The sequence below is a fragment of the Ceratotherium simum genome, chromosome 5, assembly GCF_057802395.1.
Source record: "Ceratotherium simum simum isolate JZ-2026a chromosome 5, ASM5780239v1, whole genome shotgun sequence".
Taxonomy (NCBI): Eukaryota; Metazoa; Chordata; class Mammalia; order Perissodactyla; family Rhinocerotidae; genus Ceratotherium; species Ceratotherium simum.
In genome coordinates, this window is record NC_141904.1 from 70,849,996 (window position 1) to 70,994,174 (window position 144,179).

The 144,179-nt window shown below is 41.7% G+C and overlaps 1 protein-coding gene across 1 annotated transcript; it reads right to left on the minus strand.

The window, feature by feature from the left end:
* Window positions 1-19,962: 19,962 nt before the first annotated feature.
* On the minus strand, window positions 19,963-99,698 carry RYBP (RING1 and YY1 binding protein). The gene is made up of 5 exons (XM_087431346.1): window positions 99,594-99,698; window positions 98,719-98,844; window positions 24,604-24,780; window positions 24,412-24,510; window positions 19,963-23,990 (listed from the first exon to the last, which is right to left on the minus strand). Exons 1-5 carry the CDS (start codon window positions 99,623-99,625, stop codon window positions 23,738-23,740), a joined length of 687 nt encoding a protein of 228 aa, XP_087287472.1. The 5' UTR covers window positions 99,626-99,698; the 3' UTR covers window positions 19,963-23,737.
* Window positions 99,699-144,179: the final 44,481 nt, after the last annotated feature.

Below are 144,179 nucleotides of genomic sequence, written 5' to 3' on the forward strand. Positions count from 1 at the left end.
TCATTCGTGAGGGGTGCCCAGTGGAATGGAAGGGACCCTGGTAAATGAAGCGCCATGGTATCTGATATGGGTTGAATTCTGTTCCCTCGGAATTCATATGTTGAAGTCCCAACCCCCAGCTCCTCAGATTGTGACCTCATTGGGAGGTAGGGTCTTTGCAGATGATTAAGTTAAGATGAGGTTATTAGGGTGGGCCCCAACCCAATATGACTGCTGTCCTTATAAAAAGGGGACATTTGGACACAGAGAGTCACACACAGGGAAGATGACAAGTAGAGACACAGGGAGAAAACGGTCATCTGCAAGCCAAAGAGAAAGGCTTGGAACAGATCCTTCCCTCCCAGCCCTCGGAAGGAGCACTGTCCACACGTTGATGTTGGACTTGAGGCCCCTAGAGCTGTGAGACCATAAATGTCGGTTGTTTCAGCCCCCCAGTCTGTGGTGCTGTGTTACGGCAGTCCTCGCACATGAATACAGCAGCCGAAGGCATTCACGTTCAAAAACATTTTTCAGCCCTGGTGGGCCAAATAAGATTTGTCCAGAGGCCAGGTTCTGCCTGCCAGGTCGCAGGTGGCAACCCCTGAAGCCTGGCGGGTCCCCAGAGCACACTCTGTCCGCTGGGGAATAGGCTCTGCAGGAAGCTGAGGTCAAAGCGATCAAATGGGAATTCAATTACGGTTTGGAGACAAGTCCGTGAGGTCACAGATTAAATGAGGGCAGAGAGCAGAGCCCGGCCTCACTGTGGCGCGTGTGCCCCGGGCTCCAGAAGCTGCGTGGCCGCCTCCACGCGGAACCAGACAAGGCCCGGCCTGTTTGTCTAGAACAGGAGAAAACCCGAATGGAAAAGGAGAGGCTGGATCCATTTAGACACGGCTGTGGACTATTACCCTCAGCATATGGTAATCAATACTCCGTAAAGCATGTTGGAACTGCTGTTTACAAGTATCTGTTAATTATTAAAATTGAATCTATTTTTTCCCCTCCCTTTAGTTGAGAAATCTCATGTTACACAGAAAGGTTAATTACAAACCGACTTCCAAGAACCCTTGGTTGGAAGCTTCTGTTTCATTTTCTCCAAGATGAATCCTTGAGCCCATATTTGGGAATGCAGACTCGGGCTGCCTTAGCGAAATCGTCCCTCATTCTAGGGGGCCCCAGATGCAGCAAACCTCTCAGAGGGCCCGATGGAGCTGGGATTAACCAGAAACCACTTCAAACCATCCAAAACCATCTAAAATGTGGTTTTGTTGCTTTTTCCATTTAGACTGAAGACCACCATCTTTTCAACATGTTGTCCTGGTTGCAAAAGTAAGAGAGTCTCAGGTTCTGGGACCACAATGAGAGACATACCATATTCCAGTGGCTACGCCAATTAGGGCTGTTTGCTCCTGGCTTTGGGGAAGGTAAATGGCCTATTACCTGGCGGGTAATGCATACCACATGGCATTCCTCGGCCTCGAGGAAGCCTGAGAGGCCTCATTTTCCTAGTGATAACTGGAATGGCACGGTGCAGAGCAGGCCCCCAGCACGAAGGCTGAGCCCCTTCCCCACCATTAGCTGCCAAAGAACTTCCCTGCTTGCCAAGGCCCCATCGCAGCCTTCCCAGAATTCAGTTCTCCCAGCCATGCTTGGAAACTTCCTTGGAGCAGGTGGGGGCACTACTGGTTTTTGTCTGCCTGGCCACTTTCTGCTTCCTCTGGCCTCTTCAACTCCATGTGTCTCCATGTGGTCTCACCAGGCTGTGATTACGGTACCCAGGCTCTGGGCATCGTGGCTGGGCCAATCATAGCACTGTCTCCCTCTGTTTGGGTCAGGGATGGGCACATGACCCAAACATCCTGGGACTTATAGCTAGTGTGTAAAGATAGCCCTCCTCTTTAAAAAATTTTTTTCTTATTCTGTGCTATAGGGATATGCACCCGAGCTTTCAGGAACCAACTTTCTTGTCTGGTAGAGTGTTCCTGGCTGCAGCTGGATCACAAAATAAATAATAATGATAATAATAGTTAAATACCTGTATAGTATTTTCTGTGCCAAGCACTATTCTAAACCCATTACCTATATTACCTCACTGAATCCGCATAACCCTCCTCTGAGGTAGGCACTCTTATCACTATTCCCTTTTAACATGGATGAGGAAACTGAGAAATGTTAAGTAACTTGCCCAAGGTCACATGATGAGTGAGATTGAAATCCAGGCAGTCTGGCTCCAGCGTCTTCACTCTTAACCACTACCATAGAGTGAGCAAGGGAAAGAGGGAGGGATGACATCGATTAAGCCCCTGGATCCATCCATGCCTGAAGCTACCCCTGGATTTCCCAGTAACACAAGTGAATTCATTCCCTTTGTTTGTTCAAGCTGCTTTACTTTGCTGTCTGTCTCTTGAAACCAAAGGACTCCTGCTTAATACATCCCTCCAATACATTCTTCCTAGGTAGAAGACAGGCAAAAAGCATCTTAGTGTTTTCTATAGTCCATTTAACAGGGCTCTGCCTATGAACATAAAATCTCCATAGAATAATGAACCATAAAATATGGTTCTATTATTAGTCTTATTCCACAGACTATGAAACTGAAACCCAAAGAGATTAAGTCACTCGTCCAAGACTCTATAGCTAATAAGTGGCAGGTGTGCCAGAGTCTTCTCAGGTCTGCCTGGCCCAGTGTCCATGACCCCAACTACCCCCATCCAAATCCATAGTGTCATGTGAATATGTAATACAGCCCAACTACTTCCAAATTAATATAAAGAGCTGTGATAGAAATGCAGAAGCCAGGACAGTTAAAATTAGTTTTTTTAAACAGATTCATTTATATATAATTCACATACCATACCATTCAACCATTTAAATGGTACAATTCAATGGTTTTTAGCATATTCAGAGAGCTGTGCAAGCATCACCAAAATCAACTTCAGAACATTTTCATCACCCCATAAAGAAGCCCTGTACCCTCTAGAGGTCACTCCCATTTCTCTCCAACCCTCGTCCCAGCCCTAGGCTACCACTAATCTACTCTCTGTCTCTATCGACTTGCCGACTCTGGACATTTCATATCAATAGACATAGCAAATATGAGCTTTTGCGTCTGGCTTCTTTTACTTAGAATAATGTTTAAAAGGTTCATCCATGTTGCAGCATGTGCCAGTACTTGGTTTCTTTTTATTGCCAACACTGGAAATTGTATGGATATATTGCATTTTATTTATCACTCATCAGTTGATGGATATTTGGGTCATTTTCACTTATTTATTTATTTATTTATTTAGTGAGGAGACCAGCCCTGTGCTAACATCTGCCAATCCTTCTCTTTTTTTGCTGAGGAAGACTGGCCCTGGGCTAACATCCGTGCCCATCTTTCTCCGCTTTATATGGGATGCCCCCACAGCATGGCTTGCCAAGCAGTGCATCAATGCGCGCCCTGGATCCGAACCGGCAAACCCCCAGCCGCCGCAGTGGAGCGCGCGCACTTAACCACTTGAGCCACCGGGCCGGCCCCTATTTTCACTTTTTGACCATGGTGAATAATGGTGCTATGAGTAATTGTGTACAAGTTTTTATGGTTTCCTTTCTCTGGTTTGTAACGAGGAATTTCTGGGTTATATGGTAACTCTATGTTCCTTTTGAGGAACTGCCAGACTATTTTCCAAAGTGGCGGCACCATTTTACAAACTCACCAGCAATGTATAAGAGTTGCAATATCTCCACATCCTTGCCAACGCTTGTTATTGTCTTTTTGATTATAGCTGTCCTAATGGGTGTGAAGTGTATCTCATTGTGGTTTTGATTTGCATTTCCCTGATGGCTAATGAGGTTGAGCATGTTTTCATGTGCTTATCAGTCATTTGACTATATGTTTGGAAAAATGTCTATTCAGTCCCTTTGCCCAATTTTTAATTGCATTGTATTTTTATTATTGATTGGTAAAAAATCTTTATATATGCTATACAGAAGTCCTTTATCAGATATATGATTTGAAAATTTTTTGTCCCATTCCGTGAGTTTTCTTTTCACTTTCTTGATGGTGTCCTTTGAAGCATGAAAGTTTTTAATTTTTATGAAGTCCAATTTATCAATATTTCTTTGGTTGCTTGTGGTTTTGGTGTCATATTTAAGAAACTGTTGCCTATTCCAAGGTCACCAAGACTTGTCCCTATATTTTCTTCTAAGAGTTTTATAGTTTTAGCTCTTACATTTAGGTCTTTGATCCATTTTGAATTAATCTTGTATACAGTGTGAGGTAGGGGTTCCAGCTTCATTCTTTTCATGTGGATACCCATGTATCCCAGCAGCATTTGTCAAAAAGACTACTTTTTCCCCATTGAATTGTTTTGGTGTCCTTATCTAAAATACATTAACTGTAAATGAGAGAGTTTATTCCTGGACTCTCAATTTATTCCATTGATCTATATGTCCATCCTTATGCCAGTACCACACCATCTTGATTACTGTTGCTTTGTAGTAAGTTTTGAATACAGGAAGGAGGAGTCCTTTAATTTTGTTCTTTTTTAAAAGATTGTTTTGGCTATTCCAGGTCCTTTGTATTTGAATTTTAGGATCAATTTTAGGATCAGCTTGTCAATTTCTGCAACGAAGCCAACTGGGATTTTGATAGAGATCGCATTGTGTCTGTAGATCAGGGGGGAGTACTGCCATCTTAACAGTATTAAATCTTCTGATCAGTGAACAGGGGTGTCTTTCCATTTATTTTGCTCTTCTTTTGTCTCTTTCAACAACATTTTATAGTTCTCAGAGTATAGGTTTTGCACTTCTTTTGTGAAACTTATTTCTAAGTATTTTATTCTTTTTGATGCTATTGTAAAATAGAATTATTTTCTTAATTTTGTTTTCAGATTGTTCATTGCTAGTGTAGAGAAGTACAATTGGTTTTTGTATATTGATCTTTTATCCTTCAATCTTGCTGAACTTGTTCATTAGCTATAGTAGCTTTTTGTTGGATTCCTTGGGATTTTCTATATACAAGGTCATGTCATCTGCCAATAAAGATAATTTGACTTCTTCCTTTTCAATTTGGATGCCTTGTATTTCATTTCTTGCCTAATTACCCTAGCTAGAAATCCAGTGCCATGTAGAATAGAAGTGGTAAGAGCAGATGTCTGTCTTGCTCCTGGTGTAATGGGGAAAGTATTGAGTCTTCCACCTTGAAGTACGAAGTGGGCTTTTCATAGATGCCCTTTATGAGGCTGAGGAAGTTCTCTTCTATTCCTAGTTTGTTGAGTGCTTTTATCATGAAGCTGAAAGTTAGTTTTAAAGATTTTATTTATTTATTTTTCCCCCAAAGCCCCAGTAGATAGTTGTCTGTCACAGCTGCACATCCTTCTAGTTGCTGTATGTGGGACGCGGCCCCAGCATGGCCGGAGAAGCGGTGCCTAGGTGCGCACCCGGGATCCGAACCCGGGCCGCCGGCAGCGGAGAGCACGCACTTAACCACTAAGCCACGGGGCCGGCCCCTGAAAGTTAGTTTTAAAAAGAGACCTTGAGACTTTCAAATAAAGATGGAGCATTGAACACACATATTTTGTTCCCTCTTGGAGCACCATCTAAACTAGAGTAAAGGTTTTGGTTTTTGTTTTTGGCAAAAAAAAACACACAGGTCTGGGAGAATGGAGAGGCGACAACAACAAGAAAATATTTAAAGCTGGGAAATAGATGGGTAGGCAGCCACTGCCTTGAGAAAGCCAAACCTTAAGCCAAGTTGCAAATACCAAGAGCCAACCAAATCCTCCAAAAGGTCAGGAATTCATTACTCACATAATTTTAGAAGTGTTGCTGAAGAGTGGGGAGAAGTGAATAAGGAGGATCGGTTAAAAGCTGTTAAAGGAGTAAGTGGGGGGCCATCCCCATGGCCTAGTGGCTAAGTTCAGCACACTCCACTTCAGCAGCCTGAGTTTGGTTCCCAGGCATGGACCTATACCACTCGTTGGCAGCCATGCTGTGGCGGCGACCCACATACAAAATAGAGGAAGATTGGCACAGGTGTTAGCTCAGGGAAAATCTTCCTCAGCAAAAAAAAAAAAAAAGAAGAAGTAAATTGTTTCCCAGATCTGCTCCCTGGGCCCACCCCTCACTCCAAGACACAGGGTGCCCGACCGTCCCCCACTCCACTCTGAAATGGAGGTTGATTCCCTGGGGAGGGTGAGGCAGAGGAGGTGTGACTGTGGTGACTGCATGTGATGAAGGCCAAGGCCCCAGACTGCTCCTGGGAAGTCTCTACCTTCAAGCAGGAATTTGGAAGGGTCTGATGAGCCCAAGGTGGAAAGTCCTAAGGACACTGACATGTGCAGTTCGCCAAAATAGAGCCCCCCAACATCCCTCTATATTTAAAAAGCTCTACTCTTGGCTTGGTGTTTTCAGCCTTTCAGCCCTCCACTCTTAAACAGATTTAGAGACACCTGAGAAAAACCTTTAACAAGGAACCTAACAACAACAGAGACTTTAAATCTCCGTTAATTTTCTCAGAGAGATGAGAGAATACACAGCAGGCATGAAATAAGAAGAGGATGTGACAAAAAGGAAATGCACAGAAAACAAAATAAAATGGCTCTTGGAAATTGGAAACATAATAGAAGAAATGAAGGACTTAGTAGAAGAACTGGAAGACAAAGATGAGCTATATTAGTTTCCCAGGGCTGCTGTCACAAAGGAGGCTTAAAGCAACAGAAATTTATTGTGTCACAGTTCTGGAGGTTGGAGGTCTGCAGTCAAGTTGTCGGCAGGATTGGTTCCTTCTGAGGGCTGTGAGGGAGAATCTGCTCCATGCTTCTCTCCTGTCTTCTGGTGGTTTGCTTGCAATTTCTTTTGCATTCGTTGGCTTGTAGAAGCATCACTCCAATCTCTGCCTTCGTTTTCACGTGGTGTTCTCACTGTGTGTGTCCAAATTTCCCCTTTTGTAAGGACAGTCATATTGGATTAGGGCCCACCCTAAATGATCTCATTTTAACTTGATCCTCTGCAAAGACCTATTTCCAAATAAGGTCACATTCACAGGCACTGGGAGTTAGGACTTCAACATCTTTTAGAAAGACACAATTCAACCCAACTGATGTTTCCTTCCAAGAAGACCAAAAACATAAAAAGATACAACACCAAAGAGAAATCACAAGAAAATCAGAGGAAATACAATATCTGAATAACAGGAACTTCAGAAAGAAAAAGTAGAGAAAATGAAAGGAAATCATCAGTGAAATACTTCAGGGAAATTTGCCAACACTTGAATTGACTTGAATATTAGGATGGAAAGGGCCCACTGGGCATTTGGCACAGTAGTGAAAATAGATCAACACCAAAGATCAGAGTCATGAAATATTAGTGCACTGGGGACACAGAAAAGATTCCTTAAGTGCCCAGAGAGAAAAAATACTTCCCATGCACAGGATCAGGAACCAGAAGGACTTAACGCTTCTCATCAGCATCACCAGCTATGAGGAAGGAAAAGACTCCCAGCCAGGAGATTGTGCCAGGCAAGTGTGAAGGAAGAATAAGGTGTTATTGGTCTTGAAAAGTCTTAAAGAATATACCTCCCACCCACACATCCTTTCTCAGGAAGCTTCTGGAGGATGAGCTCCATCAAAATGAGGGAGTAAAGCAAGAAAGAGGAAGACAGGGACGACAGGAAACAGGAGATACAATGCAAAAGAGAAGGAAGGGCATGCAAGATGACGGTCAAGGGAGGGCCCACTGTGAGAGCTGTGCCCCAGCCTGGATGGGGCAGGTCAGGAGACTCCAGGAGAGATGTGTCCGAGAAGCTGAAACTACTAGGACCCCTGAAGCCAATGAGTCTGTTGAGAAGAAATTAGATGACAAGCCAGTTAGGACGTGCCAGTTAGTCTCCATTTGGGCCCACCTCCATGCATTTCCTCCCCTTCTCTGACTGGCAGCCTCCAGGAGGTCGTCCCTGTGGATTACATCTCTGGGCTCCCTCACCCTTGGCTTCCTGTTGGGTTTGGCTAAGGGAAAGCGCTGGCAGGAGATGCAAGGAGATGAAGAGAGAGAGGTCAAGTGTATTTCATGCCCCTTCCTGCCTGCTTTGATGCCACCATTTTGGCAGCGGCTACATTGTCCCTCCCTGACCACAAATCCTGCAGGGAAGGCCCTCCTCCATAGCTCTAAATCTCCTGGGCTCCAGGAAGCCTGTCTCCTCCCCTGTCCTTCAGGCCTGGCACTGGTCATGACTTCCCACTGTCGCTAAAGTCTCCGGTGCTTCTTCATCCTCGTCCACTCCTCTCTCAATAGCCCTTTCATTTATAGCCCTTGGGTTAAAACCTTTGAGTGAAATGCTGTGTCTGCACAGGGCCCTTACTAAGCCTGTGTGTGTTTCTGTTTGAAGTGGTGACAAATGCATAGAAAACTAAGCAAACAAACAAAAATAATCATGAACTCCAGAAAAACAAAAAATTGTTCAGTAACGGAAAAGTAATCATAGTTTTACCATAAACTCCACTGTGATACACACTTACATAGTCAAAACAATATAAATACTGAATATTGATCTAACCAAATATGACAAAATAATACAGAGAGTTGGGCAGGGGGTGAGGGAAAAGTTTGCATTTGTGGGGTGAGAATGGGCAGAAGGAAAGAGAGCTGAAATCTCATCTTCCATAGTGGAAGTCAAGAGATGACAGTTAAGAGGGAAAACACAGGAAGGAGCACTGGGCGTGATTCCTATAAGATATGGAAAGAAGTACCAAAGAAATAGTGATATGGAATAAAAAAAGATTCCTCTGAAGAGGGGGAAATGGAAGGGTAGGGAAGCAGGAAGTTGGGGCTGCTGTTTCTCTTAATGTATTAGTCAGCTAGGGCTGCATAACAAAAAAAACACAGATTGGGTGGCTTAAACAACAGATATTTATTTTTTCATAGTTCTGGAGGCTGGAAGTCTAAGATCAAGGCGCAGTCAGGCTTGGACTCTGGTGGGGCCTCTCTCTTAGACTTGCAGACAGCTGCCTTCTTGCTGTGTCCTCACGTGACCTTTCCTCTGTGCATGGTGAGAGAGAGATCTCTGATGTCTCTTCCTCTTCTTATAAGGACATAAGTCTCCTTAAGGGACCCGATCCTTACGACCTAATTTAACCTTAATTATCTCTTTAAAGGCCCTATCTCCAGATAGAGTCACGTTGGGAGTTAGGGCTTCAACATATAAATTTGAGGGAACGCAATTCAATCCATAACACTTAACATGCCTTGTTGATCTAGGAGAGTCTTTAGACTGTGGGCATGTTGAGTAGGATGTAACCAAGTGTTAAATCACCCTGATATAAAGGCCAGGACTGAGGGCATAAAGAGTTGGGCTAATGGTGGACAGTTGTTAAATGAGTCCTACCTTTGGGTCATCATGGGAGACTCACTGTCAAGGGCTACAGAGACAGACCTGACTCACACAAAGACCTTTCAGAGCAGAGGCAACTAAATGTGTAACTGAAACTTCACCTCTGCTCTTACCCAACACTTCAGACCACAAAACTCCCCAACTTCAGTACCATTTCCCAATTTTCACTTTAAGGAGTCTAGCCGACGAGAAGCAGAAAGGTGACTGGGTGTGTGAAGCTGTGTTAGTCTTCAGCCCGGCTCTCCCAGAGGGCCAAGTGCCTCCACCTCGATTCACTTTCCTTCCAATTTTCACAACGCAGCCAGAATGGAAAACCAGGTTTTTCGGTTTAGAGTCTCTCCTTGGATATGGAGGGGTGATGGGAATGGAATGGAGGAAGCCAGGTTAGATTTAGTTCTTTCTAGCTCTTGGTCAATTTCTGTTTATATTCTTATATTCCAATAAAATGGGGTGGTAGATTGATGATTGCTCAAACTATTTGCTGCCCCTCCCTGTGGCACCCATCCTGTGGGAAAATTATACGTCCCTATCCTGTGTGGTCATGTGATTCTTTGGCTAATAGAATGTGAGCAGAAGTGATGTGTGTCATCTCTAAGCAGAGGCTTGAAGAGCCTGAGCATGGTCTGCTATCCTTTCTGCCCCAAGAGTGACCAACATAACATCCCAGAGACAGGCAGCTCTGTCAGCCTGGGTTCCAGAGTGAAGACGACATGAAGGAGAGCTGTAGGAGACTTGAGGCATGGGTGAGAAACCAACCTTTATTGTTGTGAGCTTTGGAGATTTGAGGTCATTCGTTACAGTAGCAAAACATAGCCTTAGCTGACTGAGTCACATGGGGATTCTTCAGTTTGAAGCTGCCCAATAGCTCCACATTAGCTTGTGTGGCCATCACGTTCTCTGCATAACATAGAGTCTTTCTTTTTCAGGGAGGAAGTCATTTAGAAGAAGAGAAGTGAGAGCCAGCCCTGATGGCCTAGCGGTTAAAGTTTGGCATGCTCCGCTTCAGTGGCCCGGGTTCATTTCCTGGGCATGGAACCACACCACTTGTCCATCAGTAGCCATGCTGTGGTGGGCGCTCACATAGAAGAACTAGAAGAATTTACGACTAGAATATACAATTATGCTTTGGGGAGGGGGGTAAAAAAGAGAGGAAAATTGGCAACAGATGTTAGCTTAGGGTGAATCTTTCCCAGCAAGAAAAAAACCAAAACAAAACACTGGCTGATGGGCCTAAGCCCCAGAATTTCTGATTCATTACATCCGGGGTGTGGCCCAAGATTTAAACAAAAAAAAAAAAGAAGGGAAGAGAAGCTAGAACCACACCAAAATTATCTGGATCCTTCTTGGCCTGCAGTGGCACTTCAATTTGGGATCGTGGAACCATTCTAGAATCCAATGAAAACTCTGAATGCTGCCCCCAATAAAAATGCACAATTGCAATAAAACACACACACATTTTTGTAAATAATTTCAAGGAATTCACCTCACAGATCCTCTGAAGCCCATTTATGAACCCCTGATTTAAGGTCTAACTTCAGTCTCGCCTTCTTCAAAAATTCTCAGCAGCAGAAACTAAGTTGGATAATTGAAACCTGACACAGCATTTAAATCTTCCACTAGAGGTTAGGGACCCTATTATTCAGCTCTAGGTCATTACAATATTTAGCACAAAGCAGGCAACCAAGAAATGTATGTTGGACTAAACACAGCAGCCCTGTGGAGAAGGTATCCCACTGTATAGGAGAAGACCTCAAGGTCATCCAGCTATTAAGTGATAGCTGCATCTGTACCCCAAATCTACTGACTTTATACCCTAGCATTGTCCACAGGCCCAAGCTACTCAGACCCAGGGGTACAGAATGGTGCAAGAGAAACGTAGGACATTTTTCTGGGGCATTAGTTTCACTAGGAATTTTTTGTATCAGTTAATATTAACTTCATCTGCATATAACAGAAAACCCCAAAATAACAGTGTGTGATGGTTAATTTTATGTGTCAACTTGACTGAGCTAAGGGAGGTCCAGGTGGCTGGTAAAACGTTATTTCTAGGTACGTCTGTGAGGGTTTTTCTGGAAGAGATTAGCATTTGAATTAGTAGACTGAGTCAAGAAGATCTGCCCTCACCTAAGTGGGTGGGCATCATCCAATCATTTGAGGACCCCAAGAGAACAAAAAGGCAGGCGAAGGGCGAGTTCCCTCTCTTTCTGCTTGAGCTGGGGTGTTCAATTTCTCCTGCTCTCAGACATCAGCATCGCTGGTTCTCAGGCTTATGGACTCAGACTGAGACTTATACCACGGGCCCCTGGATTCTCAGGTCTTCAGACTCAAACTGAGTTAAACCACTGGCTTTCCTGGTTCTCCAGCCTGCAGACGGCAGACTGTGGGACTTCTCAGCCTCCGTAATCACATGAGCCAATTTCTATAATCTCTCTTTCAAAGAGAGAGAGAGAGAGAATCTATACAGATATATCTCCTATTGGTTCTTTTTGTCTGGAGAGCCCTCATACATAGTGACAAATAAAAGAGAAGTTAATATCTCACCTATAAGAGGTCAGGTGCTAGGCAGGCAGACGTGGGATGGCAGTTCCACAGAGTCATCATGGACCCAGGTTTCTGTCTTTCAGCTCTTGTCATCCTTAGTATACAGCTTCCATCCTTCAAGTCACCTCATAGTCCAAGATGACTGATAGAGTTCCAGCCATCACATTCAAGTTCCAAGCTGGAAGCTTGAGGAATTAGGCAAAGTGAAAGGATGCTTGCCTCTCTCCTATCATTCGAGGACATTTCCCAGAAGTGACACATGACAGACACTTCAGCTTGTTTCCCATACTCAGCTGCAAGGGAGACTGAAGGATGCTGTCTTATCCTGGAAGGCAATCTTCCCTGCTAACCATGGGGATTCCATTACTGAAAAAGAAGGGAAGAAGGGAAATTGGGAAGCAATTAAGAATGTCTGCTGAATAATTGGGAGATGTTATTGTTCTTACATTCAAATATGGCCCCTTCTGATCAGACAGACCTGGTTTTCAGTCTGGCTGCGCACTTGGTGACACTGGGCAAGGGGTATCAAGACGTAGGGACTGTCATGTTTGTGCACTGCCTACAATGTTTGTTCAGTGGGAGTGTTACCCAACCAAGTGGGCTCTCCTCCTGGTGAGTTAAATAAGACTCTAACCAGTGGAAGTTGTCTCACAAAGTAAAGTGTATTTGCAGCAAATAGGAGGCCATGAGAAATCATTTCCAAAGGCGTGGTGTCCCCCAAGAAAGGGAAGCAGGAACTTTTATTTTGGTTGGGGAATGAATATTGAAAAGGGAGAGGCGGGTGTTTGCTTGCACAGGCTCAGTTGGAGAATGTGCTTCCAAATAATGAGGCCTAAGCTCCTCCTGGAGAGATCTTGCATTGAAAATAAGGCAAAGGTCAGGGGCTGTAGCTCTTGTGATGAGGCTTGGTCAGTTACAGGGTGGTTGGTGGTTACATCTCCTTAACATACAAAAGGAAAAGAAACAACTTGGGAAAACAGTTAATTGCTTCCAAACCCACCTTTTGAGTTTCTCGAGGTGCCCAGTCGGTGACAGGAGGTCGGGTCAGACTCTCATTTCCAGGATGGACTCCTTGCAGCCAAGACTAAAGAGTGGGCGAAGTGAAGGTAAATACGCTGACATCTGATAAAGGAAGAGAAAAGCAGCCGGGTGAGGCATACGGAACTCAGGAAATAAAATATTAGGCCTTTCAGCACTACAATGGAAGGCTGACCAGCATCTCAGTTCCTCCCAAAGGGCCTGCTGCCTCCTGGGATGCCAGCTCCCAGCAGGATCGCTGGCCCTGGAATGGGAGAGCCCGTTCTCCAAGGATGAAGGTGAGGTGAAGCCAGAATCTTCGGCCTGGGGAAGGGATGTGGGGTTCAGCTAGGTTATTGCCTTGGAACTATGTCCTGGGGCTGGCCAGGTGGTGCAGTGGTTAAGTTGACGCACTCCACTTAGGCCGCCCGGGGTTCGCGGGTTTGGATCCCAGGTATGGACCTGCACACCGCTCATCAAGCCACGCTGTGGCAGCGTCCCATATAAAGTAGAGGAAGATGGGCACAGATGTTAGCTCAGAGCCAATCTTCCTCAGCAAAAAGAGGAAGATTGGCAACAGACATTAGCTCAGGGCCAATCTTCCTCACCAAAAAAAAAAAAAAAGGAACTATGTCCTTTTAACATCAAACAGCGGCAGAATCAATGCTGGTCTTCGTGAAAGGGAACTGGCTTCACGTGCGGGAGAGACAAGCTAAGAACAGAGGGAGGTTAAGGACCGGCTTTCAGGTGTTCGATTCCCATGTTTTTAAGAGGCATCCAGGAGGAGGTGAGAGGGCTGCTGCTCTACCGTCAACATCTGGTAGAGACTAGGAAACGCAGGGAGGAGGGCCTCGGAACCCAGGCCTTGTCAAACACACATTTAACCTCTCCCCACTGCCCTCCCCACACCAGTCTCCACGTGTTGCGGGCAGGACAGTAGCAGGCTTTCTCCAACTTTTCTACTGAAGCACCCATTGATGCAGAAGAGTACACTGAGAATGCGAAATTTGAGGTCTTGTTTTATTTTTAAAATACACGTTGAAGTAGTGTTTCACCACACTCTGCCTCTGGGAATGATGTTGTGGATTTAGCTGCTCCCACGAGCCAGGTGGCGTGCCACCTCCCCACACCCCCCTCTGGGGAGTGCCAGCCTTTCCCAGGCAGCCACTGCTGAGGGACCACCCAGCGCCGGCAGAGCAGGCGGGCCTCACGGCTGGGCTCCCAGGCCCCGCCACACCTCCCCCCGCAGCGCACTCTATTAAGCAAAGTCTTCAGATGCCTGGGCGGCGGGCGGTAGGGCTTTTCGCAGGCACTGAAGTGGATGGCCACGTCAAGAGGCTGCCAGCGTCTCACCTGCTGTCAGGAAGAAAGGCTTCCGGTGTCCAGGGAGTCAAGAAGGACTCTCTTAAGCAGGAGTGTGACTAAGATGAGAGTGGGTTCAAGAGCGCTGCTGACAGCCGGAGTACACTGTTACATCTCTCCCAGAAAGTGACGGACGAGAAACCCACACGGTGGAGAGCGTGCCTCCCTGCCACAGCGCCGAGCCACAGCCACGCTGTTGGCACGCAGATGCTCTGGGAGTATTTTCCTGTCTGCAATTAGGAGGCCCGCACCTTCGCTCTTCTGCGGTGGGGGTTCTGTTTTATGGCTCTGAATGGTCCTGTCTCTGTAACTAATAGGCACCTGAAGGTGAAATGAGCTATCCCTTTGCAAAGCCACCGTGGTTCCAAATGTGGCCTCTATGGTGGGAAATGGCAGGCGTCCAGGACACCAGAGTTACCCAGTGTGTGGCAGGGAACTAACATTTTGTGAGCGTCTACCAGTATCCAGGAACTCATCAGCTCACTAAATTCTTACAACCCCCTTATCCTTCTACAGAGAAAGAAACTGAGGTTCAGAGAGGCTCAATAATTTACTAAGGTCACAAAGATGCAATTCGTACCTACTATGTCTTAACTACAAGACTTTTCACTAACGCTTTCCCCAGAGTTATATTAGTTGGTGGAAAGTCAGTCAAATAAGTTTTTAAAATACCATATTAAAGAAAGTTAAATGGGTTTCTTCCCTGCAGGACTTCTCAGAGCCTTTGATATGCTAATGATCACTGTGAAACTCCAAGAGGGCTTCTATATTAAACACTATTTACCAAATTTATTTGGCCTCAGCTAGGCATTTGGCCGAACTGGTGTTCCAAGGAACATCCTTTGGGGCAAGCTGCCCATTCAGCTTCTCAAAAACTAAAAGCCGGGATCCTGGATTAGGCGGCCTTGATTCAAATTCTGACTCCTCCACTTATTAGCTGGGTGACCTGGGGCAATTCCTTAACCTCTCTGCACTGGAGTTTCCTCATTTATAAAACAGGGAGCCAGCAATTCCTTCATTCCACGACTATATCTGGAGTGCTGACTCTGCCAGGAACCTTTCTAGACACCACTGAGGGTTATGTCAGTGTCAGTGTCACATAGCATGTGACAGATGGGAGTGTGTTCCAGGGATCAGCACACTTTCTGCAAGGGACCAGATAGTAAGTATCTTAGGCTCTGCGGGCCACCCAGTCTCTGTTGCAAGACTCCATTGTGCCATTGTAGTGGGAAAGCAGCCACAGACAATACACGAACAAGTGGGCGTGGCTGTGTGCCAATAAAACTTTATTTATAGACACTGAAATTGGAATTTAATATAATTTTCACATCACAAATAATATTCTTTAAAAAGTTTTTCAACCATTATAAAACGTAGAAACCATTCTTAGCTCACGAGCTGTACAAAAACAGGCAGCAGGGATAGAATTGGCCCGCGGGTTGTAGTTTGCCCACCCCCGTATTCAATAGTGTGACTGAGAGCATTAAATGAGTTAATACACATATGGCACTTAAAACAGTACCAATAAAATGTTCTGTTCTTGCTACTTAAATTTTGCTACGATGATGCCCATCCATGTTGAGTCGAACTGGTTTACAGAGTCAGAAGGCGATGAGGAACTGTCACAAGGCTGGGAACATCAAAAAAGGTCCCAGACTGAACTGTCAGAACACCCTCCCCCACTCACACGTCTCCATTCCCAGTTCACTCAGTCACACTTGGGTACAAGTGCCCACTCGGGATTTATCGGCTTCTACAGAAGAGCGGGCAGCCCGGCCGGGTGTTGGAGGTCCCGCCTCTGCTATGCAGCCCACCAAAGAGGTCCCCATCTCTTGCCAGCCGCACCGGCGAGCGGCCCATCTGTCCGCCACGACGTGATTAACAGCGCTGGCGGCTGCTGATTGTTCCGAGATGAATAGGAGACGCTGGCAATTCTCCCTCTGATTACCCTATTTGTTTGCTGCCTTCGTCTGCATTGTCACGACGATCTCTGCAAGCAGGAGTCGCTTGAAACTTTACAGTATAATTTATTAGAGGGTCTTGCCTCTTGGTAATGCCTCAAATTCACACATTTTCCACTCTTGCAGATTGTTGTAACTCCAGCCAATGAGATAACTCTACTATAAACTTCTCCAAAAGGGTACCAAGTCCTTTAAATGCAAAGAGGCAATGAATACAATTTGTAGATCTACCTTGCTCCTATACATGGAGCTCTCCCCAGTCTGGGCTGCTATGATGGCTGAATTAGGGGCTGAAAACATGGTTCTCATCTAAAATTCACTCTCCCTGAGTGTATTGATGGCTGATCTAGTGGTTTGTAGCTCCAACTTCTCTGTCCTAGGAGCTTGTGACATTTATGCATGAGTGACAAAATCTCATTCTCCATTAATAAGTACATATGTGTATATATATATATAGGTGTGTATGGATGTATATGCATGTAACCCAGCAACTAACACTTGTTAAGCTTCTACTGTGTGGTGATGCCGGGCACTCTGCCAATCTCTAATTCTCCCACTGACTCTAAACTTTTTCTTTTTTAATAACAACAGAGTGGTGAACATCATTTAAAAAAAATCAAACTTTTAATGAAGAAAAGCTGTATTCATTGTAACACTGTAGACACAGAAACACCAAGCAGCTGTCAAAAATACCACTGGACTTTATTTATTTACATGGGTCCTTCAACCAACTGCTCCTTCCTCTGGGCCAGGAAAATAAATAAATAAAAATGTAAAAACAAGGTAAAACAATCACAAAATAAAACAAACCCTTCTCATTCGTTCCCGGTGTTGACATCAGTGAAGTATTAGAATGAATGTTCGAAAAAAAATTTTGCTCCCCGTTATTAAAAACACGGCAAAAATACAAGCAACCACGGGAGTGCTGGCCTATGGTGCCTTGGAACAGAGAACAGGGCAGTAGTCAGAGAGGGAAAAGGAGCCTAGGGAGGCTGACCGGCCCAAGGTCACCCAGTCAGGTGGAGGTGGGAGTCTCGCCCATTTCTGACTCCAAAGGTGTATCCTGTTGTTTCCAAGAATCACATCCGTTTGGTGTTCTGCCCTGTTATTTGAGAGTCCCTGAGGGTGACAGAACCGGTGCAACGGCCTGGGCAGGTCCCCGTCTGGCCTACATGGCAACACCCATCATGGCTGGCAGGCCTGTGCTGCTGGCATTTAAAGCTGCAGCGCTCCACACTGGCCTGCTCCTCTGGTCCCGTGCTGAACAGGGAGCTGAGCCTTTTGAAGAGTTGGGTGTTGGATATTAACTCTTCTTTCCTGATTCCTCCAAGCCTCTCAGCCGGCCTTCCTCTTGGAATTCCTATGGGAGTGCCCCACAACTGAAGAGTTGATTAAAAACTGCCTTGTAGTGTTCCCCAATTGCTTTGGGTGGCTTTTGTCCAGGCCAGGAATGGTCAGTGTGTTTTACCTCACAGGAACATGGGGTTGTGATTCCTGTAGAGCTGTGTCAAGGAGTCTGAATTCAGCTGAAAGAGTAGTGATTGATTAGTGATGTCTGGCACAAGCTTGAGGCGGAAAGAACAGTTGTGAATGGTGTCACCTATTTGCCAGGTCTAGGTCAAAAGCACCTGCTGAAGTGGGCCAATTTCAGCCCATGCTCTCCTCACACACTCATCCCCATTCACAGTTTTTTAGCACAGCTCTGGACACATAACGGACTACAGAAATGCCTAGTCATGGGCCGGCCCTGTGGCTTAGCAGTTAAGTGCTCGCTCTCCGCTACTGGCGGCCTGGGTTCGGATCCCGGGCGTGCACCAACACACTGCTTCTCCGGCCATGCTGAGGCCGCGTCCCACATGCAGCAACTGGAAGGATGTGCAACTATGACATACAACTATCTACTGGGGCTTTGGGGAAAAAAAAAAAAAAAAAAAAAAGGAGGAGGATTGGCAATAGATGTTAGCTCAGAGCCGGTCTTCCTCAGCAACAAGAGGAGGATTAGCACGGATGTTAGCTCAGGGCTGATCTTCCTCACAAAAAAAAAAAAAAAAAAAAAGAAATGCCTAGTCACTGGATGCCTTACAGCAAGTACCCGAGTACCCACCCCCAGCCTCGTGGATAATACCTGGAGAGAAGGCAGGCTTAGCAGGCAGAACAGAACACCTGGATATCTACTTTGACTCAAGGGTCTTCCCAGTCCCAAGCCCTCCCCATCTTTCCAGACATGTCCTATGATCTTTTCTAGAAAAATCGGAGCCTTCCCTGCAGTATTCAGAAGTCCATTTCTATTGCACTTAACAGAGCCCAGGCTGCTGGTAGATAGTACGTTCCTGACAAACGCCAATAAGGGCAGTTTAGACCCTGGCTTCTTTTGATGATTAGCAAACAAGACCTTGATCAAGAGTTTTTAATCCTAACACAAGGATGGCTCTGAACCTTTCCTTGCTATGATTTTAAGGTTTCAGAGGAGCTCTTCAGAGCTTCCGGGAGGTCAGGGATGAGACAGACCAACGGCCTCCCCAACATCCCTAATCTTCTCTTCCCTGCCCCAGGCAGAGGCTGGCTGGTTTCCACCTCACAGGACTATGAATAAGCCTGGGCACTTTCCAGTTTAAAACATCATTCCACCCTTGACCAAGATCATTTCAGCAAGAGCTTCTTACCATACTCTAGCCACGCTATTCCTCAATACAGGGTCTTGACATGTGGTGTCAATGCTGGGGTTTAGCCTTCACCTCCTTTCTCATCTTCACAACTCCAAAGAATCACACTCTTCCTTAAAGACATCCTTTTAACTTCACTGCAGGGGCCACCTCTTGCTGCATGTCTATATCTAGTGTGGGAGGCAGCTTCCATCCTCCCCAAAGGATGGTACCAGTGCCACCAGCAGTGGGGACCCTCATAAGGGACTCCTCAGGTACCAAAGAAAGCTGAGGGGCGGGAGTCACAGCCGATGGCCTATGTGCATCCACAATCACCCCTAGGAAACATCAGAGCCACCATCTGAACCCTGCCCTTCAACCCTTCCAGATCCTTTCCAAGACTTCTGAGAAGCCAGGCTTAGGTTATGACTCGGTATTGGAAAGCAAAGACAAAGGAGAATAGAGTTTGCCAAGTTTTCTTTCACCAGGACAAACCCATTTTCAAATTATGGTCCTGTACCATTCATACTCTCTTCAGTACTAGCTCAAGTGGAGATCCAGGACAAAGAAGAGTCATCGGGGATGGATCTTGATGTTTTAAGTGCTTTCTATATATTCTTTGGAAGGTCATAGTGACTGCTATGGCAATCAGGCAATAAGCCAACTTTGCTTGTGTGGCTTTTAGGTTTGACACTGCATTTCATTTACATGCGAACCACAATTTACCTAACTGCACTTGGCCAAAAACGGGTTGTCTTTTGACGGTTTTCAGTCCTACAATGAATTAACTACTGTTAGCCATCATCTCCATTTCCTTCTTTAAATCATTGCAACCTATCTCAAAGGATGCACTTAGAGACATTAGCTCATTTTCTTCCAAAATTCGGCCATTCTTTTGTTCAATTATATTTCCTGCTGCAGCTCTGAGACATGTACTGAGACACGCAAATCAACTTCAGCTTCTGATCCAACAACTCAAGTACTTAGCCTCCTATCGACATTGGAAATATTCCACAGTTAAAAACCTGAGTACAACAAGTAATTTTCCTAAGGGCTAAAATCTACACACACAAAAATAAAGATTTCAATGTAAATTTTACTATTTTATTTGTGAAAAAACTACAAGCAGAATTCATAAATAGACATTTCTATTTAAAGCAGGAAAATGATAAAGTGGCTTTCTAATAACATAGTCGTGCACATGCCAGTAACAGGAATATATTAACATCTTTTATTTGCTAGACAAAGAGCAGTGTCCAATATAAATTTCCCCAAAACATTTAAGACCTGTGAATTTCTGACCAGTTCACAAAACCACCAACTGACACTTTAGCATGAAGAAAAAAACAAACCTAACAGACTGTCAGCTCTAAAGACATTACAGAGCAGAAACTTCCAAAAGCGTTATACAAGCTGTCTTTCTGGGCAAATGAAAAATATAGCTCGTATAATACATTAACAAAAATTCACAAGATTATGTTTTGACATACTTAACAAGCATTCTCTATTTGTCTCCAACAAACAAAGCTAAGGAAATAATGTAACCATCTTTACACAGTAAATTAAGGTTACAAGTCATACACAAGAACAGAACTGCTTGCGCATTAAAAACTGTTCAGCTCCATTGTCATACTCTAAATGTTGGCTCTTAAACCATTTTCGGTTACATACAAGCAAAGGTTATTATATATTCAGCAATTAATAAATTTTCAATAATTTAAGATATGGTAGCTTAAAAAAGTAGACTGAGAATGGTCTTGATAAGGCAGGTGAAACATCTTAGCTAAACTCACAAAAGCTTCTGCCAATGTTTTTAAATATCCAGATTGAAACTGAAAGGTTTTGATTAAAATATTTTGTGGGTGTCAAGATGTCTTTTTTTTTTTTAACTGCATGACTCAAGCAGAGCAAGTCAGGTAAGCTCTGTGTGTGCGCACGCACGAGTGTGAAAGATCGTGTGGTATTAAAACAAATGGAAACTTGCAAGCGTTAACACTGTGCTTTTGTTTTTTTGTATTGTTTTTATAACCTGCTTACTGTGCCACTGAATACCAAGTATTTCTGGTCCTCTTTTAACATATATCTTTATAATCTACACTAGTGTTTTTACGTGCTGCCTACTAATTGTAGGGCAGACTGCAAATGCAGAAAGTTACAGGAATTCCATTTCCAGAATGCATGCCTGAGGGATGTCATCAATTTCAGAAATTAAGAGTCTAAAGTACCTACCACCTCACTACCTCAACAGAATACACAACAGCAGCTCAAGGACTGGCCCATGAACGGCTCACTGCTGAGAGAAGTCCCCTGTGTTAGCTGCAGTTTCCATCAAACGGGCAATTTCATCTCTCCTGTTCTAAAGCAATTCTCCCTTCCTTCACCCCTCCCCATTCTTTATGCTTTAATTTATCACGGAGGCAAAACTGAAAAACCAAGACATTGGCAATGAATTAATTAGCAGCCTATGAGTAGCTGGTTAATCAGCTTTTTCCACTAATCTAGGGGTCCAATCACTTTACATGAAACAAATTTGGAAAAAGTACAGTGTTTCTGAACAAAGTGCATACCATCACTTATTGGTTCAAAAAGCAGTGCAACCCACGTGAGTTTGGTGGCATTTAAATTTTCTTAAAAAGTTAATTAAAAAACTTAGCAATCCCTTATATCTCTGGAAAATAAATATGGCTGGCTAATTTACCCTCCCTGAGACCCTTAATAAAAGGAATATTAAAACTTTAGAAGGAATGTCTTTGCAATACCCCACTAATATTAAAATGTGGATTTAAAATTCATAGTCAAATCACTATGTATTATATATTCTGATGCTTATAGAAAGCATCTTATTTCCTTTGGTTTGTTAATAAATACTTTACAAATGTATTCAAAAAGATAAGCATAGCTTGCATCCCAGATACAAGCACTATTTTAAAAAGAGGGGAACATTGTCCATGCATTTGAGAATAGGGCCACAGCAACAAATGGCACTGCTTTATAATCTATACCTTTAAGAACAGAATTTAAATTATGGTACATTGGTGACTACAGAATAGTTTTAATGTAAATGTGAAAGGAACCTTTCCTGTTGGCTACTCAAATCAAGCTGTTAATTTTTTCTTTTTACTCGTTGCCTCCACAGACAGAAGTTACTTCTATTCTTAAGCAAACCAGGTTTTTCACACCAAAATGTGGTGCTTCATTACAAATTGGCTGCCCTCCCGTGAGTCCCTCAAGTATGATCAAATAAAGGAAGGTAACACCAAGTTCCCAGGCTTCTATGAAATGCCTCTGAAGTCTATGGATTCTGCCGATGTGAATGTTTAAGAGTCAAACATAAGAGAGACCCTAAATCCAAACAAAGCAACACAAAACAAGCATTTTAAAAATGAGGGGTGGAATCAAATTAGTGGGCTTTGTTTTTTTCTTGTTTTTTGCAAGACAGTGAAAAAAAAAAAAAAAAAAAAGAATGAAAAGAAATTTTAAAAGTGAATTTACTCAAGCTATCTTTACGTTGAGGAAGAAAAAGATCACACTCGCTCACAGGAAGTATGCTCTTCCTGCCCCTCTGGCTGCCCAGGCTTCAACCATTCACAGGAGTTCCTTCCCACAGCATGGAATTGAGAAATGTCTCCAAACAGTGAAGAGCTCCACATGGGGAGTGGATGTGTGGTTGATAACCTTGGTTCAGTGAAGCAAACAAGAGTAGATTTTAAGAGAGAAAAAGAATTCTCACAACTGAACTGGTGTGGTAAGGGAAACGAGGCAAACAAATTTCAATTACAAAAACTACCACTGCAATGTCACGTGCAAAGTGGAAACAGGGATTTGCTTCTTGTACGGACCAAAAATACAATTTAGATGGTTTTAACCCTAAAACTAAGACAATTTGTAGATTTACCTCAGACATGAGTAGAGGTCTGGAAAATGGATGGAATTCAAGTTGCAGAATACCATATTTTCATGAGTGCTTACGTAAGAACAGCAATGTTAACATGTAACCGTAATTTACACGAATACTTGGCATTCTGGAGCTAGTTGAGTTGTTATGAATATTCAAAGCCCTCCCAACTAAACCACTTGTGATTTGTCAGTTTATTCCATTGCAAATGCAGGCTATCTGGAGCAGTCTTTAAATTTGAGATCACATTGTTTTAAAAAATATATATTTTTATATCGTCCAGTACTCTTTAGACAGATGAGAAAGTCAAGTCCCACATGAGTTGGAACATACTTCATGTAAGACTGATTTTAATTTAATTTCAGCACTTTCATAGAAGGGACTGTCCCAGATCTGTAACTGTTCAATGTTGTATTCACTTCACAGTGTATCAAGCACCAGCGTTGCCATGGATTGGTTTCAAATAACCCTTTATATATAATTTTATATTTATATATATATAGTTATATCAAAACTGATAGTACATAGTATAACTGGAAGAAAGAACTAAACTTAAAAGGATATGCTGAAAGGATGGAGTTTGTGAACACAATAAATAAAAGTTCCCTCCCCCTCCCAGGCCACCCCCCAACAAAACAAAAACAAAAAACCAGTTGTAATGTACATGGAAAATTGTGCACAGCAGATTTTTTTTTTTTTTATAAAAAGTAGATTCAGGAGCACATCCAATTATAAATGATTGTTAGGAAAATCATATAAAACAATGGAATACATAAAAGTGTCAAGAGTAATCGTCAGGGTGCGAAATTCCTTGGTGGCCAGATGCCCATGGCAAGCAGAAATTATCCTGGCAGCATCACTAAGAGGTCGATGTCCACAGAAGATTCTCCAGGGGTGCAAGCAGCATGGGCAGGTGGAGGATTTGAATTTCATACCCTGATTCATAGTTTTCACAATTCCATGTGCAATTTCAGAAAGATTCATCATTTACTGCTGACATGTCGCCCTTTGGCGTGGAGGACCGGGAGGAGCCCTTGTCTGTGCTCTCCGACCCCGAGCTGCTCTGGTTCTGCTGTTCTGACCCTGCACTGGAGGTCACTGTGGATGAGGATGTCGAGGAGGAGCGAGTCTTTTCCTTAAAGTCTGTGATAATGACGGTGACGTTGCCCACAGTTACTGCCAACTGCTGTGCGGTGCTCCTGTCCACGTTTTTCAGCCGGGGCCTGAAGGGAACAGCCAATCAAATAAGCTATGGATTAACAATGACTTCTGGCAGAACGTCATCAATACACACACAGACTTCGTGACACTGTGACAACGAATCTAGACTGCCACCCCACATACCAAAGCTTACTACAAAATCTGATTAACCTCAGCAATAATAAAAAACCATCATCAGTTAGCAAAGCTTTGGAACACTGCAAAATTATTATCAATTTCTCTCTCTCTCCTGTTCTGGCCGCAGTGATATAAACGTAGCTCATACATATATACACATATATTTTAAATGTTAACAATCCCACACCTAGCTCTTCACTTCACCCCTTAGCCTACAAACCCACAGGCACAAAACCACCTTGGGTTCTTGATTACAACTAAGTACATCAGAGCAGCAATCCAGTCTTTCATTCGAGTCTCAAATACCTTGAGGTGTGATTTGTTTCACTGGTCTTGGTTGTAGCATTTGCAGACTGTATACTGTTTGCTTCACTAGGAGGATCTTTCAGAATATCAGACTTTGGTCTAAAAGTGGGGGGATACAAAAAGAGGCACTTAAAAGATATCTTTGATTCACCTGCAAAATAATATACTGTACTGAGTCATCCAGGAACTCACTTTGTTTTCTTGTTGGTATTTTTCTTGGTAACACTAGGACTGATTTCCTTATCTTTCTCAGGTTTCTCTTTGTCTTGCTTTTCAACTCTCTCCTTCTTTTCCTTTTTAGGGGGTGGTGGAGTGGCATACTGTTGTGCCACTTGTTGTGCTACCAGCTGAGAATTGATCCGAGGTTTTCTAAAACATTCAAGAAAAGACACATCATTATTTGCTCTATAAATATCTCTCATTTTTTTATTTTGGTCTCATAATTTCTTAGGTATTTTATTACTGCTATCTGGCAACTCAAAACTAAATTATATGGTGTTATTTCTACATTATTATTTCTATGTAGTACGGATACACCCATAAAACTTTTTCCTCTTTCAAATCCACTTTCTGTACAGCTACCTTTAATGACATATACACGTGTACTCACACAAACATACACATCTCTGCAGTAAAAAAGTCTTTCAGCCAATAAGACAGGACATTGTTTCTAAGAGTGCTGAGAATTCCACTTCTTTGGAGCTGTCAAGATTATACTGACTGACAGCTTTCACATACTCCTGCTGCAGAGGGTTAATCTCATTTTATTAAATGGACACTGGTAATCCCTTGAAAAGAGAATGAAATTAGAAGTGTGGCATTCACTCCTCAATCTAATTATTCCGACTTGGTCTGCTCCCCTGTAGCTCTGTGATTGGCACGGACAACACATACAGAGCAATAAAAGGTAACTGTGGTTCATACTAGCTTCCAAGGGCTTGAAGACTGAAAATCACTATTAAAAAAAATCACAGACAAGCGATACATTCATTGTGCCATCAACCATTATGTCCGCGCCAATCTCCAACTGACACTGGCTCTTAACACTATTGTCTACAAATTCTAAGTGGTGCCAAACACTTTTCACAATGCATGACCATTCAGGCCCAAACAGGAAAGGGAGAAAGGAAAGCCTATGCATTATTTCTATGCAATATTAATTTTCAAAGACATTCCCATCTAGATCAACATTTACAATATAATAAACTTTCCAAGTTCAAAGTAGGAAACAAATAACCAAATGGGTCATTCAGGAGGAGAAAACAACCGGCTGCCACAATGCAATGATGACCTTCAGATCCTACAGCACCCTCTCCATTCCCCAGGATGAAGGCGCTGGCTGGAGAAAAACAACTGGACAGGCTAGGTCTGGCTCATCACTGGGAGAGCCAGTGGTGGAGGACTGGAAAAAATAAAAAACAAATCTAGGAAAAACAAAACAAAGCTTCCTTCTTCAATAATTCTGCCATTCTTTCCAAGAAAAACAAAAAGTGAGTTGCTAGATACATGACATGCTGACCCCAAAGTTAAGCATGGTTAATGGTTACTGGAGCCCCTCTTGAGAGCGGGTGAGATGTGGCTGAGAAGGGATGCAGGATGAGGAGACAGAGGCTTACTCCAGGACTTCATCATGGTGAGCCTGAAGGGGCAGGCACTGGGTTTGTTTTCAGTGTTTCAGTACTGGTTCAGTGGTAGTGTGGATTTGCCAGAAAACATACCAACAAAGGTGCAGTCTCAGAGCAAGTTTCCTATTGGCCTTTGGCAACACAGGCCTTGGTCAAGGGGTGGCACACCATGAAACCCAGTCATAGGTACACCTCAGCCTGGATCACAAGTGGCCTCACTTGTCACTGAGTAAGGGATTTGAACACAGGTGTGAAGTACCCCCAGCAAAAGGGAGGAATGTACTTATTTCTAAGCCCTCCACCCCCAAACACACACAGGACCCCATGTGAAAGGTAACTTTCTCTTTTCACAGGTTCTGACAAAGGCAGCAGCAGCCATTCTAACACATTCTACTCCTTCAAAGAGGAAGTATGACGGTGTTAATACTTACAAAGAAGATAATCACCACTACAAAACATTTCACAAGCACTCACTGGGGACACAAACAGATCACCTGTCCACAGGGATTACCAAGCAGTTTAAATCAGTTAAAACAAACTGCCTTACACTAACCAATATTCAGGTGTCACAGTGAAATAACTCAGCCAGAGTTAATACTGTGAATAAACCATTAAACCTTTATGAGAAACTATACCTTGAGGGAGAATTTCAATTAGGCCAGTATGTGTGCTTTATTCCAGAGAAATCTGACACAAGAACAAGAGAGGACACCTGGAGACCAGTCTAAGAGTACCTTCACAGAGAGAGAATCAAAGGTAAACCAGACGGCTGTCCCCAGACAACTCCCAGCCTAATCACCACGCTCACCCAATCTGAGTTCGAGGTGCCCGTCTCACTCTTAGACACCCTACAAAGTCCTATGACCACGCTGCACTGTAACTGCCAATCAACTGTATACTCTGCGATGGCAAGACCACATCTTGATCATCTTTGTCACCATGGCATTCAGCACAGTGCCAGGTACTCAATAAAATTATCTACTGCGTGAATAAAGAATAAACATACAGTGCAGAGAAAGAAAGTCGGATGAGGACTGAGAAGGCCCAAGCTTTTGGTGATCAGGAGGGTCACTCTTGACTTTTAGGAGAACAAGCCACATGGGATCAGGACTGCAAAGATTAAGGGACTAAAGGCTGTCAGAGGAACACAGAGGCGGGAAACAGGAACCCTTCTTTGAGAATTGTGGTGCTGAGGTAAAGGCAGGGTTTGAGGAGATTTCTATAGGAAACGGAGACTTAGATCATGTTGTACATTAAAAGAGGGAGAAAGACCAAAGGCAGGCAAGAGAAAGGGGTTAGCTGAGGGGGTAAAGGAGAGAAAGAATACAATCAAGAAAAGACCTGGAAAAGAAATGGGGACACTTGCTTCTGAGGCAGGAGTGGGATGCTAGGTAAAAGGGAGTTGTGGGCAGAATCTGGAAATGAGAAATCAGAGAAGAGATTCAGAAGCCATGGACGTTAGAGTGGTGCCTGGTTTGGTGAGTAGCAGGCACTAACAGAAGAAAAGAGAGCTAATGATGAGCAGAGAGAAAAGAAGTTACTTGTGTCTCAAAAACTGCCCTTATTAGCATGAGTGTGGTGTGCCTTCAAGAAGCTCTCAACTACCCAGATATCATGCTTATCCAGAATGGATTATCCCCTAACAAGGCCAGCTTGCCAGGGCTATGCACATACCGTGGACGACGGGTGAGGGGCCCATGTGCATGTTTCTGCCACTGGCGATCATTCTATAACACCTGAGCAGATACACTCTCAGAATTGTTCTTCAGCACACGCACCACAATCCAGTACCTACAGGACAAAATCTACACGTACAAAAGGTAAAATTCAGCTGTAACTCCTAATATGTAGCATGTGTGCACAACCACGTGAACGTTCTCACTTGCTCCTAAGAAAATGAATGTTGGACTAGAATGGTGAAGTGTTCCTCTCTAATCAACCAAACCAAAATTTCACAAATGAAAAGGAGCAAGGCTAACTGAGATCTGATTATTACTAAGAAATATGGGGTGTCTCCTAAAACCACCTGTGTTGTTTTGAAAGTATTGCTGTGTTCAAAATGTCATATATATGTCGTATGTAACAAGCTAACTCTTCAGTCATCACTTGCCCCTTCCTCACAAAAAACCCTCAACAACAGAAGAGCATTTATTACTTTAATTCTCATAGCTGCTTTTTCAAACTAGTTCCCCCAACAAGTCCCACAGTACTTTTAGGGTCAGGAAAGGAGGGATGAGGTAGCCGAGAGAACTAATTTTGAAGAGGTACAATGTTTATGAACAAAGTGCATACCAATACTTAGTGGTTCAAAGAGCAGTGTAAACCTTTTGGAAAGGGAAGGTAAAGAAAACTAGAAGGGCCACCCGTGTGAGACTTCAGAAGTAAAGGTGCCACCCTGTCAGAACTTTTCAGGCAGCTCTTGCCATCTCTCCCCTCCTTATTTCTAGGGTAATATGCTCTGACTGCATGTGAAAGAATGGGCATGTCCAAACTCCATTAAGAGAGCTACACGCACCTCACTCCTGTGAGGCCGTGCTAAGTTCTCCAGATTAGACACTACAAATTGCACCTGAAGCAGGAGAGGCAGAACCATTTCACAACCATCACAGACAGGACAGGCACACCAGGAAGCTAGATTTACAAAGCACAACATCCTCTAGAGGAGGAACTGTCTCCATTTTACAAATTAAAAAGATTGAGGAGCAACAAGATTCAGAAACGTGTCCAAGGTTTACAGTCAAGTGGCTGAGCTAGGATTTTTTTTGTGTGTGTGTGTGAGGAAGATCAGCCCTGAGCTAACATCCATGCCAATCCTCCTCTTTTTGCTGAGGAAGACCGGCTCTGAGTTAACATCTATTGTCAATCCTCCTCCTTTTTTTCCCCCCTTTTTCTCCCCAGAGCCCCAGTAGATAGTGGTATGTCACCGCTGCACATCCTTCTAATTGCTGTATGTGGGACGCGGCCTCAGCATGGCCGGAGAAGTGGTGCGTCGGTGCGCGCCCGGGATCTGAACCCGGGCTGCCAGTAGCGGAGCGCGCGCACTTAACCGCTAAGCCACGGGGCCGGCCCTAAAGCACATAGCTTATAGCTTTTGGTGTCTAAGCATCAAATTAAAGCCAATCAACCACACCACCAACAACAAAAACCCTATTTGACCAGAAATGATATACAGTAAACAGGGGGCCTGGTTTCCTTTATGAGGAAGCTGGGCACCAAACAAGTTTTTGGTATCTTCTTCAAGACTATATATATATATATATTTTTTTTTTAAAGATTTTACTTATTTTTTTCCCCCCAAAGCCCCAGTAGATAGTTGTATGTCATAGCTGCACGTCCTTCTAGTTGCTGTACGTGGGACGCGGCCTCAGCATGGCCGGAGAAGCGGTATGTGGGTGCACGCCCGGGATCCGAACCCGGGCCGCCAGCAGCGGAGCGCGTGCACTTAACTGCTAAACCACCGGGCCGGCCCCAAGACTATATTTTTTTACGGGGAAAAAAAAATCTGTCTTCTTAAAATTATTTTACAGATTTACCACTGCTATTTCAATGGAGTTTACAAACAAAAATCTGCTGTGACAATTTCAGTAATAGACATCATCAGGAAAACACACCTATTTATTTGCATTTAAACAGCTAATATTTCAGAAGAGTCCACTCCATAAAAAAATGAAGCAAATCTTTATCTAGGGACATCCTTCATTTTTGAAAAGGAAAAATTACAGAGTTCAAGCATACATGAATGAATGAACACAAATGAGAGCAGAAAATGAGGTATCTTTCTGGATTGTTTTGATATGTGTATTCATGCCACTTTTGGGGAATACAGGCAAACCATATTATTTAAAGAGACATTTCCCCCATATCCCCTTCTTCTTTTCCACTTGTGTACTCAGGGGAACCGAGATCTTACCACTCATTTCTCATGTACTTCTCTACATCTCAGCTACCACAACAAACAACAAGACAAAGCCATCTTCTTGTGGTTCAGTCAACAAAGAGCAAGAGGAATCTCTAACAAACTGTGACCTTTCCTTGATTATGTACAGCTCTTCTGAAACTATCATTTCTGCATGTTGCCCACTTATGGAATTCCATCTGGTGTTTCACTTTTCAATTAAAATATCCCAAAGGCTCTGGAATCAGACAACTCATCCATTAAAAAAATTTTTTTTAAAAAAAAGGTATTCCATAACTTAAAAAACACATCTTCAGCAAGTCAGCTTACACTGCCCTTGAGTGCTTTGGACATCACCCTGTCATCTCCCCACCCCTTCCCTGTCTTGGCAATCTGCTAGTTGAAGAATTAGCAACTTCAAGGGTTTAACAACTCTGAGGACGCTCTTCCGTTTAGCTCACTTCATCAGGAGCCCACAATTCTTTATGACAGATCACTTCATGGCACCGTAATTAAAAGGAGCCTTCTTCACACAGCCAGTTTTCCTGTCCCTACACTCAGAAGGTTATCCTACACATGTGCTTTGGGCTGGTTAGGATGGATTTTACCCCACCCAACAATGACTGAGTTTTTGTATTACTGATGCCCCCAAAGAGATATATATCAGCAAAGTACTCTGTGCACAGCCGCTAATCAATAACACCTGCTGACTAAAGTATTTTAAAAATGAAATGGGAGTAATAGCAAATCCAACCTGAGGGAACTGGGTAGGCCAAATGTGTAAAAATGCTTGTAAACTGTAAAAATTTTTCTTTGCAAAAGTACCTTGTTAAAACCACAATGAGGTTAATAAATCTGATCTTTGTCTGGACTAGTCCTCATACAATAATGTATTCCAAGTCATAAACCATTGATTGATTGTAAATTGATTGTTTACAATCAATTACAATCCGAATTGATTGTAAACAATCAAATTGCAAATACATTTGTGGAATACAACCCATCTTTAAACTGGGTAATGCCTGTATTGACTTCTCAGGTAATGTAAAAGTTGTGCATCAGAGTGTGTCTATCCCAACAACACCGTCCACTCCACACTCACGGCCCCTGGATTTGAGGACTAGTAGAGCAAAGAGGTCCTACAAGAACAACTTGTTTTCTATTCATTTTACCCACCCACTCCTGACTCATTATATTCTTTTCAATACCAGAGATAATCCATGAAACCTTAAAAGGTAATATAAGCCTTTTTTTTAAATCTACAAATGTATAAAACAGATTTAAAGCAAGTAGGCTACCTTTAGGGCTCTTTCCCCTCCACCTATAATTATTTTCTACTACTGCCTCACTTTATATCCTCAGCAATTCTAAAAGGTAAGTTAGCCACAAATATTCCTAGTTTAAAAAAAGAGAGAGGGTTAACAACTAGACCAAAGAGAATCAGAATCGCTAGACGATTAGCCTGGTATTCTTTCAGCTAAACCATGCAAGGATGAGAGCTTTTTAATAAAGGGTTTAATCTCTTAAAAATTTCTCTACCTTTTCACATTTGTTGCAGTGTTACAGTAAAGTACAGTCACGCGTTGCTTACAGGCGAGGATGCGTCCTGAGAACTGCGTCGTTAGGCGACTTCATCGTTGTGCAAACATCACAGAGTGTATTTACACAAACCTAGATGGCATAGCCTACTACACAGTTAGGCTACATGGTACTAATTTTATGGACCACTGTCGTTATGTGGTCCGTCGTGAACTGAAACGTGGTTATGAGGCAGCACATGGCTGTATTACTATCTTCACAGGTGGCAGGGAGAGGACGGACCTTGGAGTTAGGACAGCCTTTGGACTTTATCCAGGCCCTGCAACTGAGCTCGGGTAAATTACTTGAAATGGGAAAGGGACCACACTTAATTTAACAGGGCTGAAGTCAAGATTAAATGAGGTAAAGTTCGCTTAGCTCTTGTCATAGTACATGTATACAGGCCACGTAGATATTCGACAAAATAATTCCCTTCAAAACAATATATACATTACAAAGCACTACTTTTCCAGCTATAGATGTGTCTACCAACCTTCCTCAGATACTGGGATTTACAAGTGAAAGAAGCTGGTAAGCCTTGCCCTAGGAAATGGTTCTAGAGACATAAATCCCTCACGTATGTTAGTGTCCTAAAGTTAATTATGCTTGTCTAGCAGCACTAAGGATCCTCGTCGACATAGCTGCCAATGTTTCTGCATATTTCAGAGAGAATTTTGGTTTTGCAGATATTCCTTTTAAAAGAGGATGCCTCTAGGGGAGACCACCAGACTTCAATTGTACAATATACACGGTATTACACAAACTCTCACCAGATACAACTTGGTTAGGAACAACTGGCTCCAAAAGAACTAACATAAGCATCCTTAATAAACAGCACAATCTGAAATATTCTCTTGATTCAAAATTGACATTTTGAATATTCACATGTGTCTTCTGCCCTGTAAACACTTACTTGACAAATACTTGAGCACCAGTAAGTACAGGCACTATAACTTTTCTGCAACTCAGGAACATAAACTCAATAAGAAAAAGGAGCGACAAGTGGTTTAGATTCTTGAAAACAAAACATCTATTTTATAAACCAACCTGGCAGCAACGGACATATGTGTGAGCCGAGAGGTTCTCAAAATGTGGTCCAGAGACTCCTGGGGGTCCCTCAAGACCCCTTCTCTACAAGGCCAAAACTTTTTCTGTAATGATTCTATTTTCCATAATAATTCTAAGACATTACTTGCCTTTTCATTTTCCAAAGACTACATGACATGTGACATCACTGCTCCAACAGCTAATGAAATGTATGTTTGTATATTCTTGTGTTTTAAACATTTCTCAATTTTAATTTCTGATATGGAAAGTATCTATGGATACAACCAACATGAGCAAAAGTTCCTTGGGGTCCATAATAATTTTAAAGAGTGTAAGGGATCCTCTGACCAAAAAGCTTAGAACTACTACCCTAGAACCATGCCAAATATTTTACGTGCAAGTTTGCTTCATCACAGGCAGAGGAAGAGACTTTCTTTAGAAGGCAACTTCTAAAACAACTCAAGCTTAAATTCTTTCTCAGCAAAACTTCAGAAAAGAAATATGAAAAGCAGCCATCACCTCCAATTGCAGGTCAAGAAAACATTTTGAATATAGAGACAAATTTTAAACTTACTAAACACCAGAACAGCTTTCAAGAAGTAGGCTTAAAGTATTTTAACCATAGACTATAAATCTGGCGTCTTTCCATTTCCTCTCCCCTGTGGTGCCTAAAATAACACAATTTTATTGTGGTCATTCAAATATTTTAAGTAAATGTCCCATAATAAATATGCCCTTTAGATCTCCAACAGCATTTCTCCAACAGCAAGCCCACTAACAAAGAATGTACTAGTTAACATTATGTAAAGAAAAATGTTTCCTAAATTGTTTTAAAAATGCACCTCCTTTGAAGATGGCCGGCTGAATTTCTTTTTCATATCTCCATTCCACATTTTCAACATAAATTTTATTCTACAGTAAAAGACTCTGGTGTTAAGACTGCAAAGGGTCTTTTGCTGGCTGAGGATTTGGTCTGAGTAGTGTTGTAGGGTCACTGCCACACTTGGAGCAGTGTGACTATCACAGCAGCTGCTGGTACTGTGAGCACAGGTGTGGTGGAAACACATCTTTCCTCACCTGCCTTGTTTAGAGAAAGCAAGCCCATGGAGGCCTCCAATTCCTACTCTCTGGGCCAGCATTCCCTGTCTCTCAAAGCCCTTTAGGGTAAAGGAGCAAGGATGTAACATTCCTCATGCCGTCTCCTCTCCCAGTTTCACCTTTGGCATTCTGGCTTATGTTTCCAAATTCAGTAAACAGACTTCTCCTGGTGTCTACTATATGCCGATACAGGGTGCTGTGAATTCTGGATGTGTGTGGATACACAGTGATTTTTTCCAAGGAATTGATATGACACAATAGAGTTCAATGGCCCAGATCTCTGGTGAGGGTTCTTTGCGTTTTATGGGGTGCTCCCTGTCACACAAGTTGGATCACAGGACTTAAGAGGTTGAGATGCCTAAGGTCTCCTCCTCTTTGCTTTCTGTACTTATTTTGGAATGTAACTCAGTGACCTTGGATGAGTTACATACTCTCTCCAAACTTCGGTTTCCTCATTGGTAAAAGAGATTGGAGTAACTGATCTCTAAGGTTCCTTTAGCTCAGACACTTGTATTCAATATTTAATAAAGACAACTAAATAGAGTACTAGTTCTTAAGGTACAGGCAAGTCTGCAGTTTATGGTATTAGTAACTCATTTAGCCTTTTTATTTTTTTAAGTCAGGAATAAACATGAGGTACATTCTACAAACTATACTGTTGGCTTAGTAACTTTGTTATGACCTCTCCCTCTCCCCCCAAAGATATACTAAATTACCTTATAAATCATGTCAATGATTTAAGAGCAATCACAGAAACTACAAACCTCTAAGCAAACCATATTTTCAGATGCAAATAAACATGATGGATCAAATCTTTCTCTCCCCAAGAAACACTACGCTAAAGCAATCCAATCTGTTCTGCAAATTACTTTATAGCTGTCAAAGATCCCATTTAAAATGCATTTAACCATTTTGAAATTAAAGTTCATGTCACAAAACTGGGCACTTGAAAGAACACAAAAGAATTAGTAATTCTTCCAAGAAAAGAAAAAGCTATTAGGTAATTCAAAGAAATCCAAGGTCTAACATATCAGTTGCACTCTTCAGGTCCTGGTTTCCTCACCTGTAAAATGAAAGAGTTGGACTACATTAAGGTAATCTTTAAGGATTCCCTCAAATCTAATCCTTAAAACAAAACAAAACTGCACATACTAGAAAATAACAGTTCTAACAAACAAGCTAGTTCATGGTCAAATTACTATGTTATAATGGGTTTCCTAAATCACTGGTAATCAAAACTTCCTTAAAGCCCATCACTTTGGAAAGATGTCTATTGCAGGGTTTCTCAACCATAGCACTGTAGATATTTTGGACCTCATAATTCTTTGCTGTGTGGGGGCTGTGCTTATGCACTGTAGGATATTCAGCAGCATCCTTGGCCTCTATCCACTAAATGCCAGTAGCACCACCATCCCCAAGTTCTGACAGGCAAAAATTTCTCCAGACATTGCCAAATGTTCCCTGGGTGGCAAAATCACTACCAGGTGAGAACGACTGGTCAATATGAGAATATAATATAAGGGAATAGGAATATTTACAAATATGGGAAGGCAGCCCATAAAAACATAGCACTTCTCCCATCAAAATTTTATCAAAAGGCATCTGTCAAAAACATCTATAATGTGTTCATCATTCTAATTGGTGGGGTTATATAAGATGGTAGGATTTAGAAAGAGAATCCTAAAAACTTTGAATATACCGATACTGTTATTTTTTTAAATAAACTTGTAGGATCAATCTTCTCAAACATTTTGCAACAATTTTATTAAATAAAGTTCTGCACTGCATGGCAGCACATAGATTTACCCATCCTAAGACATATCATTTACACTGATTAAACATGATGTCTTTGGTAATTCTATACACAGCTAAGCATGACACATTTGGTCAGGAACATATCAGTTGCTCAGATCTAAGATTATTTTAATGTGTAGTGCCTATTCCAAGGGGCAAACCCAAGGTACAGTGTATAGCAACTTCAGTGTGTAACACCATGAGACCAGGCAGATGCTTGAGGGAAGACTATTTCATGATCTCTACACAATTACAACGCTGACAATTAATTTCATCTATACTTCTTCAGGCATCTCAGATTAATCACGGTCTCTATTTCCAGCAAGGAAAGGAAAATGTTAGGGTATCTTATTACTTCAAATGGTTGAAAAATTAGATGTGAATGAAGGTGAAGTCTCTGAAACCATCAGTAGCTATCAGCTAGAAACATTAGCAGTGAGTTTGAGAATCCCTTCAATTCAATAAATACAACTGTGTTTTGCTGGAGCAGTGAGGGGGACAATGTGACACAGGCTGAAGATGAGAATTCATACACCAATTTAAATGGTACAGTAAATCTTTGAAATAGTCATATTTGTTATACGTGGAAGAAACTTTTTTCAGAAGAAATAATCAGAAAATAATTAGAATTATTTGGATAAGAATAGAAACAAATAAAGATGAGAATATTTTGAGACACACTGTCAATAGTCACGTATTACATCCTAACAGGTCCAAGAGTGCCCCTTATCTTAATGCCTAAGAAATTAGTCATGCAAGTATCAAAATCCACTTTAGCTAAAGAAAACATTTGTTGGAAAATCTTGATAACCAATCCTTTCTGGAATGTATCCTTTCTTTTTTTTTGCTAAGGAAGACTAGCCCTGGGCTAACATCCATTGCCAATCTTCCTCTTTTTTGCTTGAGGAAGATTAGCCTTCAGCTAACATCTATGCCCATCCTCCTCTATTTTGTATGCTGGTTGCTGCCACAGCACCGCTGAGGAGTGGTGTAGGTCTGCGCCTGGGATCCAAACTCACGAATGCGGGCTGCCAAAGCCGAGCACGTGGAACTTAAAACACTATGCCACAGGGCCGGCCCCAAGAATGTATCCTTTTATTTTATTGTATTTATTATTTTTTTTGTGAGGAAGATCAGCCCTGAGCTAACATCTGCCAATCCTCCTCTTTTTGCTGAGGAAGACTGGCCCTGGGCTAACATCAGTGCCCATCTTCCTCCACTTTATACGGGACGCCACCACAGCACGGCTTGACAAGCGGTGCACTGGTGCGCGCCCGGGATCCGAACCAGCACACCCTGCGCCGCCGCAGCAGAGCGCACGCACCTAACCGCTTGCACCACCGGGCCGGCCCCAAGAATGTATCCTTTTAATTCTGAAGCACCAAAATAAGTGGTGCTTAGGACATTAACAAACATTTCTATATAAAAAGTTAATTCTGTGCTGCCCCTACCCATGAGTACTTTTCTTGCCTGAGTAAAATTCTCAAAAGAACTTTCCTAGCAAATAAGTGTGGTGAAATGATGTCAAATGAATGCATTATAATGTGTGCTGTCTAATGTTTTCAGAGTCAAACATTCAGAACACCTTGCTGGGGATACTCTGGTGTATTCTCTCCTTTCCTCATTCTTCACATGCCACAAGACTTCAGAACACTATCTATCTCAGAAAAGACTCTCAAATCTATCCTATCTCCAATTCTATATCTTCACTGTCTTCCTCCATTGTGGTTCAGGACTAAACACCTTCCTCCACAATACCCTATCTGGTCTTTTTTAGTCTTCTCTCTAGTTATCTTACATGACACTATTGAGACCAAAGGTCCAGAAAAGAAAGTATACTTGCCTATTTCTCTGTCTGAAGCCTCTGCCACCACCTGTGGCTTACAGGATTAAATCTTAACTCTCTAGCTTGATACATAGGGCTCCTCACAATTTAGTTCCAACATTCCTCATAAGCTTGCCACTCCTCCCCACTCACCACCCCAGGTTGTTCCTGAATTCTAGCTCAAGCCACAGAGGACTTGATCTTATCTTTTTCAGAAGATACCTTTTAGCACTTGCTGTATTTGCTTATCTGCTGATCTCTTAGCTTCTGAAATGTCCTTCTCCATACATCAACTGTAAAACCCATATCCACTTTAAGACCCAGCTCAAATGCCACTGTTTTCCCACTTTCTCCTGGCAAATAACAGTTTGTGGCCAGGTGTACAGGGTTCCCAAACCACCCTGATGTACCTCTACCACTTAGTGTTCTACATTATAATATCGCCCTATTTTATCTGTCTCTCCCTACTAGGTTATGAACATCTCTGAGGCAATACTGACCTTTTAAATTTTATGCTATACTCTTCAAACTTGCTTCAAAACAATTACTTGTTTCCTGACAGTAGCTCAGTTAATGCTGGCTGCAAGAATGTATGTCCTCTGTATAACGGGGTGCAGACAGCAGATGCTGTATCAGCACGTAACATAACACTGTATTCTAATGCTGTACTTAACAGTCTCTGTGGGCCTCACAACTGAGGGACTTTGTATAACTTATCTTTTATACTGCCATCTCGGAGCAAAAAGTCTAGGACCTAGTAGGTTCTCGAAGAATATAGATATCTAACCCACAGATAGAACAGCTCCTAGTTTAAAAGAAGGGAAGTGGTAAGAAAACTAACAGGTAATGAAAGGGTTCCTATGAGGAGGCACTGTGTTGAATGTTCTACACATATCATCTCACAATTCTCATAACTTTGTGAAGTTGTTGAAGGAACCAAAGCCCAAAGGTCCAAGAGTAGATAGAAGGCTAGAGCAGGTTGAGTTTAACCCAAGTTTATGCTCTTTCCACTAACCCACACTGCCCACCCAATGAACCTTGAGAAGAAGGAAGGGAAGCAAACTGAAGCCAGTGAAAGTGAGGAAAACAAACGAGTAATGGTAGACCATTAAAGAGAGAGAGAAAAAGTTTCCAGGAAAGAATAGTCAATAATATTAAAAGCTGCAGCAAATAAGGACTCAAAACAGGTCTCTGAATCTGCCAATCAATGAGCTGCCCTTCCAAAGGGAGTGTTTCTCTTCCATTTCATCACTAGCTTACATACATGCCCCTTAACCCTTCACCTTCCTCCTACCTCAAATATCCCAACTACATCAACATATCCCACCTACACTCACAACCATACAGGTATGAAAAAAGCAGACTCTGACATTCTGTTCTACAGCGCCTGTATTTTTAAATATCTAGGGCCAAGGAATTAGGACAAAATTCTTAGGAAGTCAAGTCTAAGTCCTTCAGGAATGCTTTTGGTCTCTTCTGTTTCTCTATCAAAGTGAAAAAGATCTACGGGTAGTTAACAACTGACTTCTCAAAGCATGGCACAATTAATAAGCCTGCTTACTTAACCTTAGAGAAACCACATTATCACAAGAGCAAGTACTGTGGCATCACGTGGGATTCTCACAGCACCAGCAAGCTCTCCAATTACACAGATTTATCTAAATCCTTAGCTTATAAAAAGGGATATTTGGATCAACTGGGATGACGGTATAGTGCATAGATGCAAGTATCTACATCATTCCGAGACTGTTCAAGAACTTTTCAAGCTGGTATTCCACTCCAAATTAAGTATTTGCCTTTGGCATCAAAGCAAGTGAATTTGCATGCCTTATAATAAATTTCCAACAAGGTAAGGATCCTGTATGTTCCAAAAATGACTTTAAAATGTCTTTGTTTGAAAAGGACTTTTTTCTCCCAAACTAAATTGCTGTGAATCACTTTCCTCAAACAAAGATTTGCTGAAAATTTGATTCACTAACTTACAAAGATAAAATAGATTTTTCAAATGCTTTTTTAGAATTCTGAAATTTTAAATGTGTCATTTTTAACTAATTTTAGAGTTGCAAAAACAGTACAGTTCCCATATACCCCTAACTCAGCTTCTTCTCATGTTAACATCTTATATAGACATAGTAAAATTATCAAAACCAGAAAATTAACACCAGTACAATACTGTTAACTAAACTGAACACTTTTTTTTGATTCTCACCAGTTTTCCCACTAATGTCCCTTTTCTCTTTCAGTGTCCCATCTAAGCTCCCACATTGTATTTTGTTGTTATTTCTCGTTTTTAATCTCCTCCTATCTCTGACAGCTCCTCAGTCCCTTTGTCTTTGATGGCCTTGACACTTTTGAAGAATAATGGTCAGCTAGTTTGTAGAAATGTCCCTCAATTTGTGTTTATCTGATGTTTTCTCATGATCAGAATGAGGTTAAGCATTTTGACAATACCACAGCAACGATGTGTGCCCTCCTGAACGCATCATATCAAGGGGTTCGTGATGTTTTCATATCTTACTAATGGTGATGTTAACCATGATCGCTTGGCTAAGGTGGTCTGTCAGGTTTCTCTACTTTAAAATTACTATCTTTTAAATAAATATCTTACAAGAGGTATTTTGAGACTACATTTACAAATATGCTGCTTCTCCACAAACTTTCACCCACTAACTTTTGCATCCAAATGTAGATTCTGCGAAAACTGCCATTTTTTGTTTATTTGTTTGGGCCTAATGGTGATTTTCTAGTTTCCTCTTTCCTTCTACATTTATTAACAGGAATTCTTCTGTAAGTAAGAGCTGTCTCTTCTCTCCCATTTATTCATTTACTCATTCATTTACTCATTCAATTACTTATATCAGTATGAATTCATAAATATTCATTTTACCCTATGGGTTAAAATCCAATGCTACCGATATTTATTTTGTTGCTCACAGTGTTCCAGCTTTGGCCATCAGGAGCTCTTCCTTCAGGTTGAGTTCTTTTGATAAGCTCCCATCCTTTTTTGAGCCTTAAAAGTCTAGAATGTTTTACGATCAAATGTTCCTTTGACTATTGAGCATTCCTAAGCACCGTACTCAAAACCATTATAGACCAGCTAGAGAAGAAATAAAATATCCTAACTTGTCAGTCATGCAAAATGATAAAGCATTACATTCTATCCCAACTGGCAGCATATTCCAGACAGTATAACCATTAACAAAAGCTGGGTAATGTCTAAGCAAGTGGGAGCTCTGGATATCATGAGTACATTTTCTCAGAAGGTACTCACTAACCTAATGCCTCTACTAACAGAAAACTGTGGTGTTCTCAAGACATACTTGATCATCAAGCATTTTGAGGCCAGAGATAAAAATGCCCGGAGGAATGATGATAGATTCCAGTAGAAAAAGTGTGCTTTAAAACATAAAATATATTTTTATGGCATTCTGGAGAGGGAAAGGGAAAAGATTTCAGACTCTGGAAGAAACTGGAGACATTGTGCCCAGGAATTAAGGGCACAAGAGCCAAGGCTGAGTGCATGTTCCAAAGCTGAGTGAACAGCCTGCGGTCAAGGCAAGTAACAAAGAAACTGTTCCTTCTGACTTTATCTAGCCCTCTCCACAGCTCTAAAGAACTAAAGACTAGTGGTACCTACAAAATTACTCCCTGCTTGCTTATAGGTGCATCATCACCTGCCATCCAAACAAACAAAAGAGGGCTAAGGAAGAGTAATGGGTGCTGAGGTGGGCTGACTTGGCCAACTTTTGCTTAGGATAAATTTTAACAAGGTACAATTTACATACAACAAAATGTACACAGTTTTAAGAGTACAGTTTAAGTTTTGACAAATATAATACAGCAGTGTAATTACTACTCCCAAACAAGATTCCTTTGTGTCCGTTCCCAGACAACCCCCACTGCCAGTTCCAGGAGGCCACTGATTTGTTTTCTGTCACTATGGATTAAATTTGTCTGTCTTTGAGTTCAACATAAATGGAATTATATTCTTCACTTTGTGTATGGATACTTGCACTGAGCATAATATTTCTGAGATTCATCCATGTGGCTGTGTTTTCTTTACCCAGTCTCCTATTGATAGACATCTGAGCTGTTTCCAGTTTTCAGCTATCTTGAATAAGGCTGCTATGAACATTCACATACAAGTCTTCGTGTGCACGTTTTCATTCCTGTTGGCTAAAGCATCTATGGCAAGTGTATATTTAATTTTATGGCAAGTGTATACTTAACTTTATAAGAAACTGGCAAACTCTTTCAAAGTGATTATACCATTTTACATTTCCTGCAGCAAAGTATGGACATTGTAACTGCTCCACATCCTCAACAACACTTGGTACCGTCAGTCTTTTTCATCTGCGCCATTCCAGTGAGTGTACAGTACTATCTCAATGTGGTTTTAACTTGCAATTCCCCAATAACTAATGATGTTGAGCCAAGGTTTTGCCTAGGATGCACTTTTATACAGCTGCAGCTGATGGCTTACAAAAAACAATACGCTTTTACAATATTTGTGAAGATCAAGAAGCTTCCCAATATGATAACTGTCGAAGTTGGGTGATGGGCAGGGAGATTGCTGTCTCTATTTTTGTGTTTAAATTGTGTCCATTAAAAAAAACTAAAAATAAATAAACTGAAGTCTGCTGGGTTGCATGCCCAGAGAATGTTTTAACGTCTTACCTGAGGTACAAGGGCTCAGAAAGAAGAGAATAAAAGTAAAAAGACAACTACTTGTCTAATTTAGGCAGAGTAATGGAATAAAGCATTTTGACTCTGAACTAAACAGCTTTTTAAGAACCTACTATCACTAACTCTTAAAAACTACCCAACCGACCCAGATGAGTAAGAGTGTATGTACTTATACATAAAGATTTGTAAAAATAAGTGAATTAAATAGAGACACAGTAGACAGGTGACAAGACTGGAAAGGATAGCTGGAGGGATATCTAGGACTTTGGATGACAGAATGAAAATCTGAAGGGGTTCAGCAAACTGGAATAATGGATTTGAGATCAGACAGTAAGATTTCACAGGATAGCAATATTTATGGAGATAATCTGCTTGCTGTATTTCTTAATCTGAATGTAACTGGTCTACTGAAAAGAGGCACAGATGTTAAGAAAATGGAATTTCAGCCCTGGTTCTTTTATCAATTTGCAGAATGACTTAGAACCACAGCCTTTAGCCTCAGTTTTCCCAACTGTTAAAAGAGAATACCTGTCCTACATTCCTCTCAGTACGGTTGAGGATAAAATGTTGGAACCAGCAAAACAAACACTTGGGGCCGGGGGAGTATAGAAGAGCTATTTTGGTTTTCACATTCACGCATATACATATTCATAAACCAAATTCAAGTTTTAAAAACTTTGGTTTTAGTAAAAACAGAAGAATATTTCCCCAAGTTTCATACCAATATATGCCTGAGGGCTGATGTTATATAAATACTCCAACAGAAAAAAGACAAACCGATTTGCCATACTACATTTATTGAGCACCACCAGTGATTTGAGTAAATTTTCCAAATAAGTAAATCTACCCAGTGCCAAGAGAAAAAAAATTACTTTTAAAAATTGTATTCCATATTCCTCGTATTATTAAACACTACATGGAAAATAATTTAACCTTCTTCTGATTACTTTAGGCTGCTATTACAGCGAGCTTCCGTAGAGAAGTATGTAGGGCCCTGTATGTCCAGCCCTGTACAGCCCATGCCACTGTTTTCAGGGTATATATCAATGATAGTGTCCTATAGTTATGCCATCTCTGCTATCCTAGTAGTTGTCTGTTGTTCCTGCTGTTAATATAAGAGACATCCACACCACACCCACTCCTCATCTGGGAGATTGGAATGGACTTAAAATAACATGGTAGAATTGGGAATATAACTGTTTCAGAAGCAGAATACAATGCATTCAACTTGTGACCACAAATTCAGCATTTTCTCCAAGTGTCTTTTAAAGAAACTTGTTTTCTTAAATGAGTTATTACTGCATTAAATCCATCATAAAAAAATGCATTTAAAACTTCCTCCCATACCTAATTGTTCTTATTTAAAATAAGCCATAGCCATGTTATCTCAATATGTTTGCATATCTCAAACCTAAAATCTAGTGAGGAAAACTTCAAGAAGACACAAACCATCAACAGCCAACTCATTCTATAAGTATGAAATATTATGTCATGGGAACTACAAATACAGTAAATCGAGACCATAACCCTTCCCTTCAAACAGCAGCTAGGAAATATAGTTTTGATTGGTAGAGATATGGGTGAGGACATTATCAGGGCTAACCATCAAAATCTCAATCATAGAAGAAGTATTTCCTATCCAACAAATGACCCATCTTTCTCCTGGAAGAATCAGCAAATTCAATTCCTAATTTTTACAAAAGCACGAAACTCTAAATAATATTATCAATTAAAAAAAATAAAAAAAATAAAAAAAAAAACAAAACAACAACAACAAAAAAAAACAAAAAAAAAATTATCAATTTAACTCATTTGTTGTGCATAATAACAGAATTAGCTTCATCCAATCTTCCCAACTACTGACGAATATGATGAACTCCTTGCTGATCAGGTTTTGGCAAAACTGAACAAACTATCCCATAGAGTTAAGAAAAACAGAACATGTTTAAAACAGAAGGAGAGCAAGTGGTTCAATTGTGGGGGGAGGTACAGCATACAGTGACTCCCCCACTCTAATTTTTTGAGTTGTGAGTAGTTATCCACAGTCCAAGTCCACAGGTTGCAAAGACTACACTGGACAAAGTGGCTGACAGACAAAGTTCATGTGCACCTAAGCCCTTGAAAAGCCTGTCTCTTGATCAACTGGATCTTGCCTGAAGCCCCAACTCTGACTGTGCACAGCTGCACTGGAAAGAGAGGAAATTACAGCATAGGAAAAAACCCAGAAGCTGGTCTGTCACTTCTGTTCCTCATCAGGGAGGATGCAGGTTCAAGTCTATACATATTTGAGGGTCTACTAAATGCAAAATTGGTCCATACTAAATGCTGCAAGAAAATGAAGGTAAATGAAGGTGAATAAGACAGGCACCATAATGAGGTACAGTAGGATAAACACCAAAAATGTATAAAGTGTATGAGAGTTTCATGCAAAGGAAAAAACACATCCAGTTGGTATGATGAAAATCTCTCTGAGGAGGAGGAGAAGGTTTCAAGTGGACTATAAGGAACAAACAGGACTTTCAAACTTCTGAAGACCTAGCTTGGACTTGTAGCCATAATGTGACTTGAAAGAAACCTAGAGCAGTCTCTAAGTACTGTCTGGCGAGGTGCAAACAGATGTTTCTGGAAGAAATAACTTTCAGAAATACATGTCACTATATCCCCTTCAAGGTTCACAATAGACAGTAAACATTAAAGACTGTCAAGTTCTACAAGAAATATATGTAACTTTGTTTTTATCCAATGACTCCACATTTATTTGATCCCAGAACTTTCATTGGTTTTGCTTGTTTTCCCTGTGTATATAAACTGAATTTCTAACTTTCACACGGTTTTCTTTCCATGTTCCATCTGTCTCACCATTGAACTAAAGTATGAGGACTGGTGCTTTTTTTTGAGGAGAGTGGGGTAGGGGTGGTATTCTCTGTTATCCTAAAGGAAGTTGTGGTTCGCTGTTTTCCTGTTTTCTAGTAATAAAAGTTAACTCCAAAAAGTGCTAAGTGTCTGTAATAGAAGTTTAAGTTGGTAACCAATAAGGTAACGAGTTTACACATTTTACAATTCCCAGGGTAATCTTTTTGTAGTTGCAGAACTATAGATGCGTTCCAGGAATGCTAACACAGAGATAGGAGAACACCTGCTGAGGCTGCTCGAGCATGCTGGATACTCTCTCTCCTTTGCTTAGTTTCCAAGTAATTGTTTTTTCATAATAATGAAAAATTTATTTTACAAATGAGTAAACAGGCTTAGAGAGAACTAGTAATTCTGTCAAGAACCTAGGCTTAATTTGCCTCCACATAGTACCAACCAGGTAAATGCCTAACCAAGCTTCCTAAAAAATTTTCCCAGTCTATAAGAGAAAGGTCAGTGCATAACTAAAACTCTTCTCTACTCCAAGCCCCGAATGATGTCATGTTTTCTTAATCTTACCAAGTATCACAGGGAAATTTTTACACTTTCACTCTCTAACACCAACTGAAGTGTCAACATTTTAATATGTGGCACCATTTCAGAAAGGTTAAAATATGGGAAACTGATGTATCAAAACAGGCAAAACAGGGTATGATTTGATTTACTCTTGTGGATCACTTAACACTTGCCTGCAGTAGTTAACACTGCAATACAAAGACATAGTGCTTAAAAATAAAACTGAAGTAATTAAAATACTCTAATATTCTAGTTTTGAAGTCAACTGGATCCCCTCCTCCCCAGTTAATCCAAAATACAGTTAACTTTTACTAATTTTTAACCTAAGCTTCAGGGGATGGCTGACATTACCATATGTCTACCAATTGCCTAAAAAAAGAGTACCTAAAAAATAAAAATTTTCAAAATGATCCAGGTAAAGTACTCTTCCTTAAAATGCTCTGCATTTTCTTCTGCTGTTCTGGGGCCCAAGGAGAAAGAGGAAGCAAGGACATGGGTTAGTAGAGGGAATTATGGGACATCTACAGTAATAAATTTTCCCAGAAAAATACCAGACTTGTGTCCCTGGGACATATTTATTCACTGTGCTAAGTGCTGAGGAAACAGAGATAAAGAACACTATGTGTATCTGAATTCTTCAGCAGTTCTTAACACGGGTGGGTGGGGTCTTTCTTGGAAGCTTTTGTGAATATGATGAAAACTATTAACCTACTCGGACAAAAGTGCACAAACAAGTAAACGTATGCCTGCAATTTCAGATTCGTAAATCCCATGGTTACAACTGCTCCAGCAAATACCAGTTTATATAAAAACAAACAAGAACAACAGGGATGACCAGCTAAGATTCCATCTGGGACTTGCAGAATCTCAGGATGTTACTGTTCCAACTATCTGATTTTTCTCTTAACCATGAAATTGCAAATTCAGCATTTTAGTTGGATCATACCTTAAATAGTATGGAAAAACTTAGCTAAATTAAAATGACTAAAATGGCCACACACAAATGTCATCCTACCTTTTTTCTATACTCACCTCCATTATTTTCATTAAGGTGTAATTTAATATCCACATCCAAGAATCATTCCATCTTTCCCTCTCCATCCCAGCCCAATCATTGCCTTTTATTACAGAGGAATTAACACAGAGTTTATATTTAACTTGCTTATCTGTTCTTAAATTGAGTTTTTGCTTGTGTATTTAACTTCCCTGACCAAATTTTAAGTATTTTGTGATCAAGAACTACAGTTTTCATTTACTCTTTTTTGAAATCTGAGCCTCTGTAAAATAGTATCTTAAAGATTAAGGAAGATCACCAACATCTAGTATTACAGGATTGAGAGATGTTGTTTTTCTTTTATCTTGTGACACCTTGAACAATAGCCCTGAATTCAAAATCTGCACTTTAAAGTCCTCTCAGAATAGAAACGTTTTGGCATATGTTCCAACATAATAAGTCTTATACAAAGACTTACTCAATCTCCTTCATAGCTGAATCCATTGAGCCCAATTTGAAGACGTGAATATTAAGAGAGGTTGGAGATATTTCAAGCAGAACTTTGAGTGAGCTGATGGGTGGCAGACTGAAATGGGGTGGCTTAGATGAGACGAGTTCTACAGGCCTGTGTAGCAAAACCATCCACTTAAAATTCATATATGCATGTCTGTACATATATGTATGTGTGCAATGAAATAATCCCAGTTCAGGGCAAAGGCGGCTCCCAAAGGCAGAGATGTGGCCTTTCCCAGAGGCCTCTAAATGAAATCTCAACCCATCTGATAAGAATGGGGAATCTACCCTTTCCCACCAATCAGCCTTCCTTCCAGATAAAACAGCACCCCGATGTTACCCTGCCTCAACCTCATCTCAGACACACCAGCACATACCCCTTCAGACAGACACACACACATGCCCGCCTACGCCCCTCAAGCAACCCCCCAAATCTACCCCACACAAGCACACACACATACCTCAAATGCAGATACTCTTCAAACACACAAATATACCACCCAAATAAACTAGTACTACTAATTTTACTCAAAAGGTATATATATTCATGTATCTTCCTTCTGTTACTTACCTAGAAAAGTAACCAACACTTAATATATCACACCCTTTAAAAATACAAAACCAGAATCCATTCACACCCCTAAAGCACATACAACTCCCCTACTCCTACCACTACCACCACCGAAATAGATTATGTTGGTTTTAAAATCCGTCCACAAATTCTTTGACACTTGTCCCCTAAAAAAGACCTAGGGAGCCTAATTCTCTTCAGTTGTTAACTCTGGCTACACCTGACATGCATCTAACAAACAGAATATGACTTAAGTGACTTCTGAGCTTAGAATATAAAGGCATTACGGTTTCCTCCTTTCCCTCTCTTGGACTCTGAGGGAAGTCAGCAATCATGTCACAAGGACACTCATAAAGCCTTAAGGAGAGGCTCAATGGTGAGGAATTAAGATCGCCTGCCTTGCCTGCCAGCAGCCAGCAAGGAACTGAGGTCTTCAGCAAAGTCATGTAAGTCACATTGAAAAAGAGATTCTCCAGCCCCAGTCAAACATTCAGACGACTGCAGCCCCATCCAACATCTTGCTACAATCTCTTCAGGGACCCTGAGCCAGAACCAGTGAGCTAAGCCACTCCTAGATTCCTAACTCTTAAAAAAGGTATGAGAATTGGATGAAGGTGGTCAAAAGGTACAGACTTCTGATAAACAAGTATCTGGGGATGTAACGTACAACATGAGGACTATAGTTAACACTACTGTATGATGTATTTGAAAGTTGCTAAGAAAATAAATCCTAAAGTTCTCACCACAAGGAAAAATGTGTTTTTTTCCCCTCTTATTTGGGTAACTAGAAGGTGACAGATGTTAACTAAACTTACTGTGGCAATCATTTTTGCAATATGTATAAGGCAAGTCATTATGCCATACACCTTAAACTTACACAGTGCTATATGTCAATTATATCTCAATAAAACGGAAAGAAAAAAAGGTGTGAGATAACATGTTTTAAGTTGATATTTGGGGGATAATTTGTTACACAACAATAGATAACTCATACACAGACACATGCCTCCTACATTTCCAAAACATACAAAGTAAAGAAAAATGCTTAGAAAAGAGGATGCATGTTCCAAGTTATGATACATCTCCTCTTTTCTACAGAACCTTTAAGGTTATACATTCTGATCAGATCTACTCTGGAGTGAATAATGGTTAACTTGAGGAAAGTGAATCTGAATTAATCTAAGTAACCCAGCTCTGACCTCACAGTCAACTCTTCACCTATTCAATCAAATATTGTCAATAATATTTATCGTATTCTTTTAGATTAGGGGTCAACAACCTTTTTTCTGTGAAAGGCCAGAGAGGAACTATTTTAGGCTTTGTAGGCCAAGAAGGAAAATCAAAAATATTAACATAACAATCATTTAAAAAAGTAAACACCATTCTGAGCTCCCAGGCCCTGCAAATACAGCTGGTGGGCCATAGTTTGCTGACTAGAGTCTCGACTACAGAAAGTATGTGGTCTCTTATACTAAAGAAAACTCACTGCTTTCTGTGTTTGTATTCCAAAGGACTTCCCCATAGGTTGCATATAATGCAAATATCAATAAAACAACAAAACTTATTAACTAGAATAGCTGCTTCTTCGTATGAGAGCAAGGCTTGCTATTCCAAGGTTAACAATATCTCAACACCAGAGTCCTAAGAACAAAGACACACATTCCTGGCAAACTGGAAGAAATGCAAATTTGTTTCAGTCAGGGTATTAGGGGCAAGAGGGTAATGGTGGTTACGTTCCCAGCAAATAAATTTATCATTAAACGAGTAACGGATTTGAGTAGCAAAAATAACATACTGGTTACCAAATACAGAAAGGAATCATACAATTCACTTACAACTATTACCACTATTACATCCTCTGGCTTTAAAATTCTTCAAGTTACAGGCTTCCTAACTTATTAAAAAAAAAGAAAAAAGAAAAAAGAGCACACAGCTCTGTAAACTCAACTTATTTGGACCAATGGATGCCTGGAATGAGGTTAATCATATTAAATTAGCACGTCTAACAATATAATAGTCAGAAGATTTCTAACGTCTTTGTCCTTACACTTTGTAACTAGCTGTTCAACCTTTGCCTAGTTCACTTGTTTTCTCTGGGAGTCAGATTCCACATGATGGAGCTAAAATTTAGTATATCTGAATCCTCTAAAAGGCAAAAATCCATGACTCTAATATATATTCAAAACAAACATGAAGAAGCCTAAAATAATTTAATTCTGTCTACTTAACTGATATTAGGTGGTAAACACGTATTCTTATACTAAAAAAAGGGAAGAAAATGAAAAGAAAGCGAGGTCTGGAAAGTACTCCATTTGCTCAGGTACTCATATTAGGAAAATTCTCTTTCTAAGAAGCCAGTGAAACGCTTTCTAAAAGGAATGCCAATCTCCTCGTTTAATTTGCCTTAAGACAGTGTTTGTCTCTGTCTCTAAAATTACAGACCCATTCATCTTCTGAGAATTCTTTTTCCCCCAATAAAAGCTTCCTGTTAAATGTCCTCTCTCAAGTGAAAAGTATCACTGAAAACACTTGAAATCAGTCCGGTGGGCCAATCAATGACCCTGAAAATCCCTATAGGAAAAATAACAGGATCAAGCTCCATCTGCCACCAGTGGATAGCTGGGTGCTCACTGTGAAATTACATACAAAGTCTTGCACTCACTTGGCTACATGGTCTCCTGCTTAGTGGCTGAGAGCACTTAGGGAAGACCTCACTGTCCCATCTATCTTTGGCATCTGGTGACAGGTAAGGATCCAGTCTGAATCTAATACACTACGTATTGAGATATTGTTTAAAGTTTTCAATATTTTAGACATATTTAGCATCAAGTTGTGAATGTACTTAGAGTCTATACTGAAGCAAAATTCTTTAAAAACTGAAAAATATTAAGTATCTTAGGAAAACTCAAAGTTTTAAGAAAACATGTTTTCTTAAATTGATTTCTTAATAAATTTATTGCCGCACCATGGTTAATCATCTTCTCACCAATAAATCTATTCCACATATTAATTTAATGGGGTTGAAGAGAGGGATAGAAAAGGTCCAAGTGTTTCAAAGTAGAGAGTGGAAATAAAACTAATATTTTAAATAAGGTGATTTGGGATTTTAAAAAATCTAACCTTTATTCTCCCTCCATTGTGTTTCACAAAGGATGAGGTAGCTTACAAATTTTTTTAATCACAGATTAAATTTTTACATTAAAAAAAATCAATGCTAATGAAAAAAAGCAGAAAATTAGGACTAGGAAAAAAGAATATACAACATTGGCGCTACACAGTTTATTGAATTTCAAATTTTGGCTCTGAGTTTCCCGGGGCGCCCAACTGCTTTTGAAAACCACTGGGTAACAGCCTCTGGTTAGAGCCACTAGGAAGAGAGTCTAACCAGAGGTTAAGGACATCAGTATTTTTTGTGTCAATTTTTGTGAGAAGTTGAACAGAATTAGTTGGAGGAGGAATTTTCTGATACGGGCCTAGATACTAGAAACCAAATACAGCGGTCCTCCCTTACCTGTGGGGAACACATTTCAAGACCCCCAATGGATAGCACTAAACCCTATACATACTGTTTTTTCCTATACAGTCACGCACCGCAAAGCAATGCTGCAGTCAACAACGACCTGCATATATGACGGTGGTCCCATAAGATTAGTACCATAGAGCCTAGGTGTGTAGTGGGCAACACCATCTAGGTTTGTGTAAGTGCACCAGGATGTTTACACAATGACAAAATCACCTAATGCCACATTTCTCGGAACGTACCCCCAGAGTTTAGCGATGCATGACTGTACATACCTATGATAAAATTTAATTTATAAGTTAGGCACAGTAAGTGATTAACAATAACTAATTATAAAATAAACAATTATAACAACATACTGTAATAAAAATTACCATAGATCTTAGCAACCTCACCACGCGATTTTTTTCTTTCCTTACAAGGCAAGGGCTTTCACTTTTTTACTTAAAGGAAGCACTTTACCGAATATCCAAATTGCCAGCATCGCTACTCTTGTGCTTTGGAGCCATTATTAAGTAAAAAAAAAAAAAAAAAAAAAAAAAAAAAGGGTTACCTGAACACAAGCACTATTGCGACAGTGGATCTGATAACCCAGACAGCTACTAAGTGACTAATAACCGGGTGGGTGGTGTATACAGTACAGATATGCCAGACAAAGGGACGATTCATGTCCTGGTGCAATGTCGCGAGATTTCATCAAACTACTCAGAACAGTGTAGCAAATTTAAAACTTACAAATTTATTTCTGGAATTTTCCATTTAATATTTTCAGACTGTGGTGGACTGCGGATGACCGCGGGTAACTGAAACCGTGGATAAGGGGGCCTACCCTATAGAGGTAAGTGCTGAAGCATGACAATTAAGGCATTTAAATCAAGCCATCCACCCCCTTGTGAGGTGAAGAGCAGAGGCAACTGTAGGCAAAGTCTCATTTTTTGTTATTTGGAGAGCCCACTTCAGCACATGCACGAGTACTAAAGTGACCCCCTAAAGTTCTACGTGACAGGCTGTGTAAGAAGATCTTCACCGGGAACATTTTCAGAAGAAGTGCCCACTAGGATGACAGAAAGGTCTTCAGGATACTGCCATGGATATTCTGGCCTTGCCAATGCTTTCTGGTGAGCTTAACCACTAAAGAGGCTTAGGCTTCCTGCAAGGCCAGTCATTAGCAAAAAAAACTGATAAATCCCCCTGCGTTTTATTCCCTGGACAATTAAAAACTGGAATAATTAATGAAAAAAAAAAGCCAACCCTTATTACCTTTTTTCTTTGGCTTATGTATTAGGATGTGTTTTCTTTTAAGCTGTGGGACAAGTTCAGACAAAAAAAAATAGTACGTAACCATGTTTTGTTGGTTCTTCCCACTTAGAAAATATTTAGCCTAATTTCTTCTATTTTACAGAAGACAAAAATGAAATGCAGATACTTAATTAGTGATTTGCCAAAGGTTTTACTGCTATTTAGTGTCTTCTAACTCCTGGGTACAGTGGTCTTGCTTTTTTTATTCTATAACATTGCCTTCCTTATAAAATTCACATAAATATCCTGAAAGTAATATTCACGGATAGATGAAAATACATTCCTTAGAAATTTGTCCTAAGACTCTTCTGCTATTAACGAGCAAAGAATTAATGAATAATTGGTTTGCCTGCCAATTTTAAACGAATTATCCTCATCTCTTAAAAAGAAAGCCATCCAGAAAATTCATATCTACCTTATTTATTTCAATTAATTTTGCTACCATTTGATAACAACTCCTCTTAAAAATAACTGCTCTTTTAAACCAGTATTTATTTCTCCTCCACAAGCTTTCTCACACTGACTCCTTATCATCCATCCTGCAAAGCCCAGGGAGGACAAATACCCAGCACAAATGCTGTCCCTTCCAAACCCAGAGCACACATGGCAAAGCCCAAATGGGGCTCCAGAATCCTCAAAACTACAAAGCCATGAGGTAAAACCCATATCCTACTCTTTTCTCCACCTAAAATTTCCAGTTCCTTCTTACTCTTCCACTTTAGCCTCTACCCTAATGCCAAATTCATCTTTTAAAATATTGCTTTGATCCTTCCTCTAAGATCTTCAGAGTCTTTCAACTGCCTATTAAGTAAAACCTAAGCCCACAATGTAACATCAATCTAACGCCTGCCTTTTCCCAGCCTGACCACTACACCCTAAACAAATAGGTCTGGCAACTGACCCCCACTTCACTCCTGAAACCGACAATCATGCCCCTTCCTCCCTACCTCTATCTCTGTTTCTAAGCCTTCACTGACTATTCCCATCTACAACAGTATCTCCAGCCTCTGAAGTCTTTGAGTTCCTATTAGCTCTCCTATTTATTTGGTCCTAGACACATACAGCTGATGGAACTTTTGTTCAATTACCTTGCACTTTCATGTATTCATCTATTCAACATATGCTGTGGCATAAAAATTGTGTTAGAGGCTAGAAACACAATGGTGGGTAAAAACAGGCTGATCCCTGCTCTTAAAGAGCTTAGTCTAAACAGGAAGTCAAAGCAGCAAATAATCACACATGTAAATAGAAAATTACAACTAAGGGAAGTGTTCCAAAGGACAGACACATCAAGGGCATATTCAAAAAAAGTGGCTTTGGAGTGAGGGAGTTAACCATGGATGGAGGGAAGAGTCAAGGACTGGTGGTCTCATAATGGAAACATGGAAAATGGCTCTGTGGTAGGAAGGAAAATCCTATACAGTGTTGGGTAATACTAAAAGATGACGACCAAGATGGCTGATGTGCAGAGACTGGGCACCACAAGATGAGGCAGGAAGGGCAGGCAGGGAGCCAGATGGGCACTATTATTCAGGAATCATGTACTCAGCTACTATACATCCCCTACACTGTCTACTACACTACTATATAGTTGGAAACTTAAAACTCACTTGCTGAGTAAGTTAAATGCTTCAATTGGAATGCGCTGAAATATTAAACAAAATACACACTAGTTGCTAAAGAAATAAGCAGGCTGGTAGACAATCCTAACTGCTTCCTATCACTGATTTTCAATCGTGCTTACCCTTAGGATCAGTGATTCTCAAATCTGACTGTACATTAAAATCAACTGGGGAGCCTTTAAAGAACAATGATGGTCTGGCCCCACCAAGAAAGATATTGATTTAATGGGTCTGAGATGGGGCCCACCTAAGCAAAGGTATTTTATTTTATTTTATTTTATTTTTTTTTTTTTTAAAGATTTTATTTATTTTATTTTTCCCCCCAAAGCCCCAGTGGATAGTTGTATGTTGTAGCTGCACATCCTTCTAGTTGCTGTATGCGGGACTCGGCCTCAGGATGAACGGAGAAGTGGTGCCCCGATGCGCACCCGGGATCCGAACCCGGGCCACCAGCATCGCAGCGCGCGCACTTAACCACCAAGCCACAGGGCCGGCCCAGCAAAGGTATTTTAAATAGCTCCCCAGGAGACTCTAATGCAGTCTGGGTAGAGAACTATTTGTCTTAGAGATACCTCTCCTAACAAACTTCTCAAAATTAACCTTGTGTTTCTTCTCATAGCCCTTCCTTCAACACTAGACATTGCCTCTCTGATTCCTTTTAACCCAGCAGCTGTGGTCCCCAAAGACATTTGAGTAGCTAAATCTCAGGAACAGTACTCATTCCTTTCACACCCTTTCAAACAAGCAAGTTGGTATCAAAAATGAGGTGGGGGGGCCGGCCCCGTGGCCTAGTGGTTGAATTTGGCGGGCTCTGCTTTGGCAGCCTGGATTCAGTTCCCAGGCGCAGACCTACACCACTCGGCAGCAGCAATGCTGTGGCGGCAGCATGCATACAAAAAAATAGAGGAAGATTGGCAACGGATGTTAGCTCAAGGCACATCTTCCTCAGGGAAAAAAAAGGAAGTGGGGGTGGAATAAGGTGTTGAGTTGGAATAATAAAACCACCCTGAGAGTAACCAGTTCAGTCTTGAATACTCTAGTCAAAACTCTAGTTTGTGGGAGAGGGGTAAAATCCACAAAGTGGCAGGTAAAATGAGAAAAATGAGTGACCTCTGCAAGAGAGCTTTCTCCTACCCCCCATCACCAGCAAAAAGGGAAAAAGAATAGGGAAAGGGAAACCACTTGATTCATGTATGCTTGCAGTGTCCCTGGGAAAAACCTTTGAGAAACTGACAGAGATCGTTAGGCAGCAGGGTACCCAGAAACTCGAGGAGGGGAGAGCATTCAAAATTGCTCCTGAAGTTACAGGCCTATAACAGTTATAAGAACTCAAATACAAGTCAAATATAGGTCAACTCTTAAGCTATTAAAATTGCCTGAATTTAAGTAGAGAGACTGGCTATAGTTTGTGTTTTGTTATATAAGAAAACTGCTGGTCAACATTCTCTCTAATAATAGGATTCTACTCCTGACACTGGTTATATAACATAGGCAATGTTTATAATAATTCAAAATTAAATGCATCCTATGAATACATTTAGATTTCACTGGCTACTTTGGATTATCTGTGCAAGTCTCTACAGTATTAGGCTGATGCACAAAGCATAAAGGAAATTTTAACCATTAAGTAGAAAGTTTTAAACATAAAAAAAAATCAGAATTTGTTTACTGAAATTTATTTCAAAAGATGCAATGCGATTTTCACCTATTTTAAAACTGAACTCATTCTAAGAACAATTACAAAGTGACACAATGAGAAAAATTAGCTCTCTCCAAGAACTTTCTGTTCTAAGATGAACGCGGGCCAACTATAAATCACACCATCCTGGTATCACTATTTTAAGTCATTTTCCACGTAAAGAGTCTCACACCAAAGGCAGAAGTGTCTTTCATTACCCATCCCACTTAATGCCCACAATCTCTCCCCAGTTCCACTGACCGGAGTATATAGAGCTGATGTGAGAATGGATTATTGGGCTTCTTGATGCCTTTACTTCCTGTTAGCTAAAGGTCGAACACTTGGCATTGTGCCTGAACTATGTAACACATGTGGAATTGTCAGCCTAACATCAAGTGTCTTCAGGTGAGTCTTGAACGAATGAAATGAAACAAAAATCAATGTCTGCTCAGCAAAGGCCTCTCACCTCCAAATCTGTAAGTTTCAAACATACGTGAATTGTTGTCTTTTCTTTAAATCCAGGACCAGAACATTCCATTCCACGTTTTGATGACATGATTTAAAACACATTTCATTTGGATTTTTATTTCCTTCCCAAAATACAGTTATTCTTGGAACAAAAGGATGACTTAAAAATGTCACCCAACAGGGCTGGCCGGGTGGCATAGTGGTTAAGTTCACGCGCTTTGGCACTCTGGGGTTTGCAGGTCTGGATCCCAGGTGTGGACCTATGCACCGCTTTTCAAGCCATGCTGTGGCAGGCATCCCACATATAAAAATAGAGGCAGATGGGCACAGATGTTAGCTCAGGGCCAATCTTCCTCAGCAAAAAAAAAAAGAGAAAAAAGAGGAGGATTGGGAGCAGATTTTAGCTCAGGACTAATCTTCCTCACAAAAAAAAAAAAAAAGTCACCCAAGAGATATCCTTCTTTCAGCAATGGCTGCATTCTTGGAAATACATGCTATTCCATCATCATCATTAAGGCAATAATACGTCTTTGTGTTTAAAATATTAACTTAATATAAATTTTAGGACTAGCAAAAATAATGCAAAATTACTTTATCATGCATCAGGCATCTTTTTCAAATACATTTCTCATCTTGTGGTACTTAAAAGTTATTTCTATAAACTCAACAGTTCAATACTCCCCAAACCATTTCCTCTACCTTTAGTACTTCATTCAGTTGATGAAGCTTAAAACACACACAAAATGCTAAACTAAACTATCACTTCTTACAAAAACTTTTTTTAAAGTAATGAGCTTGTTTACAATGGACTAAGCTCAATCTCAAGCAAATGAAAGATATTACAATTCCTTTTTGGAGATTACGATCTAAACCTATAAACGACACAAAATATTCAGGGCATACAAAGTAAAAAACAAAATACAGTATTTAATACAAACTAAATAGTGCATTCAGCGGGCTGGTGAACAAACAGGCAAAGGAATAATGGCAGTATGTTGCAATAAATCATTATGACTTCCTACAGAATAGCTAAACACTTCTTGATATAGGAATCTGCTTGATTCAAATCCCTGGAGTTACTGAGAGGAGGAAGCTGACAAGCTGAAAAAATGTATTCTGTTCAAGAGGGGAATATAAAACAACTGATACAGTATGTAAAGCCAAATATAAGAATTATAAAAATTTTATTTTCATTTCTTCTTTGGGTGGTTAATATGGTTAAGTCACTCAAATGGGAAGTTAGTTACTGGACAGGGTTCTTAGTTTTACTTTCAGAAGTATGTAATTGTTATTTTTCTCTCAGGATTCAGAATTTTCACAATACATTACCACCATTCATTCATCAGATGATCTTTTTAAAATAGGTAATATGCATTTTCAAATTGGTTAAAGATCCTTCCTCAGAGTAAGACTAATGTTCAGTATAACAAAACAAACTTAAAAGGTATGACTTATTTAAACAATAATTAGTCAATAATTTGAACAAAAACAAGTTAATGTTTCCAAAGAAATCAAATATAGGTTCACCTTAGTTCTCTACCAAATTTGTACAGGAAAAGCCTGAAGAGGTCCACGGTTAAGGGCAATCCATCTCTCACAACACAACTACCACCCACCACACCTCCCCTTTGCTCTTCGATGTAACTCCTTCCTCTGCAAGTTAGTATATCATACTGACTACATGTATGTTCTGGATGGGTTATATCTATACTCATCCTGAAAATGAGAGTGATACTAGATAAAGGTCATCTATAAAATGCCTTGTACCAGGCCTGGCATATAATGGTCACTCAATAAACGGTTATTATCCCACCTTCTGTTGCAGATCAAAGTGCAGCTCACCTCAGTTACTTACTACGAACCCCCTGCCTCTCCCTAGTACTGTCCTTTCTTTGGTTTATCACAAAGAGTGTTGAAGTTCATTCTTCCACCGTCACCGATTATACTCCCTTCCTCAAAAGTATCAGCGTGAGTTCCCACATGCACTATGGGCCAGATCAAGTTCTGAACTTCACAATCCATTCCCAAGGTAGCACTGGCACTTCTAGACATTCTCCAGAGGTCTCTTTTGCATAAACTACTCTTTCTGCACCCCAATTCATCCTAGAGTCATTCTTGTTAAACATACTCAGAAGTCCGCCTTCTTTCATTGACTCAAATATTCACTGAACATCCACTATACACAAGGCCATGTTTGTTAACCTCTCTGATTGATAAAAGAAGTGATAGCTAGAAACCTCTCAACAATTCAAACTTAGAATATGTTCGGTTTCACAACACTTCGCACTTCTATTTTGTTGCTTTCTCACTTGCAACACATTTGCTCGTACATTCTGAAGCAATTCTCTCAAAACAACAATTTCACACGAGAAAACGGCGAGGCCCAGAGTTGGTACTGACCTTTGAAGACCTCCTAGCTAGTGACAATGCAGGCACAATCTCATTTAGGTCTTGGGGGTGCATACCTCCTTTGAAGCGCTTGTGCTCGCTCTCTCTTATTTAAAGACCCCAATGGCTTGTTCTCTGCCATTAATTACTACCTGTATTTGATGTATTATAGTCTTACATCACTCAGGACACCTTTTAATGTCTTTATGCTCCTGTCAGGCAGTACTAGGAGTTATGAGTTCAGTTGGTTTGAGTGTGGTGTTAATGAAGCCAAGATTGTATATCTATCTCCATGTAGACAAGGTGTTCTGCTCTGGTGCCAAGATGCACTGCTGCTGTTACTACTGCAAAACCTCACTATAAATGCCTACCATTACATAGAGCAAAAGAGAGTTAACGAATCATTCAATATTCAACCAACACACATTAGGTGTTGACGAGTCTAACAGTCCTTGCCCTCTGCAGATGGATAGGGATGGGGTGGCAAGACAATTCTGTAAAATATTATTTCTAAATGTGAAAGATGATGGTTCTGAGGCTAGATATTATAGCACAAAGAGAGACTACCAACTTTGCCCTGGGAGATGAGTAAAGGAAATGACTAGGGAGTCTTCATTCAGTGACCCAGGTGAACAAATGGACCATCTCCATCTCTAAAATATACGTAAACGGAGAGACTAAGTATGGGGACTCCAAATAATCTGGGCAGCCAAAGTACATTATCACTGGTGACAGAAAGGACTGTAGGTGTTCACTAAGTATTTGGGTTACTGGTAGACTGACTAAAAGCATATGGTGGTGATGTCTCAAGTACAAAGAACATCTCTGCTGCCGGTTTTGTATTGCATTTGTAAATTCACATGAGAACTGATTATAACACAGTGTATTCTTCTAGGTTCACAACCTTTCTCAGCCTGAACCACAGAACACAAAGATTTCATTGATTATTTTCTCAAGTCTCTCCAAGATATATATAACTAGTATGATTCTGAATGCACAGGGGAGAAGGTAATTCACTACCTCCAATGGAAGCCTTAGAACAGTAGAGCTTAATTTTCCTCACAACCAGTTAAGAAAGGCTGTTGGGTTTAAAAACTCTATCTTTGCAGTTATCTTAGTACTGAACACAGAACATACATATATCTCAACCTGAGGTCTGTGCTCTTATCTGAAAGCTAGTAAATGGTAAGAAATTTCCATTGCTGTTAAATTTTTCTCTTAGAGGTGAAACAGGAAGAAGTAATAAGATATGCTGTTTTCCACAGTCTCTAAAATATTTGCAAATAATTTAATTGTTAAGCATCTTTGGTGATGTATTTATTTAAAACAAAGCTTTGTAAAAAAAAAATTACAACCCACAAATTAGAGAATTTAGAGCTGGAAAGCACTGCTGAGATCTAATACATATAAGCCTTTCGCTTTTATAGAGTAGAAATCAAAAGCCAGGGAAGGTTTAGGTGACTTGCCCAGGGTCACACACAGTGCTCAGGCAGGCCGCACTGAGCTCAAGATTTTCTAGGCACTCTCCATTTTGGTTCACTACTCACCCTCTTTTCAACCAACACCCTCCACTTCAAAAACAAGGACTTTATAATGGAGTGATAATTAGCAATAGCAATGATGGGGAAGAAAAAGCATTACTTTATAATACTTCCCAGACTTGGTATTTATATTCACTTGAACATACATTATAATAACTAAGCTTATCTAGCTGTACTCCAATGTCAAGTTTTCAACAAGTCTGAAAATACTTTCAAATTTGTTTACTGTAGGAGCCGGCCCCATGACGTAGCGGTTAAGTGCGCGCGCTCGGCTGCTGGCGGCCCGGTTCGGATCCCAGGCGCGCACCAACGCACCGCTTGTCACGCCATGCTGTGGCGTCATCCCATATAAAGTGGAGGACGACGGGCACAGATGTTAGCCCAGGGCCAGTCTTCCTCAGCAAAAAAGAGGAGGATTGGCATGGATGTTGTTAGCTCAGGGCTGATCTTCCTCACACACACACAAAATTTGTTTACTGTATTATTGACACTGTTGTTCTAATCACTAAAAAACTGATTACCATCAGGAGAAACATTCTCTAATGTGCTAAGAACATCTAACTTATAGATATCCAATTCTATAATAACTTTAAAACTTAAAGTTAAAAATAAAATACAAACTCCACCTTTAAGGCTTCTATAAGAAGATTTTACAAATTCAACTTTAATAACATCTTACGTCTCATTTACACCTTCACTTTACCAGAAGAAATAAGCAAAGTTTGAATTTACTTGGCTCAAGCCAAAGTAATTTATTTTTGGTGCTACACGTTTTAATAGTGGTTATTATTTATCTTTTGCCATGATCTATTTCAAAGCTTTAAGGTATATTCTAAACTATACAGACATCTCAGAACACAAACCTAAGAACATTTTATATATAAGGAAAACGAGCAATCCACTTTAGCCTAGATGACAAGTTCTAGATCAACAAATAGCAAAAATTAAGGATGATTCAGCCAATCTGTAAAATCTGTGATGAGAGGCCATCTCAATATTTATCTCTAGAAACTAACGTAAAAAGGGGATCCCCACCACGTCCCAGGAAACCATTTCACAGGTGACCAGGACTATACAGGCACTTTGGCAGCTTTAAAGGCCAAGATCCGTAGGGAGGCAAAATTGAGGTTGGTTCACTCTTATCATTCTCAAAAGATTCAGATGGGTTCCAATCAATCCTTACGCAGCTACACTAATGGCATGAATACAGATGACAGATGATTCAACATTTTTTTCCAAATTGCACCAAATGGGATTCCATTATTTGTTAGCAGATTTACCTTTTTATGCACATGTATACTTGAATGGAGTAGAGCGCCCTAGAGATCAGGGCAAATTTCCTGGTCAAACTGGAATTCCTTCCCAAAACATCTTCCCTCCCTACTCCCAAAGACACTGACAGACAAGTCTATTAGAGAATATTCTTCAAAAACAGAAAAATAAAATCCATCATCAGCTCTAAATGCTGTGAAGAAAACCTAATTAAACCATACAGTGAAAATGTAGCCAATGAGAGCAAAACTACCACGCTTGGGAAAAAAATTAAAGAAAGGAGACTAAGTCCAGTCATCTGTTCATTAACTATCCACATTTCTTCAACAGTCTCCTTCCTGGTTTGTAACTGAGAGAAAGCATCCAAACCAACGTGGAGGGGCCCTACTCACTCAGTTTACTAGACTACGGTTGGTATGAGGCCAGGATCAGACTGCCTATATAGCTGGGTGCTGCTTTGCTAACTGCAGCCTAACCAAAAGTTAACTCAGCAGGATCCATCACCATAGAAGGACTGAAAACCATTACTTGAAATCTGTTTCTGGCAAACTTCAAGATAGTAGATGTTTAAAAGATTATAACATGCTTATTGAAACACTTGCCCATATTTTCACTTCTGTGCATCAACTATGTGGGAAAAAAAATTGTGTTAAGTTAAATATCTGCAGAAGCAGGCGCTCCATTTCTACAAGATGAACTGTGTACAATGCACAACAAAGGAGACATCTTCCAAAAAGGCACAGCTAATTCTCTGATGGGAATGATCTTGCAAAGAGCTTAACATGTTACTCTACCAACAGCCCAGATGCCATACACGCTTTTTCTCTCACTGACTTATTTAAGAAGCTTTTCAGTGAAGCAACAACTAAATTCCCATTAACTTTTCTCTCATCTTATCACTAAGTTTAGATATGTCGATTTACTTCTTACGAAGAAAAATCTGGAGCTTCTGCAGGCAAAATTACGCATATGAATTAGGAAGTGTATACGTCTTAGTTCATACTATTGTGTCCTATCTGAGAGGTGATCTCAGACCCCTCTAGTTTCTGATCTTCATTATCAGTCACTTACAGGGCTTGCAGTCCATATGTTTGAGCTCTGCCCCGAAGCCAGGACTGTTCTGCACAGGGGAGATTCATAAAAGATGGCTGATGCAAAGCAGTGCTAAGCTTATGGAGAAAGTACTCAATCTTTTAACTTGTACCCATCCTGAAATCCACTGGAGAAGTTCACTTTCAATTAAGTGTTATTGTGCTACCTTTTGCATATGAAGCTGATGAGTGGGTAAGAATTGGGTGTACAGTTTGCATTCCTTCATCAGATTTTCTCTTTTTTTTTTTTGTGAGGAAGATCAGCCCTGAGCTAACAACCATGCCAATCCTTCCTCTTTTTGCTGAGGAAGACTGGCCCTGGGCTAACATCCATGCCCATCTTCCTCCACTTTATATGGGATGACGCCACAGCATGGCCTGATAAGCGGTGTGTCAGTGCGCGCTCGGGATCCGAACCCGGGCCGCCAGCAGCGGAGCACGCGCACTTAACGGCTACACCACAGGGCAGCCCCCTCCTCTTTTGTTTTTAAACAGAATTTACTCGAGACCTACCTTGCACTTTGATAATTTATTACTAGTGAGCCGATGGCAAACTAAGACAAACTTGATATATAATTATGAAGGGAGGAAAAAATCTGACACCTCTCAAGCCAGAATTACACTGTTGTAAGTGACCTCCAGATGGCAATTTTTAAAAAATGCTTGTTGCAACAATGAAGTCTACATTAAAAAGATGCAAAAGGAGAAATTACAAAGCATCTTTATTTCTTCTGCTGTGAGTTCTAAACAGAAGGAAGGTAGACAACAGAGCTCAAATAGAGACACTGGTTGCCCACTAGCCTGCATTTCTTTTAAAGATTTTTTATTTATTCAGTTTTTTCCCCCCAAAGCCCCAGTAGACAGTTGTATGTCATAGGTTCACATCCTTCTAGTTGCTGTACGTGGGACCCGGCCTCGTGTTGGAGGGAGAAGTGGTGCCTCGGGGCGCTCCCGGGATCCGAACCCGGGTCGCCAGCATCAGAGCGCGCGCACTTAACCGCCAAGCCACAGAGCCGGCCCTAGCCTGCATTTCTAATAACACTCTAATGGCGTTTGACGTTACGTTAAATATATATATATAGTGCATCTCAACCAAACATAATTACTTGCTCTTCAAGAAAATGTCCTGAACAGGCCTAGGGTGAAAATACTTACTGCTTTTTCACTATAAAGTGTAGTCATCCCTTGGTATCCACAGAAGATTGGTTCCAGGACCCCCGGGGATACCAAAATCCACAGATGCTCAAGTCCCTTAGTCGGCCCTCTGTATCTGCAGATGTGGAATCCACAGATAACCAGGGGCTGGCTGTAATATGATGAAAACCAACTTTTCACACAAGATTTATAATACATTCAGAAGGTTCTGGGGCAAAAATATAGATAGTATAAGCTGTTTTTTCATTGTTGGGTAAGAAAACTAAAAACCAAGAAAAGAAGAATCAAGGCAGTAACCCAATATCATTTTAGACTAATAAAGGCTCATTATGTATATATATCATTTTTTTCACTGGTAAAATTGCCTTCTTAAAAAAGTACTTCTGTAAGAGAAAGAAAAATGATAAATTGGACTTCATCAAAATTAAAAACATTCGCTCTTCAAAAGACATCAATAAGAAAATGAAAAAGATGAGCCGGCCCCGTGGCTTAGCAGTTAAGTGCGCGTGCTCCGCTGCTGGCGGCCTGGGTTCGGATCCCGGGCGTGCACCGACGCACCGCTTCTCCGGCCATGCTGAGGCCGCGTCCCACACACGGCAACTAGGAGGATGTGCAGCTATGACGTACAACAATCTACTGGGGCTTTGGGGGGAAAAAATAAATAAATAAAATCTTTAAAAAAAAAAAAGAAAATGAAAAGGCACATATACTTGATATAAGACATCTATCCAGAATACAGAAAGAAGTCTTACAACTCTAAAAAGACAGACAGACGGCCCAATTTTTCAAATGGGCAAAATATTTGAGTAGACATTTTACCAAAGAACATATACAAATGGCTAATAAGCAGAAGAAAACACGTTCAACATCATTAGTCATTTGAGAAATGCAAATTAAAACCACAATGATGTTCTACAATACATCCACTAAAAAGGCTATAATCAAAAAGACAATACCAAGTGTTGGTGAGGACACAGAGAAACTAAAACTTTCATATGTTGTTGGTGGTAATATAAAATAGTACAACCACTTTGGAAAACAGTTTGACAGTTTCTTAAAAAGTTAAACATACAATTACCATAAGACAACAATCCACTCCTAGGTTATTTACTCAAGAGAAACACCACATGTCCACAAAAATGTTTATGGCAGCATTACTCCTAAAAGCCACAAATTGGAAACAATCCTAATCCATTAACTAGCGAATAAAGAAGATGTGGTTTATCCCAGCAATGAAATACGACACAGCAATAACGCAACAAGGTGGGCAAACTTCAAAAGTATTATGCTAAGTGAAAGAAGCCAGACATAAAAAACTATATACTGAGTGATTCCACTGACGTGAAATTTCTATGAGACTAAAAGCATACCAATGGTTGCCTGGAGAGCGAGGGCTGCACACAGGCACAAGGGAACTTTTTCAGATGTTTTAAGTGTTCTAAAACTGGACTATGGTGATGGCTGTACAACTGCGTTAAGTTCACTAAAACTCACTGAATTGTTTGATGAGTGAATTGTATAGTAAATTATAACACAATAAAACTATTAAAAGTGAAAACTTGAACCCAATCCTCTAAAAAAATTTAATATAGAAGTTAGTTTAATTTTCAAAATATTCTCACATCTTATTCTTTCCTTACCAATAGGCAACAGATAACGTTTTCAAGCAGAGATTGTGTTAGGATTAAAGGAAACTCAAGATGGTAGCAGTTTCCCACTTAAGGCATGTTTGGAACTTTCTCACATAGCACACATATTCCAGTCTTATCTATAGAGTCCAAAAAAAAAAAAAAAAATCAATGCAATGCCTAGTAGTTGTACTCGTGAGCGTTTATCCTAGAGAAACAAAAACTTATGTTCACACAAAAACCTGTACACAAATGTTTATAGCAGCTTTATTTGTTCACAGCCAAAAACTGGAAATAGCCAAATGTCCTTGAATGGGTGAACGCTAAAACTGTGGTACATCTATACCATGGAATACCAATTAGCAATAAAAAGGAATGAACTATTGATACACACAACTTGAATGGATCTCAAAGGAATTATGATGAGTAGGAAAAAATCCAATCTCAAAAGGTTACATATATATGATTCCATTTATATAACATTCTTGGAAGGACACACATATAGAGATGGAGAACACATAAGTAGTTGCCAGAGAGGTTGAGGGAGGGGGAGGTGACTTTGACTATAAAACAGTAGCACAAGGAATTCTTATGATTGGACTATTCTGTATCTTGTCTGTGATGGTAGTCACACACGTGATAACACTACACAGAACTAAATATGCATACACACACCCACCCACTCACTCTCTCTAACATCACACAGGAGTCCAAGTAAAACTAGAGGAATCTGAATGAAGTCTGTGGATTTATCAATGTCAATTTCCTGGATGTGATACTGTCCTATAGTCATGCAAGATGTTACCACTGGGAACAACAGGGTAAAGGGTATATGATATTCCTCCGTAGTATTTCTTACAACTGCTTGTGAATCTACAATTATTTCACCATGACGTTTTTTAAAAAGCTTCAGAAAAGAAAATCAACATACTATATTTGCACTACTACTTTTATGGAATACCAATGCATCACATATTCTAAAGCTGCATTATGTTTAAGTCTTGCAATATGTTATTCCTTTTTATGGGGTATAAATCTTTTCCTGAACAGAAGTAGACCCAAGAAAAACTGTGATCAAAATCAATCATTAACTATTCATTCCTAAACACCAGAGAAAAAAGATAGGCAAGAAATTCAGCACTTACAACTTCTACACCAAGCTGCATAAAACAGTCTCTGGAACTGGATTTAAAATCTTCACAGCAAACAAGAACAATCACCCAGAAAGGTATTTTCTATTGTGTGGTACAGATGGAGCCATGCCTTCAAGACTATAAAGACATACAAACAGGAACACCTTTCATTATGAATTCCAGGTTTACCAAGCAAGTTCAAATCACTAACCTGGGTTTTTAGCATCTTGACACATAAAGTGCATCTGAGAGGATACCTGAGCATTCTTGTCAGTGGAAAGAAGTATCAAAATAAATTGCCACTCTGCTTATACCTGGGTCTTTTGGGAACCCAATTTCATCTTCGTCTATTATCCCCACTCAAAGCCTGCAAAGCTCAGCCCCTTGAATTCTGGTGACCTACTGATGGCACCCAGCAAGTCTTCAAATGGAATGGACAGTTGCCAAGAAGAGGAGGACTGGGGGTGGAGGCGAGGAAGCTTTCCTCTCAATTTCAAAGAAAGGAGCAGCTGTAAAGGAGCCATTTGAAAAACTGTAACATTACCTGATAGTTATAACAATAAAAAGAAAAGCAAGATGGGAACATGCTGTAGTCCTTTTGCACCCTGAACTGAACAGATAACTAAAGACAAAGGATAGAGAACACGAGAAAAGACCTAAAGGAACCAAAAGAAAGGAATGCCCAAGTCTAAAGTATAACTCACAGAAGTATGTTCAGAAAATTAAACCCTTTCAACATTCCAAAAATACAGTGAACAAATACAAAGGGATTTCAAATAGCTAACAAACATATAACAAGATGTTTAATCTTCCTAATAAAGAAAATTTAAGTTAAAACAATGAAATACCGTTTCCCATCCTATGTATTCCACTCTCCCTTCTCAAATTTAAATCTGACATCCCTAAGTGTTGGTCTTACATAGGAAAACTGGAATTCTACTGTTGGCAAAAACACTTTGGAGAACAATTTAATAATTCTTAACACTGAAAAAGCCCATATCCTATGATTCAGCCATTCTACTTAAAGATCTCTAAACTAAAGAAACTCCCTTACTTGTCACAAGGAGATACACACAAAGATCCTCACACCAATGCTATTTGTAATAAAGAAAAGAAGTAATCTAAGAATAGACAAGCTGTACTTGACCCAACGAAACACTATACAACAGTTAAAACGTGCAAGCCAGATCTAGTATCAACATGGTTGTATCTCAAACAATGCTGAGTGAAAAAAACAAGATGCAAAAAGATATGCATGATACACCATTTAGGTAGATATCCCAAACAAAGAAGAAAGATTTATAATGATGATGGATTTATACAAACAGGTACTAAAAATAGGAAAATATGCATAGAAACGCTATACATCTGCTGCAGTAATACTGGTTGAGAAAGGCACTGAGGGAGAAGGAGTCAGAAGAGGTGCTCACCGTTTAAACCCCTGCTAAGCAGGGTTAAACATTTTAATTAAAACTACCCAAAGCAAATGTTGAAAAAACTGTTAACATTTATTAATATTATGTGGTGGTACACAGGTATCATAATACTTTTTTGTGTTTTTCTATTAGTTTGAAGGATTATGTTTTTTCTTAAGTTTTAAAAGGAGGCAGCATATTAAGCCAAAGGAAAAAAGGGGATACAAATTCTCCGTATCAGGAATGAAAGAAGAGACATCACTACAAGTCTTACAGACATTAAAAGAATAATAAGTGAAAACTATGAAGAAATAGATAACATAAATAGACCTATATCTATTAATTAAACGGATTTGTACTTAAAAACTTTCAACAATTAAGATAACAAAACCAAAAGAAAATCCCCCAGGCCAAGATGGCTTCACTGGTGAAATCTACCAAAGATTTAAGAAAGAAAGAGTTCTATAAATCTGTTCTAGAAAAAAAAAGAACATTTCAACTCAATATTTTAAGCTCAGCATTACCACAATACCAAAACTAGACAAAGACAACACAAGAAAACTACAGATCAATCTCTCTCATGAATATGGATCCAAAACTCCGCAACAAACTACTAGTAAACTGAACTCAGCAATACACAAAGGATAATACATGATGACCAAGTGGGGTTTATACCATGAATGCCAAGTTATTTCAATATTTGAAAACTCAAAATAATTCACCATGTCAACAGATTAAAGAAAAACTATACAATCATCTTAATAGATACAGTAAAAAAACAACACTAATAAATTTCAACATCCACTTGTAATAATACTTTTTAAAAAGCCAGCAAACTAAGGCTTCTAGTCCACGTTGAACTGTGCTCCTGGCCTATGGAATAAGAGGGAAAAAACAAATACATAAAAAGGACAGATTGGAAAGAACAAAATAAAACTGTCTTTATTCAGTTTACGTGATTGTCTATGCAGAAAATCCCACAGAACAAACAAAAATTACTAAGTGAATATAAAAATCAGTTTTATTGCTACATACTAGCAATGAACGATCAAAAATTAAGGAGGAAAAAATACCACTTACAATGACATAAAAAAAACCATGAAATACTCAGGGATAAATCTAACAAAATACAATCATCTCTCAGTAGCCACAGGGAATTGGTTCCAGAAACCCCAGTGGATACCAAAATCCTCAGATACACAAGTCCCTTATATAAAAGGGCATAGCAGAATGAATACAATCAACCCTCTGTAGCCACAAATGCAAAACCCAAAGATAGGGAGGGCTGACTATATGTACAAGATCTGTATGCTACAATCTACAAAACATTGATTAGAAAATCAAAGACTTAACCAAATAGGAGATATACCATGTTTATTGATTAGAAGACTCAATGTTGTTAAGTCAGTTCTCCTCAAAACAATCTACAACTGTGCTATCCAACACAGTAGCCACTAATGACTATTTACATTTGAATTTAATTAAAATCAAATAAAATTTAGAATTCATTTCTTCAGTCTATCTACATTTCAAGTAGTCAACAGTCACATGTCGTTAGTGACTACCATATATTGGACAGTGTAAATACAAAACATTTATCATCGATGATCAAAGTTTTACTGGTACTGGACAGTGCTGATCTATAGCTTCAATGTAATAACATCAAAATCCCAGCAAGTTTCACAGAAATTGACAAGCCAATTCTAAAATTTACATGGAAAAACAGAGGACCCAGTGTAGTCAAAACAATTTTGAAAATAAAGTACCAACTTGAAGAACTGATGCTACCTGATTTCATGATTTACACTGACTATTTACAGTATTTAAAGACAGTGTGGTATTGGCAAAAGGAGAGACACACAGAATCAATGGAACAAAACTCAGTCCAGAAATATATCCACACATATATAGGCATTTGATTTTCAACAAAGATACCAACGCAATTTGATAGAGAAAAGAGTCTTTCAACAAATAGTGTAGAAAAAATTGAGACATCCATATGCAAAAATTAAGAACCTCAGTCCACACCGTTCTCCATATGTAAGAATTAACTCAAAATGGATCATACAGCTTAACTGTAAAACCTCAAACTTATTATAAAACTTCTAAAAAAAACAGAAAAGAAAATCTTTATGACCCTGGTTAAGAAAGATTTCTTGGATAAAACATAAAAAGGATAAACCATGAAAGAAAAAGCTGATATATTAGGTTTCATAAAAATTAAAAATTTCTGCTCTTTGAAAGACACTATTTTTTCCAGTTTTATTGAGAAATAACTGACATACATCACTGTTTAAGGTGTACAGCATGATGGTTTGATTTACATATATTTCTAAATTATTACAATAGATTCAGTTAACATCTATCATCTCATAGATACAATAAAAAGAAAAAAAATTTCTTGTCATGAGAACTCTTAGGATCTACTCTCTTACCAACTTTCCTGTATTTCATACAGCAGTGTTAACTACAGTCATCATGCTGTACATTACATCTCTAGTGTTTATTTATCTTATAACTTTAAGTTTGTATCTTCTGACCACCTTCCTTCAATTCCCCCTCTCCCCCAAAAGACACTATTAAGAAAAGGAAAAGCCAAAGACTAGGAGAAACATTTGCAAATTACTTATATGATAAAGACCTATTATCCAAAATATATGAAAAACTCTGAAAACTCAATACTAAACAATACAAATTAAAAACGAGCAAAAAAAATTTGAACTCACTTTACCAAAGAGATATATATGGACAACTTACACAAGCACATGAAAAGAGGCTTGTCATTAGGGAAATGCAAATTAAAACTACAATTACATATCACTACAACCTACTACACACAGTAGCTCCCCCCCTTGTCCACAGTTTCCCTTTCCGTGGTTTCAGTTACCCATGGTCAACCACTGTCCAAAAATATTAAATGGAAAATGACAGAAATAAAACAATTCATAAGTTTTAAATTGCACACCATTCTGAGTAGCATAAGGAAATCTTGCACCGTCCCACTCTTCCTCCTGGAATGGGTATCATCCCTTTGTCCAGTGTACCCACTATACACTGTACAAACTACTGTATACGCTACCTGCCCCTTAGTCACTTGCCAGCCACCTCAGTTATCAGATCCACTGTCGTGGTATCGCAGCACTTGTGTTCAAGTGACCCTTATTTTACCTAATAATGGCCCCAAAGCGCAAGAGTAATGATGCTGGCAATTTGGGTATGCCAAAGAGAAGCCATAAAGTCCTTCTTTTAAGTGAAAAGGTGAAAGTTCTTGACTTAATGAGGAAAGAAAAAACTCGTATCCTGAGGTTGCTAAGATCTACAGTAACTTACAGTATAGTTATATAATTTTCTATTTTATTATTAGTTATTGTTATTAATCTCTTACTGTGCCTAACCTATAAATTAAACTTTATCATAGGTATGTATGTATGGGAAAAAATATAGTATATATAAAGTTTGGTACCATCCATAGTTTCAGGCATCCACTAGGGGTCTTGGAACATATTCCCTTTAGGCAAGGGGGGACTACTGTACTGGCTTTTAAAAAAAGACAAAACAACAACTGGCATACCAACTACTGAGGAAGATGCACAGAAACTGTAACTCCTACACTGCTGATGAGAATGCAAAATGGTACTTTCGGGGATGATGAAAATGTTCTTTTTCTTCATTGTACTTATAAGACCAAGTTCATCAAAATTCACAGACTTGTACACTAAAAAGGGTTAATTTTATTATATATCATATAAACCAAAGAAAAATTCTCAAGTATTTTCTCTAAAATACTTTAAAATTTCAGTTTTCCATTCAAAAACTCCTCTCATCATATACTTCTAAATGGCCTCTGAAAGCCTCATATAACCAACTTCATCAAACCTCAACTCCGCAGGACAAGGTGACCGGATGTTCCACATTACTAGACAATCTGTTTCTAATGCATACAGCCAATCAGATAAGCTTCAAAAGGGATAAAGACATGTAAAACATTCCACCTCCACCAAAGTACTCCAGGTGCTGCCCAATTATCTACAAAGAAAGTCACCAAGAAGAATAATCAACATGAAAGGATTCTAAAAACAAAAGAAATCTTACAAAGGGGGAGGAAGTGCTACGGATGTGATACAGATGGTAACAAAAAAAAAAAAAATCACCAACCTACACTCATACATATTTCCCCACTGGGGGAAATCAGGCAGGCAGAAGAACAGAAACATACGTCAAGATAAAGAAAGTTCACATGCAGAAGCCGCTCATATCAAATAAGAAGTTTACCTACCCAACAAACTAAATGATAGACTTCCCAAGACAACATAGGATCGCTGGAAGTCTAAGATAGTTATAATTATTTATGGACTGTAACGGAATATTTCACAAAAGTGTTTATATGGAGAAAAATGAGAAGTGGACATTGAAAAGAAACAGTTCATATTTCATTATGAAATACACATGTGCCTACCATGGTTCTGAATCTTAGACGTAAAGAAACCCTAAAATATAGTAGCAGTAGTATAGTAGCATAGTAGCAGTCATACCAAAGAGTCCAGAGCAATGTCTCTAGTCACCTTCCTAATGCCCGGTTTATCAGAGAGGTGGTATAATTTGATGCGAAGAAGACATGGCTAGTCGAGGAGTCTAGGCCAAGCTCTATTACTACTAACCTGCTCCATGACCTGGGGCCAGTCACTTAACCTCACTGGATTCTAGTTTTCTTGGATATAATGGTTAGATAAAATTATCTCTAAGGCTCATTCTAAAGAAATTTTTCCAAGGAGGAAAAAATAGTAGCCAAGAGCAATTCAAAGGATTCTAGTTCTTCTTGGCCAGATGTGCTATGGCATATTTCTTCTATGAATGAGGATTTAACACTATCTCATTTTATAAAATTCTATACGCAGAAAGCAAAATGCTGCTACACAAATCCCAAGCACAAGAAACATGAAGAAAACTACACCAAGGCCCATCAAACACCGCTACAGACCAGTGATAAAGAGAAATCTTAAAAGCAGCCAGAGAAAAGACACCTTTTGTAGAGGAAGAAAAACAAGAATGACAGCAGATTGCTCATCAGAAATGATGTAACCCAGAAGACAATGAAACAAGATCTTTAACGTACTACAAGAAAAAACTGAACCTAGAATTCTACGCCCACTGAAAACACCTTTCAAAAAAGCGCAAGAAACTGGAAGCTTCATATACTGTTGGTGGGAATGTAAATGGTGCAACCACTTTGGAAAACAGTGTGGTAAACCTCAAAAGGCTAAACAGAGAGTTACCACTTGGGCCAGCAATTCCAATCCTTGGTATATACCCCAAGAGAAATTAAAACATCTATCTACACAAAAACATGTACACAAATGTTCATGACAGCATTATTCATAATAGTCAAAAGGTGGAAAAACTCAAAACGCCCATCAACTGATGAATGGATAAACAAAATGTGGTATATCTATATAATGGAATACTATTTGGCTATAAACAAGAACAAAGAACTGATACACATTACAACATAACGCATTTCCAAGGAGAGCCTTGGAAACATTATTCTAGTGAAAGAAGCCAGTCACTAAAGACCACATATTGTACGATTCCATTTATATGGAATACCCAGAATAGACAATCTTTAGAGTCAGAAGGTATATTAGTGGTTCTCTAGGACTGGGGATGGGTGGGGTAGGGGTACTCTGGAGGGTGATAGCTAAAAAGTACGGGATTTCTTTCAGGGTTGATGAAATGTGGAAATGGTTCATAACTCTGTGAATGTACTAAACACCACTGAATTGCACACCTTAAATGGATGAACTGTATGATATCTGAATCATATCTTAATAAAGCTGTCACCAGAAGAAGGGCAAAATAAAAACTTTTGAGACATAAAAAGCAAAACAAAATACAAGAATAAATCACCAGCAGACCTGCACTATAAAAAAACGTTGAAATCAGTCCTTCAAGCAGAAGGAAAATAGTACCACATGGAAATCTGGATCTACACAGAGGAATGAAGAGCACCAGAAATGGTAACTACGTGGGAAAATATAAAAGACTTCTTTTGTTATATTTTGAAATATCTTTAAAAGATAATTGAGGGCCGGCCCCGTGGCTTGGCGGTTAAGTGTGCGCACTCAGCTGCTGGCGGCCGGGGCTCGGATCCCGGGCGTGCACCGACGCACCGCTTCTCTGGCCATGCTGAGGCCGCGTCCCACATAAAGCAACTAGAAGGATGTGCAACTGTGACATACAACTGTCTACTATGGCTTTGGGGGAAAATAAATAAATAAATAAAATCTTTAAAAAAAAAAAGATAATTGACTACTTAAAAGCAAAAACTGTGATATATTGTGGAGGATTACAACATACGTAAAAGTAAATATATGACAATAACAGCACAAAGGCTAGGTGTAGGAAAGGGGCAATGTACTACTATGATACTATGAGATTCTTATATGTAAAGAAGTATTTTATCACTTGAAGGTAAACTGTGATAAGTTAAAGATGTATACTAAAGCAACAACTAAAACAACCAAAGAGTTATAGCTAAGAAGCTAAAAAAGGACATAAATGAAGAATTAAAAAAAAAAAAAAAAAAAACAAAACTCAGGCCAAACACAGAAAAGAGGGAATGAAGAATGGGTGGGAAAAACAGAAGACAAAGAGCACAACAATAGATTTAAAACCAATCATATCAATAATGATATTAAATGTAGTAAATGGCCTTAACACGACTGTTAAAAGGCAAAGACTGTGATGTTTGATTAGAAAAACAATTATATACTGCCTGTAAGAAATCTATTTCAAATTTAAAGACACAATAATGGAAAAGGGTATGCCACACTAACCCTAGTCAAAAGAAAGCTGGAGTGGAGCATCATATTAATACATGACGATGTAGATATCAAAGCAAAAAAAAATTACCAGGGATAAAGGTCATTTCATAATCACAAAGGGTTCAATGTATCAAGATATAAATTCTACAGGCTAGCCTGGTGGCATAGTGGTTAAGTTTGCACATTCCGCTTTGGCGGCCATGGGTTCACAGGTTCAGATTCCGGGTGTGGACCTACACACCACTCACTCTTCAAGCCATGCTGTGGTGGCACACACAAAAAATACAGGAAGATTGGCAGGGACGTTAGCTCAGGGACAATCTTCCTCAAGCAAAAAGAGGAGGACTGGCAACAGATGTTAGCTCAGAGACAATCTTCCTCATCAAATAAAAAAAAGAAGATATAATTCTCAATGTTTATGCATCTAATAACAAAGCTGACATAATTAAATTAGATGTTAAAAATAGAAGGGTACCTGGAAAATCCTCACACATTTGGAAACTAAATAACACAACTGTAAATAATGCATTAGTCAAAAAAGAAATTAGCAAGTTATTTTGAACTGAATGAAATGAAAACACATTATCAAATTTTATGAGTTGTAACTAAAGTAGTACTTGAGAGGGAAATTCATAGCAATAAATGCCTATAACTTAAAAAAGAAAGTTCTCAAATCAATGACCTCAATTTATACCTTAAGAAACTAGGAATAGAAGAGCAAATAAAATTCTAAATAAGCAAAAGAAAGTAAATGGTAAAGATCAGACGAGAAATCAATGAAAGACAAAAGAGAAACAAGGAAAAATTGGTGAAATCAGAAGCTTATAGAGATAAAAAAAATCTGATAAGCCATACTCATCGGGAAACAGAAAGAAGACACAAATTACCAATGAGGAATAAGAAAGGTGACATCTCTACAGATATTAAAAGGATGATATGGGCATATTGTGAACAATTTTATTTCAATGAAATGGACAAATTCCTACATCCCTTGAAAGGTACAACCTGCCAAAGCTCACTCAAGACAAAATAAATAATCTGAATATTCCTGTACATTTTAAAGAAATTTAATTTACAGTTAAAATCTACCTATAAAGAAAACTCTAGGTCCAGACAGCTTTACTGGTGAATTCTACCAAACATGTAAGGAAGAAACACTAATTCTATATAAACTCTTCCAGAAAATTGAAGAGAGGGGAACATTTCCCAACTCTAATTCTATGAGACCCACATTAGCCTGAACACAAAACCAGACAAATACTTTACAAGGTAAAAAAAATACAACACTAATGTCCTTCATGAACACAGATGCAAATGTTCTTAACAAAATAATCCAACATGGATTATCACCATGAGAATACATCATGACAAAGTGGAATTTACCCCAGGAATGCAAGGTTGGTTTAAAATCCCAAAAATCAACCAATGTAATTCAGCATTAAATATGAAAAACCATATGACTGTCTTAATAGATACAAGAGGAAAAATGTATTTGACAAAAGTCCAACATCTATTCCTTAAACAATGCAAGGATATCCCCTCTTACCTTCTATTCAACATTGTGGTGGAGGTTTAGCCAGTGCAATATGCAGAAAAAAAAAATAAAAGGCATCCAAATTGGAAAAGAAGTAAAACTGTCTTGATTCACAGAAAAGATCATCCATAAAAAAAATTCTACAGAATTGCTACTAGAACTAAATAGGTAAGTTTATCCAAGTTGCAGAATACAAGATATACAAAAATAACTATTTCTACAAATAAGCTACAAACAACTAGAAATTGAAATTTTAAAAATACTAACATTTACATATCATCAAAAATGTGAAACACTTTATGATAAACTTGACAAAAGGTATGCAAGACATGTACACTGAAAACCACAAAACACTGCTGAGAGAAGACCTAAATAAATGGAGAGCTATACCATGTTCATGGACCGGAATACTGAACCCGACGTCATTAAGACGTCAGTTTTTCCCAAGTTTATCTATAGATTCAATGCAGCCCAATAAAAATCCCAGTAGGATTTTTGTAGAAATTGACAAGCTGATTCTAAAATTTATATGGAAATGCAAAGAACCTAGAATAGCCAAAATAACTTCGAAAATGAATAAAGTTAGAAGTCTTACGCTCCCTGATTTCAAGACATTATAAAGCTACATTAATTAAGACAGTAGTACCAGCATAAAGACAATATTTGATCAGTGGAACAAAACAGAGTCCAGAAACAGAGTAACAAGTATACAGTTCACTGATTTTCATCAAAGATGCCAAGACAATTCAATGAGGAAAAAATAGTCTTTTCAATAAATGGTGCTGGAACAACTGGATAGCCATATGTAAAAAAAACAAAACAACAACAACAAAAACCTTGCCCTTACAAAATTTGTATACAAATATTAACTAAAAATAGACTAAAGACCTAAATGTAGGAGTTAAAACTTATATAAAACTTCTAGGGGCCGGCCCCATGGCGTAGCAGTTAAGTGCACACACTCCGTTGCTGGCAGCACGGGTTGGGATCCCGGGCGCGCTCCGACGCACCGCTTGTCAGGCCATGCTGTGGCGGCATCCCACATAAAGTGGAGGAAGATCGGCAGGCATGTTAACTCAGGGCCAGTCTTCCTCAGCAGAAAGAGGAGGATTGGCATGGATGTTAGCTCAAGGGCTGATCTTCCTCACCGAAAAAAACAACTTCTAGAAGTAAAGATCTGAGAAAATCTTAACGATGTTGGGTTTGGCAAAGATTTCTTAAAATGATATAAAAAGTAAACATTAAGAAAACAGTAAAGTGGACTTCATCAAAATTAGTTAAGTCTGCTCTTTAAAAGACTTTTAAAAACACATTCTAATCTAGAATAAAGTCACAATTCAACAATAAGTCAACCAACCAAATTTAAAAATGGGTAAAAGATATAAAAAGAAAATAAGAACTTAAAGAAAATATACAGATGGCAAATAAGGACATGAAAAGATGCTCAACATCATTAGTTATTAGGGAAATACAAATTAAAACCACAATGAGATACCATTCCATACCCTCTTATCAGCCTAAAATTAAACAGACTGACCACATCAAGGTTAGCAAGGATAGGGAGCAACTGGAACTCTCATACACTGCTTTGAGAATTTAAAATGACACAACCGCTATGAAAAAACTTAGTTTGGCAGTTTGTTAAAAAGTTAAACATACTCACCAATTCCACCGCTAGGCATTCAGACTTAAGAGACGTGAAAGCATACGTCCACACAAAGACTTGTTCAGGAATGTACAAAGCAGATTTATAATAGCCAGAAACTGGAAACTCAAATGTCCACCAACAGGTGAATGGATAAATAGCAGAACATGCATACAATGGAATATTATTCAGTACTAAAAAGGAATAAACATGGATGAATCTCAAAATAAGCATGTTGACTGAAAGAAACCAGATCAAAAAAAAGAATACCTACTGTATGACTACATTTATATAAAATTCAAGAAAATGAAAACTAATCTGTAGCAGATTAGTGGTTGCCTGGGGACAGAAAGGGGGAGAGGAAGAATTACCAAGGGGCAAAAAAAAATTTTTAGGGGTGACAGATGTGATCATTATCTGGTTTGTTGTGGTTTCCTAGGTTACTCTTTAAATGTGAAATTTCTTATATGCAATTACACTTTAATAAAGCTGGAAAAAAATAAACACAGATGACAAGATGTTGTGCTTTTTCTCCTGACTGCAGTACCATACTTTTTGGTTTTACTTAAATAATATAGAGGATTAAATAATACAGAAATTACACATTAGTGTACAAAATTTACTTTAGACAAGTTTTACTGTGTATCATCTTTTAAAATCAGGAGATAAAATCTAGTTGTTTAGCACTATTTGAGGATACATTCTAGAAATGCTACAACTAGATTATATTTTTGTAGAGCAAAGTATTTTCTCACTAGGTTATAAGTATTTTCAAAATGCTCTATCTCCATTCCTAGTAATTTTAATTGGCAATAGAGCCTAGCATTTTCTCCGTAAATTTAGTATCAATACCATCATTACCATTACATACACACACACACACACACACAAAACACACCCTATAAATTATAACATGCATCTCTTCAGAAACAATCTGTACCGCCAGGGTTTCACCAAGGCATAAAGTGGTTTTCCTGATGACTGGAAGAGAACATAAATCTAGCTTGTTTACAGCTTCACATAATTTGGGGGTCACTATGCTATTTCTCATATTCCCTACTATAGAGTAATCTTACTCTTCTTCCTTATCTCCAAACTATCTGGTCCCAACGTTTTTATGTTCAGCACATGAAAAGATAGGAAAGGAAAGAAACAAAGCCAGGCTGGGTTTATTCAAGGGTCAATTATCTAGTTAGTTCTTTCCCACTTTGTGTCATCTAAGTTTTCATGGCGCTGGACACGGCAAGAGGTGGGACTTCTTCTTCTTATGAGTCTTGAAAAGCCAGAGGAAAGGGAAAAAAAGTAAATGAGCTTTCATTTGCCAGAAGCCTTCTCTTGTTTAAAGCCAGTCTTTGGGTTTGTTTGGGTTTTATGGGGGGGAGGGGGGGGAGAGTGATGAAAATGTTGAAGCTAATGATTAAAATGAATTTGGGGTTTAGATGAGGAAATTCTGAATCATCTAAGACAACTGGGAACTGGCACTAATTGCTCTGCATTCATCATTCTTATGTTGCTTTCTGCTATAGAGTAGAAGCAGAGAAGGCCAACAAGACTGCTTTCTCTGGTTCTAAACACGGCCAATGACAAGAATTAAAAATGTGTTCACTCACGTACAGTAGAAAGTATTCCTCAACTTAATACAAATATTTGCTAAACTGAAAGTCAAATTATATCCTCAAAACAGAACTATAGGAAAAAGTCTGATTTATCTGCACGCTACAAGTATTCTGACTAAAGAACAATCTATCAGTCCAAAAGCCTATTCTTTAAAGAAAAGAAAAAATATAAAGAACACAAGAAAATTGCATATTATATCTTACTTTCTCTAATCCAGATGGGTTTGCTCAATTACCCAGACGTAAAAGAGTTTTAAAATGAAAGACTGAGTAGCAGACACCACTATAAAGTCAAAGTTAGAAATTTAGCTGTTTCCTCTTTCCTCGAAAATCTGCTTCATTAGCACTAGGCTCAGAAAAGTTAAAACGACAAAAATATCCAAGATATATTTGTCATTATGCTAGAAGTGGAAAGGTTTTTCCACTTCACCACACTGCCTATTACTAAGAAGTTGCAGAACAATAAAAACCACAGTAAATTTGAATTTCACTTTATAGACGAGACAGCTGAACAAGAGTTACAAATAAAAATCTCATTTCTACAGCATTATTTCATATAAAACTATAGAGCCTAGAAAAAGGAAGCGAGAATAGGAAAAGATATAATTAGGACCTATTTACTTAACAAAATCACTGACCTGGAAAGAAAACAAACTTCCAGTGATAGTAATAGTAAAACAAAACTAAAAAGTACACTTCAAAGATTATATTGGTCACTGAGAAAAACAAAGCAATATCCTTATACCAATTTTCTGTGAGCATATTATAAATAAAATTAATTCTGAAAATACACCTTTCAAAACCACAAGAAGATCACAATGATTGATTAAGTTACCGTTAGTTGATTTAACTATTGGGATTAAGTCTAATACTGAACTTAGCAAGTTTCCCCATCCAGGGATCAACCTGGTTGCTGTGTATTCAGTTTATTATGTACAGGACACTTCCTGTTTGTAAACATTTTTTTGAAACTAGGTATTGATTTTACAAAAGCTTCCATGTGACAGCTATTTAGAAACCAACTTTGCAGTTTAGCATTAGTCTCTATTTTCACTGAGAATTTATTTATTCTCAAAGTTCATGCTCTACTAATTAAGTGCCTTATTAACAGCAAATAGGTTAATTTAAAATGCAACAAATTTCTCTTTTTACCAAAACATCTCAATTCATCAGAAGAAATATCTTCTCTCATGAAATTCATTATTAGGTCAAAAGAGTTCTGAAAACACTAATAAACAATTCACAGACTTCATTTATAAAACAGTACCAGCTGAAAAGGGAAAGATCATCTAGGACTTCACTCCTGAAAAATAATAGATAAAATCCACATATCTAAATTATTAATCAGTTCCAAAATTCTCTAGCCTACCTCTTGAAAATCCTTTGCTAAGAGAATTACAACCATTCTGAGTCCCATTCAGCTAAAAAATTTTTAAGAAAAATAGAGACCTCATAATCTTGATTATAATCCAAGTTGTCCTCCTTAAGCCACATTCTGAGTCTAAACCACTCTAGTCACTGTTTCATATATCTTTCAAGATAGCTCTGTTTCTAAAACCTTAAGCCAGCAAGCATAGAACAGAATGGAATTTAAGAGGAAGGCATTCTTTCGGACTTCTCCCAAGAGTGATCACCTTTTTAAAACAGACAATGCTTCAGAAGAATTCTATTTTGCAATCAATTGTTGTCTCAGCTGTGAGCAGAAAAGCAGGTATGAACTTGAAAGGGAGAAAATCAAGGGACCTATCTAAGAGTAACAACAGACTATGCAAAGAGTTAAGAGAGAAGTCAACTAGTGTTGCCAGTATTTCCAAGTCATTTACCAAGTGTTTTTTTTTAAATGGACATACTCATTTGCAGAGAGGGTTAACCAATATATGACACAATTATTTTAAAAAGGAAACAGATTTTAAACAAGAGCTTGGGAGAATGGATTACACTCTAAAAGGTACACTGAAGAATACAAAAGCAGCAGCAGAGTAAGACCTTGCCTCTGAAGATTTAACAATATGTCACTGTCCCTGCCTCTGAGGGATTCAAATGTAAATTTGGGGCAACAAATGTAAACAATAAATTCTAGTACAAAATGATGATGTACTATGCTAAAGATATGCACAAAGTGCTTCAACGAACGCAGAAGAAAAGAATCAAGGAAGGTTTCCTGAAAAAGTTGAAATGAACTGCGTCTTGAAGCGAAAGGTGGCATCAACCAGGCAGCTGTAAGAGATGGGACTTCAGGCAGCACAGTGGCATCAAGGAACATGTAAAGGAAAAGTTAAGTTTGACGGGAAGGTGCCTGGTAAGAAGAGGCACAGATCAGCTGGTAGGTAGGACAGAGCCAAACCATGGTGGGCCTTGTACGTCATATTTAAGGAGACAAGGCAACACCTCCTTGGGCAGTGAGGCAGGAACCAATGATTCTAAGCAGGCGAGCTATATGATCTATGTGTTTTCTAGAGATGTCGCTTAACACCTGGAAGACCAAGTTCAAGGCTAATGCAGCGGTCCAGGTGCAGGTCTGAACTACAGATGCTTGCGCTTAATATTCTTAAGTAAAAAATGAAACAATGAGGACCTAAATTAAGGTAGTAGCAACAGGAATATAGGAGGAATAAATCAACAGAATTTGGTATCCAACTGTTGTGGATGGGTGTCTAAATTGATGTCTATAGACTGGATAGCTGTTATAGATGGTAATGCCATTTTCAGAGAAAAAGACTGAATAGAAACAATAGGAAATCCTGTGAAGCTGGAAAAGATCTGAGTCAAGTGCAACTGTGCTATATAAATCTAGGTTAGGAATGTAAGCTCTAAGCCTCATTTTGTTATCTGTAAAATGGGGATTTATCTATGTATACAGCATACCCTTGTAAGGATTAAATGAAACAGACGAAATGGGCTTAACCTAGTGCCTGCTATATGTCAAACGCCCATCAAATGTTGGCCCTTATCAGTATTATTGATAATTGGGTGCAGATCACTGATGAAGCCTTTGATGAGTTGTGTCCCACTGTTCTTCCTGTTAGCTAATGAAGCTCCTTCCTTCCAAGTCTGTGTTACACTTACAGTGCCTAGCTCACTCAATAAACAACTGTTCAATAAATGCTAAGCATGAAAAATGTCCAATGTACACCTGTTCTATTAGAACCAAGCTTTGCCTTGGGGCATGACGCAAGTATTAACTATTTCAGCAATACAAACTTTTCAAAAAAAAAGATGCAACAGAATCCTTCTTTTAATTAAATGATATAACAAAAACTAAGTAAGAATACCCCTAGGGCTGTAGTACACCTGTCTGTACTTAAAAAAACACTCATCTTCCACACCAGGTGTTCTGACGGGAAGCCCTTATCTTCAAGAGCCTTAATAGGAGATTAGCTGAATCTAGTGTTTTGGTCAGTCTGCAATGAGTTTAATTTCTTAGACTAGGAAAATCAGGGACAAGGATTTGTTAACCTACAAATAAACGATTTCAAAATAAAAACATTAACTATAACTTAAATAAGGAAACTGTTCAGCTACACATAAACTCAACAATGCCAAAAAGTGTTAACAGATAAAGCTTTCCTGTTCAGCAATTGTGAAATGTGTAAATATCTACTGATATATCTTGGGAGTGGGGGCAAGACACTACAAATAAACTATGTTCTATATATTTTTAGACAATAATTTGGCATCATGATATTTATGTCATTTTATCATTATACTATAAACTGCCAAAACTGACATAAACCACAGTATTTTAAAACTGGAGGAGACATAGAAATCATCCAGTTCTGTGAATTTCAGGGAATTTCAAACATTAATTGCAACCCACAGTCTTAAATCCCAACCAAGCATACACATCTAGACATATATCTTACAATGTGATATTTTTAAAGCTTTTATTCACAAAATAATTGCAATAGCAAAAATTGCGTACAGCAAACCTTTTAAGAAATCCTAGGCATTGAGACTCCCTCTGCCAAAAGAAAAATCTTTGAAACATGATTACATTAAATCAAATTTCATCCTCGAAGTCAATCAAGATAGTCACATTCCACAATCCTCACAACAACCCTTCAATAAAGTAAAAAAAAAAAAAAAAAAAAAAAAACAATGCAGAATTTCATGTTGCTAAGCTTCACCAAGATCAGAAATGATGAGTTCTTCATATAGGATTCTGATGGGTTCTTTGTATATGATTCATAGTACTTAATCTATAGTAAAGGTTGGGTAGACAGGAAGAGAGGCCTTGTCAGGTAAATCACGCTGCCCAAAGGAAAAACATCTGAAAAGGCAGCGAAAACCAAGAGGCAAAGAACACTCTACCTATCTACCTCCCCCTATCATCACTCCCGTCCTGAGCACCAAAATATAATTCCCCTTTTTATCAACACACTTCAATGAAGCACAACAAAAGTACTTGTCAAGATGAGCTGGGAGTTTACTGTCATACATTTTGTCCCAGAGTATACAACAACAAATTAGATGTCCTGTGACTTCCTCAATTTTCTTAATTGGAGAAGAAACTGGAAATAAAGCCAGCGATGCATACAGTGAAAGCAAAATCTACATATCAGAACACACAGACTGAACACCTAATGATATATGCTCCATCTGACTGTGCCCAGGAGACAAGAGCCTTCCACTGCACTACTGCCTCGGGAGAGTAAATCATTCACAAACTCTCTGCCTCTCACCACTGATTTTAACGGTGGCATGCAATGTTCTTTCAAAGAATTGTGTAATTTTCTGAATAAGCCAAGCGACAAACAGCACTTTAAACAATCTGATTTTGAGGCAGTCAGCATATACTGCATATTCTTGGCCCATTTTTATGGGTATATTTAACCAAGACAGAAATGAAAACATTCAACTTTATAAAGAGAAATATCACAACAAGCAAAATAAATCACCTAATCTCTACAGGTTTATGTTAACTCTGTACACCATAGGTGATCTGATTAGGCTAATAATCTCAGGACAACTCTGAGCAAGGCAGCTATTCAACTGACATGACATTATGGCCCTCTTCTAACCTAAATGGCCCTAGAAGAAGGTGATGTGTTCTCCCCGGAGATGGCAAAGGTGAAAGGGAAAGAATCAAAAGAAGGGAGTCAAAACACTTCAGTACCATATTAATTTGTCAATTTAATTAAGTCACCTTTCTATTTCTTCTAGTCTACTAACTAGGCATGAAATCAAGGAAGTTACTCTACTTTCCTGAGCCTCAGCTTCTTTAATTGTGAAAGGTGGAGTAACAACCACCTCTCGGGATTGCTTTGAGTACTGCACCGGAAAAACAGACATAAAACTGGTATGCAAAATGTAAAGCACCATGCACATATACAGTATTTGAGGGTATCCTCTTAAGACTTACAGTCTAAATGTTGAAGTGCCAGGTGCAATATTTTGCGTGAGTACTCAAATATTTGTCCATTCATTCAATCATAATTTAAAAATTAGGGCCCCAAACTTTAATTCTGGAAAACAAAGACTGTCTCATGTACTACTTATATATTTATTCACTAGTAATATTACTAAGAAATGAGTCGTGCCTTTAGAACGATTAGTCCTTCAATCCAATACACAATCTACTGGAATAATAACATTACTAACAGTTATATACTGTTTACAGTATGTGTTCTGTGCCAGGTCCTGTATCAAGTATGCTACATACATTCACTCATTTAATCCTTACAATATCCCTATGGAGAAGTTATTATCCATAAATGAAAAACTAAAGCCCAAGTTCAAGCAGTATGCCGAACGTCACAAGGTTATTAGCAAATGACAGAGCTGGTGTTACTCAAATTTAGGTCTGACACCAAGACCCTGGCTCTCAACTACTACTACTCCTCCTCCTCCTCCTCCTCTTCAATATGGTAGCCACCAGCCACATGTGGCTACTGAACACTTGAAACATGGCTAGTCTAAATTGAGTTGTGCTGTAACTGTAAAATGCCCACCAGATTTTGAACACCTAGTATGAAAAAAAAGGATATAAAATATCTCACTGCAATTTCATAGTGATTACATGTTGAAATGACAGCATTTTAGATATAATGGATTAAACAACATACACTCTTAAAATTAATTTCACCTGCTTTTTTACTTTCTTACTGTGGCTACTAGAAAGTTTAAAATTACACGTGGCTTGCAATGCATATACTTACATTGGATAGTACTGATTTAGAACATCATACAAGATATCTTGTAATACAAATCACAAAACAATTTTGAATTTACAAACAGAACATGATTTAGAGTATACAGATACTTTCTAATCTTAACAGCTGTTTTAATACTAAATTAGTATAAACAATATCAACAAAAACTTAAAATTCCTTAATGTAAAAATATAGTTTTGCTTATTTAAATTTCACTATTCCACAATTAGATCATTTTAAAAAATTTCCCAGTATCAAAATTGGTTTTTCCAATTACAAAAGTGATATCAACTCATTTACACTATAGAAATTATAGAAAAGCACACACACAAAAGAATCCATCATCCCACCAATGAGAATATTTTGATCTGTCATTACTTCTAGGTATGTATATTAAATGGCACGAAATATTACTTAAAGTGGGATCATAGTGTTTATCATTTTGTAACTTGCTTTTTTCTAATATATTATGAGCATTTTCTTCTATTACACATTCTTCCTAAAATTTTTCTTAACTTTTTATTTTAAAATAATTATAGACTCACAGGAAGTTGCAAAAATAGTACAAGGTCCCATATAACTTTCACCCAGTTTCCCTGAAATAGCTGGATCTTCTCAATTATAGTAAAATACCAAAACCAGGAAACTGACATCGGTAAAACATGTGCTTCAATACTTCTATGCATCTCACCACACGTGTAGATTCATGTAACCCACTACGATCAAGATACAGATATATTTCATCACCACGAACATCTCCTTCTTGCCACCCCTTTGCAGTCACACCTATCTCCCTACCTTCCCCCGCCAGCCCTAACCCGACAACCACTAATCTGTGCTCTCTGTAATTTTGTCATTTCAAGAACGTTAATGGCATCCTACACCTACAGTATGTGACCTTTAGAGACTGGCTTTTTTCACTCAGCATAATGCCCTTGAGATCCATGCCAATTGTTCTATGTATAAAGTTTGTTCCTTTTTTATTGCTGAATAGTATTCCATGTATGGATGTACCATTCACTGACTAAAGGATATCTGGGTTGTTTCCAGTTTTAGGCTATCACAAATAAAGCTGCCATGAACATTTGTGAACAGGTTTCGTGTGAACATAAGTTTTCATTTCTTTGAGATAAATGCCTAGGAGTGCAACTGCTAAGTCGTATGGTAAGTATACGCTTGGTTTCATAAGAAAAAGCCAAACTATTTTCCAGAGTGGTTCTACCATTTTTTTTTTTTTTGGTGAGGAAGATCAGCCTTTAGCTAACATCCATGCCAATCCTCCTCTTTTTGCTGAGGAAGACTGGCTCTGAGCTAACATCTATTGCCAATCCTCCTTTTTTTCCCCCAAAGCCCCAGTAGATAGTTGTATGTCAGAGCTGCACATCCTGCTAGTTGCTGTATGTGGGATGTGGCCTCAACATGGCCAGACAAGTGGTGCGTCAGTGCGCGCCCAGGATCCGAACCCAGGCCGCCAGTAGTGGAGCGCGAGCATTCAACCGCTAAGCCACGGGGCCAGCCCTGGTTCCACCATTTTACATTCCAACCACCAATCTATGAGAGATCTCGAACATTTTTAAGAACTGCAAAATATTTATGGTTATTCCTTAGTTTTTAACAATTTCCTGCTGATTCCTATGGAGGTAGTTTTCATTTTTTGTTATAATAATGATGCAATTAATATACTCACAGAAATTTTTACATGTAGATCACACAAATTCCTAGAAGTTAAACTGCTGGGTCAGAGGGTACAAATGTTTCAAGGGCATCTGATACCAACTGTTATAATGGCCTTCAGAAAACTTAAATCAACTTACACACCTACCCACAGTCTGTGAGAATGCCCATTTCCTCACCTCACTAAAAATTTTTTTTAAATCTTTAAAACTTGACTTGCCAACAAGGTTTATCTTGTTTCGTATTTGAGTAATGGGAATGTTATAAATTTCTCCTGTTTCCTGACTTAGTTTGTAGTTCTTTTATGAATTACCTGTTCATCTTCTTTGCCAACATTTTACTGGAATATCGGATACTGATTTTAAGACTTGGTTCTGTCTCTCTAACATATGTTGCAAAGAAACGGGTTTTTTAAATACCTGTATCTGAAATCCAAGTGTTAGTAATGCAAGGTAATAGCTGATTTTAGAATGTAAAAAAGATACGCATTTAGTTGATAGGGTTCCCCAGTTTATAAATATTCCTACATGTCACACAATGTATTTATTTAGGAGTCATCTCTCATGCCAGCTCTAGATTAAAAACACGGTTCCTAAAATGTTGATCACTTACTTCTCACAGGTTGACTTTGAAATGCCAAGACATAACTTTTCCATAACAAACCAATCTTCGGTTTCCTTAGGAAGCCTGGCTGGCTTCTCTTTAGGAGAATTTAAGGTCATCTAAACCAGTAATTCTCAAAGTGTGCTCCCCAGACCAGCAGCATCAATTTCACCCGGGAACTTGTAAGAAATGCAAATTCTCAGGCCACACCCTAGAACTAATTAAACGCCAGGGGTGGGACTCAGCAATGCATTTCAACAAGCCTTCCAGGTGATTCTGATCCAAGCTCAAGTTTGAGAACCACAACTCTAAACAAATTTAGCACAAAAACATTAAATCTGGGTTATCCTGTATACTTAACTGTTCTTTAATAGAGGCCTCGGGCAAAGTTAATTATACCACAGATATTAAGAATTCAATGACATTTTCGTTCTTCCCCAAATTAAAACAATCCAAAAAAAAACACCCCGGAAACTGGATTTTAACTTTATTTTCTACAAATAGGAATCCTAAACCCACAAGGTGTTCACAAAAACTTTCCTTTAGAAGAAGAATCCAAAATGAACCATATAAACTAAGAGGTCAGAATACACGTCTTCCAAGTCAGAGATTCGATTTATTCCATACCATACACTGCCTGATTTTCCCACTCCCACGTGGAAGCACCACCCACATTATTTTGAAAACTCAATAAACCAGCATACAAAACACAGCACCTGGAGAACTATAGTTACATATTTGTGGTCCAGTGAACAAACAAATAAATTGCTCAATAAATAAAAATAATTCGGGATGGCAGGATTATGGGTGACCTGTGTTTATATTTGCCTATACTGTCCCAAAATTTTGCATAATTAGCAAGTATTACCTTCATAACTAAAATAAAGGACAATCAGTGACCACATAGAATGGTAAAGAAAATTAACCCACAGAACATAAGTATCTTTAAATTTTACCAATGTTCACTGATAATTATTCTTTATCTATATCATATAAATTTACAAGGTGCCGAGGTAATACCAGATAAATAGAGCTCCCATCTTCAAGGAGTTTATTATAGTTTGAAATTAGAACTGAACATGAGTATTAACCCAGTAACAAAGCCAGTATACTAAACTATGGTAGCTATTTTCTATCCACCTAGTTAAATGTCACATTTCCCTTCAAGAAACAGACCCTGCAGATGTGTTAAGGCTTGGCGAATCACAGTATCCCAAGCTCCAGGCAACAAACAACGGTTCAGGAATTGGCCAAGTTAACAGAGGACCTGATTCCTACAGCTCTTACTGTGATTCTAGGTTCAAATGGTATTCTTCTCATTATTGGCTCTGCGGGCCAGTAAATTCATTTTTTTGTTTTGACTTAAGGTAGTCAGAGTCAAATTCCCATTTTTTGCAACCCTGAATATTCTTGCAGCACTTATGACATTAAACAACTTTTAGTTTTGTAAAAGAATGAAGAGAACAGTGCATAAACCTCATAACCTATATATGAAATCTGATCTGTTCTTAGAAAGCAGTCACCAGGTCTGTTTTCTCCCTTTGACTAATCACTATGCACTTTGTGTTTTAAGACCCAAAACGCTGAGGAAACAGGCATCCTACATCATCTTTAATTTGTTGTCCCCCGCAAAGGCTATCAAAGTCTCATCTTAAATTGTATTGCTGATGCTCTTACAGAGAAAAATGTTCTGAACATGTTTTAAGATGCTTTTTTTTTTTTAACATATCTCTTCCACTATCTTCTTTTCCCAACTAAAGGATAATTTAAATAGATCTTCTCAACTGACAGAGGGAGGAAAGGAGAGGAGGAAGTAATATCTAATCCTATTTAAAAATAAAAATTTCACCTGTTTACCTTGTGATTTCAACTATTCATGATTTCTGACCAACACAATAGTTTATTTGCATTGCCTTTACTGAGAATTCATCTTCGGCACCACAGTCTGTGTCACTCACTGCCTGGAACTGAAACTATAGCTAAATAAATGAATGAAGTGAATGAGTCAAGACTTTAACTTAACAGAATTAACCAAAACTACTCAAAAGAACAGTAATGTATGCCATGTGTACTAACACAATAGAACTTACACAATGCACAGTATAACATTTCCAACAATACCCAAAATGTTCTGTAGTTTTTTTTTTTTTTTTTTTTTTGGGTGAGGAAGACCAGCCCTGAGCTAACATCCAATGTCAATCCTCCTCTTTTTTGCTGAGGAAGACTGGCCCTAGGCCAACATCCATGCCCATCTTCTTCTACTTGATATGGGACACCACCACAGCATGGCTTGCCAAGCGGTGCATCGGTGCACACCTGGGATCCGAAATGGCGAACCCTGGGCCACCGCAAATGGAGCGTGCACACCTAACCGCTTGCGCCACCGGGCAGGCGCCTATGTAGCCCTTTTAAACTGCCTTTAGGTGCCAGCTTACAAGCACACCCATCTAGTTCCTTAGCACACCTCAAAATTGGTTCTGCACAACATGATTGACCCTCTATTACCAGACTTTTCAATATGACTTTTGGCTGCTTAAATCACCAAACGAGTAACCAACAAGGATTGAGAATCGTCACAGTTTGTTATTTGGGTAAGTGTGCTAAAGCTCCGAAGCTCAAAACCACTCCAGGAAGTACTTTAAATGCAGTGCCTACAGCCTCCAAGGCTGTAGTTCTGTATTTAATTTCTAGTACATGTTTAGAAAACAAAACCAGAAAAACAGGAACACTACTTTTAAGGACATACTTCATAAAGACAACTTTCTCTTAATGCAATAACATTACACACACAAGATGCAAGCCTTGATATGAAAGAATATTTATTAGACCTCTTAACTGGAACAGTTTTAAACGGAACTCCAATTGACATTCCCAGTCTTCATTTATTCTGTATACATTTAGCGAACCCCTGCCAAGTGCCAGGCACTGCAATAGACATAGGAAAATAAAGCTATGAAAAGGTCCTGCCCTCAAAAGAGGTGAAAACGTAACAGAGGCGATCGAAAATATCGTTCAAGTATTACATGACTGGAGGGCGAGGCGATTAAATAAAAATACAGTTCAAGTGTTACAATGAGGTATACATGATTGGAGGGCAAGGCATACCGTTCAAGTATGAAGATGAGGTGCACATGATTGGAGGGTGATAGAAAGGCTTCCTGAGACATCTAGAAGGACAAATAGAAGTCAGCCAGGACACACAAGAAAGGAAAAGCATTTCAGAAGAAAATCCAGAGGAAAAGAATGTGTGATGGCATGGAAATGAGACATCATGGTCCATGTTTGGAAAACACCAAGCAGTCTGGCATGAAACACACACATGCTGTGTGCAGAGGGCAGACGGCGTGTTGTAGGCTGCTTCTGGAAACACTAAAGAAAGAAACAGTAAAGGACCAAATCAGAAGTCCCTTGTGACGCTCAGGATTTGGAGTTTATCCTAAAGACAATGAGAACCAGGAGATAATTTAAGTTGTCCAAGTGGAGAGGCCCAAGAACCAGTTGAATTTGCCTGTCACGTGTACACGTGCGTGGGGGTGGTGACAGGTGGTTAATAATATCTGGAAATTACCAGCCTGTGGGGGAGAAGTGGAAAGGTGTGGATGACATCTGAAGAGAGTGAAATGTTAAAAAGAAGGCAGGAGGGGGCAAAGAACTAACTTGTATCAGCCTGTACAACAAACCCTACATCCAAGAACCATAAAGGCCTAGTTTAAACCCCAGAGTTAGTGAGGCCTTCCCCAATGCACCCCCATTTCTGACTGTCTCTACCTCTAAAAAGCCACAGGGTCTCTACCAGGTACTCATTGATTCTGTGCCTACCATGAAGTTCACATCACTTGGCTATCTTTTAATGATCTTATCTTTTCAACAAGTTTGTTAGGTTCCTTGAAAACAGGAATTTTGTTTATTTAACCAATGCCTTGAAATACAAATGACGGATGAACAATACTACTGATGAGAGGCAAAAGCTTACTCCATTTATGTACCGTAGAAAGTTTCACAGACCAAGTTTTATTCCTTTCACCTAATGATGTGTGGATTTATGCTGGGAGAAGATAGCTGTGTTTAAGGATGTAGGTAACCAACAGAAGTCGAAGAGAGAGCCTATCTCTAGAATGTGTAAGGGTCTGCATGCAGAGAGGTGAGCTCTAAGACATGCTTAGGATGAGACAGCACTAGTAAAATAAACGAGAACCACACACAACATGGATGAATCTCACAAACATGACAATGAGTGAAAGAAGCCAGACCCAGAAGTGTACATACTGTATGATTCCACTTACATCAAGTTTAAAAACAAGCAAAACCCACCTCCAGTGTTAGAAGTCAGGATAGCAGTGGGGTAGGGGAAAGTAACTGTAGCGTACACACAGGGCTTCTGGGGTTCAGGTAATGTTCTGTTTCTTAATCTGGGCGCTGGTCACACAGGTGTGCTCACTTTGTAAAAGCTCATCAAGCCTTATAACTATGATTTGTGCATGTCTCCGTTATGTATGCCACAGTTCAAAAAGTTTACTTAAAAATAAACAGGCAGGGCCAGCCCCGTGGCTTAGCGGTTAAGTGCGCGCGCTCCGCTGCTGGCGGCCAGGGTTCGGATCCCGGACGTGCACCAACCACCACTTGTCGGGCCGTGCTGAGGCCGCGTCCCACATACAGCAACTAGAAGGATGTGCAACTACGACGTACAACTATCCACTGGGGCTTTGGGGAAAAAAATAAATAAATAAAATTAAAAATAAATAAATAAATAAATAAACAGGCAAGGGCCGGCCCGGTGGCTTAGCGGTTAAGTGCACGCGCTCCGCTGCTGGCGGCCTGGGTTCGGATCCCAGACGCACACCGACGCACCGCTTCTCCCGCCATGCTGAGGCCGCGTCCCACATACAGCAACTAGAAGGATGTGCAACTATGACATACAACTATCTACTGGGGCTTTGGGGAAAAAAAAGGAGGAGGATTGGCAATAGATGTTAACTCAGAGCCTGTCTTCCTCAGCAAAAAGAGGAGGATTAGCATGGATGTTAGCTCAGGGCTGATCTTCCTCACAAAAAAAAAAAAACAAAAAACAACAACAAAAAAAGGAGCTACTAACAATATACAATATGGTCTCATTTAAAAATAATAATAATAAATAAACAGGCAAAAAAAGAGGTGATGAGCAGTATAAAGAAAAAAGGCCCTGGTGATGGGGCAAAAGAGAAAATGAGAGCCTGCAAGATCGTAGTTTAAGTCATAAAGGAGCCATTTAGAGACCTACCATTACCTAAAGTACTAATGAACTGTATTAGTGCTGATAACTATTTTGATAAACTACAGCCACGTGACGAGGTTTTCACTAATCTTGACATTTCTTCAGCATCTACAGAAGCACACAACAAATGTATGCCACATGAATAAATAATACATCGCTGAATCCATTCAAAATCTCCCATTCTAGTAAATAATAAGATATACCGGCAAGTTAGCTGGCCTGGGTTTAGTCTATGACACACAACTAAGTTGAGTAGCTTGTGCACAAAAGCTTCAACTCTAAACTGTCCCCAACCAAATGAGCTAAATGGCACAGGTAAACCTACAGAATAATTATCCCCTTGTTCCAAAAGCACAATTAACGTTTCCTAAAAAGGCAAATGTGTATCTCAACACTATCTATAAAGCAGCCACTCACTCAGTTCTCATCACTCGACAGTTCCCTATCCTGCTCGAAGTTCTCCTAACCCTTGTCACTAGCTGAAATTATCTTATTTTTCTGTTTATTTTCTCTTCTTCTCCACAGTATTTTAAGCTCCACGAGAACAAGGACCTTGTCTGTCTTTACACCACTGTATACCCAGAGCCCAGATGGCTGTGTGCTCAATAAAAACTTGTCAAATAACCACAACTACCCAGGTAATTTACTTTAAGGTCACCAAGTATACATCAGATCAAGTCAGTACCAATAAATCAGTAAGTCCAATGTAACAACAAATACAAAATAAATTATCACTCTGTTTCTGGGTTAAGAGTGATCTTTAAAACCATACCAGCTTGCGTACCAGCTTTGAGGCTGAAAGGTTTGATGGTGTGGAAGACAGGTAATTTTTCGATGTATTTTATGGAGAAATTTTATGAAAGACAAACACTACAATAAAACCAACGTGACCTAAGTAGCAAAACCACTGTGATGGATGACCAGGAACCACGCGGAAGAGGCTTGGCTCTACTCCAGGTTAGGTATCCCCTCTGTTTTCTGGGAGTTTTCCTATCTGAAAAGTATCACAGGATGACGCCATTTTTCAAGCCTCCAGCAAAGATCAAAACTTCCACGTATCACTAATCATGTGTGTTTTCCCCTAAACTTCTAAAGTACTTAATGACTATTCAAGAGATTTTGAGTTACTAAGGTATCTGAATTTAAGGGAAGAAAAAGTCCAAAGTTACAACCGCAAAGAAATCAGGGAGTTCCTGAACAATACAAAACAACTGAGTACCAACTTCCAATTCAATATCCTGAGTACCAAGTTTTTTTTAAGCTGCACAATTTTATTATACATCTAAAGTAAATTCCTCACTTTTACTTGCCTATAAAAGCTCTAAAAATGTACACTTTTCAGACAGATAGTATTCAAATAAACAGAAATTAAAGAAAACGTGATTTCAACTCAACACCATGACAAAATCTGGAGTTGAAGACTAGAAAAGTTCTAAGTCTATGGTAATCACTCAAAACAAAAATCTTCCTATTTTTCAAGTGACTGTGATTTAAGAAGTAGCTGAAGGTCAAGATGCAGTGTTATTATCCAAGAACTACTAATCAACAAGAGTTGCAGCAATGTCTTGGTAATTTTCACTTCACAATAAAGACATCATTGAATTCAGAGAAATAAGAAGACCAAAAGTAAAATATATTTAATTTATCACCAAGTCTAAGAAGTTACTCTGCCCAACACTCAAGATTTTCAACTTAACAGAAGGGTTAGATAAATTTGTGAATTTGTGGGTTTTTTTTTTTCTTGTGAGGAAGATTGGCTCTGAGCTAACATCCATTGCCAACCCTCCTCTTTTTGCTGAGGAAGATTAGCCCTGAGCTAACATCTGTGCTCTTCTTCCTCTATTTTTGTATATGGGACGCCACCGCACATGGCTTGATGAGCAATGCATAGGTCCACGCCCGGGATTCGAACCTGCGAACCCCAGGGGGCTGAAGTGGAGTGCACCAACTTAACCACTACACCACCAGCCCAGCCCCTGTGGGTTTTTTTTTTTCTTTTAAAAGCTGGTATCTTTGTTCATGAGGCTGGCAAAGTGGGCTGGGAAATACTACTTTAGCTATCACCTAGGAAAGGGATAGTGTTTCTTCCCCACCCACCATCACCGTACATACACACTCCTTTATTTTCCACCTTGCAAGGCTTACAGCACATCAGCAAGGTGGGGAGGCAACCTTCCAAGCTGCAGATGACTCCTCCACGCTCTAGTATGAAAGACAGAAAAGTATATCACAGAACAGGCATGAGGAAACCATATATGATGGAAACGATCTAAAACTGGTTTATGGTGATGGTTGCACATCTCTTGAAAATTACTAAAAATCACTGAATTGTACATTTACAATTGGTGAATTTTATGGTATGTAAATTATACCTCAATAAAGCTATAAAAAAAATAACCAGGGCCAGCTCCAGTGGCCTAGTGGTTAAGTTTGGCACGTTCCACTTCGGTGGCCCGGGTTTGGTTCCCGGGTGTGGACCTGCAGCACTTGTCGGTCAGTGGCAGCATCTCACATACAAAAAGAGGAAAGATTGGCTGCGGACGTTAGCTCAAGACGAATCTTCCTCAGTGAAAAAACAAAAACAAAAAAACAGCGAGGGGTAAAGAGTGGGACGGTATGGTTCGAAAATGGTTGGAGAAAGGAGTGTATGTAAGAACCAAAGAGACCCAAGACATAACGGATGATACATCCAAGATATAGATCTCTACTGCCCCCTGACCCCCAAGCTAGCCTATTAAGTGTCCCCTCCTTCTTCCCTTAATACATTTCTTAGGAGCTTCTGACGACCTTCCTTTCATTCTGCTCTACGCTCCTCCAAAAAGAAGAAAAAAGACCTTCTGAATCGCTTTCATGATTCCACTTGCAGAATTCAATATATCCAGTACACACAGCAATAGTGAAAAGTTGGCAGGTGATTTTGCAGAAATCACTTCTCCTCGTCCAGAAGAAACGGGGGAGGGAGGGGAAAACCTTCTAATTGATTCCCCAAGCCAGACTGCTCCAACCTCCCACAGCACTTTATTTACACCCCTCTTAGAACCTTTGTAACGTGGTTTATGGTCATTCTGGTATGCCTTAGCAACCTTTTAACACCACCCTCCCCTCCCCAATGTCGAGCAGTCTCTTTCATTCTAGGAATTTAATAAATGTTCTTTGGATGAGCAGCAACATTTTCCCAATCAAACTGAGGAATATCAATTTTATCCACAGTTACAAGGGTAAATGTGTCCTACTGGACGACCACTAATTCAAAGCTGACTTCCTTGGTTGACTGGTAGACAACAGTGACAATTTTGACAAGAATGATGAACAAACTCCAAAATGACCACTCACTAAGCCAACCAGCTAGGCTGTTAAACATGAATCATCAGCTCAGAGCAATAAAACCCAATTTCTACACCAGTCGAAAGGTTAAAAAAGCCTTTTTTATTTAAAAATGATTTTAAAATCACAAACTTTTGCCTACTACCCAGCATCCAAAACCCAACAAGTTTCTACTGCCATCAAGACCAATTCTGATGAAAACTATGCAAGGCAGAAAATGTCAAACCTTTGAGGTACCAAGGAAATTACAAGGAAAAAAACATAGCAGTAACTAGTATCACCAACATATTAACCAACAGTTAACATACTGGATAGGACAGGACAAAAACCTGTCCAATTCACCTTTCCACAGGAAGCCCATTCATAGCATAAGAAAGACATGTTATTTGCCTTCTGATTAATGATGTCTTCTAGAATAGATCTAAAACACCAAAATACTGACAATAATCAAGATGAAACAAATATAGGCTAAATAAGGGTATCATGAGTTCCTCAGAGTTTAAGTCCTCAGATCTCTGAAATCTGTGTTTTAGTCCTACTCAACAGACATCAAAAAATTACACGAAGTCCCTTAAAGACAGCAGGTGAGCATCCTCTTCCTGAATAGATTATAAATATTTTCATTATTAACAATTTAATATATTTGTTTAAAAAACAACTTCACCGTCATCATCCATGACTGAAAATCTTTAAACATCCATATTGTTTTTAAAGTCAGAACCTTCCACGTGCTTCCAAAAAGTTGATGAGTCAGATTTTTTTTATACACGTAGAAACTGAAATGCATTTCATTATGAGATGATTATTCCCAGCAATACATCAGATGTAAACTTTTAAATTTGGTTTAAGTTTTTCTTCACCAGTAAAGTTCTCAAGTTCTTAGGAGTTTCCTAGTCATTTACTTGAACATCATCTACGGTAACACTCAAAGCAAAACCACAATAAAGAGGTTTGGCCTCTGAGGGATTCTACACGTAAAAAAACATTACTCATAAATAAAATACAATCACTATTGCTTTAAATAACAAATACGTTTCTAAACTTTCATGTCATTTGATGGAATTCCCTGTTTTAGATGGCAATACAAAATCTACTAAGCTCCCAATGAGTGTTTCTCATTTTAACTAAATCTATTCTATGATAATACAAAAAACTGACATGAACTTACGTTAAAAACTAGTTACGGGGAAATATTTTTAGTTCTCTAGTATGTTTATTCAAAAGTCTCATTATTGAAAGAGTTGGTGGAATTCACAGAACTGTTCCACCAGTAATTGGACCAATTCATCCCAGTTATATTCTTTAGGTTGCCCAGGTATAAATAAAGCAATGAAACTCTAATGGGACATACTCATTTAGTCAAAGAACAATATCCAGTGAGAACTATGGAGTACTACTACACAGTCATATTAGAATGCCACCAGTTCAAAAACAAGAACTTGACGAAATGAGACTTTTGGCAATCAGCTTTAAGTCTTCAAGGATCCATCAGGAACTCACTCACTCTATCTCGCTTTCACATGTACACATACCCCAATGCCTGCCCATTAAATGACAAGAGAATAGTTTAACTTCAAATTCTAACATCACTGAAACAAATTCCGGATACAAGTTAAAAGATGACTGGAAGACTACAAAACCAGCTTTGACATTTTATCCAAGTATATCTAAATGTTAAATCTGGAGTAGTTCAACTCATTTTGATACCAGATGCAGTTTACTACCTTCACCAAAATGAAAATAAATTCTTTAAACATTCTTTTCATTACAATAAAGCTTTAAACACAAACTTCAATATAGTCATACTATTCATTTCACCATTTTGCAAAATCGTCCTCCATCACCACTCTGCATAAGCTAGTCAGAAAAAAAATACACAAACTGACAGCTCAGCTTTCCAAAAAATGCACTTTATCAAACCCCAACATTTATGTTCAAGTGCAAGAAAATAACAGACATTTGCACCTGGAGACAGGAAAACATAACCAGCCTTACTATACTACCACCACCAAATTTCTCAGAGAAGACAAAAATAATTCAGGACAGGCAAATTAAAAACATTCTGCACATGACAAAAATAAAAAGGTCTAATGTCCTACAATCCATCGCAAACGCACTGCTTCCTCTCTTTTTGAGCCAAAAGCAATAAGCCCATGAATACAAGTGTCAAATAAATCCAGCGGCTGTTCGAAATACGACGAAAACCTGGAAAAATTCCCTCCCATAAATCAGTTAGTGAACACGAGCCTTTGCACCCAACACGAAACACACAAAACCGAAAACACTCATGACCCACCCCCCAAATGCAGAAAAAGCCGTCATCAACAAGTTGGAAATAGGATAGAAAGTACAGCTCACTACCCTCTCCCCCATCTTTTGGGGGGGGGAAGTCCTTTAACAAAAGGTAACACAGATCTTCAAGTACCTGGTGGAGGTGCCTTTCCTCACATCGCAGATGCTGCATTTAAAGGCTTCAGCGCTGTTTCTGAAGGTGCAGACGCTACAATCCCAAAAGCCTTCGTCTGCTGCAGGTTTCGCTTGTCTTTTTGGCCTTCAGAGGAGTGAGGAGTGGGGGAAAGGGGAGGGAAGAGCCAGGGAGCAGGAGAAAGGGGGAGAGACAGCAAAACACAGGCGCTGGTGAGCCGTCGTAATTTCGCAGGAATCCAGCGCTGGAAACTTCGCTCGGGCGACCACCCACCCACCCTCTCCGAGGACGGGCAGAGGGGCCGCGGGAGGGCACGGGGCGCCCCCACCGGCCCCCCGCCACCTCCGGGCCCGGGCCGTGCAGCCTCGCACGGCAGGCGGCGGCGGCGGCGGCGCCCCGGGCAGGGCCGCGGCGGGCGCAGGAAGCGGGCGGACTTGTGGACTTGAGCGTGGGGCTGGGGGGGCCGGCAGGGGAGCCGCGGGCCGGATCTGGAGGGGGCGCGCAGGGGCAGCCCGAGGCCGGCGGCGGGGAGTGGGCCGGCTCCTTCCCTCTCCCCTCCCATGCTCGCGCCCTCCCTCCCTCCCCACCTGGTTAAATCTCCCTTTGTCTGGGAGGAGTGGCGGCGGCGGCGGCGGAGGGCGGCTGAGGAGGAGCCGCCATGGCTGCGGCGCGCACGGCCGCCGGCCCCGAGCGGGAGCGACACCGCCTCCCGCCGCCGCCGCCACCGCCCGCCGCCGCCGCCTCCCCCCGCCCCCGGATCTCCATCTTAGCAGCGCCTCCCCCCGCCCCGGGTGGCTCCGAGGCCTCGCCGTCGCCGGCCCCCGCCCGCCCCCAGCTCTCCCTCCCCTTCCGCCCCCTCAGCTCGGAGCAGGTACCTGGTCGGGCTCTTCTTGTCGCCCATGGTCATGGATGGGCTGTACCCCCGCCCCCCCCAAAGCCGAAACTGGCGCCGCTCGGAGGAGAAACGCCGTCCGGGGAGTCGTCGCGGACCGGCCCCCCTCCCTCCCCCGCGCCCGCCCGCCCTCAGCCGCTGGGGCTCGAGCTCCGGCCGCCGCCGCCGCCGCCGCCGCCGCCGCTGCCAGTCTCCGGACGAGACTAGTCCCCGCCAGCGCCGCCTCCGCCGAGTGACTGACGAGGGGCGGGGCCGGGCGCCGCGCGTCACGCGCCGTGCAGCCAATGGGAGGGCGGCGGCGGGCGCCGCGAGGGCGGGGGCGGGGCGCGGGGGAGGGCGTGGCGTGGCGGACGTGGGCCGGGCTGTCGGTGTGCGTGCCCGGGAGTGTGTGCGCGCTGGGGGCGCGCGTGCCTGCCGGTGGCCCCGCGGCTCGGCGCGGCGGAGCGTGCAAGCCCAGTGGGGCGCACGTGGCCGCGCCCGGGAGCCGGCGATGGGCTTCGGGCCCCGCGCGGCCGCCCCGTGGGGCGCCTGCCGGGAGCCCGGCCCCGAAGGCGCCCCGGGGAAGTAGTTCCGCGCACTTTGCGCGCGCGGCTGGGGCTCGCAGCAGCCGCGACGAGCCGCGACGTTCGCAACGCTTCGAGGCTGGCAGAGCCCCGGGAGGCGGCAGGGCCTCCTTTGGCCCGGGCTCCCCCGCGCTCTTCTGCCACTGTGCCACGCGGAGCTTTGTATCTGCCTTCCCTGAAGTCGCAGCCTCCAGCCGATACTCCAGCCCTAAGCCCCTTCAGGCCCCTGACGCGGAGGGAACTGTGCAGAAAGGGTGTGGCCCAACTAAAGGTTCCCCGAGGCCGACCACCGAGCTCCTGTGCCCCCACTCCCGCTTGAGCCCCCAAAGCCTAAATAGGGCGTTTCCCTAGGGAAGTTGCTATTCAAATCCTCGCGGTCACGTGCCAGCACTCTAACCTTCTGCCTCAGTTCCTTCGTGTCCGAAATGAGGCTAATAACCCTCCTCCTGGGTTAGTTTGGAAAATTCAGAAACCTAATGCACGCAGGTCAGTGCCTGGCACTTAGAAAGGACCAACAGAAAATATTGGGTTGAGAACTATTATAACGGCCTGGGTTGTGCACCATTTCCTCCGCTTTAGAAGATTTTTGAAGGCGAGGAACAGATAGTACCCATTTACTTTCTGCCCTGCTCCAAGAAAGCTTGACAAATTGACTTGAACGTGACTCAGGTCCCTCTGCCCTCAGGCACCGCGGAGTCGTGGTAGGGGGAGGACCCCAGATGATAAGATAAAAGGCTTGGCTGGGCTGAAGCCCTGGGTGGGGGTAGGGACAGGGTCAAAGAATGATGCTAGAAGTTGGGGGGTGGGGATAGTGGTGTGGAGGGAAGATAAGACGGGCCCTCAGCGTTCACCTAGGTACGCCCCTTTTATATGCAAAGTGGGTTGTTATCAGGGCTGCCCCACGGAAGGCAAGCATACCAGGGAATGAGACCAGGGATGCTCAGAGACTGAGTGCCCAGGGAGCAGAGAGTCCTAGGATCACTCCAGGGGTCAGAGGGAGAGAAGAAAAGAGGTAGGGAATGTGTCGGTGATAAGCTTGATCGGCACACGCTGTCCTGAGGGCCAGGAGAGACAGCGCTGTTTAGCAAAGGTCAGCAACCTCAAGAAAGGAGGGAGGCATGGAGCCAGGGCCCGAGGAGCTAGAGAAAGCCGAGGGGCAAGCACACAAGCAGCCTTGGCCTCTGGTGTCTGCCTGGCATGCTCCCAGGACTCCGCCCCTGGTGTGAAGGTACTGAAAGAAAAGGGGCGTTAAGAAATCTCAGCTGGAGGAGTGGCCTCTGGGTAGCTGGGAGCCACAGGTAGTGGGAAGGAGACTAGCTTTATTATTATTATTATTTACATGGAGTAAAATGCCTAAGTCATTTTGCATCTCCATGAATTTTTTTATATACCTGCTACATCTTCGTATCCAGCATCCAGATGAAGATATAGAATATTTTCATCCTCCCAGTTCATTACTCTCCTCCCTGCAGGTAACCGTTATCCCAACTTCTGTCACCAAAGGTTAGCTTTGCCTGTTCGTGAATGCCATGTACATGGGTCAAATGGTATGTACTTGTGTGCTGGCTGGCACCTTTTGCTCAACATAGTATTTGTGACATTCATCCATATTGTTGCCTATATCGGTAGTTCATTTTTGTTTGTTTGCTTAAGTATGGAATTCCATTGCAAATACACTGTAATTTATTTATCCATAGGAGACTGACTTGTTTAGTGTATTATTTTTTTTTGTATCTTTGACCTGTTTTACCTTTTCAAAAAAAGAAGTTTAAAAAAGTTTATAAGAAAAAATTTGAGAATAGAGAACTAATTTTTAGGAACGTATCAGACCCGCACATCACCATGTGCTTATAATTGTAGAGGCTCTAATTTCGTTCACATGTTGGAGGTAAATATCTCCTGAAAGTCTCCTTGTAGTTCGGGAGCCAGACCAGACTACTTCTGGAGCAGTGTGCTGTAGAGCAGGATGGCTCTAGGCAGAGCCGTGCTGTGATTCTAGAGTGGTGGTTACAACCTGAGCTGGGTGGAGAACGTCTTCCTCCACGGTATTGCCTTGAACCGGTGTGGGGGGAAGGGACGAGTGGGAGTTGGCAGAGAACCCCTGCCCAGCTCTTCTGTTTCCTATCTTGTACTTCCATTTCATGTTTCATTTGACGGAAGGATTCTACAGCTTTAAAAATTATTTGAAACCCATGGTTTTAGAGTAGATGCTGGTTAGAAGCACTCCCTAAAAAATGTCTGGTGTAAATGATTTCACAGATATATGAGACGGATTAAAAGACCACGTTTTGCCTCCCTTCCCACCGTGCACTCCCTTCAGTCATGCTGGCTACTTTGCTGTTCCTGGAAGAGTTGTGCTCCCACCTCAGGACCTTTGCACTTGCTGTGCTGGCTGCTTGGAATGCTCTTTCCCCAGATAACCACATTTTCACTGCCTCACTTTCTTCAGGTCTTTGTTCAGAAGTCACATTCTCAGTGAGGTTTTTCCTGGTCACTCAATCTGAAAATTTCACACACTAGTTTGCAACCTGATGCCTCGTGTCCCCCTCAGCTGCTTTACTTGTTTCTCTTTAGCACTTATCACCATCCAACACACCATGTAGTTGATTTGTCTTGTTTAGCAGATCTTTGCTCCCGTAGAACATAAGCTCCATAACGGCAAGAATTGTGTTCTCTTTGGTCCCCCGTCCCCGCTGCCCCCACACTGTTATATAAGTGCCTAGAATAGTGTGTGGTAAACATAGGTTGAAGGGAATTTTTTTCATTTAACAATAATTTATTGAGCAGCAACTAGGTGCCCTGCGCCATGCCAGGGACTGGAAGCTCAGATCAACAAGATAGACTTATTATTTGTGTGTGTGTGTGTGTGTGTGAGGAAGGTCAGCCCTGAGCTAACATCCATGCCAATCCTCCTCTTTTTGCTGAGGAAGACCGGCCCTGAGCTAACATCTGTGCCCATCTTCCTCCACTTTATATGGGAGTTGCCGCAGCATGGCCTGACAAGCGGTGCGTTAGTGTGCGCCCGGGATCTGAACCCGGGCCACCAGCAGCGGAGCGTGCACACTTAACTGCTACACCACGGGGCTGGCCCAACAAGATAGACTTGATTCCTAATCTTTTGGGGTTTACAATCTAGTTGAGAGGCCCAATTTTATACAAGTAATTGGTGACAATTGCTACAAAGACAAGGTACAGAATGCAAGGCAAGAGGGTACTAAGGGAGGGAAGGTGTTGATGCAGCTGGTGGTGGGGTGGTCCTTGAACAAGTTAAGATTGCCTAGGAGAAGAGAAGGGAAGAACGTTCAGGGATATGGCGCTTTGGAGGAGCTGAAGGCAAGCAGCTGGGGCTGGACCCCTGTGGGAGAGGAGAGAGAGGGCTGGAGAGGTAGACCCTTGCTAGATCCTGTATGGCAGGGTAGCTTAGCTGGGAGTGGGGTCTTTATCCTGAGTGCCATGGAACCCATTGATGAGTTGACCAAGAATGTTTGTTTACCTGGGACTGTCTGTGGTCTGCCTCAATGAGTGAGATGCTGGGAGAGGCAGACCTCCTGGAGGGGGAGGTAGTCATGGAAGGACCTGTAGATTGGCCTGGAAGGTGGGCCGAGAAGGGCAGCTCGAATGCGCCTCTCTCCTTTCTTTTGCTCAAGAAAGAAGCAAAAATTATTCGTGCCTATCAAAGGAAGGGACTGGAGCATTATTAACTCAGCTTCCTCCTGCCTTTAAACTTCAAGTGCTGCTCCCAGGTGGAAAACCTAAATACTCACTAAGGCTGGGACTTTGAACCTTAGGAATACCCAATAAAGTTATGATAAACAAGTGAGAGAAAAAAGCCTCTCCAAATATGTCAGGGTTTACCTGGCCCCACCCATGTTATACCTTCTTATGGTCTGAGTCCCACACTGTGCTCTGGGGAGAGGTTTTCACCAATCTGCGGTGAAATGAGAGAACTAAGGGGTAAATGGATGAAAACTTTCCTCCATCCAAGTAAATTACCAGCAGCTGATTCTCAGAAAAGACTTTTTTATTCTGAGATTATATCCTTCCAATTTTTTTCTTTTGTTGCAGGGTTGGGTAATTTAAATACCCCCTTTTTAATGGAGTGATGGCAATAGTAGACAATAGTAGCCTTTCTTAAAATGTCCTCAACTGGCCAAATCACAAGTTGACAATTCTGTGTTGGCTTCCTAACCCTTTCTCCTCAACAGTTTTATTCTTGAAGTTTTAAGCATACCGAGATCTAAATGATTTTAATGAAAGATTCAGAGCTTGTGTTATTGAGGGGAAGAAGGAAGAGAAAACAGTATCACTTGGTGACTGAGAAAGCCAACCAAGAAGGAAAGAGTCTAGGAAGGCTAAGATTTCCCTCCCAATTGCTGAGATTTAATGTTTTACTTTGCACTGGATGTTCCTTCAGTGGTTTAAGAAAATGTTTCTTGAAGCAACTACCTACCTAGAGTGTCTTAGGAACTGAGGAGAACCTAGCTCACTTCACTTAAAGACTCAGGCTTGTGCTGGTATCACTGGGCCATCTGCAGATCATACTGAAGACAGGATTAACTTCTAAAGAGGCAACCCTGGAGGCAGGCAGAGGTGGAGCTTCCCTGACCACCTGGGTTTGAACCTTAACCAGATTTTGCAACCAGCTACAATGTCACCTGCGCATGTGCTTATCATAGATAGGAACCTTTATTGATCTGCTTCTTGCACAGTAGGAAATATCACAAGTCAAAATTGTCCTGGGTTATGCCTCACACCATTTACAAAAATTAATTCAAAGTAGATCATAGACCTTAGTGCAAAATCTAAAACTATAAAACTTCCAGAAGAAAACAGAGGAGAAAACCTTTGTGGCCTTGGGTAGACAAAGATTTCTTAGAGATGAGACAAAAAAACATGATCCATAAAAGAAAAAGTTAATAGCTTGGACTTCATCAAAATTCAAAACCTGCTCTTTGAAAGACGCTGTTAAGAAAATGAAAAGACAAGTCAAAGACTAGGAGAAAATATTTGCAAAACACATATTTGATAAAGGACTTGTATCCAGAATATATGAAGAAATTTTACTATCCACTAAAAAGACAGACAACCTAAGGAGAACATGAGCAAAAGATCTGAATGGACATTTCACCAAAAAAAGATATATGAATGGTTCATAAGCACATGAAAAGATACTCAACATCATTGTTCATTAGGGTCATGCAAATTAAAACTATGAGATACCACTGCACCTTAGAATAGCTTAAATCAAAAAATCCTGACAAACCCAAGTGCTGGGAGGGTGTGGAGCGAGCCTCATCTGATGCCAGTGGGAGTGCAATATGGTACAGTTCCTCTGGAAAAACGGTTTGGCAGTTTCTTGTAAAGTTAAACATTCACTTACCATATGAGCCAGCAATCCCACTTCTAGAAATTTACCAAGAGAAGTAAAGACATATGTTCACACAAAAACCTGTACTCGGATATTTATAGAAGCTTTATTCACAATCACCAAAATTTGGAAACAATCCAGATGCCCTTCAGCTGGTGAATGATAAAGCGTGGTATATCCACACCATGGAATACTACTCAGCAAGAAATAGGGGCAAGTACTGACATGTGCAGCACAGATGAATCTCAAATGCATTATCCTAGTGAAAGAAGCCAGTCTCCAAAGGTCACGCACGTACTATGTGATTCTATTTATGTGACATTCCGGAAAAGGCAAAACTGTAGGGCTGGAGGACAGATCTGAGGTTGCCTGGGGTTAGGGATGGAGGGAGGGTTTGATTACAAAAGGAGGAGTATTAAAAGGGAATTTGAGGAAGTAGTGGAAGTAATTTACATCTTGATTGTGGAGGTGGTTACAAGGCAAAATACACTTGTCAAAACTTAGACCTGTAACCAATAAAATTAAATTTTATTGTGTATGAATTTACAGTTCAGTAAATCTGACTTTTGATCATTCTTTATTGAAAAGTTCCCCAAACCTCTACATTCCATATCGCCTGCCCCCTTAATAGTAATAACCACAAGAACTAGCATTTTGTAGTTTTGCTGTGTGCCCAGCGCTGTGGGTAATCCTATGCTTTCTGAGCGTTTTTCTTTTCAGTAATACACCCAATTATCAGGCCGTAATCCTTGGAGTCACCCCTGACTCCTGTCTGTCCCTTATCCCCTACATCCACTCCCTCAGGAGATCCTTTGCACTTGAACTTTAACCTGTCTTCTGAATCTGACCACTTCTCATTGTCTCTATTGCTGTCACTCCAATCCAAGCTAGGATCACCTTTCAGCCTCCTAACTGGCCTCCCTACTTCCCCTCTTGCTCCCTGTACCTGTCAGGGTATGTTAGGTTATGCTATGGTTCCGACTCCCAAAGCTTCGTGATTTATCCCAACAAAGGTTGATCTCTCTCTGAAGCGACATGCCCACTGCAGGGCAGCTGCTGCTCTGTCCCATATCTCCTCCCCTGGAACCCAGACTGCTGAGCAACCTCCACCTTGAACACTGTTGGTCGCTGAGACAGAGGGAGAAGGGGCTCTGGAGGCACTGGGGTGGGCAGTTAACTGCTGGGCCTGGAAGTGACTCTGTGACTTCTGCTCAGAGCTCATTGGTCAGAGTTCCACGGCCTCACTCACTGGCCTCACTCAGCGACAGGAAGTGCAGCCCACCTCGTGCCCCGGGAGGTGGAGAGCAGGAAATCTTTGGTGATCAGCTTTGTGATTACCATGATTCTTTAAGTCTCTTCTCCAAACAGCAGTCAGAGGGATCCTTTCAAGTGCAGATGACAAAGTCACTCTTCTGCTGAAATCCTCTAACGACTTCTCACGACACTCAGACTAAAATCCAGAATCTTGACCCTAGGCTTAAAGGCCCACTGACTTCATCCACTCCCAACTCAGCTCTGGGCACACCGGCTCCTTGTGGTTTCCTGCATAAGCCCGGCCACTCCTCGGGGCCTTTCTACATGTTCTCCCCCAGATGTTCCCACGGCTCCCTCCTTCTTATCACCCAGGAGTCTGCTCTGTGCCCCCTCTTCAGAGAGGACCTCCCTGACTAAGCTATCTTACATGGCATAACCCCCATCAGTGCCGTGCCTTATCCTGCTTTATTTTCCTTACACTGTTATGATGACCTGGCATTAGATGATGTGTTCTTTGTTTTTGCCTAACTCTTCCACTAGAATTTCATTTCTATCAGGGTGGTGACTTTGCTTTGTTTCCTTCTGTATCCCTAGTGCCTAGAACAGTGTAGGAAATGTTCTTACACACAGGAGGAACTCAAAAATTATTTGCAGAATGGATGAAGCACTTTCACATCTGTTAGCCTGTTGAAAGCCCAAACGACCCAGAGAGGTAAGAACTATTATTGCTTATTTGATAGATGAAGAAACTGAGTCGGTGAAGTGATTTGCCTAGAGTCAGGGATAGAGTTTGAATTCAGACTCTGCACCTGACTTCCCATCTCCATCCCTTAATCTCTCTCTCCACTGTAATGCTGCGAAAGCACAGTTTTCACTGAAAGAGAACCAGCTGGTTTTGGAGGGTGCCTGAGGAAGGTGGGCAGCCATGGAAGTTCAAGTGGTCCTTTCTGACAGACCAACCCAGGGCCCTCTTAAAGACAGGGAGGCACACCTAGTTTACGGGCCCGGGTCACTGTGAGTTCTTGCCAAAGCAGAGAAGCCACGTGTGCCGGAACCCAGGGAATGAATGATGCACTCTGGCACTGCTGCAGTTTGGGCCTTAGGAATTTGCAGAGTGGGGGTTTTTCCCCTAGGGTGGTGTGATTTCCTTCATTGATTCAACAATGTTTATTGGTACCTTGGGCCCAGAAATTGCTTCCCCAGCAGCTGTTCTTGATACATACTTGAATTTCCACCCTTAGAATCAGAGTCATAGAATTTTGAGGCGGGGAAAGGAGAATCCAGACAATCCACCTAGTTCTGTCTTTTCGGTTCAGAGGCAAAAACCCCAGGGGTATGGAGATTATAAGATTTCACACACATCATGGCCCTTGAGCCACATAGCCACCGTCAGTGAGTTGCCAGGGTCCACTCCTTCGGATGAAGTTGCATGCTGAGGCTCAGGCAGAACATGTGACTAGCCCAAGGCCATAGACTCACGAGCAGGTTTTAAACTCATCAAAACCTGCTTTTCTGATCACACGCCCTCTCTACTATACCACAAATGGAATTCCTAGAACCCAAACATCCTGGGATCCATTAATTAGGAATTGGATTAAGAAAGAGGCTCAGGCACTTTGAATATCTAATGTTGGGGTGTATTTACACATTATCATGGACTGAATTATGTCCCCCCCTCCAATTCATAGGTTGAAGCCCTAACCCCTACTTCCTCACAATGTGACCCTATTTGGAGATAGGGCCTTTAAAATGGTGATTAAGTTAAAATGAGGCCACTAGGGTGGACCTAATCTAATCTGACTGGTGTCCTTGTAAGAAGAGGAAGAGACATCAGGGATGTGTGTGCACAGAGGAAAGACAACCTGAGCAGAAGGCAGCCTCTGCAGTCCAGGGAGAGAGGCCTTAGGAGAAACTAACCCTGCCAACACCTTGGTCTTGGACTTCCAGCCTTCACAACTGTGAGACCATACAGTTAAGTCACCCAGTCTGTGGTATTTTGTTAAGGCAGCCTCAGCAAACTAATGCACACGTCATGAGTTTGTGGGTAGCTCAAGAGAGGCCACCTGTGCGATAATAATAACCAACACATATAGAGTGTTTACTTGGGCAAGGTGCTAAACTCTTGAGGTGTTGTAAGTCAATGCATGCTTACAGTAACCCTCGAGGGAGCTTCTATGATGGAGCCCTTTTTATGAACAAGGAAACTAAGACAAAGAACAGTCACCTGCCCCGAGCTGCACATTTGGGAAGTGGCGGGGCTGGGACTTGAACCTAGGCAGCCTGGACTCCCCAGCCCATGCTCTGAAGGATCTAGTTCAGTTATCATCATTCCCATCTTCCAGATGAGGAAACCGAGACTCAGACATTTGTCCAATATCCCAGAACCAGAATTTCAAGTTCTTTGTGCTTCATCACAAACTGAATCCCCAGAACTCAAGAATACTGAAAGTTGTTAATTGGAAGAAGGAAAGGGACCCACCTGGAGGAGTAAAAGCAAAACTCTATGTACACACATAGTGAGCTTGCAGAGGGAGAGGTGTCTGATAGAGAAGTTTGGGACACTTGAAGGGTGAAGGACGATGGGAAAATTGAGCCAGAATGAGGAAAGGCTAGGAAGAGGGGAACGTGCAGACGACAGAGCTTGAGGAGCACTGTGTCCCACACCTGCTCTTCATAACCTCTCCTCCCTGTTGGTACTGTCAGTGGACAGACAGGTGAAGTAACTTGCCCGAGGTCACACATTAGGAAGACAGTTGGCAGGATTCATTCAGGTCTCCGTGACTCCAAAGTCCACTTGCTTCTTACTTTTCTTTTTAGTTTTGACAGCTATTTACAAGGCACCTACTATGTGCCAGATACCAGATGCTGACAACACTGGGATCAAGGACAGGGCAGGCGTTGGCTGCTGGAACACGCCATCTGGGAGAAGCGGGCACAGATCATGAGAACAGGGTGGTGCAGGTCGTGGTGGCCAGGTGATTGTAATTGTCCCTCTGTGTTCTTTTGTCTCCTGCTGTGTTCCCCTTTCCCGAGCAGATTATTGGGCTTGAGTTGTCTTAAGGAAGAAATGTGACAGAATAGAAGAAAAAAGGCCTGTCAGTCTCTGGCCCTCGTGTTCCATCATTCTAAACTCTCGGAGTCCCCACAGGGGAACTGAGGGGGGTGGGGGACAGACACATGTCTGGAAGAAGGAAGTGGAAGGGGAGTGCTTTTTCCAGGCAAGAAAACTCTCCCCAGGTTCTGGGGGAGGGAGAGAAAACAAGGAGTTAATGAGATGGAGAGAGCTGAGGGCCAAAGAGCAGGGGAGGGGGTTCATCCATCAGCAGGGCCCTAAGGAGGTCACAAGACCCCAGGGCAGGAGTGGGGTGGTGGTGTCCATGCAGACAAAGTCAAAGGCCACCTTGCAGAGGTTCCAGCGACCCAGCATGGAGTGGGCATTGCCAAGATGACTCCGGAACTTGAAGGGGCCAAGAAGAGAAAAACGGACGTCTCTGCGGCAACCTGGGATGCACAGATGCCCTGAGACCAGGCAGACACCTCCCTCAGCACCTGACACTAGAGAGTTTAGAACTTAGATGCAACACAGGAGACAGGGAAAGTGCCAAATGGACTGAGATTGAGTCTGGATGGCAGTTCAAAATAAAATCCATGGGGGAGATTAAAGTAAGGAAAGATATTTCTGGCATGCCTGACATTCCACCTGCCATGCTGTACAAGAGGCAAACACAAGGTGGATGAGAACGTACTGACCAGCCCGGATTGTCTGGGGAGGCCAGTCAGGGAGGGCATCCCAGGCCCAGGAAACGGCACATGCAGTGACAGTGAAGAGCAGTGGCTTGTGGACCACAGAGAAATCAACGTGCTGGACTTAGAATGCATGTGGAGCAGCGGAACTGAGAGTCTAGAGAGGTAAGCCCCATCTTGAAGCATCTTACAAATCATGCTGATAGGTTGGATTTTATGTTGAAGACAAAGGTAGACTATCGACACATTTTAATCAAGAGAGTTGCAGGATTGATATTGAGTTTTTAAAATCTCTTTGGAAGCAATGTAGATGGTGGTGGCTTGGGTCAGAGTAAGAAAGGAGCAGAAGACAGTAAAAATGGCAAAGAACTGAAAAGGATGTGGAGATGGTTAATGGAAAGAAAGAATGAGAGATTTCAACAGTAGAATCTCCTATATTTAATTCATGATTGGACTCTGGAGGTGAGGTAGAGGGAGGAGTCAAAGGTGACACCCAGGTTTCTGACTTGGGTGACTGAGTGGGTCATGGTGATATTAACAGAGATAGAGTCATAGAAGGGGAAGCTATTTGGGGGACTCAGAGATACTGAGTTGAGTTGTGTATATGATGAATTTGATGTGTCACTTAGGATGCTTTTGGCTGCAAGTAACAACAACAAAACAAAAACCCATATAAACAGTGAGAAAATGTATTATTTAACATAGTTGGAAGCCCCAGTCCCAGATGAGATGCAATCAGCTGGACATTAAGCACCCACGTCCCGTCCTTCTTTTGTTGGATTCAACCTATCCCTCATGGTTGCAGATGGTTTTCACCACTCCAATAATACAAGACACAACAACATGTAGAGGAAGAAAAGGAACCATCTTCTATGTGTCTTTTTTTTGGTGAGGAAGATTGGCCCTGAGCTAACATCTGTTGCCAATCATCCTCTTTTTGCTTGAGGAAGATTGTTGCTGAGCTAACATCTGTGCCCACCGTCCTCTATTTTATATGTGGGTCACCACCACAGCATGGCTTGATGAGCAGTGTGTAGGTCCGTGCCTGGGATTCAAACCTGCAAACCCCGGGCCACCGAAGAGGAGTGCATGAACCCGACCACTACACCACCGGGCCGGCCCCTCTATGTGTCTTTTTAAGAGGGAGAAAAACCTGTCCTAGACATCTCCAGCAATCTCCCTCATCATGTCTTACTGGCAGAATCGAGTCACGTGCCCACTCCTTAAGCAGTCCCAGGCTTTGGCCAGTCATCAGGAATGGACTGGCCGCTGGGGAGTCCACCATCACCAGCTCTACAAGGTGACTGTGGCACATGCAAATGGAGATGCCTTGGCAACAGTTGGGTACAGGAATCACAGGACAGGTTTTGGCTGAAGACATAGAGGTACTAACTGAGAGCCTCTATGAGGGTTGGGGGCATAGAGAAGAAAAAGGGCCACGCAGAGAACCCCGGGGAACACCTCTGTATAAGGGGCTACCTGAGGTGGAGAAATTCCAGTGCGAGAGTTGAGAACTTGCCTCTGGATTCAAACAGACGTGGACGGGAATTCCAGTCCTGCTGCTTATTAGCCGTGCCACCTGGGGTGAGGATCCTGTCAGCGCTCAGAGCTTTAGTTTCCTTGTCTGTAAAGTGGAACCACTAAATCCTACCTCCCGGGGTTGCTGTGAAGAGTGGATAAGAAAATGCATGCAAAGCCTCGCCTGACCTCGGTCCACAGCAGCGGCTCATAGCCTCTGGCGAAAAAGAGAACTGTCTAGAGAGGGTCTGAGAAGGAGTGAGGGGGAAAGCTGGCAAATAACCAGGATGGAGTGGTGTCACTGAAGACTTGGGACGAGAGGATTTCAGGGAGGAAAGAGTGGGCAATTATGTCATCTGCTGAAGAGAGGTCGGGTCACAAGTGGACTGAAAAACGCCCTTTGGATTTAGCAGTTAGAAGGTCGCCAGTCCCCTCGACAAGAGCACTTTGAGTGGAGTGCTGGGGTTGGAAGCCAGGAAGCAGGGGTCAGTGGTCAAGACCGGAATTCTAGTTGCCTGGCTGCCAACATCGGCGCTCTTTTCCCTATGCCAGGAGCTGCTTCGTTTTGAAAATTCCCGTTTTAAGTCATGCCTCAGAAATACTCATTTGGAGAGCAGTAAACAGTAGGATTCCACAATCTGTGAATGAAACAGCCCCTCTTCATCATTTTTTATTTTTTTGTGTGTGAATAAACTGAAGGTGGTTGTTTCCTTTCATTAGAAATATGTTGCATCCTTTTGGAGGGTTTGTGTTTACATTACCATTTTATTGCTATATGGTTCTTTTTTATATAACATATTTCGCAACCATAAAAACAAACAAAACAAACAAAACCCAAACAACATATGTGCTTTGCATTAAATTCAAAAAGTTCAAACCCCTCACTCTGTGCACATTTTTGAGGCAAAGTGTGGGACTAGGAAAATCCTAAAAGAACCATGCAATTTGGCAAATCTTCCTTTAATAAATGATAGCAGTTGCTTTTTGAGATCGATTTGGTCATATGGATCATGTTTGTCGGGGCTGTCATTAAAAGCCTAATATTTTTCCCGTTGCAGAATGTCTCTGAGTAATCCAAACGTGGGCAGCGGCCGAGCACGGTCAATTTCGTGACCTCCTTCCTGCTCCCCACCTCCCCCTCCTGGCTGTCTCAACTCCCCAGTGGATGATCTCTCATCCCAGCAACTGCAGCTGCTACTGTTTCTTGACTCTGGCGAGGAAAGTGGGCTTGGGGCCAAGTCTACTGTCCAAGGCTCCCCATGGAAGATGCTAGAAGTGAGCACCATACACTCCCTCACCGTCAGTGACCCAAGTTCGTCACCTCTGCTGAATATATGGATTGCAACACACAGAGTTCAAAGGTCTAGCATGTGAGTCTGCACCTGGCCTGGCTGTTTAAACGAAGCTGACCTCAAACCAAACACCAGGTCTCTATGTTGTTATTTATGCCGAGGGTTGGATGCCAAATATAAATATTAACTTGGGCATCTTCTCCCCACAGGGCTTCGTGACTAAAGGATGCATATTAACCATCTACGATGCATGAAAAGCTACCCAACTTTTCTCTGAGCACTAAACTCTTCTCCCAAGCAGGCTGATCTCCTTTCTGACAACTGTTTTGAATATTTGTTGACTTTAATAACATCCTGGTTCCTTTCCACCATGGCGCCCACTGGAGCATCTTGCATCTCAAGTCATCAGGTGGTGGGCAGGCTGCAGAGGTGCGTTTCCCATCCCCAGAAGAGGCTTGTGAGCAAGCACCATATGTTGTTAAGACCTCTTAAAATGCAGTGCCGGGGCTGGCAGCACCGTCAGGCAAGAGCGAGGCAGTGAGGCCTTGAAGTGGAAGTGGCTTCTCAGTTCTCAGCAGCTCTGAGACATTCCTCCTCTTTGAAGTCAGCGAGGAAGATGGATGAGCGTGTGTGTGTGTGCGTGTGTGTGTGTGTGTGTGTGTGTGTGTGGCGGGTGTGGCCGTGAACAGCCAGGGGTGGAGCAGGTGTAGTGGCACAAAGAGAGGTAAATCATGAGATTCCTGGGCACGGGAATGGACCTAGGTTTTCTGTCTCTAGAAAGAGGCCTGAAGAGAGAGCCAGCATGATTTAATTTCTGCAAACATTTCTTAACAATTTGACTGTAATTATTATCCAATGTAATAATGCTGCAGGACAGAGACATGAGCAAAATATTATGGGGTAAAGAGAAGAAAAAACTCTAACCTTGACTAGGATACTTAATAAAAGTTTCACAGAGAAAGAAGTGTTTGAATGGGATCATTCAATCATTCCTTCACTCGACAAGTATTTGGTGAGCCGTCTTATGTGCTGGTACCATCCTGGGCACTAGGCAAGCGACAGACGAGGTCGCTCCACCACGGAGCTCACTCTTTCGTGAAGCTAGACTGTGCGTCTACTGGGTACCAGGCCCTGGGAGGTGCCTTCTTGGAGACAACAGTCTGTTGAAACAGATGAGACCATCAGACAAGTCACTTCAAAACTGTGCTACGGGATTAGGGAAGAACACGAAGCTATGGGAGGATAAGAAGGGGACTTGATCTAGTTCAATGGTTCTCAACTAGGGGCAGTTCTGCCCCCCAGGGAATGTTTGTCAGTGTCTGGACACATTTTTGGTTGTCACAACTGAGGGAGGAGGGTGCTACTGGCATCAAGTAGGTAGGGGCCAGGGATGCTAAACATCCTATGATGCCCAGGACAGTGCCCACAACAAAGAATTATCCAGCCCTAAATGTCAATAGCGCTGAGGTTGAGAAACTCTGGTCTAGTCCAAGGCTCACAGAATGCTTTGTTTTCCGAGAAGAAGTGAAGTTTGGTTTGAGAAATGGAGGATGCTAGGAGTTCAGAATGCTGGGGGATAGGGGTCCAGGATCTAATCAGTGGGAATAGTGGAAGGAAAGAGGAGTTCCTGGGAGCTTGAGCTGAGGATGCAGGGAAGGTGGAGGGGAGACGGTAGGAGATGAAACACAAAATCCAGTGTTCCCAGAGTGACTGGAGGGTCTTCTTTGCCAGGTTACAAAGTGTGGACTTCATTTGGAGGGCATGATGGCTAATACAGTCTCCCCACCCACCCCCCACCACACATACCTCTACCCCCTTGGAAATTTTAAAATGCAATATGATTCAATTTGTTTTTAGAAAATCCACTCCAACAGCAATGCAAATGATTGGAAAGGGGAGAGACTGGAGGCACGTGAGAGGTTTTTGCAATACAGAAATGATGAATGGAGGCCATGGCAGTGAACATGGGGGAGCTGCAACAGACTCCTGAGAATAGAGAAATTTTTATGGTTGGTGATTAATTGGATGTTGGGAGAGAAAGAATTGCCTAGGATGACTCTGAGGTTTCCAGCTGAGGGCTAGTGTGAGTGGTGAGGTGTGTTACAGAGGACAAGTAATTTGTAGGGGACAAAGTTCAGTTTAGAAATATGGTGTTGATAGTCCTGTGGGGACATCCAAGTGGACACATCCTGTTCCCAGAGAGGAAGGTGGACCTGGTGCCGTGGAAAGAGCTGCCCTGGAGACGTGGATGCGGGCATCACTAGGGCCCACAGGTGGTAATCAAAGTCTTGGAAGTGGAGAAGGCATTCAGGGAAAGCGCCTAGGGAGAGATGAGAAGGCAAAGGGTAGAATGTCAGGGTTCATACATAGCTGAGGTACAGAAAGAGAAGGGACCACAGAAGAGAGACCAGAGAGGTAGAAAGAAAGAGCAACGACGCCCGCTAAGGGAGGGACTCACTTTAAGAATAAGAAAGTGGTCAAGCTGTCCCATGCAGCAGAGGTTAAGCAGGATGGGAAATTAGATGAAGCCATTGGACATGTCAATCAAGAGGTCATTGGTGACCTTTTCAAGAGTAGTTTCACTACAATGGTGAGCGTGGAATTTACTTAAGGGAACTTGATTACCCAAAGTAGAGGAAGAAAATGGGAACTGAATGTCTTCATCTTCGGGCAGAATTTGAATAGCAGTCATTTTCCAGGCTTGGCAACCAGAAAAGGAGTGTATCAATTAAGTAGCAGAAAACCAGATGAACAATAGGCCAAATCACAAGAACAGTTATTGTATACCAAAAAAGAAGTTTGGAGGCAAGCAGCCCCAGAGTTGATTTGGCAGCTTAGCAATGTCATTAAGAATCGGGACTCTTTCTGTTTTTCTGCTCTGTCATCTTTTTTTGTGTGTGTGAGGAAGATCAGCCCTGAGCTAACATCCATGCTAATCCTCCTCTTTTTGCTGAGGAAGACTGGCTCTGAGCTAACATCTATTGCCAATCCTCCTCCCTTTTTTTCCCCAAAGCCTCAGTAGATAGTTGTATGTCATAGTTGCACATCCTTCCAGCTGCTGTATGTGGGACGTGGCCTCAGCATGGCAGGAGAAGTGGTGCGTCAGTGCGCGCCCTGGATCCGAACCCCGGCTGCCAGCAGTGGAGCACGTGCACTTAATCGCTAAGCCACGGGGCCAGCCCTCTGCTCTGTTGTCTTAAACATGCTGACTTTTGTTCTCATGCTTGTAACCACATGGTCACAAAATGGCAGCTGCAAGCATCACATCCTCACATGACAGTACCTAAAGCAGGAGAGAAGAGGGCAGGGACCTAAATGAGGCTCACTTCACACTCCTCTCTCCTTTTATTGGGAGACTTTTTCTTGTATCTCATTGGCCAGAACTCAATCACGTGCTCTCTCCTAGACCAATCAGGATAAAGGTAAACGAAACTGCTGTAACTGGCTTGCACCAATTGTGATTCCTCCCCTGAGGCTAGGCACTTGCCTGCCTGAACAGAGTTGGTGTTCTGTTCACAAGGAAGCAAGGGGACTGGCAGTTGGGTGGCAACTAGCTGTGTCTGCCATAGGAAACCATCCTTTCGTAGGGTGAGGACAAGCCATGGGGGCAAACTAGAGACCTTACAAAACAGGACAAGCCGTTGGAGAGCTTTAAAAAAAATGGTTAAGTTTTACAGTTGATATTCACAACGGAGACATTATAATATCCACCATTTATTGACTACCAACTTTGGGCAGAAGGCTGATGGCTTTGCAGATCTTCTCTCATATACTTAGCAACATTAAGATGTAGGTAATTATGATGATGCTGGTGCTGGCAATAAAGTATACTTATTGAGTACTTGCTGTGTGCCAGGCACTTTATATTTGTTATCTCAATTAATCCTCAACACAAGTGAGATAGAGAGATGCTATTAATATTTCCATTTTACAGAGGAGAAAACTGAGGTGTGTCGCGATTCAATAACTTGCCCGAAGTCCCTCAGCGAGAAGCAGACACTCCCGGGCTGCCTCATCCCAAAGTCAGCACATACACTGACTACACTCTACCTCCTTATATACAGAGGCCACCGGGAAGTTCTATTATACCCCAGGAAGTGGAAGCAATTGTATGTAGTGGAAAATCTGCTGCATTTTCTCTTTACCAGTGTCCTCAGTTTCCAGAATTTCATTTTTCCACACAACTTTGCCACTAAAGCACATCCAACAGACAGCCCATTCCATCCAGCTTTGCGTCCTTCTTAACTAGCTCATGGGTCTTACGCTGCACCCTCCAGGACCAGGAGCCGGAGGTGGTTAGACATGCTCACCGGCTAAGTGCATGTCTTGTAACCAGAACTTCTTCCTGCTGGGGGCAGCGACACAGACGAGGTTTTGGGGACTAGGATCAAATTCTGAGGGCATTCACAATGGAGGAAAGAGGGGATCTCCAACAAAAGATGACAAACACTGTCATCTTTCATAGTGTTCAACAAGTTCTGAACCGGAATTTTGTTTCACATCGTGAGACGTAAGAGGAAGAGCTGGCATCCATGGGTGCTGTGTTCTTGGCTCTGTGCTCAGCATTTTACATGCATCCCCCCACTGAACCTCACAATGTCATTATGGAGAAGAAACTTTTATTATCTCTGTTTTACAGATGAGGAAAACGAGGCTTAGAATGTCTAAGCAATTTGCTTAAGGTTATACAGCTAGTGAGTGGCAGAGACAAAATCTGATCCCGCCCAGATCTGTCCCTCCAGACTGATCTTTTCTAACCTCTATGCTTGACTGCCTAGTACTCTCTAGGTACTGCCATGCATAAACATCTCCAGGTGTTGAAGGAGCCTCAGGTAGGGGCAGGAGGAGGGGGATCTTGAAACTCACAATCTTTCTGTTTCTTTGAAATCCTATTTCTTTTCCCAATATATTCCAAAATGTATATATTTCAGGATGAAATATATAGTGAAATATATAAATGAAAATCATGGGAGCATGTTGGAAAGGCACCCTAACAGTACCTACAAACAAAAGTAAAGAAGCTATAAATCTGATGTAACCCCTCAGCCACACCCATAGTGTCCTGGGGGTTGGGTGGAGGGGCTTTCAGTTTCCTCAGAAGGAAAGAGCTCTAAGGCAAGCGAGCCTTTCTGGGGTTAATATTGGCCTGCTTTAGGCTGGGTCTTCAATGAGTCCTTTTGCTAACTGAGTTCAGGTTTCTTTCTCCACCATTCCACACACTGCTAAGATTGCCCCCTGTGGCTTCGATTAGGGGCTGTGGGTAGAGAGGTGGGAGACCAAGCGGGGAAGTTCCAAGGAGGAGACCCCACCCTCCCACCAACATGTGGAGACCCATTTCCAGGCACCAATGTCAATTCCTCTCTCCCTAGAGAATGACTTACAGAATTTGCATTCCTCTCGCCAGCATAGAGATTAGAGGTGTTACTCAGAAATGGTATTATCACAAGTATAATCAAAATCAAAGGTAGGGAGAATCTGAAACAATGTTATTTCCAATCAAGGCTGCCCCCAGCACACAGTGCACCCCTAGGGTGCCCTAGGATGTGAATTAGAATACAGCACCTCCTCCTCTGGGCGATACAGCCTGGGGCCAAGGTACACGACTTGGTGAGCGGAGGGCAGCCTGGATTTCAGCCCTGACAGTGCAAAGCACAATAAAAACTGGTGGCCCTGACCCAGATCTTGTCTCGGATTCCCGGAATGTTTTCCAGTGGTTAAAAACAGAAAGCTGGGGGACAGATTCTAGCCCGGCTTCAAGGAAAAGGAAGGAAATTCTGAGAACTCTTTTCTTGTTGTTGAATTACTTAAATCCTGCAGCTCAGCCTGGAAAGACTCAATTAAGAGGAGTTGTTGGAAAAGCTCAGAACCATGGAAGGCCCAAGGCCATGTTCAAAAAGCTTTCAAAAACTGTTAGCGTGGAACAATTTTGTTTGGTTCACAAAATTGGCATTGACCCAGCCAACATCTCTCTACTTAGCTTCATCTCTTAGCCTCATTCACAATTCCTCACAGCACAGGGGGAAGGAAAATACAGGGCTTAAGAGGACTGGGCGATAGATTTAGGTTTAGAGTTGGCCACAGTACTTTGGTGCTGTGTGACCTTGGGCAAGTTGCTTAACTTCTCTGAACTCGTTTCCTCATAGGGTTATCATAGTGGATAAATGGGTTAATGATGTTTAAAACACTTACGTCATGCTTGCCACTTGGAAAATGGACAATTCATAATAGTTATTATTAACCCAAGCAGGCTGGAAGAAAGAACTCAGGAGGGGTCAGTCCATCTGACCTCTCTTTTCTTCTTGCCTCAACACCCAGATGGGTATGGCCAGCATGGTAAGAACTATTAGAAGTACGTATGACTGGAAGTGGGCATGACCAACTTTATCTTTTTTTTACTTATTGAGCATCTGTCTATGAGACACTGAGCTAAGTATGGTGGTAAAGATAAAGATGAAAAAAAATTCTCTACCCCTAAAGAGTTTGCAGGTTCGTAAGAAAAGAAATAGCAAAGAGGCATCTCCTATTATCAGTTCAGAAAAAATTCTGGAGGCATCTATCATTCCCTCCCTGCCCCATCCACCACCTGGAGGGGTCAGCCCTTCATGTCTTGAGACCCCTGACTCATCCTGGACACAGCTGATTGGACCAGAGCTAGACACTTGACCAGGCTGAGCCAATCAACTTCTCCCTGGGAATTTAAAATTGGGTGGATTCGAATTCAGACTCAGGATGAAGTTAGTCGTGGATACAGAATGGGTCTGGGTGGGTCATAATGGTGAGTACAGAACTAAAAGAGATGTAAACTCAAGGCTGATGGAATTCTCAGGCGTGGGCACACCAATTCATTAGCAGAGAATTCCAGAGGAAAGCAATGATGAGTCGCCAGGTAGCTCCGGAAAGAGATGAGTGAAAGAGGAGGCAGTAGCCTTTTTGGGTTCCTAATCGCTTTTCAGCTCCCATGAGGCTCAGCTCTCCTTTCTTCGGCAGGGTTTCCTGAGTCTTCTCTTCTGATAAACTTCCTTTTACTCAAGCAGTCAGTGCCCCTGGTTCCACAGAAGGGCTGAGTGTGTGGGAGCCGCTGATTGGATATAGGAAGCTGCTAAAGGCCATTCAGATATGATTCCTTTAATCAAAATAACTGCCTCTTAGAAGCTTGATTATATTAACCATTTGGTTGTAATCCAAACAACTATTTGGCAATTGATCCCCTTTGAACAGATCCAGGAAAACGGGAATATCATATCCTTTTACTCAGAGCACCACCATGGTATGTGGTGATAGACCATTATGAACAGTTCCCTGAAAAACACGTACTTCTGGGGAAATAAGATTCCAAAAGTTGTAGATAAAAGAGAGACGCAATTAAAGTTCTTTTAGGCTCTTTTAGGCCTGCCTTGTGATTTCCAGGGGTGCCAGCTCCTGGCTTTTAGGTCTTGGGCTTCTAGGTCTGCACTTATTTTCACAGCAGGCTTAAGGGACACTTTACGCCAGCACCACCCAGTTGTGTAGAAGCCAAGGATGGCTGGTCAACAACCCAAACACACTGCCCATCCAAGAGATCTTTTTAAAAAGCATAAACACAATTACTTTCATCCAAGCACCCTTTCTGAATATCCTGGGCTTGCTGCTACATTAGCAACATTATTAGGCCATTGCCAAAGCCTCTAAAATTTAATTCAGGGGAGTCTAGGAAAGGGGTATTGAATTTGAGGAATATGTATATTGCCTGTACATCAATTGGCATCTTGGGACTGCTCTGGGGCACAGAGGTCAAAGTTTAGCGATGCATGGAGTTGTTGTCCTAATGGTAAGTATTGATTAGTAGCCTCAGAAACCAGCAAGCACTCAGTCTTTTCCCAGCCAGACGCCAGGCTCCCAAAGAAGGAGTGCCTTTCCCAGAGAGCCTGAAAAACAATGCCTGGACCACTCAAGCTGCAGTACAGAGAGGCACTAAGATGGTGAATGATTGCTTCTGCAGGATAAGTGGAAAATGATAAATAGCATCATGCAACATCTGCATAGCTATGAAACCTGGTAGGGAAGTACTGAAAACTGATAAATATCATATACATATATTAGTTTTCTATTGCTGCTGTATCAAATTACCCCAAACTTCATGACTGAAAATAACGCAAATTTATTATCCCACACCTCTGTAGATCCAAAGTCCCGGTTGGCTGGACTGGTTTCTCTGCTCTGGGTTTTGCAAGGCCAAAATCAAGGTGTCAGCAGGGCTGCATTTCTTTCTGGAGACTTCCAGGATGAATCACATCCAAGCTCGTTCAGGTTTTTGGTTGAGTTCAGTTCCTTACAGATGTAGGACTGAGGTCACTGTTTCCTTACTGGCTGTCAGCTGGGGGCTGGTCTTTGCTCCTAGAGGCTGCCCACATTCATTCTCATCCTTTCCACATTGCTCCCTCCAGCAGTGGTGTGGTCTGTCTCACTCTTCAGATCTCTCCAACTTCTACTTCTGCTGAATCTCTCCTACCATCAGCCAGTCAAAGTTCTCTGCTGTTAAGAGTTCATGTGATTAGATTGGGCCTGGTTGAATCACCCAGGATAATCTCTCTATTGTAAAGTTTGTAACCTTAATTATATTTGCAAAGTCCCTTTTGCCAGGTGACATAACATACTTACAGGTTCCAGGGATTAGGATGTGGACATCTAGAGGGGCCCATTATTTGGCTACCATGATATACATATACTTTTATATCCTGAAAAGCAGAGTTGCAGCTGGAGTGCTGGTGGGGTCTGCATTGCAATCTAACTGAGCAAAATATATTTGATGGTGTATCTTTTATCTATTGCTGCATAACAAATTACCCCAAAACTTAGCAGCTTAAAACAATGAATCTTCATTATCCCACAACTTCCTTGTGTCAGAAATCTGATACAGCTCAGCTGAATGCTGCTAACCCAAGGTCTCTCATGAGACTGTCAAGCTGTGTGCTAGGGCTGCAATTTCGTCTGAAGGGGGTTTCATTGACTTGGGGGTTGAAGATCACTTCCAAGCTTATTCACATGTTGGCAGCCTCAGAAGATTCACCTCCAAGTTCACTATGTCGTTGTTGGCAGCCTCTACTCCTCACCACATGGGCCACTCCACAAGCTGCTTGAGTGTCCTCCCAACATGGCAGCTGGTGATCTGAAAGAGAACCAGAGACAGAGAGCAACAGAGAGAGAGCACACCAAAAGCGAGAGAGCTTGAGATGGAAGCCACGATCTTATTTTTTTTTAAACCATCTTAACCATTTTTAAGTGTGCAGTTTAGTAGTGGTAAGTACATTCACATTGTTGTGCATCAGATCTCCAGAACTTTTTCATTTGCAAAACCAACACTATGTATTTGTTGAACAACGCCCCCCGCCACCCCGTTTCTCCCTCCCCTTAGTTCCTGGCAACTGCTATTCTACTTTCTGTCTCTGTTTGGTATGATGTACCTAGAGTTTGACTGCTCTAGGTACATCATATAAGTGGAACCATATAGTATTTATTTTTTTGTGACTGGAGTATTTCACTTAGTATAATGTCTTCAAGTTCATCTATGTTGTAGTATAGGATTTCCTTCTTTTTTAAAGAGGAATAATATTCTATTGTACGTATATACCACATTTTCTTTATCTGTTCATCCCTTGATGGGTTGCTTTCACCCGTGGCCATTGTGAATAGTGCTGCTGTGAACATGAGTATGCAAATATCTCTTCATGATCCTGCTTCTAGGGGGCTGGCCCGGTGACACAGCTGTTAAGTGTGCGTGCTCCGCTTCGGCAGCCTGGGATTCGCAGGTTTGAATCCTGGGCGCGCACCGACGCACTGCTTGTCAAGCCATGCTGTGGCGGCGTCCCATATAAAGTAGAGGAAGATGGGCACAGATGTTAGCCCAGGGCTGGTCTTCCTCACAGAAAAAAAAAAAAAATCCTGCTTCTAATTCTTTTGGATATATACCCAGAAGTGAGATTGCTAGATCATATAGTATTTCCATTTTTAATTTTGGAGGACCTTCCATACTGTTTTCCATAGCAGCTGCACCGTTTTACATTCCCACCAATAGTGCACATGGGTTCCAATTTCTCCACGTTCTCACTACCACTTGTTATCTTCTGTTTTTGGGTTTTTTTTTTTTTTATAGTGGCCATCCTAATGGGTGTGAGGTGATATCTCATTGTGGTTTGATTTGCATTTCTTTAATGATTAGGAGCACTTTTCTTATGCTTATTGGCTATTTGTATATCTTCTTTGGATAGAAGCCACAATCTTTTAAAAACTTAATATCGGAAGTGATATCCCATCACTTCTGTTTTATTCTGTTCATTGGAAGTGAGTCAGTACGTCCAGTCCACACTCAAGGGGAGCAGAAGGCTAGGAAGCAGGGATCATGGGGGCCATCTCAGAGGCTGCCGACCACAGATGGAGTCTCAAGGGTCCATGTAGAAGGATGGCTCAGGCCTTCAGTGTACCAAGGAGCTTTTCCTAATCTTCTCTTTTGATAAGAATCACTTAGGGAGTTTATTAAAAAACAGATTCTTAGGTTTCTCCCCTGGAGGTGCTAAATCGGTGGGTCTTGGCTAAGACCTGGGAATCTGCTTTTTTAAACAACCGCCCAGGGGATTCTTTTTTTGTTATTAAGATTCATGTACCATAAAATTCACCCTTTTAAAGTATACAATTCAGTGGTTTTTAATATATTCACAAAGTTGCACAACCATCACTACTTTCTGAGACCATTTCATTACCCCATAAAGAAACCCCTACCCATTAGCAGTCACTCTGCATTCCTCTCTCCCTCCAAACCCCTGACAACCACTGATCAACTTTCTGTCTTTATGGATTTGCCTATTCTGGAGATGCCATATAATATGTGGAATCATACAATATGTGGCTTTTGTGTCTGGATTCTTTCACTTAGCATAGTGTTTTCAAGGTTCATCCATGTTGTAGCATGTATCAATACTTCTTTTCTTTTTATGGCTGAATAATATTCCATTGTATGGATACACCACATTTTATTTATCCATTCCTTCATTGATGGACCCGGGAGATTCTTATCATAAAGGAAGTTTGAGAAAGGCTACAAAGTTTTACAGGGAGATCAAAAGCAGTTTGGATGTCTCGGATGCTTGTAAAAATGCAGGTTTCTAGGCCCAACCCAAATCTCCTGAATTAGAATTAGGGGAAGGCCCAGAAATCTGTATTTTAAGCAAACTTCTCAGGGAAATTCTTTTGCACACTGAAACTGAGACTTGGAGCAGAAGCGAGGTGAGGTGGGTAGCAGGAAAGGTGATAATTCCCTCTAAGAACATTATTCCCCTGGGGCACCTTTTCACCAGTTTTTAAAGGTAATGTGATGAGATGGCAGTTCAACATTTAGCAATATGGCCGTGATGAAAAGACCTGAGTGGAAGCCACATGAACACAAAATCTTGAGACACATAGAGGAGGTAGTCCAAAGATGATGCCTCTTACTATTTTTTCTGTTTTCTGTTTTATCCCTCTGTAGATCCTGCCCTCTGGCCAGGCCCTGCCCCCAGACCAGCTTCCTCTGATATCAGAATTTAAGTACATCTAATGTCACAGATTCTTAGAGCGGAGAAGGATTTAGGAGCTTATCTTGCCTAGTGGCTCCCAAACACAGCTGATCCTCCAATCAACTTTTAGGATTCTTTGTAAAATCCTGCTTTCCAACCCTCCTTCCCTCCAACTCCAGAGGTGTGGATTTGGTAGCTCTGGGACCTTGAAATCTGTTGCTTTGCAAAGCTCTCCAGGTGAATCTGATGGTCAGCCAGCTTCAATAACCACTGGTCCAACACCCTCATTTTTCAGAGCAGGAAGTTGACCCGACTTCAGACAACTGCAAGAACATTGCCTAGAAGTTAGGTCTCCTAAATCCTCATCAATATGCTTTGAAACCTCTGTTGTCAAAATGTCTAATCATTGGAGTAAAAACCATACGGGATTTGAGAATTCTGGTTGTTGACACCAGGGTACAAGGCTGCACACAAATATACTGTCAGGATTTAGGTCAGTCCTTGGTGTTGTGAATGTTAGCTGGCCGACGTTAAATCGTGGGAGAATGAACGATCAATGAAATTGTCACTACCAACTTAATACCATTTGGAATCAGCAGCCATTAGTATTTTAATTTGGGCTATATCTCCTGGTGATTTGATTATTGTTAAGATTTAGAAATTAGAAAATTGGGACTTGAGCCATATCATAAATATGCATAAAATGCTCACTCACGTACATTTACCATAAACCTGGAAAATAACAACTTTCCAGCTCAGTGGTTCTCTAATCTCACTGTGTATTAGAATCATCTGGGAGTGTTTAAAAATGCACTCCTGCCCAGCCCTGATCCTCAAGATGACAAGAAATAAAATCCAGAGCCTAGGCTCATATATTTTAAAATAAAGCTCCCAAGTTATTCTGATGCATAGCCAGGGTTGATAACCACTATTCTAGTTCCTTAGATATCTAATAAAATGAGAATAATTAGAAAACTTTGTTTCGCATCATATTCCTGAGAAACATTTTCACCCTGAACAGGCTCACGAAGGATCTCGTTCTATGATCCTGCAGCCTGGGAATTACAATCGGTAACATTTGTGCACTGCTTTATAATTTACTAAGTGCTTTCACATGCATTTCACCACCCAGTTATGATTATTTATTAAGTGTCTATCATCCCTTTTCTGCTAGAAGTTCAAGGTGGTGGATTCTTCTGCCCATTTTAAAAAGGGCTCCATTAATGAGGCTTTTCTTTTCAGAGTTTTAAATATGGCAAAGGAAAAAAATGTCAGAAAACAGGGCAAAAACATTTTTCACAGGAAAACTGTGCTGTGTGTAATGACACCAGGCCTCTTTGAACATCATATGGTGAGATGGGGCTAAATTCAGCCTCAGAGGGTCACAGGCCCTTGGGGTTGAAGCAATGATGAGAAAGGAACCAGGGGGAAAATGTGAGTTCTAGACCAGTGCTTTTCACTTTTTAAAGTGCATGTGAATCACTGGGGATCTGGTTAAAATGCTGATTCTGTTTCAGTAGGGCTCGGGTCGGACTTGAGATTCTGTGGTTTTAACAAGCTCCCAGGTGACGCGAAGGCTGCTGCTCTCCAGATCACATTTTGAGTGGAAAGATGCTAGAATTAGAGACAGGCAGTTGGAAAGAGGTCAGGAGATCTGTTTTTCCCCTCTGAGCTCACCACAAAGTCACCATGAGACTTTGGAGAAGTCACTTCACCCCTGAAAATCTTAGATTTCTCATCCCTAAAATGAGGCGGGGCCTGGGTCTAGATCAGAGATGACAAATACTTAACCCTTGTGACTGCTTTCCCAGAGGCAGTGGAAAGACAGAAGATCCTGGAGGCAGGATGGGAACCATTTCTAGTCCTACAGCCCAGAAAATGCAGGTGGTATCTTCAGGAGACACCTAGTGAATTGTACGTTGTCACATTGTGACCCAGTAACTCTTTCACACGGATCTGATTGTCAGAGCAATTAAGTTTAGAGAGTCGGACTCGGTATGGCTAAGTTTTGACGGAGAAGGAAGTTGCCACAGTAAGAGAGCCTGAAGCACCAAGAAGCCCTTTGACAAGAAAGATGCTGAGAGGGAGGAAAGGAGTCCACTGGGAGATTGGCAAGGGAGCCACAGGGGACACATTTAACCCCCTTCATAATGCCCTGGTTCTTGTTATCATCTGAAACCCTGGTCTTCCTAGGGTTTTAGCCTCAGCCCCCAAACCTGGACTCCTATAGAGAAGTCCTCTCAGTCCCAACCCAAGCAGAAGCAAGGAGACTCCCATAGGCAGAGCCCACCGGCATTCTCTCCTCAGGACCCAGGTCTCCCTTCCAGCCCTGACTGGTGCTGACTATGCTAGGAGTGTGCTCCTGGGACTTCTGGGTGGGCCACTCCATCTCATTGCCTAGAGTTGTGCTCCAACATCTCTAATCATACAGGGAGATGGTTCTATGTCAATGAAGAGAGACGCTATTCAGTGGGAGGTCGTCCATGGACAGAATTTATCAATGCACTTCCCATGCAAAAGCCTCGGGGGTTGCATGGCTGGCACTACTTTCAAATTTTCGAGGTTAAGGAAGATATTCCCAGAGGGAAATACACATATACTTAGACACAGACAATGTGCCAAGGCACGACACTAGCAACTCTCACTTTTATCTCATTTAAGCAGCACAATGCTGCAAATTTAGTGTTATTGGTCCCATTTCACAGATGAGGAAACAGAGGCTGAGAGGTCAACAAAACTCCTGCAACTCACACAGCTGCAGTGTAGACGACCTGGCGTTTGATTCCTGGTTCCTCCGACTCCAAGTTCCATGCTCATAACACTGTACCTCACTGCCTCCTAGACGCTGTCCTCAGAGGGAGGAAGCTTCAGAAGCTGAGATTGAGTGAGGCTGATGAAATGGAGTCAATTCTGTTCCATCTCTCTAGTTCAGGACAAAACAGGTGCACAACACATGGGAACACTTGCAATTCTTGGAAGAAAAGTGGACCTTGCTCTTCTGTCTCCAAGTGGTGCCAACGTGACTTTGAAGGTCCTGAGTTACAAATAGATGACATAGAAGAAGGTGCCTGGGACTCTGACTACCCCCTTGAGTGGAGTCTAGTTCCTTCCAGATACAAATTGTGGATGCCCTTAGCGTCTATCTTGTGAATACTCCCAAGCTCTGCAGTCAATTCAATTCAAACATGTTTGGAGTCTACAACCTGCCACACAGCGAGGCAGGTGCTGAGAGGCAGACGCAGGTGCACAAGGCAGATGAGGCCCCTCTCCGGGGCTGACCTTCTGGTTGGGGGAGGGGCAGGGGAGCCGGTCATAAATAAGACATTGCACGTGTAAGGAAAATAATGAAAGGGGGCCTTGGAGTGCCCTGGGAGCACACAGGACCCACCCTCTCAGCAGGCAGCTTAGAAGGCCAAATGGATTGAATTAAACTTAATCAACCTTCCCCTGCCTAGAGGAACTTGAACTAGACCAGAGGGTCAGCCACTTCTGCCACCTGGAGCCGTGACTGCCCTCCCTCTTGTTTGCAGGAACACTCCCTACTAGGGTTGTAATAAATTCCCTGCCAACTTGGCTAACTGCTGATGTGCCCAGCCTCTCTTGGTCTGGGCAGAGAAGCACCAGGCGTGCACATGTGTGCACACAAGTGTGCGCATGCACGCACACACAGACCTCCGCACTCAGGAGGTCGTATTTCACATCCTTCCCTCAGGCGAAGCCGAGTGGATGGAGTTTCCTTCTGAGTTTACTCTGGAGATGCCATTAACGTAATGTATTTTAAAACCATTTCCTTTGTTCTTAGGGGAATACACTAAGATATTAACAGTGGAAGATCTGGGTGGTAGAATTACGGGGGAATGTCTTTTCTTTCTTCCTTCCTTTTTATAAAATTATTTTTATTTTGTAGCTGTTCCATAGTGAGCATGAATCACCTTGTGTAGTCAAAAAAAATTTAAATATAAAGAAGGATGAGCTCTCCTTTGCCCCACAACGACTGCTTTCTGATTCACATTTGTCCTGGAAGATAAGGAGGCATGTGGTGTCTTTGAGGCTTGGTGGCAGCTGTGTGGTATGATGGCAAGGGCACTGGCCTAGGAACACACAAGTTCAGTTCCCAGCCTTCCAGAACTTTCTAACTTTGGGACATTGGGCAAGTCACTTAACTTCTCTGAGCCTTCATTTTCTCACGTGCAGCATGGAGCAGTAATAGCTCCCAGAAGATGAAATTGATGCACAAATGTCAAGTGGGATTATCATTATAATTATTTATGTAGCTGAAAATTGGCCAATTCACACTCATGTAGAAAGAAGAAAAAGCTAATGGTTCCGGGAATTGTGGCACGGTCAGTTCCAGTTGGTACCTCGGATGACCAGCCTCGGATGGCCCCCAATGATTCACTCCCTAGTGTTCATGCCCTTGGATAGTCCCTCCCCCAGTGAGTAGGGCTGACCTGCGTAATCAAGAGGACGTTTTAGAAATGACAGCGTGTGATCCTGAGACTGGGTCAATAAAAGACAGTGTGACTCTGCCTTACTATCTGTTGAATCACTCACTCCAGGGGAAGGGGGAAGCTAGCTGCCGGGTCATGAGGACACTCAAGTGAGATCCTTGGAGTGAGGAACTGAGGCCTCCTGCCAACTACCAGCACCAACCTGCCAGCCATGTGAGTGAGCCGTCTTGGAAGCAGATCCTCCAGACGCAAACCTTGAGATGACTGCAGCCCTGGGTGACATCTTAACTGCAACCTCTTGTGCAACCCCAAGCCACAACCACCCAGCTGAGCCACTCCCTATTTCCTGGCCCACAGAAACTGTGTGAGAGAATACAAGTTTACTGTTACTTTAACTATTAAATTGTGGGGAGATTGTTATGCAGCAATAGAACATCAGCCCTTCCGCTTGCAGCCCTCTAGGAAGGTTAGGGACCCGCGTGGCTTTGGGAAGAGCAATTCATTCCAAGCCAGTTTAATTTCTTTTCATGATGAAGTGACTTAGCATGCAGATAGAGGAGGGGGGAAGCAATAAGTGTATCTCTTGGACCTCAGGAGGGCTTTCAATTTGATACCACACACCACTCTCATCAACACGCATAGAGGCAGGGTCTTAGTGGTGGTTCACTGATTTGGCCCCTGGAGAGTGGATTTGAGAGCTAATCCAGGGCTTGAGGGAGGGAAAGGAATATGGATACCAACACCAATACTAATAGTAATCCCCTTCACTCCTACTCATATGAACACTGTTAATGCTCATCATCTAGACACCTTCCCCCTGGAGAGCCCCAAGTTCTTCGGAATTCAGTAACCATCCTCTCCTTTAATAAACAAGGAAAATGGTTTCAGCCTCCATTGCAGCACTTTGACAAGTCTCCTTCAAAAACTCCACAGATTTCCAGAAAGATCTACCTTCTCTGGTCAGTGGGGGCTGCAGCCTTGGTCACTAGTGTTCCCTGGTCCTTAACCATCATCCTCTGCTCTTGAAGCTGCCGTCCCCTTTCCCCCTCTCTGTTACCTCTGGACCAAGTCACTTCCTCCATGTCCCAAAGCACCAGGAAGGAACACAGGGCTGGTCCCTGAAAGTTTGTGGCTAATGGGAGAGGTATCACAGGCCTGCTCCTGCACAGCAGATGGATTAAAACGGAATCTATAGCAGCCTTGTGCTTTAGTTCCTTGGCTGTTGCTACTACAGGAGTTTCTCCTGCTCTGCATATGCCTTTGCTGGTCACTGCTCCCCTGAGCTGCCTCCATTTTCTCTGGACCTTCTCCTCAATCTCTCCCTTCCTCCCATGTCCAGATCCCCCTCACTTTCTTCTCACAGCCTTGCCACCTCCAACTCCAAATTCCTGTTGCCTTTTTTTGCAAACAAGCTACCTTTGTGTGTCCCCTTTTCCCACCAGGGTGGTACAGACATGGTTAAACACACTGGCTCTGACACCAGACTAGACGGCCCCCGTTTAAATCCCAGCTCTGCATTATCTCTTTGAATCCTTCCTATCTCTGTTTTACAGCTGATAAAACCAACTTCCAAGTGGATTAGGTTTTGTGCAAGCGCCCAGGGTGAGTGGGAAAGATTTGGGACAACTCCCAGGCCTCTTCCAGGCAGGAGAACTAGCTTGGCTATCGCTGGTGGAGGGCACCTGCAGAAGCTAAATCGAGCCTGCCTGAAGCTTACAAGGAAGGAAATGTATGTAGAGTTAGTTCCTAGAGGGCTTATAAATAGGACCATTGCTCACAGATCCTGAAAAGTTGCAGGGCCCACCTTCCCGAGGGGAGGGGGGCGGGGTCACACGCCTCTTGAGGTCATTTCTAGCTGGGTGATTCACGCCACAAAATCCCAGCGTGGGTTCAGCCCCCTGAACGTACTTTCATTTTGCATTATGATTTGTCACTCAAGCTGATGAGAACCCAAATTGATGTCATTTCCCTCCGAATAAGCTCTTGACCAGAAAACATCTATTTCTCCATCTAACTGGGATTTTTTTTTTTTCCACTCAGTTCCTACAAAATCATGTTGCAGTTTGCCTCAATATTTTTCTTCTCTTTTAAAGATAGCACTGGTCAGGATTTCTCTTCTGGTCATAAAAGTAAGGTACATGCTCATTGCAAAGAATCTGGGAAGCACTGAAAGCTGAAAGAAGAAAATAAAAATTATACATAATGTTACACCCAGAGACAAACATAAAAATTGTAGTATGTTTTCTTTCTGTCTTTTCCCCATGTATATGATAATTTTTTCCCATAATTGGATCAAATGCTTTTTTTAAGACTTCTATTTAAGAGTAGGAGCAAAGGATTATACTTTCTGGCTCTAGTGAAAAATGAGTTTTAATAATAGCTTACACTTACCAAGTACTGACAATGTTCCAGCGCTTTACATGCATTGCCTTCTTGAATCCTCATGACAACCCATTGAGGAAGATGCTAATATTGTGCCCATTTTACAGGTGAGGAAACTGAGGCTCTGAGAACTTAAGTAACATGCCCAAGGACAGCTAGTTCATAGCACAGTTGGGATGGATTTGAACACAGATCTTTTTGCCTCCACAGGCTGAGTTATTAACATTTATAGTATGTATAGAGTTTGCTTCTTTTCAGCAATAACTGCGGCAACTGAAAATGCCACTATGGAGATACTGGTATGCTTCTTGTTTAACTGGGAACTTTTCTTTCTTTCTTTCTTTTTTTAGCGAGGAAGATTGGCCCCGAGCTAACATCCATGCCAGTCTTCCTCTATTTTGTATGTGGGACACCGCCACAGCATGGCTTGATGAGCCACCATGTTTAGGTCCACACCTGGGATCTGAACTCGCAAACGCCAGACCGCAAAGCAGAGCACACAAACTTAACTACTACGCCCCCAGGCCAGCCCCTTAACTGGGAATATTTTAATGGAACCAGAGTATATTCATGGAACAAAGACCCTTCTCCATTCTGACCTTCTGTAATGCTTTGCTTTTAAAAAATACAGGGAGAGGGGCCGACCTTGTGGCTTAGTGGTTAAGTGCGCGGGCTCCGCTGCTGGCGGCCCAGGTTCGGATCCCGGGCGTGCACAGACGCACCGCTTCTCCGGCCATGCTGAGGCGGCGTCCCACATACAGCAACTAGAAGGATGTGCAGCTATGACATACAACAATCTACTGGGGCTTTGGAGGGAAAAAATAAATAAATAAAATCTTTAAAAAATACAGGGAGAAAGGAAATCCGAGGAAAAGGTCAGAAGTTTATTAGCTAGTGCTGCTACAAGCTTGCACATACTTTTATATAAGCTGTTGCTATTTTAGTGCTTGATGGCCATCTAATGTGTCCCCAGCCACAGGGGCAGCTGACAGATGCCCAGGGTCAGCACATATGCTGTAAAATGATGGCTCATTCTCTCCATGGCCATTCATTGAGCACCTACTGCGTTTCTCTCAGGCACGGTGCTAGGCACGGGCTACAAATGTAATTTGTATCAAGTCAGCATCTATGGGTTCAGCCTAAGTGGTGAAGTGATGTTATAATTAAAACACACACAGAGTAAGGATATGAAACTTTATTTCAACATCATAGCTCAAAAGGTTATGGTGATTAAATAATGTATCCATTAGAGGGCTTTGATTGCAAGCAACAGAAACTGACTCTGGCTGATCTGGGGAAAAAAGAGAATTTCTTGGAAGGATATTGGAGAGCACACTAGAGCAAAGAGAAGACTAAAGACTCAGGCTTGGAGCCATCAGACACCCAGCATCTCCAGAAGGTTCTTGGCAGCAGAAAATGCTCAAAAATCTCACCCAGCTGCCTCGGCTGGAATGAGAACACTCCAACTGTTCTCTGTTTTGGGCCTGAATCCATGATTCAGATTTCAGAGCACTAGCCCTTATTGGCCTCGTGAGCAGTCACATGCCGAGGAGGGGAGGGTACCTGGCTAACCATTCCCTCAGACGATATTGGAGCGCTAGGAGCAGAAGATAGACTAGAGGCTGGGCAGCTGACAAACAATGTCCTTGTATTTCTTGAGAACAATGAGAGCCAGGTACAGAATCTGTGACAATACTTATTTTAAAAACTCCTTTTCTCTTCTATCCGTTTCTCTCACATGCTGAAGCTGTTCCACAGAATTTCTCTCTCCAGCTGTGTGCAAACTGCCCCCATCTCTAGTCCTTTATACTGTTGCTGTGCAAAATGTGGTCTGAACTCCAGCGGCATCTGTGTTCCCTGGGAGCTGGTTAGAAATGCAGGGACTCAGGCTCCCTGCAGACAGACTGAATCAGAATCTGCATTTTAACAAGATCCCAAGGTGGTGCCGATGCAGATTAAGTTTGAAAATCACTCACTGATAGTTTTCCTCTCCCCTCCTCTCTCCATTCCTTTATTATACAGATCAACCTAGTCTGTCATCAACCTGCAAGAAGCCCTCTCTTCAGCAAGAGGGAGGAGATGGGCTGTCAACTACGAGGTTGACTCTGGTGGGGTGAGAGAAGAACTGAGAACATTCGCATGCTAATAATTTTTGTCCTGTAAACAGGGACCAAGCAGACACAGTCTGTGACCTTGGAGAGCTCATATTCTAGAGGGAGGAGCTGGCCAGCCAGTCCAAATGGATATTGAGGGCTTCCAAGGGCCCATGGCACGATTCTCAGGGCTGAGCTGGCTCTGGCACAGCCTGATCTGGTGAGGATCCTGGGGACAAAGGGACAAACTAGGAAATTCAGTTTTACTGGGCTGCACAAATACATTTGGAGGGCCAGCAGTACTCTGAGCGCCCTCCCAAATGCTACGCCGAGGTATAAAACTGTGCCAGGGTACCATGGCTGTCTGTCTTGTACTCAAAGAGCAAACAGGGAGCCAGTCCCAGAGAATCTCATAGACGGGAGCGCAGGGGCCTATAAAGTTTTGAATGCAGAGTTCTGAAAGCTCTAGAGATCAGGTACCACTGTCGGCCTCTCATCATATTGGTCTTCACAACGTCCAAATAAAGCAGGCACAAGATTTCCCCCAAAGTTAGCAGTCTCCTGTGAGTCATTTCTCAGGAACTTGGTGGCAGCCACTTGGCTGTGAGGCAGCTGTGAGGAGGAATGTCCAGGCGGGTGGTGGCAGCCATGCGCGTGGCTCTGGGCGTGACTGCAGCAGGGGAACAGACAGTGGGCGTGGCTGCAGCCATGGGCGTGGCTTAGCGGAGAGGGCGCAGGCTGTGGGCGTGGCTGTCAGCCTCACAGTGGTAACGTTAAGGAGGTGCCCCTGACTGGCCTCATCTCAGTGACCACATGGCAGGACTCAAGTAATTGTGCCCTTGGTCTCCCAGCACAGGCAGAACGTTAGGCAGAGTCAGGAGAAAAACAGCCAAAGGCGAGGACAGGCCCTAGGGGCCTGGGGAAAGATCAGAGAAGAGATTCTAGTTACACACCTTGATGTTTTCTGTCGCTGCTGGTGACTGGGGTCTGGCCACAAGGAGTCTGAAACCACTTGGACTCCTTCTTTTTGGAGGGTACTTGGGTTCAGGGAGCCCCAGCTAACAGTGTCTGCGGCAGAGGGGCGTGACGTGAGGATGCCCTTCTCAGCTCCTCTGGGTCTCACCACAGTTCTCTCCTACAACGCAGCCCTAACACCCCCTCATCATTCAAATCCCTTGGGCGGCATGAAGGGACCAAGACCATCTCACCCTCTTCATTTTCTGTCTTCCTCAGCCTCCCAGTCCACAGAATATTCTCCTCCCTTCCATCAGAGGGAAATAAGCAAAACCCCGGGGCTTACAAACCCTGTGGGCTCTCACCAGCCCAGTCCTTCCACAAACAGCGAAGCTGGGAATTCAGTTTGGGCTCAGCTAGAATACTCTTTCATGATGTCCAATGAGTTAACGGTTGCAAAAGCCCTTAAAAAAAGATACACTCTTGTGCTCACAGAAGAGTATGATTTACATTTCTTTGACATTCTTTCATTTCAAAAGCCACTTGCAAATGCCAGTACTTCTGAGTTTTATTTCTGATACTTGTACCTACAAAGAAAGACACCTCTCATTAAAAAAAGAGCAGCCTTTTAAAGCACGGCAATTCCAGAAGGAAGAACTGAAGACGGCAAAAAGTAATAATGATGAAATAAACAAACAAGCAGATCGGTTTCTGAAATAGCCCCAGCCCCAAGTCCACAGCTTCCCAGGACCTCCTCCTCAACACCGATGGCTAAGGTTTACTGAGGATTTACTTGGTGCCACTTTACCTATATTATCTATGTGACACAGTAACTCTAAACTGTTGCTTCTCTAGAGGGGTTTATTTTGCCCTCCAGGGAATATTTGGCAATGTCTGGAGACATTCTTGTTTGTCACAACCACGGGGGTTGGAGGGGTTGCTGGCATCTAGTGGATAGAGTCCAGGGATGCTGCTAAACATCTTATAATGCTCAGGAAAGCCCCCTCAACAAAGAATTAACTGGCCCCAAATGTCAATAGTGCCCAGGTTGAAAAACCCTGCTCTAAGAGATAAGTATTATTATATACCCCTTTCACAGATGAGGAAACAAATTCAATGAGGTACTTCAAGATACTTAGGTTTATGATCAAACATAATCAGCAAAAATGAGTGCAAAGAGGTGATTGAGAAAAGTTGGCCAATATTTGAAATGAGCTAAGTATAGAAGGAAAAGGGAAACCATTAGCTTTGTGTCTGTCCTGTAATTTTCGGTGTTAGGATGAATCCGTGGATTCTCCTGAATGGACACATGGAAATAGCTCACAGGCAGGTTGTGCTGTCTGAGACACTTTTAGTGAGGGTAGCAACACGGCTTTCGGAGCTCATTGCTTGCAGCCTCTATTTACTGTCACTCTGTTTTCCAATCTCACAGCCGCGCTTTTCATTGTCTTCTCAATTTGCAGCCTTGTTAGGTCCACTTGTGAGAGTTCAGCCAGGTAGTGATGGAGGGAGGATCTGCCCTCCCGACCCAGTGCTCTCTCGCTTTAGACAGCTGGCATCTGTCTAGGGGTAGGTGGCCAGCTGTCTCCAGGTCTCTCCTGGGTAAAACCTTCTCAGAGTCATCGCAAACGTTAGCTGATGGCCTCTACGAGGAATGAAGCCAAAAGGAATCAAAAAGAGAATAAGATTCCTTCCATATGGACCATGATGAAAAGATGGTCGTGATATTTGGAGTGAAAAAGCCAAGTACAAAATTGAATGTACATTGATGACGACTTTTTAAAAACTTGGCACTTTTGGATGTTCCATTTTCTAAATGAACATGTGTGACTTTTATCAGAAACAAACAATAATTATTTTAACAAGAATGTTTTTTTAAAAAAACCCCACATAACAAGAGAAATGAGTGATGTCCACAAAAAGGCAAGAACAAAAATGCTCATAGCAGCTTTTTTGGGTGTGATAACTAAAATGGAAACAATCCAAATGAAGTTGAGAAAGACTAAATAAATTGAGGGTATTTTGCTGCAACAGAATACCACATAGCAATGAAAAAGAACGAATAGCAGCTACCGACCAGCAAGATGGATGGATGTGAGATGTAAGGTCAAGCAAAGGAAGCCAGACAGAACACAAGGGAGCACAGGCTGTAGTATTTTATTTATATGAAGGTCAAAAATTGGCAAAATTAATTTGAGGTGATGAGTATTGACCGGGAAGGGGTACAAGAGAGGCTTGGGGGGCGAGGTGGTTGGAAAAGAATGTCAGTGTTCCCTCCCGTTTAGGCCCAGAGCCACTGGGCTGGCCCCACATTTGCATAAGCCACTCAGCAAAACAAGAGCCCTGGAGGTAACATGAATCTGCTCTTTGAGAAGGCAGTTTAGCCACAATTTATTGGTACTCAAGTGTGCTGCTACCTTGGGGTCTCACCCACCAACCCCCAAACCCATACCCCTCCTCCACGGCCAGAGGAGCTTGCATCGTTAACAGTTGTGCCAGGGATCCTATTTCACCAATGTTATGCCTGTGTATTTTAATTTCCCCCTTGAAACTGTATTTTCTTGCAGCTTCCCAGCTCTAGGGCTGAGCCAGGAGGCTTACTGCCCCAGGGAAGGAGAAAGATCGTAGAATAAAGAGGCCATTGATCAGCATTTGTCTCCAAGCTGAGGTTCTTGACCTCTGCAGAGGGACAATGGCCTTGAAAGCCAGGCTTTATGGAGGGGGAAGGTATTTCTCAACTACTCAGATCCCTTCTAGCAAAGTCAGGTTGAAGTCTCTAAGGAGGACTTCCCAGCCAGAGTGCCTCCACACCCCCTGAGAGACGTGGTCCCCTCTGCTCTCAGAGCAGCCTGGCGGGATCTGGGTGGCTAGGGACCCCACTAGTCCTCCAGAGCAGCTCCGCAGGGTTCTAGATCCTTGCCAGGTTACCCAGCGGGCCATACACATATTATTTTCTATAAAATGAAAATCACTGAGTTTTGTCATTCCCAAGAACGCCTCAAACCTGTTCATGCTTCCCTGGGAGGATGGTGGGAAGGAGAGGAAAACCTGAAGGCCGTGGATAAGGTCAGATGTCTCTAGGAGGGGAGATTTAGAAACATCTAGAAAATGATGGGGGAAGTGTGAGAACATCAGGGTGAGTGGATCGCATCCCAGGGCACAGAGCAAGGCAGTCTGCCAGCCCTGGGGGACCGGCCTCTGGCTTAATGCCATGTGTCCCTGGGGCCAGGAGCAATGGTGTGCAGGTGGTGGCAGGAGGAATGTGGGTAGAGGAGTCTGAGGAAGGTGCCCTGGCCCTCCGTACCCTGTACAGGGCATGTAGGGGACCCAGAATTTCCCATGGGCCTGGTGTGGGACCAGAAAGTTGTCAAAAGAGTTGGAACCCGCTCTGGCCTGTGATCAGAACTAACAAGCTGCCACAGGAAAAGAATGCAAAGCCAGGAGCAAATATCCTGGACAGTGGGTGCTGGCCAGGGTCTGTCCTGGCCCCCAGAATGCCTTGTGCTAATTAGAAAAAGCCCCGTTCTTCTGACACACGCAGCCCCACGGGTTCATGGCTTGGCTGGGCTAGCAAACCACTGGCTCGATTTCAGCACCCTCAGTGGGTGCCCTTGTGCAGGGCATAATCCCCATTCCAATGGAGGTGGCTCTATTTCCAAGACATCACTACAAAAGGCTAGGTGCACCAATAGCTGCTCCCCCAGTCAAGGTAGCCGCTCTGACCAATTATTCCTTAAAGACGACCCATGATGGGGGCCGGCCCCATGGCTTAGCAGTTAAGTGCGTGCCCTCTGCTACAGGTGGCCTGGGTTCGGATCCCGGGCGCGCACTGACGCACGGCTTCTCTGGCCATGCTGAGGCGTCGTCCAACATACAGCAACTAGAAGGATGTGCAACTATGACATACAACTATCTACTGGGGCCTTGGGGAGAAAAAGGGAAAAAAAGGAGGAGGATTGGCAATAGATGTTAGCTCAGGGCCGGTCTTCCTCAGCAAAAAGAGGAGGATTGGCATGGATGTTAGCTCAGGGCTGATCTTCCTCACAACAACAACAAAAGAAGAAGACCCATGAGGATCCTGGTTCCCCTTCCACTTCCCACTCGTCCCCCATATGCTCGGGTTCCACCTTAAGGGGTGAGGAGGGGGATTTGCAGGGGCGGGGATGGGGAGATGGGGCTCAGAACTCTGGCTGCACTGTTCCCCCTGCTCAGCCAGGTAATGACTGAACAATCTCAGAGATTGTTTAAATCACCAGGTGGGCGTAAAATTATATGTCTCCCTTCACTAGCTAGTGGGGTAGAGATATGCAAGGAAAAAGATCTACTATAGAAAAATAAAGTGGCTACATTGTCTTTGCACATCCAAGCATTGAGCAAGTAAAACCATAACCCTGCTGAACAATTTTCTCCCTCTTGTTACATTTCTGGGGAGGTGTTGGCACCTCTTACAGATAGGGTGACTGAACGTGGTAGTTTGCCCTAGAACTGTCCTGGATGTTGCTGATTCCCAGGATCGTTATTAATGGCACTCCCTTTCCCTCTCAGAAGTGTCTCAGTATAGATGACAAATTATTCGGTCATCAACTAATGAAGACACAACAGATGTCAGGCCTGGCTGAGCTGTTCTTCCTTCTGGCTCCAATTAATGCCAAATAAGAAGGACAGGCATGGTGATCGGGCTTAGAGGAAGGAGAGATCCCTCTGGGCTAAGGAATCTAGGCAGGAAGAGGAATTTGATTAGAGCCTTGAGGGAGAGTAAATTTGAAGAGGAAAGGAATGAGCCTTCTAGACAGGAGGGTGAATGTACTAATTACCTATTGCAGCATAACAAATTAACATAAAACTTAGTAGCTTAAAACAAAAATTAATATTATCTCACATAGTTTTTACGGGTCAGGAATTTGAGAGTGGATTAGCTGGGTGGTTCTGGGCTCAGGGTGGCTCATGAGGTTGTAGTCAAGATATCAGCTGGGGCTGCTGTCATCTGAAGGCTCGACTGGGGATAGAGGTTCTGCTTCCACGAGGGCTCACTCATATGCCCATTGGCAGGAGTTCCTGCTCACATGGACCTCTCCACAGGGCTGCTCGAGCGTCCTCACGACATGGCAGCTGGCCTCCCCCAGGGCAAGTGATCCAAGAGAGAGCAGAGGAGAAGCTGCAATGACTTATGACTTAGCTTTGGAAGTCATGCTCCATCATTTCTATTATGCCCTATTGATTACATAAGCCAGCCCTACACACACATGTGAATACCAAGAGGTGGGAGTCACGGGGGGACCATCTTGGAGGTTGGCTACCACACTAAGTGTGCACCAAGGCACAGAGGCAGAGATAGGGAGTGCATGCTCAAAAAACTAGTGACTGGGCACTTTTCTGGAATGTTTCCTGACTTCCCACTATACTCAACCCCAAATGGTCTTCTCCAGCCAAAATCCAGCCATCCAGTATGAGGAAGTAGTGATCCAATGAGCGTATTTGAAGAAATGGGGATTTGCAAGCTGCTATACACTGCTGAACTCTAGAGCAAAGCGCTAAGAAACGTTTTGGTTTTGCAAACATGAGAAAAGCACTATATATAAAGCACATTATTGCCTTATATAGGAGTTGAAGATGACCACTTTTTAAAAGTACACTCCAGGCAAAAAAAAAAACAATCTTTGAAAATTCATTTTTCTTTTTACTTATGGGCATTTTTCTCATTAAAAAAAAAATGATGTACTGCTTGTGTAATTTTTAAAAGATTAAAAAGCATTAAAAAATACACTCTGCACAGAGCTGCTATCATTCTCTTCCAATATCTGACTCTTCCAAAACAAGAGAATGAGTTTCTGGGAACCTGTAGTCCTGCTGAGGAGTGAAATGCAGCTGAGGTTGAGTGGGGGCGGGGGGATCCGCTGTGGTTACTGGCTGTCTGGCTTCCGGCTAGCTCAGTGTTTTAAGCAGGTTAAGGTAAGGCTTGGGCATTTGGGTTTTGGAGTCACAACTGATCTTTGTTTTACTCTGTGGTCCTAGGAATACCAGCCCTCTTCTAGATTTTTCTGCATCCTTAGCTAGTGTGTTATATGCCTTATATCCTTGTTTTAAAAGGTTACTGCTTAAAAATAGGTTGGACATCCTTTTAGAGAACAGTTCCTCCATGCTCAACAGTTATTTATTTAATAATTATTCCTTGGTAATTCCCTAGGAATACCGTGATGCACATGGCAGACACAGCCCTGGCCACACGGACCTTCCATTCTGGAGGGCAGGTGAAGGGAATGCTACCTTGAAACTTCATAGAGGATCCGCCTGAAGGGAAAACCTATTATCTCTACATCTCTTAGGTGGCTTTAGAGTCAACTTGAAGGAAGACCGGTTCAAGATATTAGATTAACATATAAACACCATATGAGCATATCAGTAGCCAAAGAACCCCCAAAACCATTTACATCCCGTATATCTCGATGATTTCCCTCTCTTTTTCTTTTCCCCATTTCTATAACAAATGAAGGGTGCTAACTATTTGAGCTATTAAGAATACATCATTTTCCATTAAAAAAAACCCTGAATATGTGGTGAGTGCTCACTATCTGCCAGGCACAAGGCTGATGGCTTCACTTACATTATCTCAATTAAATCACACAACACCACCACCTGTGAGGTAGTAGGTCCTCTTTTTATGCCCATTTCACAGATGAGGAAATGGCAGCTCTGAAAGGTCAGTGCACATGTTCAAGGTCACCCAGTTAGTAAATGACAGAACAGGGCTCCAAATCCCTGAGTGTCTAAAGCGCATAGCCAGTGCTGTGTTGGTGTCTGTGCTAACTTTTGGCTTTAGTTGCCTGGGGAGTCTATTTTGACATTAGACAGAACTGAAATTTAGCTGTAGCTCCTATGAACTGAAACAGCAAACTGAAAAAGAGGAAAGAAAACAGCTTGAAACCTGTTTCAGACCCTGCGTGAGGCGGGGAACGGAGTCAGTGGAAATGAGAAGCCAGCTGGATTCAGCAAGTCCTCAAGTGAGGGGGCCCGTATGAACCAACTTAATTGGATGATTATTTCAATTATCTAATTAAGAAAGATTACAGCTGAACAAAGACGGAGAGGGCCTCCAAGGTGATAAAAAAAAAAAAAAAAGTTGATTGGCTGGGTTGGCCCTTGGCTGCATTGGGAGGTGGAAGGGACTCCCCATTGGAGGCCCTCGCCCTTGGGACAATTCGCCACCGAGAGCCCCTCGTCTCTCGTCCCCCCTGCTCGACCACTCAAGTGGTCAAGCAGCCAGCTTTCTCCTACCTCCTTCCCCGCTTCTTTCCTTCTTTCCTCCTTTTTTTTCTTCCTATTTGTTTTTGTACTAGTTCAGCAAACAAAACACAGTACAGATATTCCTCCCAGTTTAGGACAGAGGTTATAATCTGGTTACCATTACACTCCACACCCCTCCTCCACAGTGTCTGGCCCACATACTTTAAAAAAAAAAAAATTATTCACCAATATTTAAAAGCCAAGGATTTCACGTAAAAGTCCAGATCTCTGGCTTTATTCCAAAAATTAGATCTGACTACACTGTGTGCACCTTCTCAGAGGTCAGATTCAAAATATTTAGCACTATGTTTGGCTGGGTGCTGTCGTGTCAGAACAGATGTCAGGCAGGAACCACTGGGTGCGAACACACTGGCAGGAGTGTGGGGCCTCTGCCCCTTTGGATGGGCTGCGTGCTCCCCAGCTCCCAGGGTCTCCATCTGTCCTTTTGTGTCCTTGACACTGAGGTGAAGGTCACCAGCTATTTATCATCACACTTGCCTGACCCACTTATAGTAAACAGGGAAGAGATTGTTTCCACGGCTCGGCCTTCGGCTCACTTCTATCATCTGCCTGGCCTGAGCTCGCTTTGATCTTGTGATCCTTGTTTTAGGGATCCCAGGGCTTTTATTCTTTAATTTCACAAGTATTTGTTGAGGGACTTCATTATGCAACACGGTGGAGCAGAGCTATCAACAGTTCTGGGTTCAAATCCTGGCTCTATTACTTACTGGTTGTGTGATTTGCTCCACTTTCTAATTTCTAAATGAGGAAATTTAGAAATTGTCTAAATACCTAAATTGTCATCATACCTGTTTCCCTTATAATATAGTGTAAGGTTTATTGTGAGGGTTCAGGAGAAAATATAATAAAGAGGCTAGCACAGGGCCTGGTATATGGTAAGCACACCAATAAATGGCAGTTTAGGAGACAAGTACTAGCTCTCATCATTGTGCATCTACAATCTGATATAATATAGACAATGTAACTGTGCTACGCACCCACGTCTCTTATTCTATCCAGTCCTCATGAGATCCCTAGATGGTGAATAGCATTATCCCCATTTTGCAGAAGAGGACGCTGTCCATCAGATTGTAGATTCTGTCATTAAGGACCCAAGTGTGGTGGGAGAGGTAAGAGGTGTATGCAAAAATATATAAGAGGGTTAAAAGACAAAAGTATTCTACCAAATGCAGGGAGGGGCAATAAATTGACATAGGAGATGAGAAGAGAGATTACTTTTGTTGGGAAATAAATTATAGTAGAACAGTGCTTCTCAGATCTTAATGTGCATGCAGATCACCTGGAGATCTTGTGAAACTACAGATTGTGATTCAGAGAGTCTGGAGAGAGGCTGAGATTTGGCATTTCAAACTAGGCCCAAGGTGATGCTTTCCTCCTGGTCCATGGACCACACTTTGAAAAGCAAGTTAGTCCTAAGTTACCCTTGGCAAGTTAGCCATGGTACTGGGTAGCCAATCACAGTACCTCACTTCCCTCTGCACAGTGACTGGTTCAGGCACAGGTATGGGAACCAAACTTGGCCAATTAGAGCCTTCCCTGAGATTATACATGAATGTGGGGGAAAGAAGCCCTCTGTTTCTTTTAGGGCTATTAAGTGGGGATGAAGAAACCCTGGGTTGCCTCTAGCTAGGCTAAACCATACTGTATAGAGAACGTGTCCCTATAGTAGGAGAGAATGAAACCACTAAAGAGAAGCCACTAGAGAGAAGCCAATAGAGAAATGAGAGAAAGAATCCTGACGACATCATTTGAATATTTGGTATCTCTGAAGCTAGCTCCATCTCTGGTCTTCCCAAGTACAGGAGCAATAATAATTCTTTTTTTTTTCTTACTAGTTGAATTGGATTTTGATCACTTCCAACTCAAAAAGTCCTGAGTAAATACTAGTATTAAATTAAATATTAGGGGGCTAGCCCCGTGGCATAGTGGTTAAGTGCGCGCGCTCCGCTGCTGGCAGCCTGGGTTTGGATCCTGGGCGCGCACTGATGCACCGCTTGTCAAGCCATGCTGTGGCAGTGTCCCATATAAAGTGGAGGAAGATGGGCACAGATGTTAGCCCAGGGCCAGTCTTCCTCAGCAAAAAGAGGAGGATTGGCCTGGATGTTAGCTCAGGGCTGATCTTC

Bases quoted from the DNA above. Each gene is read 5' to 3' on its own strand.
- RYBP (XM_087431346.1), bottom strand. From the start codon at position 99,625: ATGACCATGGGCGACAAGAAGAGCCCGACCAG. The intron at 24,781-98,718 runs GTACTTGAAGAT...TGAATGTTTTAG, and splicing joins AGGAAAGGCACCTCCACCAG to AAAACCTCGGATCAATTCTC. The intron at 23,991-24,411 runs GTATTTGAGACT...TGTTCCCTTCAG, and splicing joins GAAACAAATCACACCTCAAG to GCCCCGGCTGAAAAACGTGG.